At 40.3% G+C, this 144,179-nt stretch overlaps 1 protein-coding gene across 1 annotated transcript; it reads left to right on the plus strand.

Moving 5' to 3' along the window:
* Positions 1-39,052: 39,052 nt before the first annotated feature.
* On the plus strand, positions 39,053-73,366 carry AKAIN1 (A-kinase anchor inhibitor 1; the record flags this gene model as incomplete). Its single annotated transcript, XM_084252678.1, has 2 exons — positions 39,053-39,077; positions 73,173-73,366. 2 exons carry the CDS (start codon positions 39,053-39,055, stop codon positions 73,364-73,366), a joined length of 219 nt encoding a protein of 72 aa, XP_084108804.1.
* Positions 73,367-144,179: the final 70,813 nt, after the last annotated feature.

Here is a 144,179-nt window from a genome sequence, read left to right on the forward strand (position 1 = left end):
ATCCTTCTGGAAGCTAAAGGATGTTATTTCAAGGCTCTCTGTTGTGCATGGTTTTTTAAAATTGAAGATGAAATTTTCATAAACTAACAGTAACCATTTGAAAATGAAAAATTCAGTACTATTTAGTGTAGTAGCAATGTTGTGCATTTTTATCACCCCCAAAGGAAAGTCTGTACACATGAGGCAGTTCCTCCATCCCACCAGATGCCCTGGTGACACCAGTTTGAGTTTTGTCTGTAGAAATCTTCTTATTCTGGTTATTTTCTATAAATAGAATCATACAGTATATGACCTTTTTAAAAATTCTGGCTTCTTTCTCTTAGCATATGTTTTGTAGTTTCTCACATTGTACCACTATCACTACTTACTCCTTTTTATGAGTGATACATGTTTTCTTGTAAGTATATACAGTTTGTTTATTCAGTTGTTATGGTGATAGACATTTAGGTTGTTTCCACCTTTTGGCCACTATGAATAGTGCTGCTTTGAACTTGTATGTACTTGTGTGACTACTTATTTCGAGTTCTTTGGGCATCTACTACAAGTTAAATTTCTGAGTTTATGACACATGTATGTTCAACTTTTTGAGTAAAGTACAAGTGTTCCATTTACCCCACATATCATCAACACTTATTATTTAACAAAAAGGTGTAGCTATCTAGTGGGTGTTGAGTGGTACATCATTGTACTTTATTTTTTTTTTTAAGATTTATTTATTTAGGCATACAGGAACTGAGATACAGGCCAGAGGTACGGGGGGGGGGGGGGGGGGGGCGAGAGGATTCACCAGAGACAGTGAAGAGCAGAACAGGCAGACTGACTGAAATACATTGCTGAGGGGAGCAGCGGGTGAGACAGGAGGGATCTGCTGCACCATGTGGGTAGCCCTCTGGCCGAGCCGGGGATAGAACTCATTCTGCAGAGGCTGTGGACAGTGCTGTGTTTAACTAACTATTGCACCACCAGGGAGGCCCCACATCATTGTACTTTAGATGAGCATTTCCCTAACCATTAATGATGTTGAGCATCTTTTCATGTTATATACTTTTTTTTTTTAATAGAGGCATGTTTTTATTTATTTATTTGTTTGTTTGTTTATACATGCACTGGGTACAGTCAGAAGCGCGGGAGGGTGAGAGAATTCACCAGAGCCAGAGCGGGAGGCAGAGCAGGCAGAAGGACAGAAGTACACTGCTGAGGGGAGCAGCGGGCGGCAGGAGAGGTCTGCGCGCCATGTGGGACCCTCCTCTGGTGGCCGGGGAGCAGCCGGGGATCGAACCGGCGCCGCAGAGGCCGCGGGCAGCTTCGCAACCCAGCACTCAACCGCTGCGCCACTGGGGAGGCCCTCATGTTATATACTTGCTAGCAAATTATACATCTTTGGAGAGCTGTCTATTTAAATTTTTTGCCCATTTTTAAATTGGTTTTTCCTTTAATGGTTGAGTTGTGAGAGTTGTTTATACATTCTTGATATTGGACCCTTGTCAGTTTTGCTAATCATATATTTTCCCCCATTCTGTAAATTGTCCTTTCACTTTCATGGCACTATTATTTGATGGATAAACTTTTTTAAGTGAGTCCAGTTTATCTATTTTGTTGTTGTTGTTTGTGCTTTTGGTATCATATCAAAGAATCCATAGCCAATCTAGTCTCACAAAACTTAGCTTTATGTTTTTTTTTTTTTTGAAAAGGTTTATGGTTTTAGCCTTTGTACAAAGGTTGTTTATACATTTCAAATTAATTTTTGTTTCTGGTATTAGGTAAGGGGTCCAACTTACATTAACATATGGATATCCAGTTGTCTCACCATCATTTGTTGGAGAAACAAATCTTTTTTTTTACTATTATTATTTTTTTAATATTAGAAATCAATTCTTGTTTATAAATTTTAAAAAAATACAAAAAGATCACATAGAAACAAGTTGGGATAACAGAGTTGCTCTCTTTTCAATCCATAATATCTTATGACTATTACTGCCTTCATATTTCTGGATTATAATTACAGATATAATTATTTATATACCTTTTTCTTAAACTATGAATATCTTGATCTACTCCATCATATTATTTCTTTTTTTTAATTTAAATTTTATTTTTATATTCTCCATACAATTACAACCCCCTTATTTTGACCCCAATCCCTTCCCTCCCTGCACCCCCACCACCCATAGAGTGTCTCTGGTTCATAGTTGTTTGTTGATTTTGATATTTTCTTTCTTATAGTTATTCTTTTTCCTGGTCCCTTATTTAAGTTTTCTAGATTCCTGCTATGAGTGAGACCATCTGGTATTTTTACTTTTCTTTCTGGCTTATTTTGCTGAGCATGATCCCTTCCAGCTCCATCCATGTTGCTGCAAATTGCATGTGTTGATCTTTTTTGAATGCTGAGTAATATTCCATGGTGTATATGTACCACATCTTCTTGATCCAGTCATCTATTTTTGGGCATTTGGGTTGTTTCCAAAGCTTAGCTATTGTAAATAGTGCTGCTAGAAATATAGGGGTGCAGGTGCCCTTTGGAATTGATATTTCTGTGTAGATACGATTCTTTATTAGTGGTCTTGGCATGCTTATAGGAAACCAATTGGCTGTAGATATATAGGTTTATTTCTGTAGTCTCAATTCAATAGAATTGATCTATATGTCTATCTCTATGGCCAAATTGATTAACCACTGTAGGCTTTTTTTAATTTTAATTTTAATTTTTTTTCCAGTGGCTTCTTTAGAGTTTTCTACATATAGGGTCATATCATCTGAGAATACAGTTCTACTTCTTTTCAATTTGTATGCCTTTTAATTGCATATTTTTTGTTCTAATTTTCTTGCCTGCAGTGCTAAAGAAATATACAGGTGAGCATCCTTGTCTTGTTCTAGTTTTGGAATGAAAACTTTAGCCTTTCACTACTAATTATGGTGATAGCTGTGGGTTTTTCAAATATGCCCTTTATCAGCTTGAGGACATTTCCTTCTATTCCTAGATTATTGGGTGTTCTTGTTCATGAAAAATAATGTTGAATTTTTGTCAAATTATTTTTCTCTATCAATTAAGATGGCCATGTGTTTTTTTCTTCTTCTATTAATATTTTTATATATTGAACCCTTCATGCATTCTTGGGATAAAATCCACTGGGTCATGTTATCTAATACTTTTACTATGCAGGATTTGGTTTGATAGTATTTTGCTGAGGAATTTTATATAAGGAACACTGGTATGTAGTTTTTTTTTTTTCCTTGAAGTGTCTTTGGTTTTAAGGTGAAATTAGCCTCATAGAATGAGTTAAGAAATGTTTTCTACTGTTTATATTTTAGAAGAGTTTGAGAAGAGTTAGTATTAATACTTTAAATGTTTGGTAGAAGTCATTTGTGAATCCATCTGGTTCTGAAAGTTGTTTGTTTTTGTCTTTTATCGCTGATATACTTTCTTGTTTCAAGTTTGTTCACATTTCTGTTCCATCTCAGTTTTGGTAATTTGTGTGTTTCTAGGAATTTTTCCATTTCATCTATGTTATCTAATTATTGGTAGACAAAAGTATTTTTAATTTTTTATTATTCTTTTTATTTCTGTAAAATTGGTTGTAATGTCTCCGTTTTAATTTCTGATTTTAGTTATTGCATCCTTTCACTTTTTTTTAAGATTTATTTATGCATACAAGAACTGGGGTACAGGCCAGAGGTGTGGGGGTGAGACATTTCACCAGAGACAGAATGGGGAACAGAACTGGCAGATTGACTGAAATACACTGGGGAGCAGTGAGCAAGTCAGGAGAGGTCTGCCGCACCATGTGGGTAGCTCCCTGCCCAGGGATTGAACTCATGCTGCAGGCTGCAATAGCATCATATGTTGCGTTTTAACCCCTTGAGCCACCAGGGAGGTCCCATTTCTTTTTTTTTTTTTTTTACTTAGTCTAGCTAAAGTTTGTCTATTTTATTGATTGTCTTTCTAAAACAAATATTTGATTTGATTCTCTATGTGCTAATCTTCCTTATTTCCTTAAATCTGCTAGCTTGTGGCTTAATTTGCTTGTAGTTTTCCAGTTCCTTTAAGTGTGTTATGGACTGAATTGTGTCCTTTCCCTCCAAATTCATATGTTGAAGCCCTAAACCTCAGTATGACTGTAGTTGAAAATAAGGCCTTTAGGGAGCTAATTAAAATTAAATGAGATCATAAAGACAGTTCTCTTTCTCTGGAGACTAATACATTCTTATTTTATTCATTTCTAAGTCTTCATCAACCAACCAAACATGTATCTTTCAAGTGACTCCTACTCAAAAAAGCAAAAAACAAAAACAACACAATCCTTATAACAAATAAAAACTAGGATCACAATTTTTTGTTTGTCCTGGTTCTCTACTTCCAGATATTTTAGAGGAGTAAGAGCAAATGCATTGAATGACACTGCACACTGCTTTGGACAGTGACACATTTTTGTAGAGAATGTTCAATTTATGAAATTTATTAAGGTAGGGGGGTGGTGGATGATTTTGCAGTTATCGGCACTGGTGAGGTAAGCTGGCAGACCACAGGTAAAGGTTAGATTTGACATTGCTGCTCTGAATCTGAAGGCTGAAAGTTCATGCAGAATCTCTAGTTGCAACCTGGAAACATAGTTCTTTCTTTGGGAAATTTCTGACATTGTTTGTAAGGCCTTACTCTGAGTGAGACTTACCCAATCTTGGAGAGTAATCTGCTCTACTTAAAGTCAACTGAATATTTTTATCACATCCAAAAAATATTTTTTCAGCAACATGTAAACTACTCTTTAGTCACTAAAGTCTTACCAAGTTGATACACAAAATCAACTGTGTTGACATTTGATTAATTTGGAATACCTGAAGATATTGGAAGAGAATGCTTAGTGGACATTTCTGAGCACTCACCTGAGTGGTTTTTGTTGTTTTTTTTTTACTCTTTTAGATTCTTTCAGAAAACAAGTTAAATCAGGAATATTTCAAAATGATTATTTCCTTTAGGCAAGTAAGTGCATATCTGTGAAGAGTTTGTTATTCAGAATATATTTGAAACTACTAAGAGCAATTATGACAAAGGATATTGTAACTATCACATAAATAGTTGTTTTTGTTGTCCAAGATGTACCCTTTCTTAGATGTTCACTCTCTTTGGGGGATCATTTATAGCAACTCAAACTGTGAATCAGGAAACAAGAGGTCCCCTGATGTAACATTAAAAAGACAGTGAGATCTGTAAACTATAGGGACCTGATGAATGGATAACCTAGGGGATTGAAATAGCATTTTTAAGTGGGTATATTTTTCTTGCAGGTGTCCCTGGTAGACATTTCTCCTATCTCCTGGAATGGGCTTTGTTTTCGTGTGGGACCCATAGTAAGGCAATGGTCCCTTTTGGTCATTTGTCAATGTGTCTGGATCCCCATCTGTATTTACTAACTTTACAGATTACTTAGTGGTGTCGCATGAATAATGTGTGTGTATGCATACGGAAAGGATTAAATGTGAAAGCATACAGAAAGGATTAAACGTTAGAAAGTAAATGATATAGGTAACATATTCTTTATCAAAGAGATGATAGAATGTGTAATGGAATTCATCAGGGGCCACATGTTGGATTGTGAGTTTTGTACAATATTTACTTGAATTTTTGTATTTTAGGCAAGGGATAGTTTATTGAAATTTAGTTTTCATTGTGAAAAGCAAAACATTAAGGAATTGATTGAATTCAAGGTTTTAATAGTAGAGGCAATAATATGGCTTATGTAACTGTCAAGTTTAAGTATTTCTTTAATAGACAGAATTTTAGGATTGATTTATTGTGAAAATATTTTGATTTATTACAGAAAATAACAATCATGAAAAATGTTGAGAAAATATTTTCTTCTGACCTCCCCCTCTTTTTCTGCTTTCCCTTAAATGTTGATATTTCCCCAAATTAGAACTTTATCTTTTCTTCCTCTATATTCTCTCTCTGTTATTTCAGTCTGGATACTGGCTTTAATCACTTGTATTCCTAAATTTCCTTACATTTGCCTCCAGCTTTCTTCTGATCTCTGGTCTACTAGTCCTAGCTGTTTGGATATGTTAGAAGAATCTCAAACTAGATATGGCTAAATGGAAGTCTTCAATTTTACAGCTGTATCAAATTTTGCTTCTATATCTCTATCATGGCTAATAGCATCACCATTTTTTTAGGGTTTATTTTAATTAATTTTTTTTGAGGTAACATTAGGAATCCCTCCATTCCTCCTATCATGGTGTACCCACTACCAAATTACCCATTAAGTTAACCGTAGTTTCTAGATAAACCCCAAAATCTTGGTGTCATAATACAATAGATGTTTATTTCTTACTAATTAATGTAAAGTCTAATCAATGACAATATTTATGATAACAGGTGACATATCAGGATTATTCTAGGCATTAGGGACACAACACTGAAAAAGAACAGATATAGTTGCTGTTATTCTGAATCTCATGCTCTAATAACATGGGCAAGTGTCATACAAGAAAATTGGCATTGAGGCAGCATGGTCCCTGAAGAAAGAGCACTTAAGTTGAGATCTAAAGGACATGAAGTCCTTAATGAGCTTGATCTTTCTTGATAGAATTTTGAGATAAGACAAAGGAACCAGGCAGACATAGATTAAAATATCATCTTATTACATCTGATCTTGGCGTTGATTGCTTAGACCTGCGCCAGTTCCCAGACTGGGCTAGCCAACTCATTCCTGTGTCAAGGACCCAACCAGACATAAGAGCTCTTCTGGAGAGTAAAGTCTATTACTAGAACTCAGGGCTCAGGGTGAAAAGGAAGAATGAACATAATTTTCTCTTTTGGCTGCTATGTCCTTGGACATAGACTTTTGTTTTAAACACCTAGGTGTCAGAGTGCTAATGTAACCAAATTTATCTAAGTTCCATAAGATTCTAGTGGTTGTTGAGAGAGCTAAGATTTTACCTGATTTCAGACTTAGTCTGAGCCCATTTTAAGTGGAGATCAGACTCTCTTCTATTTCTGTTACTGAAGATGGTACAGACAGGAAGCACATTCTGTTGCTATTATTGACAGGGTTCTTTCCCCAGTCTAATTATGTGACACTTGGGTTATATATATATATGTAAATATATGTCACTTGGGTAAAGGTATGGGGGGTTATATTATCCTTTCTATTTCTGTATATGTTTGAAATTTTCAATGATAAAATTGTAAAAATGTATATACATATGTGACTTCTATTTATATATACACATATATGCCCACATTAATATATTTAAATATAACAAAATATATGTACACAGAGACTAGTATTAATAAGCTTGTTTTATTTATATAAGCTTAAAAAATCAAATTAGTTCAGTGCACTCAATTCAAATATTCACTTATTTAATGCACAGTTAAAAATAGTTATGGTCTCTACCAAGTGCTAAGAAAGGTGCTGTGTGGTTGGATTGAAGGATGAATAAAGCATTGGAAACCTCCCATGGAGGGAATCAGTGTGTGATGGCTTATAAGGGAGAAAAACAGATAATCACAATGCCATGTATTATAGTACTAACAGAATGGTAAACGAGGGATTATCTGGATCCTGGGAGAACACCTTGTCCTGCATAGAGCAGGAAGCTTTCAGAAAAAGGTTTGGGATTTGTTAGAAAAAAAAATAGTAATTAGCCATTCAGTGAAGAGAAAATGTGAATAGGTCCTTCTGAGCAGAGGGATGAACATGAGCATGGATAAAGATAGAAGACTAGGAACATCAGGGAGCATCTGTGTGCAGGGAACTAGATATAGTTCAGTGTTGCATAAGCATGAAGTGCAAGGTTTGTAGAGATTAAAAGTTAGTAGGTAGGGTCCACATCACACTTTTAGGTCATATTTAGAAACTTGGATCTTTTGTCTTATAGACAATGTACATTATCAACAGTTTTTCTTTGATGGGAAGTGACATAGCTGCATGGTAAGTGCAGCATTTTCTACAGATAACTCTGGTAACTGTTGTAAACCAAGGGCCAATATGGCCCTCACCTGTTATTGTAGATAAGTTTTATTAAAACACAGTTATGCCATTGTTTATGCTCGACTGCTGCTTTCAAATTCTGAATGCAGACTGGAATTGTTGGGAAAGAGGCAAATATATTTACACAGATGAGTATGAAAAAATAAGAGCAGGAGACCAGTTACCATGCTATTCCAACAGTCCAGGTGAGGAATAATGAGGGCTTAAATTAGGCAAGTCTGAAAAGAATGGAAAGTAGGGCCTCCCCGGTGGCGCAGCGGTTGAGCGCTGGGTTGCGAAGCTGCCTGCGGCCTCTGCGGCGCCGGTTTGATCCCCGGCTGCTCCCCGGCCACCAGAGGAGGGTCCCACATGGCGCGCAGACCTCTCCTGCTGCCCGCTGCTCCCCTCAGCAGTGTACTTCGGTCCTTCTGCCTGTTCTGCTCCCCGCTCTGGCTCTCGGAATTCTCTCACCCTCCCGCGCTTCTGACTGTACCCAGTGCATGTATAAACAAAACAAACAAACAAATAAATAAATAAAAACATGCCTCCATTTAAAAAAAAAAAAAGGGAGACCCTCCCCTAAAAAAAAAAAAAAAGAAAAGAATGGAAAGTAGCTGGCAATTTTTTTTTAAGATTTATGTATGCGTACAAGAACTGGGGTACAGGCCAGAGGTGTGTGGGGTGTGTGGGGGTGTGTGGGGGTGTGTGTGAAGATTCACCAGAGACAGAGTGGGGAGCAGAGCAGGCAGTGACTGAGATATATTGCTGAGAGGAGCAGCGGGCAAGTCAGGAGAGGTCTGCTGCACCATGTGGGTAGCTCCCTGGTCAGCCAGGGATTGAACTTGTGCTGCAGTGGCTGCGGATAGCTTCACAGTGCTGTGCTTAACCCCTTGTGCCACCAGGGAGGCCCAGTAGCTGGTAAATTTAACAAATATTTAGAAAATAAAATCAGTCAAGATAAGGGTCACTTGCAGAATTGTAATATAGATGATAAAAGTGCTGCCACCAACTAAGAGGGTGAGAATAGTGGAGAATGTTACAATGGGAGGAAAAATGACAAAGTCAGTTTTGAGTAAAGTAAGTCTAAGATCCCCTACATCCACCACCTCAGGAAGGTCTGAGGTTGGGGGTAGGAATGTGGATATCAATTGCAGTATGGTGATTAAAAAATAAAGATTATTCAATGGTTTGTTTTTTATCTATGCCAGCATTTCCCTGGATCACTCTTATCCCATATAGTTTGTTGCCATGTAGACTCCAGGAGATATATATATGTATATAATGATTTATTTTATTTATTTATGCATACAAAAGCTGGGGTATAGGCCAGAGGTGTGGAGGTGGTGGTGGTGAGAGGAATCATGAGAGACAGAGTGGGGAACAGAGCAGACAGATCTACTGAACTATACTGTGAGGGGAGCAGCAGGCAAGACAGGAGAGGTCTTGGGTTAGCTCCTGGGCAGAGGATCAAACTTGTGCTGCAGTGGCTGCCCATGGCTTCATAGTGATGAGACTTAATCAGTTGATATTTTAAACCTATACTATGTTGTCAACAAATACTTCTATTTGTTGGATGTTGTGTGGATGGAATGGAAATGGATCCCCATCCATTAACTCACCTGAAATTAAGTAGAAACTTTTTAATGTGTGTTTTTTTTTTTAATAGAGGCATGCTTTTTTATTTTATTTTATTTATTTGTTTGTTTTGTTTATACAAGCACTGGGTACAGTCAGAAGCACGTGGGAGGGTGAGAGAATTCACCAGAGCCGGAGCGGGGAGCAGAGCAGGCAGAAGGACCGCAGTGCGGGCGGCAGGAGAGGTCTGCGCGCCATGTGGGACCCTCCTCCAGTGGCAGGGGAGCAGCTGGGGATTGAACCGGCACTGCAGAGGCTGCGGGGAGCTTCGCAACCCAGCGCTCAACCACTGCGCCACCGGGGAGGCCCCAAGTAGAAACTTTTTGACTCACATCCTCGTGTTATAGCTTGAAGATGGGTTCATTGGTCATTTTCCTTCTAGTATCACAGGGTTACTGAGGTCCAGGCCATTGCCCTCTGTGTTTGTAAAAAGAGAAAATGAGGGCCTCCCCGGTGGCGCAGCTGTTGAACGCTGGGTTGCGAAGCTGCCCGCAGCCTCTGTGGCACCGGTTTGATCCCCGGCTGCTCCCCGGCCACCAGAGGAGGGTCCCACATGGCGAGCAGACCTCTCCTGCCGCCCGCTGCTCCCCTCAGCAGTGTACTTCGGTCCTTCTGCCTGCTCTGCTCCCCGCTCTGGCTCTGGTGAATTCTCTGACCCTCCCGCGCTTCTGACTGTACCCAGTGCATGTATAAACAAAACAAACAAATAAATAAATAAATAAATAAAACATGCCTCTGTTAAAAAAAAAAAAAAGAAAATGATATTCAGGAGAGAAGAGAACAGCTCTATATTCAGTCCGGCTTTGTTTTTTAATCCTTCTTACTTGAGTTTAAATTTTGGCTATACTATTCACAGGCTGTGTGACCTTTGCAAAATTATTTAATTTCTCTGTGCCTCATTTTCCTGTCTTTAGAATGAGAACAATCACAGAATTCATTAAAATAAATTCAGACAAAGAATTTACATACAACTTGGTATCATCATTCAACATGCATTTATTGAATGACTGCTGTACAGATAAGTCCATGCTTAGATGTGAATACTGTGATAATAAAACAGGTAAGTTTCAACCTTTTCTACTGGAGAGCATACCTCTCTTTTAGGTCTTTGAATCTTTAGTATCTAACACTGTTCTTAGTATATAATAAGATATTGAATGATAGGCCTTTCTGCAATGTGTCATTTGACATGTAGGTTATTTTGAGTTGTGGTCATTTAAGGCTCTGCAGACTCATGAGAAAGCTTATCACTACCTTAACCACCTAAAAGAATGAAAATTGGGGGTCTTACTCAGAATTAGGACTTTTACCAGAAATAACCTCTCCATCAGGCAAACCTAACTATACAGCTGGAAAACATGTAATTACAGAGCATCTGGTCATCATGAGTCACCCCATCCTCCTCATATGAGTTCTTTCCTCTTTCCCTTGAGATTCCAGACCTCTGACCCCCTTCCCTTAGTCCCAAATGGCATATATACCTTATTTTGTCTGAATGTCTTTAGACTTTTTATATTATAGTGGGATCCCCATACATAGGTATTTAAATTTGTTTTTCTTCTGTTAATCTGATTGATGTTAATTTATTATTTTACCAGTCAAAAGAATCATGAAGGGTGAAAAGAAATGTTTGTCCTCTCCTGTACCCCTTTTCAGTCAAGCGCAATCTACTTCTCCACATCTCCAAACCCTGGCAACTATTACTCTGCTTTCTGTCACTACAACTTCTTTAGCCTTTTCTAGAATTTTATATAAATGGAATCAAACAGTGTGCCTCTGTTGTATCTGGCTTCTGATGTTCAGCATATTTCTGAGACTGATCCAAGTTGTTAGCTCTATGTGTCACAGTTTATATAGCCATATAATGTTAATGGGCTTTGAGGTTGTTTTCACTTTCTGGCTGTGATGAGTAAAGCTACTATTCATATTCATGTATAAGTCTTTGTGTGGACACATTTTTCACTTCTCTTGGGTAACCACCTATTATTGGAATGTATGGATTGTAGGGTAAATGTACGTTTAATGTTTTAAGAAACTATCAAACTGTTTTCAATATGATTGTAACATTTTATATTCCTATGAGTAATGTATGAGAGTTCTAGTTTCTTCATGTCTCAGTAACACTTTGCATTGTCAGTTCTCTTAATTTTCCCCATTTTACTGGGTATGTAATAATTTCTCACTGTGATTTTAATTTATATTTCTCTGATGGCCAATAATGCTAAGAAGTCATAATTGCTTATAATGTTATGGTAATATTATCATATACTATAATTCTAACACGGTTGGTATATAAATATTTTGGCAAGTATTAGTTGGGTTGTTGTCTTCTTGAGTTGCAAGAATTATAAATGTATGTCAGATATACATAGTGTGAATATTTTATCCAAGTCTATAACTTGCATTTTTATTTTCTTAACAGTGTTTTTCAGATACATAGAAGAAAATTTTAACTTTGAACCACAATTTATCAATTATTTTCTTTGATGATTTGTGTTTTATCTAGGAAATCTTTGTGTATCTTGGGTTGCAAAGAATATCTCTTATGTTTTAGATGTGATTTTTCAAAATAAGTTTAAAAATTAACCAATAAATTTTGATTGCTTATTACATCTACCATGGTCTAAAAAATAACACCATAACTCTCCCAATTCTGAACTGAGCCCTTTAAAAGAGATGAAATGCTTTGAATTAGTGTTTAAATTAGTAAGCGTTTCCAAAGGTAGAGAGTAAATTCATTCTTAAACATACAGCCCAGACGAACAGGATATAAGAACACTCGGTTTCTTAGTGTGGGCTGTCATGACACTTAAGAAAGTTTGTCATTCTTTTTTTTTTTTTTCTCCTCTTGTTTTTAAAAATCTCTTGCTTTTCTCAATATGCCACTTTTTTTGCTTTTTGTACCCTTCTGCCTTTATATGATCTTTCAAGTTAGTTCTGTTTCCTGTTCCTGCCTCTCTTCCACTAATATTCCTCTCCTATTTCTTTTTATTCTATCTTTATCTCTTTTCTTCCACTCTTTGATTTTTCTCTTTTGAAGATGACTTCATGTGACGTCTATAAATGGATAGATTTATGCATTCAGAATTTATAAAGTTTCATTTTGTCTGTTTACAGTTTTGAAGGTGAATTGAATGTTAGGTGAGTTGAATATTTTATGCTTCTTATTAAAAACTAGCCAACGTGGCTTTAAGTTGAATGTTGTCCTTAATATTGATTCTCCCTCTTCTGTCATCAACATTTTTTGGCAATTTGGAAGAACATTTTGGTCCAAAAATGGACAAAAGTTCTTCAAGCAAAATTAGATATTTTAAAGGAACATAATTATAAAATTTTAACTGTTCTAATGTACTTTTTCAAGTAAGGAAGTTCTGCTGATGTTCCCTTTCAAAAAACATAGTTGTTATAGCATCCCTCTTGAAGCATCTCAAAGGACTCATGAACAAATTCATAAAATGCAAACTGACAGAGACATTGTCCTATACTATTTAAGCATGCAAAAATACTTTAATATTTCCCATTTCTTTTTCTAATGTATTAGTCATTATTTTTATTCTTCCTTTCCCTTTGTTTCATCTTCTATCTTCATTTCTTTTCAATTCGTGCTCTTTCCCTCTCTGTATATTTTTTTAACAGCTCTTACAGATTGGAGAGCACAAGATTAGGTTTTTAATGTCTTCTACCTCATTCAGTATTTCTATTTTTATATTTCTTTATACCATATTTTCACATTCCTTATCTTATTGCTGCTTTACTTCACGTCTATACCCTATCTTAGGCCCAATTCAGTGACTTCAAGCAGTTCTTAGGAAAAGAAAAGAGTTCTAGCATTTCATTTTTATATCACTTGAAACCTACAAGTCTAGACATTTGGAAACAATTATGGTTTAATGCTTCATAATGAAAATGTTTCTTTGCAATCTATTTCAAATGTGCTTAGAGATGCTAAACTTATTTGAAATTTTATTTGGTTGAATAATGCCTTTTTTTTTTTTTTTTTTTTTTTTTGGTGGGATCCTCGCCAGTGGCCAGGGAAGGAACCAGCACTGTAGAGGCTGCGGGCAGCCTTGCAGCCCAGTGCTCAACCCCTGCGACACCAGGGGAGGCCCTGGTTGAATAATGCTTTTTTTTTTTAAGTTTTTTTTTTTTTTTTATAGAGGCATGCTTTATTTATTTGTTTGCTGGTTTGTTTGTTTGTTTTGTTTTTATACATGCACTGGGTACAGTCAGAAGCGCGGGAGGGTGAGAGAATTCACCAGAGCCAGAGCGGGGAGCAGAGCAGGCAGAAGGACCGAAGTACACTGCTGAGGGGAGCAGCGGGCGGCAGGAGAGGTCTGCACGCCATGTGGGACCCTCCTCTGGTGGCCGGGGAGCAGCCGGGGATCGAACCGGCGCCGCAGAGGCCGCGCGCAGTTTCGCAACCCAGCGCTCAACCGCTGCGCCACCGGGGAGGCCCTGAATAATGCTTTTAAAGTAAGTATGGACTGGGAAGAATCAGGTCCTGAGTGGAGCCAATGTGAGTTGCTAATAATGGGAACAGTGGGAATATTCTAGAATGGGTTTTCAAACTTATCTATTTATTTACATTTCTAGAGACAGAATAGAGTAAATAAATATTAGCAGGAATGGATGGGGATGTGGTAAAGTCTGAGGGTTGTAACCCTAATCTGCCTTTGGTATTTTCTTTGGAGGCTCTAGTGAAAATAATCAACATTTCTTAGTGTATCCATGTTCATTTTTTTTGTTATGAAAAATTATCCCAAGCCTCTAAGTAAAATATTTTGTTCTATTAGGGTGTGTGTGTGCATGCCTTCCAATCATCTAATACCTTGTCAAGTATCTCTATAGTAAGAGTGCCCAGTTTGATAATTCAGCATCACAGCAAGAAAGTCAGGGCATCAAGTCCAACTTGGTTACTATCTCGCTTCCTATCACTATTCCTGTCATTGACTGGAAATAAAGGTGCTAGAATGAGGTAGGAAGTGGTAGCCATGGCTGCTTCTCTGGTAAATGACTAAGTAAGGAAGTTCTGCTTATGTTCCCTTTCAAAAAACATGACTGTTAGAGCATCCCTCTTGAAGCATCTCAAAGGACTCATGAACAAATTCATAAAATGCAAACTGACAGAGACATTGTCCTCTACTCTTTAAACATGCAAAAACACTTTAATACTTTTATACTTCTCTGGTAAATGACTAAGTAAGGAAGTTCTGCTGATGTTCCCTTTCAAAAAAACATGGCTGGTAAATGACTGGTAAATGGTAAATGACTATCTCAAAATGCAATGGATTATTTGAGTAGAGAGTTGAGCCACCCCGAGTGGGGATATTTAAAAAGAGAAAGAGTCAAACTATATTGAGAATTGAAGTTTTAGTTATAGGGACTAAATAAATGATCTATTAAAAAATCTGGCTCATATGGTAGACTTAAAGGGAATTTTCATTTTCCTATCAGGTATTCTTTTATTAAATTGATTGCTTACACTAAGAAATAAAATTCTAGGGCCTCCCTGGTGGCACAAGGATTTCAGTCTCAGCACTATCAAGCTGTCGCCAGCCACTACAGCATGAGTTCCATCCTGAGCCAGAGAGCTAATCCACATGAAGAGGTGGACCTTGCCTTTCTCTCAGGCTGATCCCCTCGGTAGTGTATTTTAGTATAACTGTCTGTTCTGTTCCCCACTCTGTCTCTGGTGAATCCTCTCACCCCCTATACCTCTGGCCTACCCCCCAGTTCTTATATGCGTAAATAAAAAATCTTTTAAAAAAAGAAATAAAAATCTAGTGACATTATAAGGTATTTAAATTAAATGAACAGAATAATAACACCAGTGGTAGTAAATATTGGAGGTAATATTGTTGAATATAGATTTTACTGATGAAGTAGCATAAAAATTATTACAGTGTTGTCTTTGACCCATTGCATTGGTTTTTACTGGATTCCATTCCCTTTTATTGTCACAACAGGCTAATCAAAGGCACTTTGGGATCATTTTCAGCATTCTTTCTATTACTGTCTTGGACTCTGGCTACATTGGAAGCCTATGGGAACCCATCTAGGTTGCTTCCTTATTTAACAGTTGGAAAAATCTACTCTGAGGTTGGAGATATAAGTTATTTCTTTTGTTTTAAATGCTGATACATCTAATACCTTGCTATTCAAGATAGTAAATTGAATAGCAACATCTGCAGTACCTGAGAGCTTACTAGAAATGTAAAAATCTCAGGCCCCACCCTGATTTACTGAATCATAATCTGCATTTTAAACAAGATCTCCATAGATTCATATGCACATTACTATTTGAGCAGTACTGATCTAACATACTTAATTTGCATCCCTCTAGGGTCTCATCTATTTACAAGAGTCAGTGATTTCCTGGAATAGATGTAATTGGGTCTGTGTACTCACTTGTTTAATCCATTAGCCCATTATCACATTTAATCTTGACAACACATCTTCTAGCTATCTTTTTTTTAAAGATTTATTTATTTATGCATACAAGAACTGGGGTACAGGCCAGAGGTGTGGGAGGGCAAGAGGATTCACCAGAGACAGAGTGGGGAGCAGAACAGGCAGACTGACTGAAATACACTGCTGAGGGGAGCAGCAGGTGAGACAGGAGAGGTCTGCCATGCCATGTGGGTATCTCCCTGGCCAGCCAGGGATTAAACCTGCGCTGCAGAGGCTGCGGACAGCTTCACAGCACTGTGCTTAACCTCCTGCACCACCAGGGAGGCCCTCTTCCAAGTGTCTTAATCCTTATATTGCAAAAGTTAAATAAGTAACTTATCTAAGGTTATATAATTTGTAATTGGTGAAGCTGTTCTAGCTGTGTCTGACTGATTCCAAAGTCTTTTTTTTCTATTTCTATATCAGTGTTTTTTCTTGAACTTAGTTTTGAGTAATTGTTTATGAACTAGGAGAATAAAGTTCATTAAGAAAAAGTTGTAACCACTATGGAGAACTGTGTGGAGATTTCTTGACCTACTAAACATAGAGCTTCCATATGATCCAGCAATTCCACTACTAGGTATTTACCAAAAGGACACAGAAACATCAATTCCAAAGAGCACCAGCACCCCTATGTTTATAGCAGCACTGTTTACAATAGCTAAGCTTTGGAAACAACCCAAATGCCCAAAAATAGATGACTGGATCAAGAAGATGTGGTACATATACACCATGGAATATTACTCAGCATTCAAAAAAGATAAACACATGCAATTTGCAGCAACATGGATGGCGCTGGAAGGGATCATGCTCAGCAAAATAAGCCAGAAAGAAAAAGAAAAATACAGGATGGTCTCACTCATAGCAGGAATCTAGAAAACTTAAATAAAGGACCAGGAAAAAGAATAACTATAAGAAAGAAAAAATCAAAATCAACAAACAACTATGAACCAGAGACACTCTATGGGGGGTAGGGGGCGGGGAGGGGAGGAATTGGGGTCAAAATAAGGGGGTCGCAATTGTATGGGGAATATAAAAATAAAATTTATAATAATATATATATATATATACCATAAGAAATAAAAAAAAAAGAAAAGGTTGTAAAAGGGAACCCTTTTGAGTATGTTAAAAGAAATGGATGATTTAAATGTTATTTCAAATATTCACACTTCCCCTGATGGTAAAGCAAAGAAAACAGAGTGAGGCTTCACTGATCCCTAACTTTTGTGTAACTGGGGGATGTGAGAGGTTTGCATCCTGTCATGTACACACTTCATCCTGCCCATCAGCTGACGCGCATCTTGTGACTGCTGAGACAGGTCCCATCTGTTCCAGCCTCTGTTGAGCCAGGTATTAAGAGCAGTACTGGTTGTGTTATGTTGAGATTGCCCATATGCTTTCATGCAAACTGTAGTTCAAGAGCTGTAAAAACTACTTGCATTTTCAATTTATCAGATGGCTTTGAACAAAATCAGTGCCAATAAGGCTATTCGAATGCTATATATTTGCCAAAAGAGTGTAGAATTATGGCTACAAACTAGATTTTTAAGAAGTATTGTATTTTTCAGGGTAGCTATATTTTCCAGGGAGAGCAAGTACACAAAACCCGTACAACATTGGAAATAATCCCTATCACTCTTTGTTCTTGGAAAAAACATTCAGCTGCAAAAATAGAGAATAAAACCCAAAATGACTGACATCTGCTTTTATATGGAGGATCCTGTGACGCTTTAGCTCTGGGGTTGGAATACACATTGGCCTGTTTGAAGTTGGATAACATCTAGTGTGAGCTGTCCACACTGCACAAGCATTACTTGGGGAACTATATAGTGCCTTAAAATGAGCAATAGATTAGAATCATGAAATGACTGTGCAGCCTGACCCAGTATTTTTATAGTAGACCTGGATGTATATGGATTGGGGCTTAGTTTTCAGCTGGGTTAAAGTAGGGGAAGCAGTAAGTTTTCTTGATTGGTTTCAGGGTTGTTCACACACTGGTGATTCATCCTTTCATAGGATATTTTTTTGTGGGTGGAGACTTGCATCACTGAGTTCTCTTTTTCTCTATGCTGGCCAGCCCTGCTTTCCCTGAAGTGATAACCTTGAAGGCTTTTAAACTTAGGACCTTTCAGAGGCCAACTGGTGGCCTGGGAGGAGGCCTAGTAGCGATGCCCTCCGTATAAGCTTCATAATCACCCAGTTCTTCCCTCCTGCTCTCTTCCTGGTGTTGGCAGAAGACTAGAAGTCGGGGGAGAGAGGAGAGTTGGACCCCAAATACCCATTAACTTGGAGATCCCACCTTTCCTTTCCGAGCTAATCCAACTTGAGTAACTGAGAGTCAGTTTTGAGAGTAATGCTCTTTGAGTAAAAGGAAAAAAAAAAAAAAAGACAAACCCGTGCTAAATGTCAGTTCAATATCCACCGGGCTAGCAACAGCAGGTAATTAGAAGCAATTAGCTGTCCCCTGCCGGGAGGCTGGGCAATTACCTTTTTCTCTCTTCCTCTTCCGTCCTTCCTCCTTCCGTGGAAGCGGAGAAAGTGTTTTGCTCCCTAAGCAGCAATGTACGCTGCGCTGGCACATGAAGGAGGGATGAACTGAGCAGGCATTCGGTCTCCTCCTCCTGCCGCCGCGGTGGCCCCCGGCGGAGCAGTGCATTGTGGAGGCTGAGCGCGCCGCAGCGGCTGAAGCTTCGGCCCCGGGAAGACGCTGCAAGGAGCTGTCCGAGGTTCTGACCGGTGACCGGCCGGAGCCTTACACCGGAGCCCTTCAAGTCCTGATCTTCCGCCCATCCCTCTGTCTCTCCTTACCTGGGGGCATAGCGGCTGGAGGAAATCATGGTATTCGCTCCAGGTACACCTGCAGTTTGCATTTTCACCAGGTGTCCAGGCGGGGAGCGGGGGAGAGAGGGAGAGGATAGGGAGAAATGGCCTTTACCTTGTGGTTAACTGCGTTTCGGAGTTACTGTCTGTGAGTTTGGGGCTAGAGAGTGCTTCTGTGCAGTCTCTTTGCTCATCTCCCAAACCCCACCTCATTATGTCCTCGAACAATCTCCTGTCATCCTTTCACTGCTGCTTTTCTCATTGGGCTCCTCCACATCCCATCCAAGCTCAGGCACCTTGTGAACTGGGACCTTTGCCAGGAGTTCAGGCGCTGATGTGGACGGGATGGTGGAGAGGTGGGGCAGTTTAGCGGACTTCGGGTTAAGTTGGTGAGAATTTCATTTACTCCCACTTACCCCGCTGCAGAAGTGCAAAGTGACCTGATTTCTCCGGATCTCCCAAGGAAAGAAATGGGCGAAGCCTAGAGGAGTAGTCGAAAAAACAGATTAGTAGTACTCATTAAAGAATTAGATCTGAAATTCCGACTGGAGGCTATAGCTCAGAGGCAGCTACCGCAGCGCCACTGGCGGTTGCAGTGTCTTTTTGGAGCTGGCGGTGAAGGCTTTTGGTCCCTTTTCTGTTAACGTGAATGCAAGTTGGCAAAGACTCAGATGTGTCTGTGATTGACTGGCTACTAGTGTGTGCGTGCGTGCATTTGAGTGAATTTCCCCGCCTCCCCCTCTCAGCAAGGACCCACGTATGTGTTTCAGTCAAGTCACAGGGGAGTTAGGGAGCAGTGGGAAAGCATGGTCATTGCTAAAGCAAGAAGTTGTCGCTAGAATTGTTTTCTTCTTAAATTCAAGTTTCTGTTTTCATTAAATACTGCTGACGGAAAAGAGCAAAGAAAAGAGTGGATAGACCTAGAGTTCTTTGTTAAGGTTCTGTAACTTGAAAGGTTGGTTTTCATTTGCAGTGACAATGGACCTTAAGTTGATGGGGAGGAAAGATTGAATGCATATTTGAAAGAACAGAATTGAAATCAGGCTTCAAAAAATTGAGACAAGGAAATCTCTCCTCCACCCCACCCCCCCATTAGGATCCTAGCTGGGGAGGCAGGAATGACTTATGACTTTCCATCAGTTCTGACACTCACCATATGCAGTGACTCAGAGCAACACCTTAGAGAGAAGTCCAGGAGCCTTTCTTGTGCCCATCCCAAATAACTCTAAGGGAGTATTTGTTAGGTACAGTAAAGGACATACTCATCAACACAGGATATGTGAAATTGGAAAACAACAGCTCTTTGTTGCATTTATAAACCACTTAACACTTTTTACTGCACTTTCACCCAATTATCTCATTTGATCTTCGAGCTACCCCATGAAGTAAACAATATCATTCCTGTATTACCACCCCCAGGGAAGCTGATTCCAGATAGTCTTGCCAGCCTCAGCTGGAATTTTCTGACCTCAGATTCTATCATTCTGTCACTTTTTTTCTCCTATACTTCAGAGCCCTGACAAAATTCCTTCTTCCTGACAAAATTCCTTACCAGTTTATTGGGGGTGAGGGGAGGGAGGGCTTAAGGGAGAATGTTTTTTAGTCCAAGGTCAGATGTAGCCAGAGGGGATTGTTCTTCCACTTCTGAGGTGGAGGATGCCCAAAGTTAGAGATGTGGGTAATGTTGACTAGACATTTCCTAAAAGCATGATTATGAGTGAAAGATTGTATAAAGAGCAATGAGGAATTTCTGGACTGGACTCACTAGGCTTAAGCAGTCTATATTTTAACATTGTTATACTTTTCCATTTTGCTTTCAGTTAAATTTTGCATTAGCTTTTTCTCTCTGGGGAAAGTAGAAGTTATTCATAACTGTCAGAAATGGCATAAATTGATTTGGATAGGCTACATACCAAAATCTTTGGGGAAACACTTCTGGGTTTATTTCTTCAAGCTTGAGATTCTCTTCAAAATTATAAGCATTTTGGGTCACCACAAACGGGGAACTAAAAATATATGTCACCCTACCTTCTCATACACTGATCTTATATCTTTTAATCTACATTGTGCTATTTTGAAAGAAAATCATAAGAATGAATTGCTTTTGCAGTCTGCCATATTTTCAGTATTATAACCTTATTTCTAGGACTGATGCTCTTCAAAATCTCTATAATCTAAGGATTGAGATGTTCTGTGCTAGTTAAGGAAAGTAGTTACCCACCCATTTTTCTAAGTGAATCGAATTCTCAGGAAGGGAGGGAGCAGAGGAATGTGCTATGATTATACCAAAATTAATAAAAAGTCTTAGGTAATCCCAGGTGAATATCACAATGAATTAACGAGCTGTTCATATAATTGGGTCAGTGAATACTCTGCACTTAAAAATCTGTTAGAGCTTTTTGGATTTTTACAAAGGGAAGCAAAGAACTCTGCCTTTGAGTTATTCTACTGCCTGTTTGCTTACTTTAAAGGCAAAAGTGAATAGTGATAGAGATTCATAAAGCACGTTTGAGTCTGAAAGTAAAATGGAAAAAGGAAGAATAGAATGTGACCTTGTATTACCTAAATTATGATTTACTCTTATCATGTGGTATAAAATATCCTTTGTTTGTTGCTTTATAGATTATAAGTAGCAGGGCTTAAGTTAGGCAGGGTCTTTGGATGTTGTTTTTTTAGTTTACATTGGGCAGACAATGTAATGGACTTATCCTCATTACAAATTTTATAATTTAGAAGGATTTCAGTTTTGCGCATGCTCCTTTTAAGCTTCTTAAAGGTAAGGGATATGACTTCTAATTGTCTAAGGATTCAGTTATCTGAAGCCTGTCACTCACTTTTTCTTCCCTCTAAGGAATTACACAAAATTAATAACAATAAATGAAGAATAAAGTCTAACTATATTAATTTCTATGTAAATATCAGATTCCTAAATGGGGCACATGGCTGAGACTAATAGCCAAAATGAGGCCCCATGCTCTCTTTTCCTAATTCTCCACTTTTTCTCCCTCCCTCCTTCTCCCCAAACTAAAATTAGAGTTATTATATCTAAAGCAAATTGAGAAGACTTAAAGGCATAACACCAAGGCCAAAACAGAGTCACACAATCAATATGGAAAAAAATATTTTGGCTCCTGTGCATAATACTAAACTGACCCAGATTACTTAGTGTGTTGTTATAGCAAAAGTTTCCATGTATTTCCCTGATTTATATAAGTGATGTTGAGCATTTTTATCATATATTTGTTAGCCATTTGCATTTCCTAATTGGCCATTTGCATTTCCTCCTTTCAGCTCTTCTGCCCATCTTTTGATTGGATTGTACACTACTCAACAAAAACAAAGCAAACAATCCAGTTTGAAATATATGAAAAAAATGTTCAACATCACTTATAAACAAGGAAACTTTTGCTATAACAACAGAATAAGTAATCTGGGTCAGTTTAGTATTATGTACAGGAGCCAAAATATTTTTTTCATATTGATCGGGTGTCTCTGTTTTGGCCCTGCCCTGCATTGGTGAAGGAAATTCTACTGGAACTATACCTGAGGGGGTATAGGGGGAAGCAAACATTGTTTAAAAATGAACGATGATGTAAAACATAAAAAAAAGAAATATAAATACCAGTAAAAAGATCATGTACACTGAAGAAAAAAAAATTCTATTTAGGAAGGAAAAAAGTCTTTGGAGATATCTTGATTTTGAGTATGGTGCTGTTGGTTGTATGGGGGAATATGAAGGCATTCTTACCAAACTGTGGAAAAGTCAAAGTGGAAAGACCACTTTTCTTCCTTCAAAGAAGAAAGACCCGCTGGAGATTGATGTTGAAAGTGAAAAAGAACATGAGAATGTCAGTATATTTCTTGATCTAATTCCAGGAAGAGAAAGAGGGCATGCTCACACATTCAGATGTCTTTTCAATGTCATGTTTTCACCCAAAGAATTCCAGATCCTGAGCAATCAGATTAGCAACTCCTCCTCCATTGAGGAATAGCTGATAATGGATGTAAGGTGAGAACACAAGTTTTCTAGGTCCTCGGTCATTTCCTTATTCTCTTAATGATTCTTATATACTTTAGGGATTAATGCACCTCTTTGTAAATTGACCCAATAAGCACTTGATTGGTTTGGATTGTCTTTAAATAATATGTATTGTCATCAAAAAGATTTTTGCACATGAATTAGTTAAGGCATGATAACAAGGATTTTATGGAGGATTATTAAATGGTATAATTGTAAGCAATTAGATAACTACCCTTTGACTTCCAAGATTAGCCTGAAAAGCAATTACTAATAATAATGGTTTAACAATAGTAAGTAGAGGTATTAAAAATATTTAAGAAAAAATTTAGTTATTGCAAGATAGTTAGTTTTTATTAATTTATGTAAACCTCTTACCAATTCCTGAGAGATCAATGAGTAAATCACTTATGTAGCAAACTATCTTAAATTTTTTTAAAACCTGCAACACAATATACTTTCTTCTGTTGATGTAGAGATTTTTTTTTTACTTTTATTAATTTATTATTTAAAAATTACATACAATTAAGTTAACTTTTTTGGAGTGCAATTCTGTGAGTATTAATACATATGGATTTGTGTAGTAACTATAGAAGATTTCCATTGTACCAGAAAATATTCTGCCTCAATTTGTAATCCGATACTTTCCTTGACCCCTAAATGCTGGTGATCATTGATTTTTTCAGTTATGTTTTTGCCTTTTCCAGATAGTCATATGAAAGAAATCATACAGTTTATAATTTTTTGAAAGTGGCTTCTTTCATTCAGCAAACCATTGAGATTCTTCCATGTCATTGTGTTTATCAAGAATTCATTCCTTTTACTCTTCTGCACTGTTGGTGGGAGTGCAAACTGGTCCAACCACTATGGAGAGCTGTGTGGAGATTTCTGGACCTACTAAACATAGAGCTTCCATATGAGCCAGCAATTCCACTCCTAGGTATCTACCAAAAGGACACAGAAACATCCATTCCAAAGAGCACCTGCACACCTATGTTTATAGCAGCACTGTTTACAATAGCTAAGCTTTGGAAACAACCCAAATGCCCAAAAATAGATGACTGGATCAAGAAGATGTGGTCCATATACACCATGGAATATTACTCAGCATTCAAAAAAGATAAACGCATGCAATTTGCAGCAACATGGATGGCGTTGGAAGGGATCATGCTCAGCGAAATAAGCCAAAAAGAAAAAGAAAAATACCGGATGGTCTCACTCATAGCAGGAATCTAGAAAACTTAAATAAGGGACCAGGAAAATGAATAACTATAAGAAAGTGAAAATCAGAATCAACAAAAAACTATGAAACAGAGACACTTTTGGGGGGGTGGGGGGCGGGAGGGGAGGGATTGGGATCAGAAAGGGAGGGTTGCAATTGTATGGGGAATATAAAAATAAAATTTATTATTAAAAAAAAAGAATTCATTCCTTTTTATTGTTGCATAGTATTCCCACAAAATGGAATACTATGCAATACTATACTTTCCAGGGTAAAGAGCACCCTGGGAACCCCCAACCTTCACTCTCTAAATGGGTTCTGCCATCTGCTGCATAAAGACAAAACATATTCTAGTGCGAAAGACCTTAATAGAAAAAAAACCTTTAATACCAATTAGTGTGCAAAAAAGAGGAGAGGAGAGAGAATATGGTTAAAAAGTTTCCTCATGAAGCACCCATGAGTGCTTTACCCACAAGCACTCATCCCCTTGTGGGTAAATGCCCAGCGAAACAGGGCTACCCCAAAGCAGGGCCAATGAAGCCTGAAAGCTTGCCACAAATCGAAGGCCCCTTCTGATGGGACCCATAGGAAAGGGGTAGAAAAGGCCAGGCATGTCTGGAAGAAAAAGAGCAAAATCAAAATCAAGATAAAGGCTGCCTGGGCCTCCCCTGGTGGCGCAGCAGTTGAGCGCTGGGCTGCGAAGCTACCCGCAGCCTCTGCAGTGCTGGTTCCATCCGCAGGGCCTCAGGGTGAGGGTCCCACATGGCGCGCAAATCTCTCTTGCCACGCACTGCTCCCCTCAGCAGGGTACTTCGGTCCTTCTGTCCGTTCTGCTCCCCACTCTGGCTCTGGTGAATTCTCTCACCCTCCCGCGCTTCTGACTGTACCCAGTGCTTGTATAAATAAATAAATAAATCTTTAAAAAAAAAAAAAGATAAAGACTGCCTTTGTCAGCCTCCCCTAGAGTGTCTCACCCATGTCTCTATCTCCTTCAAGTGTCTCCTTTCATGTCCCCCACGTCCCTGGTATAAGTCCAAGGCTGAGAAGTGAGCACACTTTCTTCTTCACATGTCTCTCCTCCATGTGTCTCTTCAAGGTCTTCTTTCTCTATTTCTCTCGGCGTTCTTCCTCCTTATTTCAGTCCTTTTCCAGCTTCACCTCCCTGCCCAGCTCCACCCTTTCTTGGATGAGCCAGGGAACATGGAACCTCCCCTTTCTATGCCTATCACACTGTTACAGATGTACCCACATTTGTTTATCCCTTTCTCCATGGAAAGATATTTAGATTGCTTTCAATTTTGTTTATTATTTGTAAGTTATGATAAAAATTACTGTACATGTATATGTGAACATAGGTTTTTCTTTGTCTAGGCTAAATCCCAAGCTTGGGACTACTATGTCTCATTTTAAGTATTTGGTTCACTGTTCTCCTGAAGTGCTGTACCATTTTGTATTACCTCCAACAATCCAGTTCCTCTGCATCCTTGTCCTTCTGATTGATTTTTAATGGTATTCATTATCATTTTAATTTGCATTTCCCTAATGACTAATGATTTATTTATCATATGTATATTTTCCTTGGTAAATTTTTATTCAAACCCTTTTCCTATTTTTTTGAGGGATATGTGTTTTCTTATTGTTGAGTTTTGAGAGTTCTTTATATATTCTGGTAACAAATCTGTTGTTGAATATGTGATTTGAAAATATTCTCTTCTGTTTTGTCACTTGACTTCTCATTCTTTTAGGATGACTTTTTTTTTCAGAGCAAAGTTTTACGTTTTAAAGCCGTCTAATTAATCAGTTTTCCTTAAATAGATTTCACTTTTAAAGTCATTTAAGGAGTTTTTGCATAATCCACTGTTTGGAAGATTTTCTCCTAAAGTTTCACCTGAAAGTTTTATAATTATACATTTAGATTTGATGATGGGATCAGATACCTACCTTCATCACTTCATCTAAATCCTGTTGTCTCCTAAAGGTTCCCTGCTCAGGTTCAATTATTTGTTAGAATATTTTGATAATGATAGCCTTGTTGTGTAGTTTGAAATCTGGGAGTATGATATCTCCATTTTTTTTTTTTTTTTGTCAAGGTTGCTTTGGATGTTCAGGGCCTTTTCTGGTTCTGTATAAATTTCAGTAATATTTGCTCTATTACTTTGAAGAATGACATTGAAACGTTGATAGGAATTGCTTTGAATCTGTATTTTGCTTGGGGTAGTATTTGGGTGACATTTTCACAATGCTAATTCTTCCAATTCATAAACAAGGAATATTTCCATTTCTGTGTTTCTTTTTCTATTTCTTTTACCAATGTCTTATAGTTTTTATTTATTCTAACAATTTCACTTCCATTGTTAGGTTTATTCCTAGTTATTTAATACTTTTTGATGCTTTTGTAGGTGGGATTATTTTCTTCATTTCTTTCTCATCAAGTACACTATTCACATATAGAAACATACAAGACTTTTCTATATTGATTTTGTAACCTGCTATTTTACTGTACTGATTTATTGCTTCAATTAGTCTTTTAGTGGAGTCTTTAGGGCTTTATTTTTTTTTTAAAGATTTATTTATTTATACAGGAACCAGGGTACAGGCCAGATGCACAGGAGGGTGAGAAGATTCACCAGAGATAGAGCGGGGAACAGAACAGGCAGACTGACGAAGTACACTGCTGAGGGGAGCAGCGGGCAAGACAGGCAAGGTCTGCCGCGCCATGTGGGACTCTCACCGGCTGGCTGGGATCAAACCTGTGCTGCAGAGGCTGTGGACAGCTTCACAGTGCTGTGCTCAACCGCCTGCGCCACCAGGGAGGCCCAATTAGGGCTTTCTATGAATATCATCATTTATTAGCAAATAGTGATCATTTTACTTCTTCTTTCCCAATTTGGATTTCTTTTATATCTTTCTCCTACCTAACTGCTCTAGCTAGAACTTCTACTACTATGTTGAATAGTAATGGTAAAAGTGGACATCTTTCTTGTGTACCCTGATCATAAAGGGAATACTTTCATTTTTTCATGATTGAATATGATGTTAACTGAGGTTTTGTCATATATGGTCTTTTTATGTTGAAGTATGTTCTTTCTCTTTTACTGGGAGTTTTTATCATATGTGGATTCTGAATCTTGTCACATGCCTTCTCTGCATCTCTTGATATGAGCATCTAATTTTGTTTTTATTGAGATAAGTTGGTTTCCATTGTTGTATTTGTTTTGGGGGTTATAGGTTCAAGCCTCCACAAATGTATGTTTTCACATCAGAGCCCCAATAATCTTTATATTGTGAGTTACACAGTATAAAGTGAATTACATTGATCAATTTGCAGATGTTGATGCTTCTTGAATCCCTATAATAAATCCAACCTGGTCATGATATATGATCCTTTTGATGCATCATTGAATTCAGTTTGCTAAGATTTTGTTGATGATTTTTGCATCTATGTTCATCAGTGATATTGTTCTGTAGTCATCTCTTCTTTCTCCTTGCCCTCTTTCTCCTTCATGATATCCTTGTGTATTTTGGTATCAGACCTCTCAACATATATTTGGAAGCATTCCTTTCTCTTCAGGTTTTTGGAAGACTTTGAGAAGAATAGGTATGAATTCATCTTTGAAGGTTTGGTGGAAGTCTCTTATGAAACCACCTCAGCCTAGACTTTTGCTTTTTAGGAGATGTTAGATGGCTTTTTCAATTTCCTTGCTAGTAATTGATCTGTTTTCTGTTCCTTCTGAATAAGGTTTTATGCTGCTAAAAATTTGTTCATTTTTTCCACTGTTCATAGTAGTCTTTAATGATCCTCTGTATTTCTGAGATGTCTATTATAACTTTTTCTCTTTCATTTCTCATTCTATTTTTTAGGATCTTCTGCCTTTTATTCTTAGTCAGTCTAGTTAGAGGTTTATCTTTTAATTTTTCAAAGACCCAGATTTTGGTTCTTTGAACATCTTGATTTTTATATTGTTTATTTCTTATCTAATCTTTAACATTTCCCTCTTTCTGCTGGTTTTTGGTTTCATTTCTTCTTCTTTTTCTAGTTTCTTGAAGTGTAATATTAGATGATTTACTCGAGTGCTTTCTTTTTGCTTGATGTAGGCCTGTATTACTATATACTCCCCTCTTAGTACTGCTTTTGGTGTGTCCCCTAGGTTGTGGCAGTTCATATCGTTATTTTTGTTTGTCTCCAGGCATTTTTAAATTTCTCTCTGTGATTTCCTTGTTAACTCAATAGTAATTCCAGTAGTATATTGTTAAATCTTCACATATTAGAGGTTTTCCCACTTTCTTTTTGTGGTTGATTTCTATTTTGTTACCACTGTAATCCAAGAAGATACTTGATATAATTTCAATCTTTATCAATTTATTGACACTTGTTTTGTGACCTTACCTGTGGTCTGTCCTCAAGAATGTTCCAAGTACACTTGAGAAGAATATATATATTTATGTGTGTGTAGAGCCCTATAAATAATTAGTAGGAATATGGTGTAATTCTTCATTTAAGCTTCTTTCCTTTTTGATTTTCGCTCTGGTTGATCAGTACATTGATGAAGGTGGATTATTTTTTTTTTATATAATAAATTTTATTTTTTTTTTGGGCCTCCCCGGTGGCGCAGCGGTTGAGCGCTGGGTTGCGAAGCTGCCCGCGGCCACTGCGGTGCCGGTTCGATCCCCGGCTGCTCCCCGGCCACCGGAGGAGGGTCCCACGTGGCGCGCAGACCTCTCCTGCCGCCCGCTGCTCCCCTCAGCAGTGTACTTCGGTCCTTCTGCCTGCTCTGCTCCCCGCTCTGGCTCTGGTGAGTTCTCTCTCCCTCCCGCGCTTCTGACTGTACCCAGTGCATGTATAAACCAACCAACCAACCAAATAAATAAATAAATAAGACATGCCTCTAGAAAATTTAAAAAAATAAATAAATAAATAAATTTTATTTTTATATTCCCCATACAATTGCAACCCCCCCATTCTGACCCCAGTCCCTCCCCTCCCGCCCCCCACCCCCCAAAAAGTGTCTCTGGTTCATAGTTTTTTGTTGATTCTGATTTTCACTTTCTTATAGTTATTCATTTTCCTGGTCCCTTATTTAAGTTTTCTAGATTCCTGCTATGAGTGAGACCATCCGGTATTTTTCTTTTTCTTTTTGGCTTATTTCATTGAGCATGATCCCTTCCAGTGCCATCCATGTTGCTGCAAATTGCATGTGTTTATCTTTTTTGAATGCTGAGTAATATTCCATGGTATATATGTACCACATCTTCTTGATCCAGTCATCTATTTTTGGGCATTTGGGCTGTTTCCAAAGCTTAGCTATTGTAAACAGTGCTGCTATAAACATAGGTGTGCAGGTGCTCTTTGGAATTGATGTTTCTGTGTCCTTTTGGTAAATACCTAGGAGTAGAATTGCTGGATCATATGGAAGCTCTATGTTTAGTAGGTCCAGAAATCTCCACACAGCTCTCCATAGTGGTTGGACCAGTTTGCACTCCCACCAACAGTGCAGGAGAGTTCCTTTTTCTCCACAACCTCGCCAACATTTGTTGTTGCTAGTTTTTTTAATATGTGCCATTCTCACTGGTGTAAGATGGTATCTTATGGTAGTTTTGATTTGCATTTCCCTGATTACAAGTGATGTTGAACATTTTTTCATATGCCTGTTGGCCATTTGCATTTCCTCTTCAGAGAAGTTTCTTTTTAGCTCTTCTGCCCATTTTTTGACTGGGTTATTTTCTTTGTTGTTGTTGAGTCTCATCAGCTCTTTGCAGATTTTTGTGATCAGTCCTTTATCATTAGTGTTGGGTGCAAAAATGTTCTCCCAGTCAGTGGGGTTTCTCTTTGTTTTTGTTATTGTCTCTTTTGCTGTGCAGAAGCTCTTTAATTTGATGTAGTCCCAGCTGTTTATCTTTGCCTTCACTATCACTGCTTTGGGTGATGTATCTGTAAAGATGTCTTTGATGTGCAAATCACGTAGTGTTTCGCCTATATTTCCTGATGAAGGTGAAGTATTGACATCCCTTATTATTGTGTTGCTGCCAATGTCTGTTTTTAGATTTGTTAATAAATAGTTGCCTATATATTTTGATGCTTCTTAGTTTGGTACATAAATAGTGATATGTATTATCTTCCTCATATATTGTTCCTTAATAATTATATAATGTTCTTCCCTGCTCTTGTTAACTTTTTTTATCTGAAAGTATTTTTTACGGGTATAAATATGACTTTCTTGCCTTTTATTTTTTCGGTCCCATTTACCGGTAAAATGTTTTCCATTCATTTACTTTGAGTCTATTTTTATCTTTGGAGATCAGCTGTGTTTCCTGGAACCACCAGAAAGTTGGGTTTCATTGTCTGGTCCAAGCAGTCACTGTGGCTTTTGATAGGTGAGTTCAGTTCATTTACATTTTGTGTGATTATTGACCTTTGAGAATTTTCTACTGCCATTTTCTCTTTAGTTTTATGGTTCTATTTTTTTAGTTATTTTTTGGTATGAATTTTCTTGTCTTTCATTTATATTGGAACATTTCTTTTTTCAACATTTCTTGTTAGGTAGATCTAATGTAGGCAGACTCCGTCATCTTTTATTTGTATGGGAAGGCCTTTACTTATTGTATCTAAAAGATAGTCTTAGACGATATCGTGTTCTTCTCTGGCCATATTTATTTTTGAGTATTTCAAATATATCATTCCATTCTCTCCTTCCTTACAGATCTTCTAAGAAGTCTGATGTAAGCCTAGTGAGAGTACTTTGTAAGTTATCTGCTACCCTTCCCCCAACTGCCTTCAGTAGTCTTTGTCTTGAATTCTTAGTAGTTTCATTTTTTAAATTATCTTGGTGTAGTTCTCATTGCATTTAGGTAACCAGATGTTCTTCTAGCTTCATTAACTTATTCATTTAATTTATTTCCCAGATGTGGGAAATTTTACTCTATAATTACTTTGAATAAGTCTTCTGTTGCCATTGCTCTCTTCCTCTTCTTGGATACCCATTATTCTTATGGTAAATTTCTTAATGGTGTTGCATAGTTTTTGAATTGCCTTTTCTTTTCTTTTCTTTTTTTTTTTTTTTACATGTCTCTCTTCTTCCCTCTGAGTCCTTAGTGCATTACTATCTACAAGGTCACTGATTTGGTCTCTAATTGGTCTATGCGACATCCATAGTTCTTTCTATATATGACTAGTTCTCTCTATATATAATTTATTGTACTCTACCTCCAGAATTTCTGTAACTTTATTATTTAAAACTTCAGTTTATACTTTCTGTTTACTGATTTTATTTCTAAGCTCATTCATTTGTTTTTCTAGATTTTCTTCTATTTCTTTGATTAGCTTTTCTGATTTCTCTTATATTGTTTTGAAATGCTTTTTTGAGTTTTTCTTTAGTCTTTTGGGTTCTTTATTGTAGCAATTTGAACTCTGAGTCTTGCTTTTTAATGAAATGCTTAGTATTTTAAAGGTGGTTAATATTACTATTGGATGACTAAATAACTTCTACAATTACTTCTTTTGTAATTTCTCATTACCATTGAGAATTAAATAATAATTTATTATTTCAAAATCTCTAATGTTTTAGAAATTTTAGTAAGCATATGTACTCATATAAAGAAAATAAAAATGACATTATCCAATAGAAACCATTGTTCATATCTTATTTTTTTATTTTATTAATTTTACATTTTTATTTTCATGTACACATTTGCTTAACAATCATTGAATTTCTAGGCCCAGTTCTGGTAACTGAAGAGCCTTTATAAATAGTTTATATTGTCTAGATTCAAAATATGCTGCAAACAGAGTCTGGAACAAAATGGGAAGTAACATTTTTCTGAAGGCAAGCTTAGATATTCTAACTCAGGAACTTAAGATGTTTCCTTTCTCTTGTATCAGTGATGAGTTATCTTTGGTTTAGAGGCCACAATTCACAGGAATACCCAAAAAAAAAGGTCTGGGACACAGATGACTTAGAACAAAGACAACAAATCCACCCCATTATGTCTCACAATTCATCTGGTTCATGATTTCCTATTTTGAGTTTTCTTAGATTTTCTTCTATTTTTCCCAATAGTTGGAACCTGTTCTGGTTTTTCTCAGCCATACTGGGGTTCACAGCACCCTTTGCTCAAATTGTCTGGGTGCAACCATCATTGGCTGACATAAATATTTTATATATAACTTCTCAGACCCTGTCTCTGTGAACGTATCTCCCTTTTTTTAAATAAAAAAGATTATTTTGACATTCCTATTTTTTTAAATGATTGTTCAATATATTGCCATCATTTCATGCCATTCAGTTATCTTCTACATATCATTTTTAAAAAAAAACATAGAACAGAAGATGGCATTTTCCCCATTCTTACAATTATGAATCATGGACTTATAAAAATAAGTCTCAGAATGCCTAATGAATTTTGGGTTGCTGAACAAAGATTTGACATCAGAGCCACTTATTTGTTATATACAACGTAGAATTTAAATAAATAATAAGCAACAATTTGCACACTAGAATTCGAGAGAGAGAAAAAGTCTAATCTGCTTTGGAAAAAATCTTCTGTGTATTGAGCACTTCTTTTCCCAAGTTAAAGTGTACATGGTGTTCTTCCTTGAGCCACATAGAAATGGTTTCTGTTCTTTCTTCCTTCTCCAGGCTGCTGCTCTCAGTGATGGAAAGTGAAAGAATTGACCTCTAGGATTATCAAAGTTGACCACAAGAATAAGAAGATGCAAAAATTGACATAGTTATTTTTACTTTTCAAAGCACCTATATTAAGTGCCATGTGCAACATATTTCTTCAATTGAGAATAAACAGAATTAAACTAAAGTCTCTTCTCTATGTAACTGATGAGACTATTTCAGTTATTCCATAAAGTTTGAAATATGAGTCATTGTGGGATGCTCTAGAAGTTTGGGTTTGGAAACAGATAGGCCTGGAATTAAACAGTTCATCTCTCAGTGGCACAGGGTAAGTTAGTTAGTCTTGCTGATCTGATCATTTGTAAAATGATCATAATATCTAATTTCCCGAGTGGCAATGAAGATAAAGATGCAGTACCTGGATCACAGTAGGCTAAATGGTAGCCCTTTCTAATGTTCTAATTGTTTTAAAAGGGAATGATTTACAATGTTTTTTTATACACAGATGAATATATATGATTTCAAAATAGAACCATTAATCTTGGAGAGTTATACAGTGGATTCTTTCAATGGAAAAGACTGACTTATTGGTTCATTATGTTACCTGGGTAGAGGTTATGAAACTTTAAAGAAAAATTCTATGACAAGATGAATTCATGATAAAGCAGATGTCTGAGTGCATCCTGGGATGAATAAGTTATGAATCATGGAAAGTTGCTGTTTAAAGGCTAGCAGCTGCATACTTGAAAGCAGATGGCCATCTTGCTGATCTGAATAATTTTGATCTTTTCTAAATTTGAAAGCTCAATAATCATTTTCTGATGAGGGTATAATGTATTATGTTTTTAATATTTAACTATTTACTCAGGATAATTTTGTATTTTGAGATTTGAGATGTTGTCTCACATTCCTTATGCCTTTTTCTTTTTGAAATTTAAATTCACATTCTGTGATCTTGTGTCATGACCATACATACTCACTTTCTTAGATAGTATTCTTTGAACATTATCTTTGGTCCTACATGAAAATTCATGGGGACAAAGCCTTTTTCCCCTTCTTATTACAAAGAAATTTTGTTGGTGAAATAACCACACAGTCATTAACTTGATGTTAGGAGAAAGGTTGGAGTTTTCCTTCAAAAGCTTTCCTGACTTGGGACTCCCTGGTGGCACGGGATGCACGGATGGGGTGCAGCACTGGGAAGCTGCCTGCAGCCTCTGAAGCTGAGTTTGATCCCTAGCTGGCCAGGGAACTACCCAAATGGTGCAGCAGACCTCTCCCGTATTGCCCGCTGCTCCCCTCAGCAGTGTATGTCAGTCTATCTGCCTGTTCTGTTCCCTGCTCTGTCTCTGGTGAATCCTCTCACCCCCCACACCTCTGGCCTGTGCCCCAGTTGTTTTTTTTAAAGATTTATTTATTTATGCAGGCAAGAACTGGGGTACAGGCCAGAGGTGTGGGGGGTGAGAGGATTCACCAGAGACAGAGTGGGAAACAGAACAGACAGATTGACCGAAGTACACTGCTGAGGGAAGCAGCCGGTGAGTCAGGAGAGATCTGCTGCACCATGTGGGTTGCTCCTTGGCTGGCCAGGGGATCGAATTTGTGGCGCAGAGACTACGGACAACTTCATGGATTGCGTCTTAACCCCTTGCACCACCAGGGAGGCACTGTAGCCCAGTTCTCAAAAACAAAATCCAAAATCTTTCCTGACTTACTATGTGACTTTGGGTTAATCTGCTCTCTTTGCCATTCACAGTTATTTTCTAGTCATATTCAGCCTCTTAGAGCTCTAGTATTTTAGTTCTCAGGACAAATGTTTATTGGGCAGAGGGGATGATTATAAGAAAAGGTAAGGAGCTACATTTGTAGAAGACCTACTGTGTATTAGGTATATAATGTGAATTTTATTTAAGTAAGAAGCAACTTTATAAAGTAAATCCCAAGTGAGAACTGTTTTTTTTAAATAATTTGTCACTAGAATGCTATTTAATGTTTGAAATAGTCACAGTCACAATGTTTGAATTGACTTATATGCTGAAACTAGTAGACAAAAATGAAATGCCTTTTCCACTTTCTTTAAAAATTTTTTTTTCGTTAAAATTGTGTGTGACTCAGAGGTACCCAGGGACCACAAACTATTAAGAGGTGCATTCTCCAAAGGGGGTCCCTACCATCTACATGCACAAAGTAAAAGAAAACAGACTCTTAGTCTGAGAGATCTTTGATAGTTTTGATGTGCAGAGAGAAAGAAAGAGAAAGGGAGAGAGAGAATGAATAGGCAACAAGGACATTCCTAATAATGTTCCAAAAATTACTCATTCTCTCATGGACAAAATACCTTGCCAAATAAGCTTAGCCCAGAGCAGAATAACTGAGTGTCCAAAGCTTTCCACAAATCTAAGGCAAGTGCTGGTGGGGAAACCACAAGGAAGGGAGTAGTCAGGTCCCAGAGAGCTGGAAAAGAAGACCCAGAATTCAAAATGTAACATATAAACTACCATGAAGTAAAGATAACAGCTACCATTGTCTCTGCCAAGGACCAGGAACAGCTTCCCAATATGTCTCTTACCCACATGTCTCTTCTAAGTGTGTCTCCTACCCACATGTCTCTCTCCACATTTCCCCTCCCTCCTTTGTTGCACCTCACAAATATGTACACACCTCTCTCCTTCCCAGCTGCCCCCATCCAGGCATGGCATGCTAGAAATGATAATCCAGTGACCGTATGTAAGTGGGGCTCGGAAAAGTGGCACTTGTTCACTGCACTATGATATAATAGGAGATATAATCAGTAACAAAATGACATAAATAATGCTTGTGATAATCAAGAAATACACTCGAATAATGAATGTAATACCCCTGGTATTACATTCTGGATACCTGGATACCCCTCATGAGCCACGTATCATGGGTTTCTTGATATTTAGGTAGGAGGCCTCCATGGAATCCACATCTTATATTGTCAGGAGTTGCTAATTTTTATCTCTGTGGAATTGCCTATTTCTGCTTCTCATTTTCATTTGACATTTCTGTGGGAATAAAAAATAAAATTATGTATTTATTATAGTACAGTAGATGAGATTTTGATCACTTATAACCAGGGGATTTAGAATTAAGTTCCCTATAGCCTTAATTACAATCTGACTCATGCTTCAGAGTAGATTGTTTCCCCACATGATGAGGTCTTGCTATACAATTTGATAAATAATGATTGTTTCAGTCTAAAAAGAATTGTCAAGGGCGGGGAAAGGAGGGGTTGGGGTCAAAATAAGGGGGTTGCAATTGTATGGGGAATATAAAAATAAAATTTTAAAAAAAAACACAAAACAAAAAAAATAAAAAGAATTGTCAAGAAGGACAAACTTTAAAGTTTTTGTATTGCCATTCTTTGTTGTGGCTACAAGCCACATCAGTTGAGTAGAGCTGTTGGCCATTAGAATGAGACTCAGCAAAGAGTTAATGGTGTATCCTCCACTCAATACCTTAGACCAGAACATAGCTCATAGTGAAGGTAATGTGCAATTTGGACCAGGGAATAAGGCAGTAGCAGTCTTAGAGGGAATGGAACTGGGAAATATCCAGAAAGACCTTAAATAGGTGAGTTGAGTGGGTTATATACACATTAGATAATTTATTTTTTCATTTGTTTTTCAAAAAACATTCACTGCCTATGTTCTCTGAGCCAGGTGCTCTATGAGGTAGTAGGCATTAGTAATAGAGTAATCCCCAGGGTAAGGGGAGGCTCCAGGTTCCCTGCCCCACCCAAGGAAGGGCAGAGCTGAGCTGGGAGGAAAAAAAGCTAGAGAAGATTGGGAGAAAGAAGGAAGGGATCAAGAAGGCCTGGAGAAGGCACATGCGGTAGAGACATTGTGAAGAAATTGTGCTTGCCTCTTGGCCTTGGACTTGGGGGATATGGAAGGAGACAATTGAAAAAGACAGAGACATGGTGAGAGACCTGTGGGGAGGATGACAATGGCAGACTTTACCTTGACTTGAGTTTTGATTTTGCTCCTTTCATCCCAGATTTGCCCGGCCCCTTCAGCCCCTTTTCAATGGTCCCCAACCAGAAGGTGCCTTAGACTTGTGGCAAGCTTTTGGGCCTCAGTGGCCCCGCTTTGGGCCAACCCTATTTGGCTGGGCATTTACCCATGAGGGGATGGGTAACTTTGGGTGTTTCACTGAAAATTATTTTAAACTACATTCTTTCTCTTCTCTTCTCTTTATTGCACATTAGTTGTATTAAAGTTCCTTTCTATTGAAGATACACTTGATGTGGCAGATGACAGAACCTATTTAGAGCATGTCCCAGGATACCCCTCAGCCTACCTATTAACACTAGGACTTTAATGTAAAAGAGTACAGTAAAGAGTACAGAATTCTACAGTAAAGGGTAGAATTCTGAGAGTGAGGACAGAGAGTAAAGGGGGATCAAAAGAGAAGGGTGGGTCCCTTCTGTTGGTGAGAAATTAACTGTCTTGCCTGCATCTGACTTTTCTTGGAAAATCTGACTTGGGGAATGGCTAAAGTCTTTGCCTTGTAGCAAAACCCTTTTCTTTTTTTCCCCCTCTCTTTCTAAAAATTTTAATGTAATTATTATATCTGTGCTGTGTATTTATTTACATCATTGTTAACTTTTGTACAATGCTTGATTTCTCCTTTCAAGTATAGTCCCCATAAAATTGCCACCACCAAGTCACTGGGTGAACCTTCACTATAGTTGCTTGTGCTCTTCCTAACCCCTGTTTTGATCTCTCTCCCTCCCCCTCCCCTGCAGAATGTCTCTGATTTATGATTTATAGTTTGTTTGCTAGCTTTGTCTTTTTTTTTTCCTGATTTCTTGTTTGTTTCCTCTATATTCCTCCTATAAGTGAAACCATCTGATATTTTTCTTTTTCCTCCTGACTTATTTTACTGAGCATAATCCCTTCCAGCTCCACCCATGTTGCTGCAAATAGCATGAGTTTATCTTTTCTATTGACCATTCTTGGCGTTGTTGAGTCAAGCATGAGGGTCCTGTTTGTGAGTGCTGTAGTGTGAGATGGGGGAAGGCAGGGGCTACTGGGGGGAGAAAGAGAAACAGTCTCTTTTGTCCTTTTATGTATATGAATACGTCTTATAGAGGGCAGCAGGAAAATATGTATGTATAGGGCCTCCCCAGTGGCGCAGCGGGTTGAGCATAGCGCTGTGAGGCTGTCCACAGCCTCTGCAGCTTGGGTTTGATTCCCGGCTGGCCAGGGAGATTCCCACATGGCATGGGCAGACCTCTCCCATCGAGCCTGCTGCTCCCCTCAGCAATGCTTTTGGTCTGTCTGCCTGTTCTGCTCCCCACTCTGTTTCTCTGGTGAATCCTCTCACCCTCCCGTGCCTCTGGCCCTTACCCCAACTATTATATAAATAAAAAAATAGATCTTTAAAATATATATATATATGTATATACCTTATAGAGAAATGATCTCAGTTGCCCTAACAACACAGTAAAGATATGCTGACCTTAGGAGCATATTAAAGGCCTGAAGAGAGACTCTCTAGGGGAAGAAGTTGTATTTGATCTGGGTAGACTGACCCCTGAAGTTTATCTTTTGCCTGAGGTCATCTCCCTTTTAAGGATCACTGCTACCTCCTGGACAGAATGAAGGTGTGCTATTAAAGAGTTACCTCAAGCTTGGGTTGATCTGTCTTTTTCCTATTTTTCTAAGCATTGCTAAGTAGGGCTTTTGTTAAACACTAAGGGGAAACCCAAAGGAAATTAGCATATAATACAATACATCAAAAGAGTCAGAATTGTGATTTGGTCATAAATGTTTGACTTCTTGGTCCCTGTTTCAGTCTACTGTATAATAGTTTATGCTGTAGCTCAGGGGTTCTTTGTGTTGGCACCTGGGAATATTCTAAAATGTATCAATGCTTTGGGTCCAACCCAGGTTGGTAATATAAAAATCTAGTGGCTAGTGGCATGCCCTAAGCAGAAGCACATGTTAAAATCTCTCCAGGTAGTTGATTGTGCATTTGGACTGAGAACCACTGATGTAACTTCAAAGGGAAACTCCATAGTCTGGCAGCTCCCCTGATTCTTTACACTCTTCTTGGAAGATGTACATTCAGGTGCTCTTCATCTTTTTTTTTTAACCTTATAATCATCCCATTTAAAGTGGAATTCAAGAGGTAATTCTAACTCTGCTGCCCACACAGGGTCTTTCCACAGTGGCACCTCTTCTGCTCACTGGCAGGACTGTGGGCTTGTCACCTTATATACTGGGTGTGGTCTTCTCTCACTTGTTTGTGGTGAGATCTCAATCATCTCATCATCATAGCAGTCACGATGACGTCACTTTTGGAGATGTTGGGTGAGTTTCTCCATGACTCAGAGAGGTTAGTTATCCAAAAGGGCAGGTTTATTATGAACAGGGAGAGAAGGAAAACGACACTTGTGATACCGAATGCCAGTCTCAGTTTCCCTCAGTCAATAAAAGGAAACAAGAAGGAAAGTAGTTTAATTTGTCAACAAACTGAAGAGAGCAGCAGACTCTTCTTAAAGGCCAAGGTCCTGCCCTTTGGCAGAGGGCCGGGTTATTTATGCAAAGGTGTAAAACAAAAGGGAGAGGGGCAAGGGTAGGCATGTCCTTTTGATTCAGGGTGGGCACCAACTTGCTTTGTTAACACTTGATGTTTAACTTCCTGAGATATTTATCTTCCTTATTATTCCTTATTAGGGATGTCCTTCCTTTTCCTTAGAATGCAAGAAGACAAACTTGTTAAATGCAACAGATAGGAGTGCTTATCTGATAGGGCAGGAAGAGAGATCTGTCCTGTTTCACTGCATCGCTTGCACAGACACTGTTGGGGGAGAGGATGTCCAGAACAAACTCCACAAACAGGTTTTATGGACCCCACTCCCACCCCAGACCAGAAATCTAAGACACCAAGGACCGCAAATCCCAGGGAGGATTGCTGGGAACTGAGGGTGGAGTTAAGCAGCCAGGTTTGGTATATAACTAGACATGTGGGCCTCAGGGGTCCTTGGTTTTTATTGGCTTTCAGCATAGTATTGGGGTTCCAGCTCAGCAGAACTGGTAGGATCCAGTCACCCATTTATCTCTCTTTCGCCCTGAGTTATTCTTTTCTTCATTTCTCCTTTTTGTAAATAAACCCTTTTTTGTGTGTGCCTGCAGTTGAGTCTTATTGTAAGTCCCTTTTAGCACGCGGTGAGGATCCACAGTTAGGCAACCCATTTCACATTAGGGTTGCCCTGTAACCACACAAGCGGGCAGAAAGAGCTGCCCCCAAAGGGGACAGGTTTGCTAAAAGAGAGGCTTATAAAGTCACAGGCGGGCAGCCTTGAGGAGAGCTGCCTCTGCCGTGGGAGGTAAGTGAAGAGAAGCACTGGCACGTTGCAGGTTGCCGGCAGGCAGGAGGCTGCTGTCCTGTGGGGAGAGAGTTGGCCAGCACCTGCCAGCACCTGCCAGCGCACAAATTGCACTGCTATTGTCTTCTTTTCTTTGGGAGGGGCTCATTCCTTTGTGGGATTGTTAATAGCTGTTAAATCATTTATTTCTAGGGTTAGTGCTTAGGGATTCTTTTCACTGTTTGCTTTGACTAGCTCATTTGGGAAGGACCTGGGTTCTTTTACAATGGTCCTCAATCTCCATATCCCTATCTTCAGTCTGTGCCTCAGAATACTTAACTTCTAGATAGCTTGTTTAATGAATATGGTAATTATTTTGACCCCAACTTCAGGTTCTGACCTTGTGATGCCCCCTCTTCAACATTCTATTCTTATCCTCCATCAATACAACCAGGACGATAAACATTTATTAGCAGGAGGACTTGTATTTGTATAAAGATTTGGCTCTGGCCCATCCTTCTCCTCTCCTATCTCTCTCTCCTACTCCTTCACCTCCTCCTTCTTTCCTCTGTTTCTGTCTCTGTAATGTTTTCAATTTGCTATTTATTTAATGTTTCCCCAAATCAAGAAAAAATTAAAACTTCAAATTATTAGCTTGGATTCTGTCATTTCTCACCCCCTTCCTCTGGCTGTAATTCCATTTCTAGCTCTCTAACCATGCACGGCAGATGGCAGAAAGGGGGCCGCGCCAAAGAGGCCAAGGCAGGACAGGTGCTCTCAGGAACTGGCTGCTGCTCCACACCACCGCCCATGTAGTCAAATGTTACATCATCACCAACCTCATTAAGCTTGTGTTGCTAGAGTTCAGGATAATTCTTTGAATCATATCTCCAAGTTCCTCGCATCTGTAACAAAGCTTAGTTCATATTAATTGATTATTTTTTTAAGGGAAAAATTCTATGCCAGACCCGACCAGTGCTAAATAGACATGACCCCTAAGGGAGCTTAGTATGTTTAGGCACAGAGAGTAGAAAAATAACTGCCAATTGACTTGACTATGTTTTTCCTTCCAAAAGAAAATCTATCAATTTATTCCAAGTAGACTACAACAAAAGCCAACCCCTTATTTCTGCTTTGGCTCACAATGGAGTTGCCAGCTGCCTTTGTTGGGCTTTCATGTCACTGATGACTGTTCTTCTTTTTGGACATGGGTAGAATGTCAATGTCTTGAATCAATGATTTGGAAAGCAAAAAATATGCAGAAACTTGGAAAGCTTCAAGCTATAACACAACACTCACTAAAACACCTACAATGTCTTCTGATTTGATATTTAAAAATTTCTTTTATCCCACAAAAGACTTTCAGCAATTATCTTTATCTAGTCCTAAGAAAATTCACATGTATTATGTAGCAGTGTTATGGTCAGAAAAGCCAGTTCTCTGAGAGAGGATCTGAGATTTTCATGGTTAGTAATAATTAGAATCATTTATTGAGCTCTTTATTTTGTACACTACAGCATCAACTTGTGGGGTTTCAATGATTAAGTTATTTTTAACAATTATGAAATTGAACATCTTTCACGTAGTCATAGTAGTATGACTCAGGCTATGTTTAAATAAGACTTTTCACCAAATCATTTATCTTCCTTCAAAATATCTAATTATATTATAGATTTTATTTATTTATTTATTTATTTATTTATTTATTTATTTATTTATTTATTTATTTGTGGGACCCTCGCCAGTGGCCGGGGAATGATCCAGCGCTGCAGAGGCTGCGGGCAGCCTCGCAGCCCAATGCTCAACCGCTGCGCCACCAGGGGAGGCCCACTATAAATTTTATTTTATTTCAAAAAATATTTATTTCTTTATGTATACAAGAACTGGGGTACAGCCCAGAGGTGTGGGGGAGTAAGAAGATTCACCAGAGACAGAGTGGGAAACAGAACAGGCAGATTGACTGAAATACACTGCTGAGGGGAACAGCAGGAAGGTCAGGAGAGGTCTGCTGTGCCATGTGGGTCACCTCCCAGGCTGAGGATTGAACTTGTGCTGCACTGTTGTGGACAGCTTCACAGTGCTGTGTCTTAACCCCTTGCGCCACCAGGGAGGGCCCAGCCTATAAATTTTAAAACAAAAAAAGTGTGTAATTTAGATACCACCCTTGTTTTCTTCCATGACAGCTCTTCATTAGCAGAACCTTGATAATCACAGTCTTCTATTCCCTAGTGGTCATATTGCCTGGGCTCAGATTCTACTTACAGGCTGTTGGTCATTGGGCAATTTATATTGTCTGTCTCTACTTCAGTTTTCTTGTGTGTAAAATGAGGATAAACTACTCCCAGCCTGTTTCTAGTTATTTATTAATTCATGACAGTGCACCACAAAGCTTAGTGGCTTAACAAAATGGCACCATTCATTTTGGTCATGAATCTCCTGCTTGGCAGGGCTAATTAGTCTCTGTACCACTTGGCATTGCTGGGATGACTCCAGTGCTGGGGACTGGAATCATCTGACGGTGCATCATCTACCATGACTGATGGTTGATGCTGGCTGCCAACTTAGATCTTTGTTGAGTGCTGTTGGTTGGAAGGTCACATGTATATGTGACCTCTCCATGTGGCCTGTGTCTCCTTACAGCATGTAGGCTGGGTTCCACGGTGAGCACCCCAAGTAGGAAAATCCAGGTGAAAGATGTATCAACTATCCTTGGAAGTCATGTCATAGTCCTTCTACCATATTCTGCTACTTGATGCAATCACAAGTGCCTACACAAGTTCAAGGGAGAAGAAATAGGCTCCATCTCTTGAATGATGGCAAGATTCTCAAGAACATGGGGGACCAGAGATATTGCTTTGGTTATTTTTTGAAAACACGAATCTTCTACTTACTTAATATGGTCTTCATGAGACTCTAAGTCAATTTACACATGATATGTTTAGCACATATTAAGCAGTAAATATAAATATGCTATTGTTATTCTTGAACATAAAAAGTATTCTAGGGGACTCTACAAATTCTTTGTAAATGGTGACTCACTAACTTAAAATAAGGAAAGGTAGACTTGCTCAGCCATCCAGGAAAAGAACTGCAACTATAAGGCCAAAGTTGTGAGTGCTTATGCTTTAATGTCAGGCCATGCAGTATGGAAGGTTACAGAGCTGGCAATCATGGAAATAGACCTCTACTTCATTAATTAAGATGAGTAATGAATGTCATGTCTCTAAGGATCCTTGGAATCTTTTTAGAAGATAGACTTGATTATAAAAAGATTAAGATTTTTTCTAACTTGCAGGGTATTTCTGTTGATTTGCAAAGTTAGCTTTGCAAACAAAAAGTATTTTGTCATGATAGAGTCAGATGAATTTTTGCCAAAATGTTGCCAAAATTGTTAGTACCACATTTTTTGCCAGATAATATATAATTGTTGAAATTCAGACTATCTTTGAGTATCCCAAATGTATGAACCAGTAATACAAAAGATACAAAAGGCATTCCAGTTTTACATACAGATATAATTGTACCCAACGTAAAATTTCACATGGTTGTATTCATGAATACTTTAGGCCAACACAGGACATAGATGCTACTGGTAAAAAGTTGCTGGACATTAACTCCTATAGTAGAGAGTGAATATAAACAGATCTTAATGAGAGAATACTGATTTATTTCCTAGATAATTATGTATAAAGTTTATTATAAAACTCTATCATTTTACTCAGAAATATGTTCATTGAAAGAAATTGCTTCTCTTGTTTGTACTTACCCGCGTCTTCTAAATCTGTCCATTAGATGTTCTAGAGACCTAGCAGAGGAGACTGGAGCTACTAAGTTAGCTCCACTACTTTGCAGGCCATGTATGACAAGTGAATTTCATTTTATGTTCAAATTAGCCTGGTTTCCTGCTATGCAGAACTTACTGACTGGGGAAGGTCTTGGCTGATGAGTGGTGTCTGTTATGGTCTGTCAGGTCTCAGGCGGTGGCTGCATAGATAGGCTGTATATTTCTTGTTTCTGCTATAAATTTCCCCCCTAACTCTCCTGTAGTGGTCAATTCTCTGTGTTAACTTGATCATGTGATGGTACCCAGGTTTTGATAAACACCAACCTAGATGTTACTGGGAAAGTTATTCTTTGGATGTGATTAACATTTAAATTAGTAGACTTTAAGTACAGCATGTAGCCCTCAAAATGTAAGGGGGTCTCATCCAATCAGTAACGTAAGGGAAAAGACTGAGGTTCCCTGAGGAAGAAGGATTCTTCCTCAAGACTGCCTTGGACTGGAGGCTGCACTATCAACTCTTCCTTGCAGATTTTATAGGCTAATGGTGTGTGTCAGTTCCATAAAACCTCTCTTTCTCTCTCTCCTCTCCCCTTCTCTCCCCATCCCTTTCTTTCCTTATATCCATATCCCTATCTCTAACTCTATATCTCTTTCTATCTCCACCTCCATCCCTGCCCTTATCTGTCTGCCTGCATATGTATGGATGTATATATGTATGTATGTATGCATACATGCATTTGTCTGTCAATCAGTCAAGCGGTCTATCTAATCTATTATCTATCTTTGTATCTTTCTATTTATCCTACTGATTATCTTTATCTGGAGAACCCTGAGTAATATAATCTACTCTAGGTCTCTTATTTAATCCTTCCATGCAACCCTTTTATTTATTTATCTATTTATTTATTTATATTTGACTTATTATTATTATTATTACTATTTTATGTATTTTTTTACATCAGTCTTCATTTTTATACAATGTGTGCTTTATCATCTTGGGTATAGTCCCTGTGGAATTCCCTCTACAATTCACCTGTGCACCATCACCATAGTTCCTTGTGCTCTTCCCACCCCTGTTTTGACTCAATGCCCTTCTCCCCCTCTGCAGAATGTCTCCGGTTTATAGTTGCATGTTGATTTTGAATTTTACTTTATTATAATTACATTTTTTTCCTGATCCCTTATTTGGATCCTCTACATTCCTCCTATAAGTGAGACCATCCAATATTTTTCTTTTTCTTTCTGGCTTATTTCACTGACATGTACCCCTTTTATTAAAGAATTGCCTTATAGGAAAAGATGAGCACCTGTTTAATATCTGCCATCCAAATGCTACATTTTTAGGGAGTCTAGATTTGGAGGCAGGAATCATAGAGGAAGGTTAACATTAACATAAAGACACACACAAATGGTAATAGGTTTAAAAATAAAGTAATATTTTAAATATATGGAGAGAGTATGGTGATGAAGTGGAATGGGCATGAGTTTTGGAATTGGGCAACTTGGCTTGGAACTGTGATGTGCAATTATTAGCTGTATTACTTTTAGCGATATACTTAACCTTTCCAAGATCCAACTTTTCTCATCTGTAGAAAAAGGGAAATGATCCCACCTTTTGGTGGGTAGTAGATAACACGAGTGCTCAATAAGTGGTAGCTAATTTGACCTACTTGTGTAACTCAGAAAAACTGAGTTAGGACAATGACAAAGTAAAGAGATGGGTTATGTTTTTCTTTTTTGACCTTCTGTTCTGATAATTTTTTTAAAGATTTATTTATTTTATGCATACTAGAACTGGGGTGCAGGCCAGAGGTATGTGTGTTGGGGGGTGAGACAGAGACAGAGACAGAGCAGGGAACAGAACAGGCAGAACGATGAAATACACTGCTGAGGGGAGCAGTGGGTGAGACAGGAGAGGTCTGCTGTGACATGTGGGTAGTTCCCTGGCCAGAGTTCGAACTCGTGTTGCAGTGGCTGTGGATAGCTTCATAGGTTGTGTCTTAACCCCTTGCGCCACCAGGGAGGCCCAATAAATAAATCTAAAAAAAAAATAAAGTAGAAAGAAATGTAGTAAAAATAAATGTGGGTATTCTGGCATCAACTTGCCTGCAGGAAAGTCTGCATGGGGATTAGTAAAAAATAAAATACTTAAGGGCCTCCCCAGTGGCGCAGCAGTTGAGCGCTGGGTTGCGAAGCTGCCCTCAGCCCCTGCAGCACCAGTCGGATCCCCAGTCGCCTGGCGAGGGTCTCACATAGCGCGTAGACCTCTCCTGCCGCCTGCTGCTCCCCTCAGCAGTGTACTTCGATGGTCTGCCTGTTCTGCTCCCTGCTCTGGCTCTGGTGAATTCTCTCACCCTCCTGCACTTCTGACTGTACCCAGTGCTTGTATAAATAAATAAATAAATCTTAAAAAATAATAATAAAATAAAATACTTAAGATAGAGCCAGGACAATGTCATAAAACTTAAAACACTGTTACATGGTTATTTTTATCACTCTCTTACAATGGTTTATGAGTATCTGCCCCATTAAAAAAAAAAGTCACATCTGTTGTGGACTCAATTGTTAAAAACACTTGAGTGGGATGTTGCTGCCTGCTATTTCTACCAAGTTGATAACTTGGATGTGGTAGACACTGATGACAGCCTAAAAAATGGCAACTCTTCCCTCATCTGTGTAGAAGAGTCCTGATTTTGTCCTGTTTCTCTTGATGCATGTGACTCAGAACATGCTGACTAGTCGTGGTTAAAATGATAGTTCCATTTCTCTTGCCAGTGATTGGTTCAGGGACTAAGAAAGGGAGAGAGTTAAGAAAGGAAGTCTGCTGTTTAAAATGAGTGTGGAAAGGGATGGGGAGTGGACAACATCTTATTAAAAATTCCTACCTCTTACAATTACAAGGAAGGAATACACTTTATTTCCCCTCTTATTTATTTTTAAAATTACATTTATTGAGGTAACATTACATGACAACATGTCTGATGCTTTTCGGATACTGGTTCACATGTCTACAAATGTCTATTATCACACCATTTCCACCACCAAAACCCCAATAATCCTCTATAGTCCACCTTCTAATAGGCTCAGTTCTGCCCTCAAGTTTCAAGAGTTTGTTTTGTTTTGTTTTTGTCTGCTTCTTTAGATTTTTTTTTTTAATATTCCATTTATGAGTGAAATCATCCAGCATTTGTCTTTGTCCTTCTGGCTTATTTTGCCTGGCATAATCCTCTCTAGTTCCATCCATGCTGTTGCAAATGGCAAGCTTTCATTTTTATTTTAAATAGCTGAGTAATGTTACAATTTGTGTATGTGCCATATCTTCTTAATCCACTCACTTGTCTCAATTGTGGGTTCCTATGAGCTGGCTACTAGCTGGCCACTCATGGTCAACTGTGACCTATTTGCTATCTGCATCACAGCAGAACATTTCTTGACTACCTATGGAGTATAGCTCATATCACGAGGCAGACCCTGGGACACCAAGACCACTGCTGACCTGATTATGAGACTGTCTCCATGGTGGTCTCAGGATAACTCTGCCTCTGATAACATCAGCACACACGAAAATGTCTCTTGACATATGGTCAAGATGTCCCCTCCTCTGTTCCTCGTAAAACTTTGTCCCCCATTTCAATCTCTGCCTCCAGACTTTATTCATCATATCATTGTCACATGATCAGCTTTTACAAGCCTGTATGCTTTCAATAAATGGCATAAGAACTTCTGGTCAAGAGGCAGAGACTTGCCTTGCAAACTTGCTCCATGACCGTTATGTCCCTCATCACATTCTGGCCACAGAGCGGCAACAAAGTTCCTGTCACAGTAGTCATTGGGCACCTAAATATATAGTTTCCATAACCTGGCTATTGTAAATAGTGCTGAAATAAATACAGGAGTGCAGATATCACTTTGAGTTAGTGTTTCAGATAGGTGGGCGTCTGCTGTGTATTTTGCGTTATGAGGATGTGATGCTTAGATCTACTGCAAACATCCTGTGGACATGAGGGAGGGCACAACTATCATTTTATTATTATTAATGGCTCACTTTTGCCTAGGGAGAAAATTCTACTGTCTTATTTTTTTTCTGGATGATGACAGGGCTGAATAGGGAGGACAAATGCATAATACTGTTGCCTTCAAACATTCTACCTGTTGAATGCCATGTCTGACTTCTAATACCATAATAATGTGGATTATGAGTCCAGATTTTCCCTCTTTCTTTGGTTGACTTGAATACACTTTCTTGGCACTTTTCTTGTGGTATAGTCTAAGCTGTGGCTTTCCCCAACTTTCCTATGTCTACTCAATCTCTCCTGCTTTCCTTCTTCCAGAAATTTGTAGACATTGCTCTTCACTGGTGCCTAATGTTCCATTTTGTCTCTTTTCTTGGTTGTGGGTTTATTTCTTCTTGTATTTTTATGCATTGTAAAGTGTGCAGGCTAAAGTTAGTATCTACTTTATCATTATAATTGTATTTTTGTAAATTACCCATATTTATGGGGCTGTTATCAATTCACAAATCCTATTTACATATTAAGACAACTTTTATATATATATATGCATATATGTAGTATTTTTCCTAATTTAATGACCTTTAAAATTATTACTTTTCTTTCTTTTTTCTTTTTTTTTTTAAAGATATATTTATTTATGCATACAAGAGCTGGGGTACAGGCCAGAGATGTGGAGGGTGAGAGGATTAATCAGAGACAGAGTGGGGACCAGAACAGGCAGATTGACTGAAGTACATTGCTGAAGGGAGCAGCGAGCGAGTCAGGAGAGGTCTGCTGCGCCATGTTGCTCCCTGGCCGGCTGGGGATCAAACTCATGCTGCAGAGGCTGTGCATTGCTTCATAGTGCAGTGTTTAACCCCTTGCACCACCAGGGAAGCCCTATTTTTCTTGACTTAATAAGATTTTGTTTTAGTGTAGTAAAATTTATCAATCCTTATGGTTTCTTTCTTTCCTTCTTTTTTTTTTTTTTGTCTTTTAGTGCCTATTTATTTTTCTGTGTTTTTCTTTATAAGAACTTTTTCTCCCCAAGATCAGATACATACTCACTATATATTTTTTACTTTGCCTTCCTTTCATTTTGACTTTAAATATGTTGAATTTAAATGATCACACTCCTTACTTCATGGAACAACATCAGCACTCCATGTAAAGCCGATGTATTTTATTCTTTTTCGTTCTATCATCCTCTCTCCTCAGTGCCATTTTTCTTAATTTCACTTCTCCAACCATATACATCAACTGTAATATATCTAGTATGTATGTCTCAATTCAAAAAATTTTACCATTCTTTCTCTATCTGGAATTGTAGATTTAAATAATATTAAAAAACATTTATCCAGTTTTCTCAGTACTTCCCTCTGCTCATTTAAACTGCCATCTTTACCAAATTGAAGGTACCAGAATTTTTCTTCTTTTCCACTTACCAATCTGGAAATTTTGGTGCTAGGACTGCAATGCTTTAATTATTATACAACTTAAAAAATCTTTAAGTATGCAAGAGTGAAAAATCACATGAAGTGTCATTAAAGCATCATTTAATTATTCTCTTCTATATTAATATGATAGGAAGGAGCACTACTCTTTAATAATAATGAGAATATCTATATATGTTAGTATAGGAAATTACTAGTCACAGTCACCTAAGATAGTCAAACATGCTACATTTTTCAAATAGTGAAAGCATGCAAGAGGTGACTTAAGAGCAGAAATATTTATAAAAACAGAGTTGGAAATATTTCAACAGGATATTTTGTTGGGTTCATCTTTCTATCTTTTCTTTTTAAGACTTATTTATTTATGAATATAAGAACTGAGGTAGAGGCCAGAGGTGGGGGTGAGAGGATTCACCAGAGACAGATTGGGGAACAGAACAGGCAGACTGACTGAAATACACTGCTGAGGGGAGAAGTGGGCGAGTTAGTAGAGGTCTGCTGCGCTATGTGGGTAGCTCCCTGGCTGGGAATTGAACTGGTGCTGTAGTGGCTGCGGATAGCTTCATAGTTTGCATCCTAATCCCTTGAGCCACTAGGGAGACCCTCATCTTTCTATCTTAATGGGCCTTATACTGATCCATACTTCCCCAGATAGTTTTCATGCTCTGCAACTTATTTAACTGGCAGATTGGCATAAGCATAAAAGACATGGTATACAACAGAAAAGTGAAACAATGAGTTGAAAACTATTCAATTAATGGACTAGAAAAATAAAATTAATTCAAATCATTGAGGACACTGTTTTTTATAAATTTTGTTATCTTTTGACATAATGGAATAAAAATCAGTGCCTTTTAATTCCAACTTTTTAATATCCATTCAAAAATAATAGTGATATGGCCATGGCCATTTTCCCCTACACACATCGCCACCTGAAATGCATTATTGCACCAACTTATTTTTTTTAAAAGATTATTTATTTATTTATTTATACAAGCACTGGGTACAGTCAGAAGCACGGGAGGGTGAGAGAATTCACCAGAGCCAGAGCAGGGAGAAGAGCAGGCAGACTGACGGGGAGCAGTGGGCGGCAGGAGAGGTCTGTGGGCCATGTGGGACCCTCGCCCGGCAGCTGGGGATCGAACCGGTGCTGCAAAGGCTGTGGGCAGCTTCGCAACCCAGGGCTCAACCGCTGCGCCACTGGGGAGGCCCTGCACCAACTTATTTTTATGTTATATGTGAGTGATGTCAATATTGTGAGCTGTCTTTTTGAATACAGGATGACAAAATATAACTATGCATTACTTGTAAGGCAAGTTCTGCAAATATTTTCAGATATGATGAAATTTTGTTAAGCTACTCAGCTTCAACCACTTTTCCCTCATGACCATTAGGAAGGTGTTGAGGAAAACTCACACAAGAGATCTGTATTCCTGGAAGGGACTAAGGCCTCAGGTTCATCCTAGACTGTAGGAGTGAGTTTGGTCTTCTTCTCAACTCTATACAAAACAGTTGAGTTTATTGGACTAGGAGTAGTGAAGTAGAAATTAGATACATGGCTTTTACTTGCTTTTTCAGGGATAATTGTTTTTTCAGTGAATGAAAATTTCATTTGGTAAAATAAATAAATATTGTCATACATCTGCAACCCTCCAGTGGCTCAAAATTGTATTAATACTACCCCAGATGACAAGCAGTGAATTGTTTACTTCTCTACTTCACTGAATTCCAGCCTTTTAAAGGCAAATGGCTTTGTTTTAAGAGTAGACTCTAATAGAGATGTTTTTCATCCTTTATCATAATCTAATATTAATTAATTTATCCCTCCCCTGGAATAACATGATATCATATAAAATAATTTCCATGTGCATTTTTAATTTAAATATAGTTGGTTTTTCTTCATGCTCTAGATTTTCTACACACAGAATATTTCCTATATATCTGCCTATGATATGTATTCAAATGATCTTTTTTGTTCATTTAATAGAATTACAACCCCTCCTCCTCAGTTTTATAAAAAGACATAATTGTTGTATTATTGGATTTTTAAAATAAACTGGCCAGTACATTATGTGATTCTCGAAAGTATACCAGATGGATCCAAAAGATATTGAGTCATATTGTTCAGCCTCTGAGCACACATATTGATAACATTATCTGCCAGCATTTCTTTTTCACCATTTGCAAATGCTCTATATTGTTCACCTGTTAATGCTTCATGAGATTTGGATGTATCTTCTGTATTTCTTACTTCTTGGAAGCCATTTTAATTTATACTTAGTAACTTTAATCAATTATTGGAATAATTAGTTTGAAGGCTGCCAAAAGACAACATGATTTTAATTTAACACAAAAAGAATTTAAATCATATAGCTGAAAGCTTAAACTGAAAACATCAACTTTTCCATAGAAAAGAACTTGTAATTTGAGGGTATTTCTCGCCAATACTATCTTGGCCTTACTACAAAGTAGAATTTTTAATATTTTCCACTTGATTTGTCTTTTTACCTTTCAATGATCCAAAAATTATCATAGAAGCAGTTCCATTTTCCCTAAACAAAAGATTCTGTCTTATATTACCCTCAAACCTTAGTTACTTGGCAAATTTGACTATAATTAGAAAGGAAAACCTGGAATTGATATCAAATTTCCATAACCTTTGTTGAGACCTGCAGTGATGGTAGATGCTGTTAACAGTCAGAATTTTAAAATTAATGATTAGAAATTTCTTGAAGGCTAATGATCAAATTAGGGTTTCCCAAAGTATAGTGCAGATTTGACAGTTAGCTAATTCTTTTTTTAAAAAGATTTATTTATTTATGCATACAAGAACTGGGGTACAGGCCAGAGGTGTGGGGGGGTGAGAGGATTCACCACAGACAGGGAGGGGAACAGAACAGACTGATTGACTGAAATACAGTGCTGAGGGGAGCAGCAGGCGAGTCAGGAGAGGTCTGCTGTGCCATGTGGGTAGCTCCCTGGCCGGGGATTGAACTTGTGTGCGGCGGCTGGGCTGCGGATTGCTTCATAGGTTGCGTCTTAACCCCTAGTGCTACCAGGGAGGCCCCAGTTAGCTAATTCTGTAGATGGGAAAGGCACACACCTTGAACTTCGGGACTTAAATCATCTGCTTGTTTGTCCCCATTAAATAAATAAATTGTAAAGTGGTCCTTTTTTGCACTGATTTCCTTATGTTTGTGGGTGTAGACAGAAGGTCAGTACTAAATACCAGGGTGGCCCCCCTGAAACTTGCATCAAAATTACCTAGTCACAGTTATATTTGTAAATTCCTGTGCTGCATCCTCTATAATATTCACTGTAACTATTCATCCTAACTGATTCTTAGGATGCCAGATTTTGAGAACCACAAACCAATCAGAAAAATCAATTATTTACTTGAAGCCTGTCACTTAGATCTGATCTTTCCTGTAACAAATCATCCTTTCTTATTTTTCCCTTTGTTCTCAGCTTCCACACACTGTACCATAATTGGGTGAGCCTTTTCCTCTTTACGCCCCTAGCGGTGCTCATTTTAGGTCTTTATAAAGAGAAATTGGTAGAAAATGTGAATTTTGAACTCATAGCAGAATTTGAAAGATGACCATCAGTCTTACTTGCTATAGTTATGATTTTTTATAGTACTTACACATTATACATTTTATCCTCATATTTATCCTATAAAATATACCATTTCTATTATGTTTTGGAAGATGAGTTAATATAGGTGAGCGGGTTAAGAGGCTTGCTCACTGACCCAGATTTTATCCTAGGTTTACTGTAACTGTCTTAAGAAATAGGAAATGTGGATTCTCTCAATATCCTCAGTGCCTAGCATATTGCCCGGACATAGCAGATGTTCAATAAATGTTTGAACATCTTCATGTATCATTTCTTTCCTCTGTCAGGCCCAGCCCACCAGGTAAAGACAGAGAGGGAAATCAGGAGAGAGGTTGCCTTGATTACTCTGAATCCTTACACAGGGAACCAGGTGAGATCTACCTGTCCCAGCTCTCAGTTCCTGATTTCTGGGATTCCTTTCTAAGAGATGATGGCTGTAAATAGATCAAGTGGGACAATGAGGCCATGAAACGACATAATTTGTTATTTTATTCTGATCTCTAGAATCTTTTAGAGTATGTAGATTCAAGTTTTTATGTATAAATTTTTTTTTTACTGGTTGTAAGATCACACTCATCTGGATATTCACTTGCGTATCTTTACTTCATTCTCAATTGGTCGCTATTACTCAGGTCTTTACCGGGGCAGCCATGGTGTTATGAGTGAAGTCTGCTCTGGGTGTCTAGTTTGCTTTGTGAGGTTCATTTTTGGTTTCTGTCTACTATCAGTTTTTAAGATTGATTTTATTTATTTATTTATTTGTTTGTTTGTTTGTTTATTTATTTATTTATTTATTTATAGAACTGGTGTACAGGCCACAGGTGGGGGTGGTGGTGAGAGGATTCACCAGAGACAGAGTGGGGAGCAGAACAGGCAGATCTACTGAAATACACTGCTGCGGGGGGCAGTGGGAGAGACAGGAGAGGTCTGCCATGCCATGTGGATCAGCTCCCTGGCTGGAGACAGGAGAGCTCTGCCATGCCATGTGGGTCAGCTCCCTGGCTGGGGATGAAAAGCAGGCCATCACTATCACCATCATAGTGGTAGTGCTGGGACTTATTAATTCCTAGGCTGTGAAGGAGGCCCTATTATCACTTTCATGGTTAAAATGATATCAGCCACTGCCACGGTTCTGTCTGAATCTCGCAAATCGGCTTAGTTTTCTAGGTTGGGCTGAGCGGCACAGTTACTTCTGACGCCTGCCCTTTACCCTGCATTCTAGCACCCGCTCTGGTTAGTGCATTCCACTCAACAGCAACCATGAAATGAAATGTTTTTGCCTTCTTTTTGCTAATGAAATAAATTACATTTTTTAAAAATTCTATTTCTCATTCATGTTTCCCTTGGTTCCTCTCAAGATGGCTGTCCTCTGCCCCAAATCGCACTCATCTTATTCTCAAAATGCCTAAATGCTCCAATTTTACTTTGAAGTTAAGGATATTGGTCTGAAAATGTGGAGATAGAAATTCTTGTCACAGCACAAGCTTGTCACTTTGGACAAATAATTGCCTTATTTGAACTTTAACATTCTCAAAGAATGAGAAATTGAAATAGATTTTTTTCTGTATTATTTTTGCTCTTCATTTCAGTCTTTTCTATTTTCCTCATTTTTCAAATTGTTCAAGATATTAAGGTTTATAAAGCAGTGCTATTTAAGGCAGAGAAGTTAGTGTAAGCCAAATAGTATAATGGGAAAGAATAACTAAAAGACAGATCTCCACATAAGGTGGTCACTTGACTTTCGATGAATGTGTCCTGGCAAGTTAGTAGGGAAAAGATAGACTTTTTAAAACCAAATTCTGTGGCAATTTACTGTCCATGTAGAAATCATATCCCTATCTTACAAAAATCACCATGAACAAAAATCAATTCCACAGAGCTTAGAGTCTGATTAAAGTGCAAAATGTAAAAGCAACATTGTAAGGATTTCAGAAGACAATTGTGGAGAACAACCTCATGAGCTCAGGAGTAAGAGTTCAAATCACTAACCATAAATGAAAAAGAAAGTGATAGCTCTGACTACATTAAAGTGAACAACTTCTGCTTATTAAGAGAATAATAAGTTAATGGGTAAAAAGCCACAAAGAAGATATTTGCTGCAAATATAGTTGACAAAGGGATTGTGAGTAGAATACTTTAAAAAAAAAAACAATAAGGAAAATGAAAACAACTTAATAGGAAAATAGTCAAATAATTTAAATGGGCTTCATAAGGGGAAAATCATAATTGTGAAAAGATGCTTTACCTCATTAGTAATCTGGGAAATGCAAATTAAATCTGTGAGATATAGTTGGAAATATTGAAATATGACTCATCTGGATAAACATTTTTCAGTATTAGTGAGCTGGGCATACTTATTTGTTACTCCTTTAAGATCTTGGAATCTATTGCACATGTGTATTAGTAGGCAAGGTCAATATTTGTGGTGGATCATTCATAATAGCTAATAATGGATTCAAACTAAATACTGTTAGTTGAATGGATTAAACATTTTGAATGAATCAAACTAACTATACCAGTTTCACTGGTATATAGCAGTGAAATGACCAAATTTAAGGTATAGGCAACACCATAAGTATATATGTTTTATTAAAAATTAAGCATGCGTATAGAATGAGTAAAGGAATGAGTATGAACAAATTCAGAAGATTGTTTACTTTTGGCAGGGAAGAAAGGGTGTGAATGGAGGGGAACACTAGGCCCTGGCAATGTCTACTTATGTGGAGTGATGGTTAAATAAACTAACAAATTGTGGTTGAAGAATTTGTTCCTGAGGAACTTGAGATTTCATTAAAAAATGATAAAGGTTCAGTCTGCCTGTTCTGTTCCCTGTTCTGACTCTGGTGAATTCTATCACCCTCCTGCGCTTCTGACTGTGCCCAGTGCTTGTATAAAGAAATAAATAAATCTTTAAAAAAAATGATGAATGTAATTATAGGCCATAAATATACTGTGTAAAAATGTGCAAAATATTATTTTCAAAAAATATAGGAAAAAATTACAGCATTTTAAGTGTATCTCAATGTAAACTTTTGCATCTTTAATTATGATGTGTTTTATAGAATTAATTTCCATTTACTATAGTTTGCCGGCTAGAAACTTTTTAGGGTATATCTATGATTATAATTATTATAGATGCAGATAATTTAATTTTATTTTGGAATAACTAATTGTCTCATTAACTAATTTTTCCCCTTCCCTGCCTCTATCTCTCTTTCCCTCCCTTACTTTTTTTCCATATTTGATTTTTGGACCAAATGCTCAGCGCACTTGCTATGCTGACTTGAAAGATTATGATGTTTTCCCTTCAGTTTACTGAAAAATAACTGACATACATCATGTATATACTTAAGACTTAGAACATAATGGCTTGATTTCATGTGTTATGAAAGAATTACCACAGTAGGTTCAGCTAAAATCCACCTTCTTATATAGAAACAAAAGGAAAAAAAAGAAGAATGTAAGAAAATTTTCTCATTGTGAAGAGAATTTTTAGGATTTACTCTCTACATAGCTTTACTCTCTATATAGCTACAGCCATTTTGTGCACATTGCATCTGTAATATTTATTTATTTATTTAAAATATTTATTTATTTATTTATACAAGCACTGGGTACAGTCAGAAGTGCAAGAGGGTGAGAGAATTCACCAGAGCCAGACCAGGGAACAGAGCAGGCAGACTGACAAAATATGCTGCTGAGGGTGGCAGGAGAGGTCTGCGCACCATGCGGGACCCTCCTCTGGTGGCCGGGGAGCAGCTGGGGATGGAACCAGCGCTGCAGAGGCTGCGGGCAGATTCGCAACCCAGTGCTCAACCGCTGCGCCACTGGGGAGGCCCACAAGGGTAAGATTTTGTTTCATCTTTTTAAATAGCTGAGTGGTATTGAACATTTTTTCATATGCCTGTTGGCCATTTGCATTTCCTCTTCAGAGAAGTTTCTTTTTAGTTCTTCTGCCCATTTTTTGACTGGATTATTTTCTTTGTTTTTGTTGAGTCTCATCAGCTCTTTGTAGATTTTTGTGATCAGTCCTTTTTCATTAGTGTTGTGTGCAAAAATGTTCTCCCAAAAGGAACTCTTCTGCACTGTTGGTGGGAGTGCAAACTGGTCCAACCACTATGGAGAGCTGTGTGGAGATTTCTGGACCTACTAAACATAGAGCTTCCATATGAGCCAGCAATTCCACTCCTAGGAATTTACCCAAAGGACGCAGAAACATCAATTCCAAAGAGCACCTGCACCCCTATGTTTATAGCAGCACTGTTTACAATAGCTAAGCTTTGGAAACAATCCAAATGCCCAAAAATAGATGACTAGATCAAGAAGATGTGGTACATATACACCATGGAATATTACTCAGCATTCAAAAAAGATAAACACATGCAATTTGCAGCAACATGGATGGCTCTGGAAGGGATTATGCTCAGCGAAATAAGCCAGAAAGAAAAAGAAAAATGCTGGATGGTCTCACTCATAGCAGGAATCTAGAAAACTTAAATAAGGGACCAGGAAAATGAATAACTATAAGAAAGTGAAAATCAGAATCAACAAAAAACTATGAACCAGAGACACTCTATAGGGGGTGGGAGGCGGGGAGGGGAGGGATTGGGGTCAAAATAAGGGGGTTGCAATTGTATGGGGAATATAAAAATAAAATTTATTTAAAAAAATGTTCTCCCAGTCGGTGGGGTTTCTCTTTGTTTTTGTTATTGTCTCCTTTGCTGTGCAGAAGCTCTTTAATTTGATGTAGTCTCAGCTGTTTATCTTTGCCTTCACTATCACTGCTTTGGGTGATGTGTCTGTAAAGATGTCTTTGATGTGCATGTCATGTAGTGTTTCACCTAGATTTCCTTCTATATATTTTATGGTTTCAGGTCTTATGTCTAGTTCTTTAATCCATTTTGAGTTGGTTTTTGTGCATGGTGTTAGGTAGTAATCAAGCTTCACTACAATGAGATACCATCTTACACCAGTGAGAATGGCACATATTAAAAAAACTAGCAACAACAAATGTTGGCGAGGTTGTGGAGAAAAAGGAACTCTCCTGCACTGTTGGTGGGAGTGCAAACTGATCCAACCACTATGGAGAGCTGTGTGGAGATTTCTTGACCTATTAAACATAGAGTTTCCATATGATCCAGTAATTCCACTCCTAGGTATTTACCCAAAGGACACAGAAACATCAATTCCAAAGAGCACCTGCATCCCTATGTTTATAGCAGCACTGTTTTCAATAGCTAAGCTTTGGAAACAACCCAAATGCCCAAAAACAGATGACTGGATCAAGAAGATGTGGTACAGATACACCATGGAATATTACTCAGCATTCAAAAAAAAATAAACACATGGCAATTTGCAGCAACATGGATGGAGCTGGAAGGGATCATGCTCAGCGAAATAATCCAGAAAGAAAAAGAAAAACACCGGATGGTCTCACTCATAGCAGGAATTTAGAAAACTTAAATAAGGGACCAGGAAAAAGAATAACTATAAGAAAGAAAGTATCAAATCAACAAACAACTATGAAACAGAGACACTCTATGGGGTTTGGGGGATGGGGAAAGGAGGGATTGGGATCAAAATAAGGGGATTGTAATTGTATGGGGAATATAAAAATAAAATTTAAATAAAAAATAAAATAAAATTAAATTAAAAGGTTTAAAAATAAATAAATAAATAAATAGCTGATTGGTATCCCACTGAGTATATAAGCCACAATTTCTCCATCTAGTCATCACTCAATGGACATTTAAGTTGTTTCCATGTCTGGATTATTGTGAATAATGCTGCTATACATATAGGCTTGTGTGTATCTTTTCCAATTTGTGTTTTCATGTTTTTTCAGATAAGTACCTAGGGATGATATTTCTACTTTTATTGTTAGTATTTCTATTTTTTAATGTGCATACCATTTTCTACAGAGGTTTCACAATCACCAGCAGTATAGCAAAGTTCCTTTTTCTTCATAACCTGACCACATTTGTTTGCAGCCTTTTAGATATGGGCCGTTCTCATGGATCTGAGGTGGTATCTCATTATGCTTTGACTTGCAATTCCCTAATAATGAATGATGTTGAACATTTTTTTCATGTACCTAATGACTCTGTATGTCTTCTTTGGAGAAAAATGTCTATACAGATATTCTGCCCAATTTTTTTGTTGTTGTTGTTGCTGTTGAGTTGTATGAGTTATTTATATGTTTTGGATATTAACCCACTGTGGACTTTTTTTTCAAAAGTTTATTTATTTATGCATACAAGAACTGGGATGTAAACCAGAGGTGTGGTGGGTGAGAGGATTCACCAGAGAGAGTGGAGAGCAGAACAGACAGCTCTACTGAAATACACTGCTGAGGGGAGCAGTGGGTGGGTCAGCTCTCTGGCCAAGGATGGAACTAGTGTTGCAGTGGCTGGAGAGAGCTTGATAACGCTGTCTTTATCCCCAGCGCCACCAAGGAGGCCGCCCTGTGGACTTTTGATGTACAAATATCTTCTCCCATACCTCAGGCTGCCTGTTTCTTTTTCTTTTTTTTTTTAAGATTTATTTTATTTTATTATGCATAAATAAATAAATGGGATGTAGGCCAGAGGTGGGGGGGCGGTGAAAGGAGATGATTCACCAGAGACAGAGTAGGGAGTAGAACAGTCAGATCTACTGAAATACACTGCTGAGGGGAGCAGCAGTAGAGGTCTGCTGTGCCATGTGGGTTAGCACCCTGGCTAGAATCTGGGATTGAACTCATGCTGAAGTGGCTGGTGATAGCTTGATAGTGCTGAGACTTTAACCCCTGTGCCACCAGGGAGGCCCCTAGGCTGCCTATTTCTGTGGTGGTTTCCTTTGCTTAACAAAATTTTTTTAATTTGAGGCAGTCACATTTGTTTATTTTACTTTTGTTTACTTTGGCTATGGAGTGAAGTTCCAAAGAATCTGTAAGACAATGTTAGGGAGTACTTTACCTGTTTTCTTATATGTACTTTATTGTTTCAGGTCTTTAATTCATTTCAAGTAATTCATTTTAAGTCTTTAATTCATTTTAAGTTAATTTTGGTGTATGGTGTTAAATAATGATATAATTTCATTTCTCTTTGCATGCAGCTGTCCAATTTTCCCAGCACTATTTGTTGAAATGGATTTCCTTTTTCCACTGGATGGTCTTGGTTGCTTTGTCATAAATTAACTGTGATATACGTGAGGGCTTATATCTAGGCTCCCAATTCTGTATCATTGGTCTGTATATCTGTTTTTGTTCCAATACGTTGTTCCACATTGTTTTAATTCTATTGCTTTGTAGTGTTGTTTGAGCATAGCCATTTTTCTTCTTTCTCATATTCTTTGGCAATTCCAGGTCTTACGTGGTTTTGTATAAATTTTAGAATTGTTTGTTTCCTTAAAAAAATCACTGGGATGTTGACAGGTATTGTGCTAATTCAAAATTGCTTTAGGTAAGATAGCCATTTAACCGTGCTTATTCTTCCAATCCATGACATGGAATCAGATATCTTTTTGAGTTAGTATTTTCATTTCCTCTGGATATATTCCCAGAAGTGAAGTTGGTGAATCATATTGTAGTTTTAATCTTAATTTCTTGAGGAATCTCTGTATTGTTATCCATAGTGGCTGTAACAGTTTACAGTCTCCTCAGCAGTGCCCAAGGGTTTCTTCATATCCTTGCCAACATTTGTACCCCTTGCCTTTTTAATGATAGCCATTCTAACAAGCATATGTGACATCTGGATATTTTGAATATTTGACATTTTGGATATTAATGCTTTAGCAAACATGGTTTGAAAATATTTTTAACCTATTAACATAGGTTCACTTTGTTGATGGTTTCCTTCTTTGTGCAGAAGATTTTCAGTTTGTTGTAGTCTGCTTGTTCATTTTTCATTTTGTTGCTTTTATTTATGTGTCATGTTCAAATATTCATTACCAAGACGTATGTCTTTACTCCTCTATTTTCTTCCATGGGTTTCATACTTTTGGTCTTGCATTTAAGTCTTTAATCCATTTCCAGTTAATTTTTTGTGAGTGATGTAAGATAGGGGTCCATTTTTAAACATTTTTAAAAAAGATTTATTTATTTATGCAAACAAGAACTGGGGTACAGGCCAGATGTGTGGGGGTGAGAGGATTCACCAGGGACAGAGCGGGGAGCAGAACAGATGGATTGACTGAAGTACACTGCCGAGGGGAGCAGTGGGCGAGACAGGAGAGGTCTGCTGCTCCACGTGGGTTGCTCCCTGGCCAGCCAGGGATCGCACTTGTGCTGCAGTGGCTGCGGATAGCTTCATAGTGTTTTGCTTAACCCCTTGCACCACCAGGGGGGCCCCGTTTTATCCTTTTACATGTGACTATTCAGTTACCCCAGGAGAGGTTCTCTCTTCAATTCAATTGCATGCTCAGTGGAAAGCTGACTAGAGTTTTTGATTCTGCCAGTTAAAGCTCCCTGAGATACAGGGTAAGATACATGAAATTAGCCTCCTGTGGTTGTAGGGAAAGGATGTCCTGAACAGACTCCACAGATAGGTTTTATGAACCCTACTCTCACCCCAGGCCAAAGAGATCCAAGACACCAAGGACTACAAATCCCATAATGTCATCACCACAAAGGGAGGATTGCTGGGAACTGAGGGCAGAGTAAAGCAGCCAGGTTTGGTATATAACCAGACGTGTGGGCCTTGGTGGTGCTTGGTTTTGCGCCGGCTTTCAGTGTGGACTGAGGTTCCAGCTCAGCAGAACTGGTAGGATGCATTCATCAGCTTCTCTCTCGCTCTCTTTTTCTCCCTGAGTTATTCCACTCCTCATTTCCCCCTCTTTTGTAAATAAACCCCTTATTAACCTTTTTGTGTGTACCTGCAGTTGAGTCTTATTATAAGCCCCTTTTAGGTGTGGGGGTAAGGACCCACAGTCAGGCAACCCATTGTAACAATATTTCACAGATCTAACCAGTGCTTTCAAAGTCTTAGTTTATTTTCCTTCATTTCTTTTTCTTTCTGAAATATCACTAAGGAAAAAAAAACATAAAACATCTGATCTTGTTCTTCACTTCCTTTTCTATTTCCAGCCACCTGTTCTCTTTTTCTAATTAACCCCAACACAGTAAAATGAGCCAAGATTCTCATGATTATGTAAAAAGGTATAATAAAAGAAAAACCACACATACTAGAATTTTGCCCAGGTGAAATTTATGGTTGAAGGAGTTTTGTATCTTTTGGCCAATTATAGATGAAGTAATAGTGACTTGTCTTCTTACTTCTTTGCTTCAAGAAACTAAATGATTTTATGTGTATTGTGTAATTTAAATATGAGAAAGCTGAGGCATGTTCAGTTGAACTGAGGATGGCATGGAGAGGGGATTCACACTCAGTGCTACCAGGACAGTTTTCTCACAGCACTGGCTGTGACCACGGAGCTGTGGAGAGCTTACATGTATGATCACAATCATACATGAGAACATTTTAATCAAAGATGAATTGCATATACTACAGCAGTCCCTATACATGACCTGGGTGTGTAATAAGTGAACCGCCTAGGTTTGCATAAATATATTCTTTTTTAAAAAAGATTTACTTTTATTTATTTATACAAGCACTGGGTACAGTCAGAAGTGCGGGAGGGTGAGAGAATTCACCAGAGCCAGAGCGGGGAACAGAACAGGCAGACTGACGAAATACACTGCTGCTGAGGGGAGCAGTGGGCATGGCAGGAGAGGTCTGTCGCGCCTTGTGGGACCCTTGCTGGCGGCCAGGGATCTAACCGGTGCTGCAGAGGCTGTGGGCAGCTTCGCAGCCCAACGCTCAACCACTGCGCCACCAGGGGAGGCCCAGTATATTCTTTTTTTTTTAAAGATTTATTTATTTATGCATACAAGAACTGGGGTACAGGCCAGAGGTGCAGGGGGTAAGAAGATTCACCAGAGACAGAGTGGAAATAGAACAGGCAGACTGACTGAAATATACTGCTGAGGGGAGCCATGGGCGAGTCAGGAGAGGTCTGCCGCACCATGTGTGTAGCTCCCTGGCTGGGGATCAAACTTGTGCTGCAGTGGCTGTGGATAGTTTCATAGATTGTATCTTAACTTGCACCACCAGGGAGGCCCTGCATAAGTATATTCTAAGATATTTGCATCCTATAGTCTAGGATGAATCCCAGAACGACACATTTCTCAGAATATAAGCCTGTCATTAAGCAGTGCATGACTATGTATACTTAACTATCCAGGGTTCAGGGAATTTTAAACACATGCAGAGTGTTTTTCTGTCAAAAGGTTCCCCAATAAGAACAAAATCCCTGAGCGTATCACTGGACCCAACTGAAGGGAGTTTGTTTTTACATGACCTTGGGAAAAGAATTTGAAACCAAATAGAGTTGCGAACCTTTAGGCTTATGGGGACACAAAGGGAAGAGAGAATAGGGAAAACCAGGAAGAAAGAAAATGTAAGACATATTGGTATAAAATTTCAAGAATGGTAATTGACCTAGTTATATGTGGCCTGAAAATTGGAGCACCCTTTCTGATATTCTTATCCCAGTGTGCTTTCTGCGAAGGACTTGTGCTGGTGCCAAAAGAATGTCTCTTCAGCTGTTTCCTCCTATGCTTGAACTCTCTAATTGCAGCAAAGCAGCAAAAACGTGGTACAGGAGGCCAAGAACAGGAAATTAATGGGAGCAGAGAGAGGGCAAGGGGAAGGGGGTGGGGTGGGTAGAGAAAGAAGTGATTGGAAAACGGAAACTAGAAAACCAGGGTCACAATCATTTGTTGACCAATTACTGAATGTTCACTGTGAGTTGGGTCCTGGGGACAGGGTAGAGTTAAGCAGACAGGGGCCTTCAGGAGCTAGTGCTCTAGCGAGGAGAGATGGGCAATGAACTGTGCTTTGATCAGCAGATGGGATGTGTTAGGTTCCCTCTGACAGCTCCATTCCCATTTTTAAAGAGGAGCTGCATATCGATATAATTTTTTTCTTCTCAGGATTAATGTTAGAATGCTAAATGTATTGTTGCAAGTGGTCTAATGCTCAGTATCAAGGTCTTAAGTTTTAGACAAAGATAGGCCGAAATGCATTAAAATTCAAACTTTTTAATTTTGTTGTTAAACAGACACATAGTACAGCTCACTTTAAGTCACATGTCCAAACACTTCACAAATATTAACTCATTTGATCTTCTTTGTTTTTTTTTTTTTTAATTTTTTCTAGAGGCATGTCTTATTTATTTATTTATTATCTGTTTGTTTTGGTTTTTATACATGCACTGGGTACAGTCAGAAGCGCGGGAGGGTGAGAGAATTCACCAGAGCCAGAGCAGGGAGCAGAGCAGGCAGAAGGACCGAAGTACACTGCTGAGGGGAGCAGCGGGCGGCAGGAGAGGTCTGCGCGCCACGCGGGACCCTCCTCCAGTGGCCGGGGAGCAGCCGGGGATCGAACCGGTGCTACAGAGGCTGCAGGCAGCTTCGCAACCCAGCGCTCAACCGCTGCGCCACCGGGGAGGCCCTCATTTGATCTTCTTAACCTTATGAGGGAGGTGCTGTTTTTTATTCATTTTATAGGTGAGGAAACTGACTTGCCCAAGTTTCATAGTGTTATGGACTGAATGTTCTTGTTCTTCAAAAATTCATTATGTTAAAATCTTAACCCCCCAGGCTGCTAATGTTTGGGGTGGGGCTTTTGAAACTTGATAAGCTCCTGAGGGTGAAATACTGGTGAATTGAGTTAGTGACCTTATCAAAGAGACTCCAGAGAACTCTCTAGAGTCTCTGTCACATGAAGACACAATGGGAAGCCTGTCCTCTGTGGACCAGGAAGCAGCTTCTCACCAGATGCCAACTCTGCTTATGCCTTGATCTTGGAATTCCAGCCCCTAGAATTATGTGCCCTGAAGTGATAATGAGAGGTGAAGCTTTCCTTCCAGCTGTAGCGGGAGCCAAGGAAGGTTTTGAGCAGGTAAACGACATATTGAATTGTGAAGGTTATTCTGGTTGCTGTCTGGGTCAGGGGAGCAGTGGGAGGGGCAATAGAAGGTCCACTATAGTAAGCAATGTTTGATATGGGAAAAAATCCAGGTAACAAGTGAGAGTATATGTTTGTGTTTTCCATTTTGTGCAGAAAAGGAAATAGTCTTTGGGCTTTATGACTAATTACAAAGTTCTTGCTTTTCAGATGAAGCATCAGGGCCTCCCCTGGTGGCGCAGTGGTTGAGCACTGGGCTGCGAGCCTGCCCGCAGCCTCTGCAGCGCCAGTTAGTTCCCCGGCCGCCAGCGAGGGTCCCACAAAAAAAAAAAAAAAAGAGAAAATGAGGCATCAGCAGGAGGAGGTCCTGGAAAGGAGTCCAACCGAGAGCAAGTGAATGACTCCACACAGTTTTGGGGTGACCATCTTTCACTTTAAAAAGTTGAGAGAACTGCTTCTTTAGCTCATAGCTCCTGCAATTTTGTCTTACAATATTTTACAGTGCTTAAAACGATGAAAAATCTTACATATCACGTCCTTTTTTTTAAAGATTTATTTATTTATTTATACAAGCACTGGGTACAGTTGGGAGGGTGAGAGAATTCACCAGAGCCAGAGCGGGGAGCAGAGCAGGCAGAAGGATCGAAGTACACTGCTGAGGGGAGCAGCGGGCGGCAGGAGAGGTCTGCGCGCCATGTGGGACCCTCCTCCAGTGGCCGGGGAGCAGCCGGGGATCGAACCGGTGCTACAGAGGCTGCAGGCAGCTTCGCAACCCAGCGCTCAACCGCTGCACCACCGGGGAGGCCCTATCACGTCCTTTTTGAAGTTAAAAACTTGGCCTGTCTGAGCAAACATCATATTTGGACACTTAATAAGTGTTTCATGAGTAGTAATTTAGGAGGGTTGAATATGAGGATAGATGGTGGAAGGCTTCTGATTCTACACCCTGCCCTGGCCCCTACCCCTATTCTGTCATTAGGAATTAGTTCACATCTGTCTATGTCCTAAGGGAAAATGATGCCGTATTTGCACCACATACTTTCTGTAGTTGGAATATAGTCTCATAACTCCTGCAACTTTTCAAACACATACGGAAGCTGCGGTGAGTCATCTAAAGCATTACTAAACTCACGGCCTCTCTTTGACATTGTATCATGAGAGATATTTGAAATATTTTGTCATTACAGAGGAATCATCTTCAAAAGGCTGGAAGCTGCTCCTTCCTCTGATTAAGCCCCTGGAGATTGGGATGAAACATTACTGTTGAGAGTTTATCTAGTTAGATTCTAGACTTGCGCTCTCTGATGACTTGTCACAGCTAGGGATTTGATTTCTTCTTCAACAGAGAAATCGGGATTTTGAGGATTGTGATGTTCATTTTATTGAGAACATTATGAGAGGTATTTTATTTGTTTTTTAAGGTTTCCTTTAAAATGACTCATAGAGCTAATACCAGTTCTTTCCTCCCTCCATCCCTTCCTCCCTTCCCTCCTTCCTACCTGCTTCCTGCCTGCCTTCTTATTTTCCCTCCTTCATGCTCCCTCCCTCCCTCCCTCCCTCCCTCCCTCCCTCCCTTCCTATGATGGATAGGAAGGGAGAGCATGTGAGTAGCTTTGCCCAGGAGCTCGGAATCTTTCATTAAATATTTAAGAGATGTGGCAATTTGGTCAAGTATATTTCATCTGAATGAGGACAGGAAACCTCTGGACTCTCTTTCCAGCCATTTCATAACTCTTGGGAGGATGAATTTATAAATGGCCTTGCAAGAGTTTTTGTTGTCGAAAAGCACCATGAGTATGCTATTATCCTAAGTGTGTTTAGTAAAATAAAACACAGGCCTCCCTGGTGGCGCAAGGGGTTAAGCACCGCACTCTGAAGCAATCTGCAGCCTCTGCAGCATGAGTTCGATCCCAGGCCAGACAGAGAGGAACCCACATGGCACAGCAGACCTCTCCTGACTCACCCGCTGCTGCCCTTAGCAGTGTATTTTGGTCAATCTGTCCTGTTCCCCACTCTGTCTCTGGTGGATCCTCCCACCCCCCACGTCTCTGGCCTGTACCCCAGCTCTTGTATGCATAAATAAATAAATCTTTAAAATAAAATAAAATAAAACACACCCTTGGCTCATGAGCCCAGGATTTTGTGTACCAACACACACACACACAAACACACACACAGACTCACACATCCTCTAACACTCTCTCTCTCCCCTTCCCTCCCTCCTTCCCTCTCTGTCACTCTGTCTTTCTCATAAACACACAAGATTTCCTTGAATCCTTATGAGGTGAAAAGAGGAAAATCCAGATAAATGCAGCAATTTTTGTGGTGGTTAATACAGCTTCTTAGGTCTCTCTGACTTCATAACCCAGACTTGATGGAGTTGTTTGTTTTCTAAATGTTCAGAAAATTAATGATGATATTTTCCCCCCTACTTCAACGTACTCAAGTGAAAAACCTTTGTCCTCAAGTGAAAAACCTTTTCCATGTGTGTGTTTCTGATGGCAAAACTCACTTAAGAGTGCTTGATTTATCAATTTTTTCTCTTTATGTTGTTTTTTGTGTCCTGTTTAAGAAATATTTGTCTACTCTCAAGATAATAAAATGCTCTTCTATGCATTCCTCTAAAAACTTGATAGTTTTCCTCTTTTTTGAATAGTTTCTTTTTTTTTTTAAGATTGATTGATTTATTTATTCAAGCACTGGGTACAGTCAGAAGCGCGGAGGGTGAGAGAACTCACCAGAGCGAGAGCGGGGAGCAGAACAGGCAGACTGATGAAGTACACTGCTGAGGGGAGCAGTGGGCACCAGGAGAGGAATGCGCACCATGTGGGACCCTTGTCTGCAGCCGGGGATCAAACCGGCACTTAAGAGGTTGCGGGCAGCTTCGCAGCCCAAAGCTCAACCGCTGCGCCACCAGGGGAGGCCCTTGAGTAGTTTCTTTAGAGAAATTTTAGGTTCACAGCAAAATTGGGGGGAAAGTACAGAGATTTCTCATATATCTCTGGCCCTCACACATGCATGGCCTCCACCATAACTAACACCCCCTACCAGAGTGGTACATTGATGAACCAACATTGACACATCATGATCACACAAAGTCTACAGTTTACTTTTAAAGTTGTAGACTTTACTCGTTCGGAAAAATGGATAACGTGTCCTCTATATCATATATATTTTTACTGTCCTGAAAGTGCTGTGTGTTCCAGAATGTTGTACTTTTCAAATATACAAATATGTGAAATCTCTGCAGAACTGACTTTATGTATAGTGTAAGGTAGTCAGATTTCCTTATTTTCCTGTATGGATGAAGAACTTGTTGGCCCAGCCCAGTTGCTTGAAAATAATCTTTCCCCCACCACTCTGCAGTGTCATGTTTTCATAAATTAAGTGACCTCATAAGTAGAGAGCCTGTTCTGCACTCATTCTATTTTTTCTTTTTGGACTATTCTATTTTGTTGCTCATTGTTTTCCATCTCTGTATCAATCTTATTCTTTCTTAATCACTGCAATTTATAACTGGCAGTGATAGCTGGTAAATTCGGGCCTCCCTTTTGTTCTTGTTTTCCAAAATTTTCTTTGCTTTTCTTGACCAAAATTCTCAAATTTGATTTCTAGATTAAAATTGTCTTTTCCTTTTCAAGTTTTACTGGCATACTTCCCATGGCTTTCCTAAAACACACACACATACACACACACACACACACACACACACACACACACTGCAACCTAGGGATATGGTGTAAGTTAAATTATCAATATCTTCTAAAGTAATGGAATAGTTCTTCAAGGTAAAAGCTAGTTTTGACACTGTGAGTCAGTAAGTTACATGTCTCTCCTGCCTTCTGAAGCCAGAGAAAGAATTCTATCTTTTCTCATTGGCCTTTCCAAATTTCGAGGTCTGCTCCAAGTCCTGCATATTCCCACCTCAATGACTAACTCTTGTCAGTCACCTCCAGCTGCCATGTGCAGCACAGATTTGAAGACACACGGTAGCTTTACTCTCAGAAAAAGACCCAAGTGCCTCCCAACCTCCCAGGACCTGCACCATCTGGGTGGCCTACTTTCTGCACATCATCTCCAGGTTGCCCCTCCCACTTTGGGCACCCAGCCACTTCGGCTGCCTTCAGATCCCAGCAGGGCCCTGATCTTACACGGGACTTCCACTAAGTTTGACCTCCTGCTTCTTCATCTTCCCATGATTGGTAAATGCCTTGTTAACCTGTAAGTCTCCAGTGCAGGCCTCCTTCCCTAACCCCCAGACTAGATCAGCTCCCCTTATTATATGCTGCCTGGCCTCTTCAGTGGCATATGTCACAGCTCAAAATTATAAACTTGTTTGATTACTAGAGCAGCACCTAACTCTTCCATTAGATTCTAAATTCCAATAAGGCAGCACCCACGTGTGTTTTGTTCAACATTTTAATTCTAATACCTACCCTAGCATTTAGATAGTTTCCGTAGTTTTTTTTTTTTAAAGATTTATTTATTTATGCATACAAGAGCTTGGGTGGGGGTGGTGAGAGGATTTCGCAGAGACAGAGTGGGGAACAGAGCAGGCAGATTGACCGAAATACACAGCTGAGGGGAGCAGTGGGCTAGTCAGGAGAGGTGTACTGCACCATGTGGGTAGCTCCCTGGCAAGGCTGGGGATCGAACTCTTGTTGCAGAGGCTGTATACTGCTTCATAGGTTGCGTCTTAACCCCTTGTGCCACCAGAGATGCTCCCGTTTCCATAGTTCTTTTGTGAAGGAATGTGTACATGAATGAAACATTTTGGTGTAGTGGCCTGTGGTACTCTCCATGGTACCATTCATATAGGTGCTCAATAGCTATCTGATATGTCTTACCTTGTTGTATTGGGAATTTTGATAAAGAACTCTACATAGCTTATGAGAGTAACTTGCCACATTATAAATTGACATGCCTAGTCATTGCAATTGCAGAAAGAGTCAAGGGTGATTCTTCATGCCCTGTGCTTTATCTTATAGTGGTGGTGGTGGTAATATTAGGGCATCTCTCAAATATGACTGACAAGTGTTGTACACCTGCTAATACCTGTCTTGCCTTCTGCGTTTGAAAACCCTAAAATGCTGCTTCTGATTTGGTAATGTACCAGGAAACCCCATAGCTTGGTGGGGTTAGCAGCGAGCTGGACAATCAGAAGCTGTGCATTTCCATCCCTAGGAAGTCACATAGTTTTAACTCTGCTTAAGAGAAAAGTAAGGGAGTCAGGATAGCTTCAGTAGCAGTTGTTGTAGAAAGGAGCAAAGTCTAATAGCTGGTCCTTCATGGAAAATTTCTGTAGTTACAGAGTTATGAAATAGTATATCATTCCATTAATAAAGGGCCCAGAATTAGTTCTTGTTCTCTGTGTTTCATATGCTAGTCATTGATTAATGATAACAGACTTTATAGTCTCAAGTACTCAGAGAGGAAGAGAAAAAAATATGCTGTGGTTTCCATCTGCAGCTCTGTACACTGGAGAGTGTGTGCTGATAGTGGTGGCGGAGCCCTATCCTGTCCTGATCAGGATTTCTATAATGTGTGTATTCATAGTGACCCACTGGGGAGAGAGAGACACAGTTTATAATACAACCTCTTCCACCCTCTCTGGATCAAGGGGAAATAAATAATCGGATTCTGCCTCAAAATGGGAATTTTTCCTAAAATCCATCTCTCTGGAACATAGTAGAGCTAAATGACATTTAGCTTATTGGGGGATGTTCCTATGGTCACTAGAAACATGCTTTTAATGACTATTAATAAGAAATTAAGACTGATAATCATATTGCAGTTGAGTTCCTCAGACACTGCCCACTGGGGCAGGTAAAGGTGGCATGGGGCAGGGGGTGCAGAGCAGAGAGTGGTCTATGGAGGGCTGACCCTAGCCATGGACTGTGTGCCACAGGGAAGCATGAGCATGGGGATGTCTGAGTGTGTGTGTGTGTGTGTGTGTGTGTGTGTTTTCATAGCAGGTAATGATTTTAGGAGGAAAGACACTGAGGACAAATACATTAGATGTCAATATATTTTTGTTGGGCATTTAGAGTTTAAAGTTTAAAGTTAATTAAATCAGTTCATCATCATTTGTGAAATACCGGAATGATTTTGTAAATGCTAAATAGACTAGAGACATTTGCATCATTTAAAACTAGGCAATTGGCCACCTACAACACATAGGTGATTCATAATTTCAAATAAAGTTAAAATACACAAGTAAGTGGTGACACTGAGGATTTCTGTGACTGACTCTTTCTTCTGTTGGGTTGTAATGCACTGTAAACACTGTGCTTATATTAAGAGTCTCCACTAAGTTGTTCTCAAATACCCTTTCAAGTGAATGCTGTCGGGGCATCAGTAGGTTATGATACTGGATGAAGCTAATCTTGTGAATGCCTGCTCTGCCCACATACTTACCAATGCAAGGGGCCCTGGTGGTTCCTTCCTCCAAACAAGATGAATTCTCAGCTCTTTATTTATGTATTTTTGCATAGAAGAACTGGGGTGTAGGCCAGAGATTGGGGGAGCGTGAGATGATTCACCAGAGGCAGAGTGGGGAGCAGAACAGGTGGAATTTCTGAAATACATTGCTGAGGGGAGCAGTGGAGGAGACAGGAGAGGTCTTCTGCCCCTATGTGGGTTAGTTCCCGAACTCAGGCCGAAGGGGTGATAGCACTGAGACTTAACCCCTAGGCCACCAGGGAGGCCTGAATTCTCAGCTCTTTACCCAATTTCTCTGGTCACAGTTGTTTGGTCCAGAATGAGCCAGGAATACTCAATGACTGGCCTAAGAGGTGGCCTGGCAAGAAAGTGCTTTTTTTTTTCCAAGTGTATGCTAAATCTTTCATGTTTCCTCTCAAGAATTTTGAATGATGATATGCCAAGAGTCAGGCAAGCAGAACCTTAGCTGAAATGCTTTCAGAGAGGAGAGAATGTGTTCAATCATCACGAAACATTTTAAGTCATAAATAAACAGAAATAAGAGTAAGTGTGTGCCTTTCTGGAAGAAAGGGAGGGTTGTTAGTTGGTAGCAGCAGATGGAGTGTTGAGTCTCTCCAATGGCAGAGCATATTCTGGATAATCCAGTTTCAGGAACTATATTGAATCCTTCCACTTTATGAATTGCAATGTGAGGCTCAACTGAATATTTCCATGATGTCTGTCTATGACACACGTATTCCCATAGTAACTGCTTCCTTCTCCATGTAAGTTAAAGGGAAGAGAGTCTCTTTCTTTGATTGCCAAAGAACCCAACACACAAGTGTGTACCTGTGGTTTGCATAAATTTGTTTTGCTTCTATTGTCTGTGAAGTGGTCCAGGTAGCTTTCCCCACTCTTTATTCCTCTTTCTCTCTTCTGGCCAGTCACCACTGTTTCTGCCCCCTGGCCTCCACAGCACATATTTATGAACCAGAATAAAGTGGTAATGACGGTGAGGGTTAAACTACCCTTTCCAGTCACCAAAGACTCCCCCAGATACTGCCTTGCACATACTATTTGAATTTGTGATCAATTTATCTTTGTAAAGGATGGCTGAGGGCATGATAGTTTAGCTCAGATGTTAGGCCATGCTAAATTTAAAATAGATTTTCTTTTTTCTTTGTATTGTTGAGGAGTTAGTGCTTAACTCCTTAGAATTAATTTTCTAGATTCTTCCTTTTCCCATCCAAAGACAGAAAAGTAGCTGCATTAACAGGGGCATTTCAGAGTTAACACACCCAGTTTGGCTCTTTCCAGGAGCAAGCATGGAACTTTTGAGCATTTTTTTATTTGTCCACACTCTTAAACGGTATGATGGTAGACACAGAGCTCCCTGAACATCAGGTTTGACCTAATGAAAGTAAATACTGCCTACTTTCAATTGTGTGGAACAAAATTTAAATATCCTTAATTACTTCTTTTATTAGCATTTGAATCTCCCTGAGTTTTGGTAGTACATATGGGTGCCCAGCTTGCTACTATGTTAACCAACCCCCTGAGGCTGTGTGTGGCCATGTGACTCAGTTAACTCCATTAGAATGCAAGTACAGTGAGGCTTGCAGCTTCTGTGGCAATTCTTTAAATGGAAATTGTAGGAGAGGATTGTGAGATGATGAGAATATAATTTAGAATATAATATAATTTAGGGCAAATAAACAAGAGAGTCTGTTGATAAAGTATGAGACAATAGTTGTCAGTGCAATAGAGGGCTCTGCACTGGCATCTGATAGTCTTACCTTCCCGCCCACCCCCCTTTCCTGCCTGACTCTTCTATCCTGGTTACTGAAATTAATTTTGTTCCTTTCACCTCCCTTTGTCTAGGTGAGCAGCCTAAGAATGAGCCTGAAGAGGTGAAGCTGCAGAACGCCAGTAAGCAGATTGTGCAAAATGCCATCCTGCAAGCCGTGCAGCAAGTCTCCCAGGAGAGTCGACAGAGGAAAGACAGAACAGGAGACCACAGGGGCAGCTTCCAGTTGGGAGTGGGGGAGTTAACCAAGAAGCATGAAAAGAAGTAACACAGTGGATTTGGCTCTTGTCCTTTGCTTGGTTTCCAGCCTTCCTCTTAGTATAGGATGCGTTGCCAATAAAGAAAACCAAAGTGTCATTGGCACCTAGCAGTAGAATGAATTTGCACTAACCCTTGGCTGAGAAGCACTATTTTGAAAAAGTGCATTAGATGATTCTGTTTGTATTAATGCAGTGCCTCTGAAACCTGGCGGGGCCAAATAAGACACTGTCACTGCAACTGTAGTTTTGTAGCACAGTTTATTTTTAAAGTTTTTTTTTTGAAGGTTCTGTCTTGTTTATTTACTTTTGCCTTTTATGCATTCTTTTTGTGGATATAACCAGCAGTCATTTTTTGCTGAACTACTGAGTGCACTATTACAGTCTTTATAATATTTTTGAAAGGCATGGTGAAACAGTGGAGTTTCAGTCACCTTCAAATATGGAATTGAAGGCTTTTGTAAAGTGGGTTCAGGTGAAAAAATCAAATTAAGCAAAGGCAAATTCTAAAACCAAGTCCTTCGGGATCTTACTGTGGCTTAGATTTATATAACTTTTTAAAGGAGGAATTTAGTTTTTCAAGAACTCAGTCTTTTCATCTCAAGTCTCTGAATTGTTTGATATTTGGTATTTACTCCATGTGCAGAAATTCTTTGGCGATATTATGGATTTCTTTTCCCATCTCAAGACTAAAATAGGACAAGTCCATCTATATCTAAGAGTTGCCAATGACTCAGTTCTTCAGCAGTCCCATGAAGAGCAACTAGGATTATAGATCCTGTCCTGCATAGAGTAGGGTCTGATTAGGGGGTGCAGCATCCTTGGAAGGAGCTCTAGCTCTTAGGCAAATACTGCACTGCCATCAGACTATGCATCTGCACTACTATATTACTAATAGAAACTTTTCTATACACAAATTAGAATTCACAAATTGTAATTGCTTTTATGATAAAATCATCCATATCAGGAATACTAGCACATAAAATGGGAACACTAATGCATGAAAATACAGTGGAAACAATGAAATGAGTGTTGCGAGCTCAGTCGCAGAGGGGTGTGTGTGTGTGTAAACCATCTTTATTGGGGCAGTATCACTTCTGCTCCACTTTTACCTGGATAATTAATGTCTTTCTGGAGTTCTTAAGAATCTCATTTCTTGGGCTTCACAACAGGCATTGAGTTAGTGCTGTTTAGGACAGGAAGAATTTGACCTTTGTTAACAACTTTTAGCTTCAGAATATCAATGTCTGTATTTGATAACTTTTAAAAAAACAAAGTATCAGCAGATCCAGTGTGACATATTAAGATGTACTTCTAAAATTCCAATATGTTACACTTTCCAGAATGAATATTATTGATAACATTAATAAAATGAATGAAGTGAATGAATGAAAACAATGTCTTATCAGCTGTGTTAGATTATTTCACATGATAAACACATGGAATAAATTCACAGGGAGAATGACTTCAGGAGGGAGCAGAGAGGGCTAGAATTTAAATAAGGCTTATTTTATAAATTCTTTTTAGCAGAACTCATAACAGTGAAGAATGAGTTTAAGTTAGCCTGAAGTTATAAAATTCATGTGATATAATTGTATAACATAGATGATGGGAATGATGGGATTAAGGGAAATTATACTGAGTATCCATAAATAAGATGAATCCAATGCTTGTATGGCAAATGATCTGGCACTGAGTCTCAAATGTTTGGATACAACCAGTCTTGAATCTTGCTGTCAAATGGCAGAAACATACATACATGCTATATTGTCTCTCTGTAGTGTCTGTGCTAATACTTTGAGGATCTTTGGGAGCATCTGTTTAACCACTGTATCTAAATGTTATTTATAAATAAAATATCCAGCTTTGAAATACATTATCATTTTAAGTGAAGTTTTCTATGCCCTATTATTTGACTCATTTTATTTTTTTAAGATTTATTTATTTATGCATACAAGAACTGGGGTGTAGGCCAGAGGTGGGGGATGAGAAGATTCACCAGTGACAGAGTGGGGAGGAGAACAAGCGGATCTACTGAAATACACTGCTGAGGGAAGCAGAGGGCGAGAGAGGAGAGGTCTGCTGTGTCATGTGGGTAGCTCCCTGGTGTGCAGGCTGCAGGGGCTGCAAAGGCTGCTGATAGCTTCACAGTGCTGTGCTTAACCCCTTGTGCCATCAGGGAGGCCCTCTTTTTCCTCTTTTTAAACCCCTTAAACTTCCTTTATGGCAGGGTCTCAGATTATAAATAAATGAAGCCATTAAAAAATAATCATTTATGCCACCCAGGAGTGAGTGATAAGCTATATTCAAGATTTTAAAGTCTATAGAAAAAAACATACAAAAAGTGGAAATTTTAAATTTATCTTCCATAACTGCTATTCTACTAAATATGACAGAAAATGGAATATCTGAAACATCTGGTAACTAGTTTAGCAACTATCCTATTCAAACAGCAGTAAAGACTGAATACTTGAGACCATTCTTTGGTTCATGAAAAAATTGGAATGTAGTAATGGAGGGTAAGTAGTTAAATTGCTCTCAGACCTTATAGGTAGGACACAAAAGGAGGGGGGAATCTAAGAGGCTTGTATTTTCAGATCAATAATAGCAACACTCTCAGGCTGAGCTCTAGGGCCAGCTGAAAGGGAAAACAGAGAAAGAAGCAGAGAGGTGGGTGCCCTGAATAAAACTGCATCCTGGCCCTGGACTCCTATTATAACAAAGCCATTTCCAGTTGGTTCAGCTAGATTAATGGAATATGTTTACCTCTTTTGATCTTGGCCCTTGCTTTTTTTTTTTTTTTTAAAGATTGATTTATTTATGCACACAAGAACCTGGGTACCAGCCGGAGGTGCAGGGGATGAGAGGATTCACCAGAGACAGAGCAGGGAACAGAATAGGCGGATCGACTGAAATGCACTTCTGAGGGGAGCAGCGGGCGAGACAGGAGAGGTCTGCTGCACCATGTGGGTATCTCGCTGGCCAGCCAGTATCAAACCCATGCTGCAGAGGCTGTGGACAGCTTTACAGCATTGCGCTCAACCACCTGCAGCCACCAGGAGAGGCCCGGCCTTTGTTCTTCAAGTTGCCTAATTAGTCCCCTTTATCTCCAAAAGGTTGTAGAATTCAAGGGATGTTAAGTCCATGTACTGGTTTACAAAAAGATGATCTTGTTTCTCCTAACTCATAGGGGCCTAATAGTAACCCTTATCCATCTATAGCGGAGTCTCGTTTGTCCAAACTCTTTGTGTCAAACATTTAACCACTGCATGTAAAAATGATGACTCTTGTCTCTGTCTCTCAGGCTAAGACAATTTCATTGCTCCCACCTGTAGGTAGTGGCTACATCCCTGTTCACCAGGAAGTAACCATGAAGATGAGGCTCTGTCCCTTTACCCCTTTTAAAATAAAGAGGATGAAAACTTTCTCTGGGAGAGTAATGGTGGAGGACAAGAATAGAAAAACAAAAACTGAAAAGGAGGTGGGCCACAAGACCAGAAACCTGGCTCACACAAGGAGATGGGGGTAGGAGAGATTAGCATAGCCATTGACACAGTTATGCAAACTAAGATCCTTAGAGGCTGACAACACAGTTGTGGAAACTAGTATTCTTAGGCTCAGACTAGTATCCTTAGGTGTGGACACCTAGGTTACAAAGCATAACATCCAAGTAGGTATCCAGGGCTCATCCAAAGGTAAAGATATGGAGATTGAGCCCATTGTAGAATCTCCAGTCCCTTTCAAATTCTGCATAGTTATCCAAAATTAGCAACCAACAAGGGGCGAGCCCCTCCCAAACAAGACTCAAGGACATAATTTGGTGATCTCATTGGGCTGATAAATAAGTTGTTAAATATGTATTGAAGGAGTCAAAATCTCTGAGGGGGGAGTGTGGTAAATTTCAATTCTCCCCCCTCATTCTGTTATAGGACAGGGAGAGGGGCAGCCCAAACCCCCGCAAACCTGCCTATTCTAAATGGGTTCTGCCATCCGCCGCATCAGCACAAAACATAGGAGACTTTAATGGGAAGGAACATTAATAAAACTAGGAAACAATACAGGTAAGGCAAAGAGTCTAGTTTCTAAATGAAGCATCCAGAGTTACCCGTCCCCTTGTGGGTAAAAGTCCATCCAAATGGGATTGGCCCAGAACAAGGCCCCAAAGCCTGCTACAAGTCTAAAGCATCTTCCAGTGGGGACCCACAGAAAAGGGTCACAAACAACTGGACAAGCCCGGAAGGAAAAGAACAAAATCAACATCAAGATAAAAGCTGCCATTGTCACCTCCCCACGGATCTCACCCACATCTGTGTTACCCAGTCCACGACCAAAAGACAAGCACAGTTTCTTCACGTGTCTCTAGGTTCCATGCGCCTCCTCCAGGTCTCCTTGCCCCATCCTGCTTCCTTCCTCAGTCTCTTCTGCAGCTTCTCCTCTTCCTGCTCAGCTCCACCCTCCCTTGGGTGGGGCAGGGAACCTCCCCCTTTCCTGGGGACCACCCTGTTTCAATCCCCCCTTTTAATTTTTGCCACCATTTCCATGGTGATGAAGATCAAACATATGGATGCTGGGATACAGTCTCAGATGAAAATTTTCCAGGGTTCCAGTCTGAAAGAAAACGAATTCCTCCAGGTAGTGTCCATTGTGGAAAGCAAAAGTCCTCCATTCCTGGAAAAACAGTTCATCAGTCCCAGCCGAAAGAAAACATCTGGAGGCATTAGCCAGAACAAGACAGCAGATATGTCAAAATCACAGGAAAAAAAGTTAAAATGGTTCAACTTATGCAAAAATGAATTCTCTCAACCTTGATCCCAAACTTTAACAGCATAGCAAAAGTTTGCAATTAAGTCTACTTTTAAACCATTTTGCCTATTTTTGCATAAAATCACAGGGCAGAATAACTAAGCAGCAATTTTAGCTGGCTTTGTTGAAATACTCCATATAGGATCAGAGCGAACCATTGGCATCCGGTCGATGTAGGCTTCAGGTACAAAGTTAGTCTCATCAGACTCCACCTGGGCTTTCCTCTTCTCGAGGGTACCAGGGCATTTTCGTTGGCCGGGTTGTCCAGTCCTGCCAATGGAGGCAAGCTTCCTCACCTTCTTTGGAGGTCTCTGGAACCCTACAAACAAGGCAAACAGGTTCTCCTCTTCTTGGTTCAGCTCTGTTTCAACTTTCTGGAAGAACTCCACACAAAGCCACACAATGAAACTTATGTCCAATTTTTTTCAGTTTAAACAAAATCCCTATGGAAGTTATACAAAAACAGACTCTGAGATAAGTAGTAAAAGATTACTACCACTATTTTTATGCTGTGTTGGTATCAAGGGGAGAGAAAATGCAAATACAAGTTAGCTTTGTTGGAAAAAAAAATTACAACCTTGCTGCAGATCCTGGTCACCAAAACAAGAAAACTTTGTGGATTTAGAGCAAAATGCAAAAAAAATCATCAGTATTATTATGTCAAGGAAAACCTAGTAAATATGAGGCGTATGTCCAAGTCTATTCAGTCCTTAGTAGAAAAGTTTTACTCTCAACAGTTCCATCAATAGGAATCTGTTGAGACCTTTTCTCCCTATATTTTCAGAAACAATTTCTGTAGATGTGAAACAATTGAATTATATAATATTACAAGGTGACAATCACCATTGACAATTTACATACATACCAGATACTACTGTTAACATTTTGTACATACCAAAGTTTTACCATTTTCCCAAGTGACAATGCTTCCCTTCCAGTTTTACTTCATTAGGTAAAATCCAAATAGAAAAAAATTCATCTAATGCCTTTCCCAGGAGGAAAGGGAGAAACTTTGTGGAGTGTCTCAGGAGCTCTACTGAGGTTCCACAAAATTTCCTTGCATCAGCCAAATGACAGGCTACCAAATTTGTACTTGAATTTAGATTTCTGGGAAGCTTTGCCATAAATATCAGAAAAATAACAGAAACAACAATGTTCAATCTCTATGAAGGCACCGGCTTAGTTCAGTAGCACAATGTTGTCAATCAAACCATAACCTCTAGTTTTTCTCATAACTGGAGACTTTTTTCCCAACGTCTATGGGCACCATGTATACCAATTTGTCAATCACTGGAGGTCAAGACAGACAGAAGGACATACAGACATACAACATATAGACAAAGGCAGTTTTTTTTTTTTTAGTTATGCCACGTAGAATATGTTAGGTAACTGCAGTTTTACTCCATAGGCTCAGAAAAAAAAATGTCAAGGTCCAAAAAAAATGTGGAGTGTTGCTGGCAGAAAAATTTCCAGTTGTCATCCTACAAACCTAAGACTTTGGAAATAGGAAGGAAAAATTTTATTAATCACAAGAGTTACGTGACCTTGTTTATCACCTTAGGGTTTTCAGTGTTGAAGACTTTTTATTAAAGTCAATCCTGGGGTATTCTCTTACAGCAGCTGAAAGAGCAAAAGTAAACTTTTAAGCAAAAGGAGTCATCTCTTGTTAGCCACCAAGCAGGCAATCCTTGGGTTTCCTGGAATAGAACCTGAAAAAGCAAAATCAAATTATCAGTAATTAACTTTCAATTAAAAGGAGTCATCTCCTTACTTCTGTTAGCCACTCTGGGACAGAAGCTGAAAGAGCAAATTAAACATCTAAGCACAGATTACACCTCCCCCACACTAGGGAGGGACAACAACAACACAGGTATGAAAACCTGGTACAGTTACATGATGCACCCTAAAGAGTGCTTTCCATAACAGACCTTCCTCAGTAGGAAGCAGAAACTTAGAATCTTGTCTTACACCAGCAATTGAACAAATCCAGTATTCAAAATGGCAAACATGCCCAAAACAAATTGTGTAGACAAAATTCACAGCAGCAAATCCTTTCAGACTCAGACAAAATCTTGTTAATTTTTCTGATCCAGACTTTGCAAAAATTCAAGTTATCTCCAAGAATCCATCAAGGCTACCAGCAATTACCAGTTACTGCTTAAGGCTACTCTTTCCTTAACACCCAGGCATGCATTTGCTAATTTAAACACCACTGCTCCACAATTGGCTGGCAAAATGCATCAGGCAGAGAGCAGGAAGTAGCCAAAGACAAAGCAACATACCACTGAAGAACCATTATTGCCTTTAGAAATGCTAATGAGACAGCAGAGATTGCAAAAAGAAAGAAAGAAAAAAGTTCCAAAGTCCTAGCAACAAGAAGAGCACACCAAGTGGCCTCAGACGCCATCTTTGATCTGGCCACATGGTCCTACGTACTGCCTAATCTTTTGAGTAAAACTGGCACAGAACAATTTCCACAAAATCAAATGTCTTAGCAAGTCACTACAAACAAATTACATACAGACACACAGATCTTCACAAAGCCCAAGCCAGTTTTTCAACAGCAAATCGACATATGAAACAAACACACCGGAGAAACCAAAAATCACATTTGCGCTTATGGTAGCCAGTGCCATAGGGAAGCACAGTTTCCCCATGGGGCTGACTAACCACGGATGGCTCTGTCCTAAATCACGTTGGACGCCAAATCTGTTATAGGACAGGGAGAGGGGCAGCCCAAACCCCCGCAAACCTGCCTATTCTAAATGGGTTCTGCCATCCGCCGCATCAGCACAAAACATAGGAGACTTTAATGGGAAGGAACATTAATAAAACTAGGAAACAATACAGGTAAGGCAAAGAGTCTAGTTTCTAAATGAAGCATCCAGAGTTACCCGTCCCCTTGTGGGTAAAAGTCCATCCAAATGGGATTGGCCCAGAACAAGGCCCCAAAGCCTGCTACAAGTCTAAAGCATCTTCCAGTGGGGACCCACAGAAAAGGGTCACAAACAACTGGACAAGCCCGGAAGGAAAAGAACAAAATCAACATCAAGATAAAAGCTGCCATTGTCACCTCCCCACGGATCTCACCCACATCTGTGTTACCCAGTCCACGACCAAAAGACAAGCACAGTTTCTTCACGTGTCTCTAGGTTCCATGCGCCTCCTCCAGGTCTCCTTGCCCCATCCTGCTTCCTTCCTCAGTCTCTTCTGCAGCTTCTCCTCTTCCTGCTCAGCTCCACCCTCCCTTGGGTGGGGCAGGGAACCTCCCCCTTTCCTGGGGACCACCCTGTTTCAATTCCAGCCTGTGCCTGACAAAACATCTGTGCAAAATTCTGGGGCAAGATGACCTAAACTCTACTTGTTTAAAACCTGTCTATCTTAGTTACCCTCTGGGGACAGTTTATGGGTCAACAGTCTTGCTAAATAAAAAAACAGGTTACAACCAGTTCAGAACCCCATCTGTAAGCCCTCTCAAATTAAACATACATACATCAGCAGCCTCAAGACCTAAGGTGTGATTCTCATCTGCCTGTATTCTCTTGCTTGTGTCCTATTGCTTATAATGCAACCTTCACTTTTAAGTCTGACTCCTGCACCAATTCTTCCCATACTGTAGTCAAGAACCTCACTCTTAGGTGACAGGCTTTATTGCCCCCAACTCACTCTTGTAATTATTTCTCAGCTGTGAGAACATTTTCTGAAATATAGCACTACATAAAAACTCATTTGTCTCATTGTTATTACCTCACGCAAGCTGGGTAGATTTTTATTCTTATTTTTAAATAGACACACGAGTCTCAGAGAGGTTAAAAATATCCGAGGATGGTGAATGTGAGTACTGCTGGCCATAAGAACACACAGATCATTGATCTGGAACTTTGTGAGGATGTGAATTAGCTAGGGAGCTTAAGAATATACATCCATGTGGTTCATATGTTTAGATGGAAAATTAAAACTGCCTTACAGAAGATCTTTCTGACTAAGAAATGTAACAAAAATATCTACAGCCAGTGAAAATACAGATGACCAGCTAAGTTTAATTATCCTGGAAAACTGGTAGGTAGAGAAAGAAACAGGAAACTCCAGAAGGAAGAAAATCAAAAAAATCACACAAGAAGTCCACTTATTTTTACTCCTTAAAATCCATGGTGACAAAAGCCCACAGAATCTTGACCCAGCTGTGGAGAGAGCATATTGGAGAGTCATTTGACTCCTGGCTATAGCGTAGTGGAAATGGTTGCTGAGAATAGAGAAAAACAGGAGAAATGGGCCTCCCTGGTGGCACAGCGGTTGAGCGCTGGGCTGAGACCTCTGCAGCGCTGGTTAGATCCCCGGCCGCCGGCGAAGGTCCCACATGGCGCGACAGACCTCTCCTGCCACCCACGCTGCTCCCCTCAGCAGTGTATTTCGTCAGTCTGCCTGTTCTGCTCCCTGCTCTGACTCTGGTGAATTCTCTCACCCTCCCGTGCTTCCGACTGTACCCCGTGCGTGTATAAATAAATAAATAAATCTTTAAAAAAAAAAAAATAGGAGAAAGGATTCTTCCCAGACAGTTGTGACATCTTCATTTTACAGAAATGAAAAGAGAAGGAAGAAAGAAAAATTTAAAAATCGTTTCATCATATTCTAGTGAAAGAAGAGATCCTCTGTAGGGCCTGTGGGAAAAAAGGAGTTTTCTCAGTGTTTCTTACAGTGTTTTTGCTGTGATCGCCAGCACAGGAGGCCTAGTAGATAACATGTAGCCATGAGATGTTGTGCACATGTGTAGAGAGCAGTAATTTGTGTCATGCAACACCACACTGATAAAGACACTGGAGTCGTGGAGCAGGCTGCATAAGGCAGGATGCTGCTGAGAGCAAGATCCTGGCTGTTTTTATTGAGAGAATAATCATAGAGCATCAGCTATGTGCGTTAGGAGTGTTATAGGGCAGGGAGAGGGGCAGCCCAAACCCTGCAAACCTGCCTACTCTAAATGGGTTCTGCCATCCGCCGCATCAACACAAAACATATGAGACTTTAATGGGAAGGAACTAAAGGGGGGAATTGTTAGGGGGAAAAGGATGTCCTAAAGCTAATTCCATACAGGCTTTGTGGACTCCACCCCCACCCCAGGCCAAAGCCAAAGACACTGGGAACTCCAAATCCCATCACCAAAGGGAAGGTGGCTGGGACCTGAGGGTGGGGTTAAGCAGCCAGGTTGATATAAGGCAGACACGTGGGCTTTGGAGGGGTCCCCCATTTTGGCTCTCCGCCAGCTAGCAGCGTCTGGCCAGCTCTGAGAGTGCCTTTGGGTTTCCAGGTCGTCGGATCGGGTAGGACGCATTAAAGACTTTATTTCCCTATTTTCTCCCTGAGTTGTACATTTTCCTTATTTCCTTTTCCCTGTAAATAAACCTTTTATTAACCTTTTGTGCATGCCTGTAGTGGAGTATTAATAAGTCCTTTTTAAGCGCGCGGATGAGGACCCATAGCCAGGCAACCCGTTCAATATCGGGGTTGCCCAATTGTTAGGGGGAAAAGGATGTCCCAAAGCAAATTCCATATAGGCTTTGTGGACTCCACCCCCACCCCAGGTCAAAGCCAAAGACACTGGGAACTCCAAATCCCATCACCACCCAAGGGAAGGTGGCTGGGACCTGAGGGTGGGGTTAAGCAGCCATGTGGATACAAAAGGCAGACACGTGGGCTTTGGGGGCTCTCCATTTTTGGGCTCTCGGCCAGCTCGCAGCGTCCGGCCAGCTCTGAGAGTGACTTTGGGTTTCCAGGTCGTCGGATCGAGTAGGACGCATTAAAGACTTTATTTCCCTATTTTCTCCCTGAGTTGTACATTTTCCTTATTTCTTTTTCTCTTGTAAATAAACCTTTTATTAACCCTTTTTTTGTGTGTCTGTAGTAGAGTATTCATAAGTCCCTTTAAAGCGCGCGGGTGAGGACCCACAGCCAGGAACCCGTTTAATATCGGGGTTGCTCTATAACAGTATAACAGTAGGACAAGGAGACAAGGATGGGTGAAACTCAGGAATGTCATCTAGGGCTTGGGGGACATGAGCCTGCTGACCATGTTATCAGCTTGACGACCAAGTGTTGTAATTGAAACTAGACCCCAGACACCTGGCCATGGTCCTAATCTTATCAAGGCATTCCACTGATCAACTTCTGGGGTCCCTTGTTATACATCGGTCCTCGGACCCCTGAGCGTTCCCGGTCGTACCTTCTGATGTCTGAGTCAGGAGTAAGTTTATGCATCCATCCTCAGCCCCCCGGACATTCCCGGTCATACCTCTTGATGCATACCCTTCCCAGAGTGATCAAGCTTTCTGCTCTTGATTGATATGAAAGGCACCTTGCAAGGCTCATATGACTGTGACGGGACAGTTCTGACCTTTGTATAGGAATGCAGAACTGCAGGTAACCATAATGGTGGCTGAGCAGGCCGCTTAGGTCTAGCAGCCACTTAAGTGTACCAGACCCACAGGGCGCCAAGCTGTTATAGAGCAACCCCGATATTAAACGGGTTCCTGGCTGTGGGTCCTCACCCGCATGCTTTAAAGGGACTTATGAATACTCTACTACAGACACACACAAAAGGGTTAATAAAAGGTTTATTTACAAGAGAAAAGGAAATAAGGAAAATGTACAACTCAGGGAGAAAATAGGGAAATAAAGTCTTTAATGCGTCCTACCCGATCCAACGACCTGGAAACCCAAAGTCACTCTCAGAGCTGGCCGGAGGCTGCGAGCTGGCCAAGAGCCAAAAATGGGGGTCCCCAAAGCCCACGTGTCGGCCTTTTATATCCACCTGGCTGCTTAACCCCACCCTCAGGTCCCAGCCACCTTCCTTTTGGTGGTGATGGGATTTGGAGTTCCCAGTGTCTTTGGCTTTGCCCTGGGGTGGGGGTGGAGTCCACAAAGCCTGTATGGAATTAGCTTTGGGACATCCTTTTCCCCCTAACATAACTAATAATGTAACTTGATGTATAGTTCACATGAGCAAAACATACTTCTGTAAACTAGGCCTAAACTTGGCCCTGTGCTACCTTTGTCTATAAATCACATAAAAGCTAATAGGGCTCCTGGGGTGGGGTGTGGGGGGCCTTCTCAAGGCCTCTTAAGGGACTGGGGCCACTGCTGTGGCTGGAGTCCAGGGGCTGCTGGCCACTTCCTCTATTGCTACCTGTGTATATCCTGCTGCCTCATAATAAAAACTTGTTCCTGGGCCTCCCCTGGTGGCGCAGCAGTTGAGTGTTGGGCTGCGAGGCTGCCCACAGCCTCTTCAGCGCCAGTTCATTTCCTGGCCACCGGGGAGAGTCCCACAAAAAACAAAAAACAAAAAAAACTTGTTCCTGCTGTAACGTGGTCCCCAGGAAAGGGGGAGGTTCCAGGTTCCCTGCCCCACCCAAATGGAGGGTGGAGCTGAGCAGGGAGAGAAGAAGCTGCAGAGGACACTGAGGAAGGAAGAAGGCAGGATGGAAAGCCAGGAGGAGACTTGGAGGAGACACGTGGAATGGAGAGACACGTGAAGAAACTGCACTTGTCTTTTGGTCGTGGACTGGGTGACACAGATGTGGGTGAGACCCGTGGGGAGGTGACAATGGCAGCTTTTATCTTGATTTTGATTTTGTTCTTTTCCTTCTGGGCTTGTCTGGTTGTTTCTGACCCTTTTCTGTGGGTCCCCACTGGAAGATGCTTTAGACTTGTGGCAGGCTTTGGGGCCTTGATCTGGGCCAATCCTATTTGGATGGAGTTTTACCCACGAGGGGACGGGTAACTTTGGGTGCTTGATTTAGAAACTGTATTCTTTGCCTTCCCTGTGTTGTATTAAAGTTCCTTCCCATTAAAGTCTCATATGTTTTGTATTGATGCGGCGGATGGCAGAACCCATTTAGAATAGGCAGGTTTGCGGGGTCTGGGTTGCCCCTCTCCCTGCCCTGGTAATGTTAGGGGGAAATGATGTCCTGAGATAATCCCATACAGTCTTTGTGGACCCCACCCCCACTCCAGACTAAAGCCATCAAGACTCTGGGAAAGACAAATCCCATCACCACCAAGGGAGGGTGGCTGGGACCTGAGGGTGGAGTTGGGCAGCCAGGTTGGATATAAAGAACGAAACACGTGGGCCTTGGGCTCTCTCTCTGGCTCGTGATCGCTCGCCTCCTGGCTTCACCGCTCCTGGCTGGCGACGAACCCTGAGAGCGCCATTTTGGGATTCCAGATCGGCGGATTGGGTAGGACTCATTTAAAACTTTGTCTCCCACTTTTCTCCCAGAGCTGTACATTTCCTCATTTCCCCTTCCCTTGTAAATAAACCTTTTATTAACCTTTCACGTGTGCCTGCAGTAGAGCATTGATAAGTCCTTTTAAGCGCGCGGGTGAGGACCCACAGTCAGGCACCCCGTTTTGTATCGGGGTTGCTCTACAACAGTTACACTCCCTGTAGGGTAAGTGGAAGTGATCAGGATTTTTCTGCCCTCCTGCCATTGGCATCAATGATGGTCACCAGATGGCGGCACCTGGAGCGTGGTGTGGGCATGTGTGAGTAGGCACAGCTGAGCTGAGAGACTGCGCATATAAGGGCTGCGTCACAGGCTGGAGCTCGGCAGAGTACGGCAGAGTACGGGTGCAGCAGAGCGCCCTATGGCAGAGTGCCCTGTGGCAGAGTGCAGTAGGGAGTGGTGGAGAGCATCAGAGAACAGCTAAGAAAGGAAAGAGGATATAGGGATTTGCAGGGAAACAAGTTGCTGTCTCCCTGCTGGCTTGTTTCCCCTAACCTGTGGGGATAATGCCAAGGGCTCCAAGGTTCTCTTTCAAGCTGCCTGAACTGATGGTGAACCTATCCGGCCTGAGATGGTTGCAGAACACTGCTCCTGATCAGAAAATATTTTATTGAGCAAAAGGATATAATAAAGATCCCAGCAGAACTTCCAGCCCAGTTGCAATTAACACATCAATGCAGGTGTAATTAACAAGTTTGCTTACTTACAAGTCTTTCCCTTTGCAGATTCAGGGCTGGGTCTCAGCACTCCCATCTAAACAAAGTTGCATTTCAAAGAGTCAGATAACCATTGGAGCAGTCCTTTGTCTTTGGGTTAATCTCCCCAGGGCTGCACCCCCTCCCACTGTCCAAGACTTCCCTTTGTTCATTTCTTCTCCACCAAAGGTTTTGCCAATTATCAATATAACAAATGTGAAGACAGTTATTTATAAAAGGAACACTTTGCCTTTAAACTGGTGCGCTCAGACCTTATGGGGCTACCCAGGTCTGGGACCTCATGCATGTGTAATAAAGCTTTCCTGACCTCACCATTCCTGAAGTACCGCTTGTTCTTCCTCTGCCTGGGTAAAGGCCAGAATTTCTGTAACTCTCTCCGCATATGGGCTTCGTGACCTGTTTTTTCATCTGCAGCCATCAAGAACTGGGCAAGCTTGTAATTGAGGCCTTACCACCTCCCTTTTCCACCCTCCCCTCTGAACTTGGGGCTCCAGCACTTGGCCCCTGAAGCTGCTTGCAGGCATGTGAGCTATAGCGGGTAGCGGCCATTTTACCGTCTGCCATCAGTGGCCCCACTGGGACTTGGGCTGCAGGCAGAGGCCAGCAGTGATGGCTGGTGGGCGTGGTTCCCCTACCATGCCGCCCAGGGTATGCAGCCCCTGGGACCCCACAAGCCCAGCTTCTTCACCATGTGGCTCCCTTCAGCTGCAGGCTGAGGACAGACCCTTGGATCTGGTGCCTTGGCGCTGGAATGGAATATCAGGTGTGAGCGATGAGCTGATTGGTACTAAATGGTCCAATCTGTCATAGTGTTATAGGGCAGCCCCGGTACAAAACGGGGTGCCTGGTCCTCACCTGCTTGCTTAAAAGGACTTATCAATGCTCTACTGCAGGCACACGTGAAAGGTTAATAAAAGGTTTATTTACAAGGGAAGGGGAAATGAGGAAATGTACAGCTCTGGGAGAAAAGTGGGAGACAAAGTTTTAAATGCGTCCTACCCGATCCGCCGATCTGGAATCCCAAATGGCACTCTGAGAGCTGGCTGCAAGCCAGGAGGCGAGTGCCAGTGAGCCTGCCCAAGGCCCACGTGTTTGGTTTTTATACCCAACCTGGCTGCTTAACTCCACCCTCCTGTCCCAGCCACCTTCCTTTTGGTGGTGACAAGATTTGTCTTTCCCAATGTCTTGATGGCGTTAGTCTGGAGTGGGGGTGGAGTCCACAAAGCCTGTATGGGATTATCTCAGAACATCCTTTCCCCCTAACAATAGGATTGAAACTGGTCCAATCAGGCTTGCAGGCAGGGGACCCTGAAAGAGGAGATAAGGCAGAGCATGTGCCAGCCCAGGAAGCTCTTGCATTTGGACTGTTAGACTGTTCCTGACCTTGGAAGAAGAACGAAGCATCCAGAAGCCAACCTCCAAAAGAAGAGAAGCTGAAAAGCTTCTCAGAAAAGCCAAAGAGCTTTGCAAAGGCCAGGCTGCTGCTGCCATCCGGCCTACCTCTGACGTCTTCAGAAAGGAGCACCAGCAGCCACAGGCCTAGTGTCTCAAAGAATTGTTTGTTGTTGGTGTGGCCCAACAATTCATGAAGAGCTGTATTGGCCAGTGCTACCAGCACTGTTGACGGGTGACCGGCACTCTGTCTAGGCCACCTCTGAGAGCTATAGATCATCCAGCACTACCTTCGGGAGCTGTGGCCTCTGTTGCGCTCTGGTCCAGTGTCCAGTGCAGTCTATCCTGACCTGCAGACAGTTGCTGTGGTGATATCTGGTGGCCCTGCCTGTGAACGTCTTCCTCTGCGGTGAGTTGGACCCTGGCCCCCTGCTTGCAAGTGAGCTCCAGGGCCAAGTTGGTGGGGTGAACAGCTTTTTGTTTGGGATGTCTGGACACTGTGCACTTATCTAGGGTGAGGTAGCCAGCCACTGGTGGCCTTAAGAAACTCTTTGTTTGCCCTGTTTGTTAAATAAACCCCACTGTTGTTCCCTGAGTGGCCTTGCAATTGTGCACATAGGTGAGAACCCACAGATGGTAACCTGTTCTCTACTGGGCACTGCCCTTTTGATGCCCTCCCTCTCCCCACCCCCATAGCACTCTTTCATTAAGGAGGTGGATACAAAATGATCAATGGCCAGAATAAAAGAAAAATTCTTGAGCTTTCTAGGCTAAGTAAATAACTTACAAAGACAGAACTTGAGACTGGTTTGAGACTACTTCACAGGAACATTTAATGCCCAGACATAAAGGGGGAAAAAGACTACAAAGCAGCTCTAAAGGGAGGAAAGTGTGAAGTAAGTATATTATTCCCAGTTAAGATGTCACACTGAGGAATGAAGGTAAGCATAAAAACTATCTTAAGGTTTACTGATACTCAAGGGCCCTTTTAAAAAAAACACTGCTTAACCATTCACTTCAGAAATAAACAATGAAGTGAAATTGGGAATCTAGGAACGGGGAAGCTGCAGTGACAGGAGCAGTGCCCCCACTTACATAGCAAGTGATTATCACTAAAGTGTGAAAATTAGACTAAAGAAAAGAATGTAAATGGTTATATCTTCAGTATAAACAAAAATCAGGAAATGGGACAAAGGGAATATGCTAAAATATAATGTATATGATCTTAAATAGAATAATTTAGTTAAAAATCTGTCAGGAAACTAAGCTTTCAATTTCATAATTCTTTTCTTATATTTTTCACAATATAGGATTTCTCCCCTCAGATGTGGCCCCGTAATTTTCCCCGCACCAGACTGCCTGCCATCCTCCACGGCCCTCCACCAGCTCTCCTCACCCCTGTTCTCTACTCTCTCTCTCTCTCCCCTGCTGAGTGTCTCAGATCTGTGGTCTGCTTTCCAGGGTATCTTTGTCTTCCTTTTCTTAACCTTAGAGGAATGGGAATGTATTAGAAAATAATATCTTGTGTTAAAGAAAGACTAAGTTTAGCAATTCCTTTCCTTTTCCTTTAGCTTTTTTCTTTAATTAAACCAAAAATGGTAAGTGATACACTACATCACATGTGCTACTTAAAACTCCTGGCAAAGTATCTTGGGTGTCTTTAATTCTTGATGAACAGTTAGTGGACTAGATTCTTCATCCTGGTGCCTGGAGTAGGCCCCATGAGGTTGGGGAGAAATTCTTGTTAGCGAAGATTGCCCCAGTCTCAATGAGGAGTTGTGTGGGATTATTTGAGTACCAGTCAGAAAGGCCAGAGAAGTCTCCTGAGAATAGCCTATATTGAGGCTATATTTGAGTCTCAAGGTTCTTAGAAATGCTTTTCTTCACCATAATTAGTAAATGCTCACTGTAGAAAATGTCAAATATATAATTCCCTGATACCATACATCACCACCATTCACTCATTCTTCCTCTGAAGATGTCCAGGAAGAGGCTTGTAGCATAAGATCCTATGATCTTCCTTTTGAGAGAAGTCACTCCTCTGATCTTTAGATTAGGCTACCTACCGATGGTCCATTGTCTAAGTAGTACGTGAAGAAAAGAATAGCTTTATTCCCATAGAGCTTTTCAATGTTTAAATTTACTATTGTGCAATAGATGCTCTCCTAGCAAATTTCTATTAAACTGGTTAATCGATGCTTTCCCCAAATGCCTGATACTTGTGACTAAAAATTGACTCTTCTACATGCCTTTGTACTAATGCACCAGTAATTGAGTTATGTGGCCTGCACAGTTGGTGCCCTCAGCCTCTCCCTAGCATAGATGATTTCTTATGGCAAATAGCTCTCCCTTTTTGACTACGGGCTTTTTCTGGCTAGAATGTGCTCCAGGAGCATCCCTCAGATAATGATGGATGGGAACTGCTAAGTAAATACCCAGCCTCCTCCCCTCTCAGGTGTGCTAGCTCTGACACATGGTCTGTTCTCCTAGCAGATGCCATGAGGTTGAGTTCCAGGTGTGCACAGTACGTTCCTTCTCTCACTCATTTCACCCTCCTCCCATTGGTGCTTCCTAGGGTGAGTTCTCAAATAAAACTTTCATTCCAATCCTTGTTTCCTGTTTATCTCTCAGGGAAGCACACTGAAGAGTGGTATGAAAATTGCTCTTTTTCAAATCAAAGGAACTGATGTTACCAATGATATTTGTTCCATTGCAGAAAAATTGGGTCAGTGTTCTGGAGAGGCAACCTACCCCAGCCAGATATGAGCAGTAAGTAGCTGGCATCCTTCAAAACAAATCCCCAAAAGTAATAGACTGAATTGATTAAGTCTTGGAAGTTACCCCTTTAAATTTATTTGTTTGGTTTATATTTTATAGTTAAAAGTTTGTTCTTGAAATCTGGAGAATTGAATTTGTGTAGAGTTATAATTTGCTTCCAGTTTCCTAAAAGTTCAAGTTTTAAAGAAAAATGCAGTGGTTTTGGAATCAAGAGAACTCCTGGGTTTCAGCCTCAGATGCAGTTACTAAAAAATCCCTGTGGCTGTCCTTTATAATATTTGTCACAACATGCAATTATACTTTGTTTTTTTTTTTTTTTTTGTTTTTTTTTTAATACAAGCACTGGGGGCAGTCAGAAGCACGGGAGGGTGAAAGAATTCACCAGAACCAGAGCGGGGAACAGACAGACAGACTGACGAAACACACTGTTGAGGGGAGCAGCGGGCGGCAGGAGAGGTCTGTGCACCATGTGGGACCCTCGCCCGGCGACTGGGGATCGAACTGATGCTGCAGAGGTTGCGGGCTTCGCAGCCCAGTGCTCAACTGCTGCGCCACCAGGGGAGGCCCTATACTTTGGTTTTTAGGCTATTTGTTTAAGTTCTGTTTGTATAGCTAAGTAGGTAATGTTTCTCTCTTACTCAACCTGAATCCTAATAAGGTAAGAAGTACCCAGTAATTTATCATTGAATGAATGAATAAATTCCTGCACATTAATTAGCTTCTTAATTTTCTTTTTTTAAAAAAGATTTATTTATTTATGCATATAAGAGCTGGGGTACAGGCCAGAGGTGAGGGGGTGAGAGGATTCACCAGAGACAGAGTGGGGAACAGAACAGGTGGACTGACCAAAGTACACTGCTGAGGGGAGCAGTGGGCAAGTCAGGAGAGGTCTGCTGTGCCATGTGGGTTGCTCCCTGGCTGGCTGGGAATCAAACTTGGTGCTGCAGTGGTTGCAGATTGCCTCATAGGTTGCATCTTGACCATTGTGCCACCAGGGAGGCCCCTTCCATACTGCTTTCCATAAGGACTGGACCAGTTTGCATTCCCACCAGCAGTGCAGGTGTGTTCCCTTTTCTCTACATCCTCACCAGCACTTCCTGTTTCTGGTCTTTTTCCATATGGGCCATTCTCACAGGTGTGAGATGATTTCTGTGGTCTTAAATTTGAATTTCTTTAAAAATAGGTGATTGTAAATATTTTATCAGGTGCCTGTTGGCCATTTGAATGCCTTCTTTGGAGAAGTATCTGTATAGTTCTTTTGCCCATTTTTTTTTTAACGATTTGCCCATTCATGCATACAAGAACTGGGGTACAGGCCAGAGGCCCAGTGGGGTGGGAGGATTCACCAGAGACAGAGTGGGGAACAGACAGAAGTACAGAAGTACACTGCTGAGGGTAGCAGTGGGCGAGCCAGGAGAAGTCTGCTGCGCTATGTGGGTTGCTCCCTGGCTGTCTGGGGGATCGAACTTGCACTGGAGAGGCTGTGGACAGCTTCATAGGTTGTGTCTTAACCCCTTGTGTCACCAGGGAGGCCTCTTTTCCCCATTTTTTAATTGGCTTATTCTGTTTTTTGTAGAGCTTTATGAGTTCTTTGTGTATCTTTGATATCAGTCTTTTGTCAGATGTGTGGTGTGCAAATATTTTCTCCCATTCAAGAGGTTGTCTTTTTCTTTTAATTATGGTTTCTTTTACTGTATAGAAGCTTTTTAGTTTGATGTAGTCCCAGCTCAAACATTTACATTTGGAATGAAATTAAAAAAATTTTGGTCCTGTTTCTAAATGAAAAGTAGCCCTATTAAACAGAAATTATTTGCATAAAAATAGTTACCCAGACTTTCACCTTCAGAAACTTTCACCTCTTTTTAGAGCTATTGATACGTGGTATTAAGGAAAAAGTATTCCTCTTTAGACATATGGACCTCACAATTTTAGGGAAATTTGCCAGTCAAACTTCCAAAGAGAATTCTTTCACTCAAATTGAGTGTTATGGTCAGTCTTATTACTATTCTTAGAAAAAGACAAAACAAAAAACCCTCACACAACACAAATACCCTCTATCATCTGTAAAAATAGTTAATTTTCTCTAGCTTGATATCCTAATTTGTTTCAAATAACTTATCTTTTGTTAAAATTTTACTGAAATTTAGAAATCATATATTTAATTATTAAATTATTACAAATCACAGCATGGCGCTCAACTGCCTGTGCCACCAGGATGAAGCCCAGTGACCTTCCACAGGGACAGAGGCTGTTCTTTCAGCATCTTCACAAGTTTCGGGGGCCCTTTGTGCTGTCGAGCCTCAGCAGAGAACATGGAACACATCCTAGTCTTCCCACATTGAGAAAACAACCAAATCCTCATAAAAGAGACCACACAGTGATTTAAAATTTAACTACCAATATGTCAGCATTATTTGTCAAGCAAATGTGATATCACCAGAATGCAGGATATAATATCTGTTGTCCTGGAATGATATTTCAACCTCACTGGGAATTACTAATGTGCAGGAAAACAGCAAAACAGCATAACTGGCTTCTGACTTCCTCAAAGATTAGAAATGAAATGGAGCCCAGCACAGAAACCTCAGGAATACCTTTGTTCCTTTCATTCTGGTCGCTTCTTTCACATCTTCTTATAGTTGTCCTGCCTTAATATATATTTTCAGTTTAAATTTCCTTTGAAGTTTTGTTTTATCATCTCACTTATGTGTTTTGTAGTGATAAATCTGATTATGAATGCAAACAAACAAATGCTTTTTCAACCCTATTTTACATTCCAGTTGAATAAATGGCATGAGGGATGAAAAATGAATCACCATTTAAAAAATCTCAACAAAGGCAAATGTAAAACAAAGTTTCTAACTAAGAGATTTTTTGGTTAAATCATTTTGCCAAATTTTTACTTTTTTCTCAATTCCATACAGAGATTTTGAGGTGCAAAAAACTTTCTCAAGATAAACTACTCCAGAAACTTCATTTGCCATGGAAGATCCTGGATGAATAATCAGCCTGATTGCATGAAAATGAGTTTGTGGCGGTTTGGACTGGAATGCAGATCTTCCAATTCTTTAATTCATCAAAATCTTGAGATATGTTATTGGTGCTGTTGTTATTAATAAGAAGAAACAAAAAAAAAAAGAGAGAATTAGTTTTATTTGGTGCTATGTGCAGCCAGTTTGAGGTCTTTACTGACCAGTTTAGCTCAAATAGTTGACATTACAGTGATTTAGATGACTATGGCGCTGTCTTCAGGAATCTATTAAATGAAGAACTGAGAAACTTCCTTTTAGATATCTTCATTCTAAAAAGAAAAAGAAAAAAGGATTTCATAAGACCTTAGTCTTAAATATGAAGCAGTTCTGAATTTTACCAGTACTGGGCATGAAGATGAGTCTGAATAGATTTGTGCTTGTTTTACTGGGAAAAAACAAAACAAAACAAAAAAACCAGAAAGAACTACTCCATTTAAGCTTTCTATGACACTAAGGGAAACTGTTCTTTATTGCTATTTTGCAAGGGTGTTGAATTGAAATGTGAAATAAATTCTCTTCTAATTCTCCATTAAAAAAATTATTACAAATCAAATTATTAAATTATTACAAATCACACTGATTCTGATACTTGTTCACAACTAATTATATTTGTGACTTAAAGCAAATGAGTTTGTCTTCTTGGTGCTTGTTTTCATTATTTCTGGAAAGGGAACATTCTATCAATTCTAATTAATTATATTGGTATGTGAAATGTATCAGAATATTAGTGTTATTAAATTAGTACTGGGGGGAGTCCTAATAGTTAAATGAATGGACAGCTTGGGGACCAACGATTCTTAATACTAACTGGACTTCAGGTCCACGTCCACTATGTGGTTTCTTAACGTGGTGAAACAAGCAGGATGACGCTTTTTACCTGTACTAGGAGAAAGGTCTAAGTTACCTTCTGTATACCTCTTGCTGTTGTTTTTCTTAAGGACTCTTTCATTCCTTCTTGCTTCCAAAGACGGGTAGTCCTTGGCAAAGTGTTTATGTACCATGTGTGAGAGAGGGGGAGAAGCATCAAATGCTTGTTCCCACACGGAAAACAGTTCCAAGAAAATATACAATTGTTTCTCCAATCAAATTCTGTTTACACTGCGCACAAAAGCTACAAGCAATCTCACTCATTTTTTTGCACCTAAGCTCTTAAAAATCTTGTGGTTAATGACCTAGTTATTTATCTAAGGTTTCTCTTTCGTCCTTGACCCACAGAAAGAATTCTTTAGAGATCAGTGAAAGGAGGTGCCTTGTGCTCCCTCTAGAGGGAAAAGTGTGCTGTTAGAAGTACTTCATGGGGTTTAGTTCAAGAAATTGTGAATGAACATTCTCAGAACTCATTTAGTTGAGAATTTATGACTAAGCACTCTGAAAAATATTCTAATTTTCAAGAGGACTTTTATTTTTTTTTGCATGTTATTTATTTATTTGTTTGTTTGTTTTTTTGTTTGTTTATACAAGCACTGCGTACAGTCAGAAGCGCGGGAGGGTGAGAGAATTCACCAGAGCCAGAGCGGGGAGCAGAGCAGGCAGAAGGACGAGGTACACTGCTGAGGGGAGCAGCGGGCGGCAGGAGAGGTCTGTGCACCATGTGGGACCCTCCTCTGGTGGCCGGGGAGCAGCCGGGGATCGAACCGGCGCTGCAGAGGCTGCGGGCAGCTTCACAACCCAGAGCTCAACCACTGCGCCACTGGGGAGGCCCTGCTTTGTTTCTTTATATTCCACATATGAGTGAAATCATATAGCATTTGCCTTTTTCCTTCTGACTTATTTCGCTTAGCATAATCCCATCTGTTCCATCATATTGTCTTAAATGGCAAAATTTCAGTCTTTTCAAGAAATAGCCAAGTTGTATTCTATTGCGTATGCACACCACATCTTTATTCTCTCATCTGTCTTTGGGCACTTAGGTTGTCTCCATTAATTGGCAATTGTAAAAAGTGCTGTACATACAAAGGAGTGCATACATTCCTCTGAATGAGTGTTTTTGTATTTTTTGGAGCGACACTAAGAAGTAGAATTGCTAAATGACATGGTAAATCTATTTTTAATATTTTGAGAAACCTGTATACTGTTTTCCATAGGGACTGGGCCTGTCCCCATTCCCACCAACAGTGGACAAGACTTTCTTTTTCTCCCGATCCTTGCCAGCACTTGTGGTTTCTGGTCTTTTTGATATTGGCCATTCTCACAGGTTGAAGAGTTATCTCATTGTGGTCTTGTTTTGCATTTCCCTGATGGTGAGTGATGATGAATGTTTTTGTGATGTGCCTGTTGGCCATCTGTATGTCTTCTTTGGAAGAGTAACTATTAAGCTCTTCTGTCCATTGTTTGATATTTTGTTTTCTTGTTGAATTGTGAGATCTTTATAGATCTTGGATATTAGCCCCTTGTCAGATGTATGATATACAGATCTGTTCTCCTACTCAGTAAGGGATAATTTTGAATTAACAGTTTCTTTCACTGGGAAGAAACTTTTTAGTTGAATGTAGTCTATTTGTTTATTTTTTGCTTTTGTTTCCCTTGCTATTTGAGTCAAGTGCCTAAGGGCATCTCTGAAGCCAGTGTCATAGGGTTTTTTGTCATAAGTGTTCCATGTATTTTATGGTTTCTGGGCTTACATACAAGTTTTTAATCCATTCTGAATTAATTAATGTTGTGAGATAGTGGTCTACTTTCATATTTTGCATGTGGCTGTCAGCTTTTCCCATTATACTCCTGTGTAATGGGAAATTTTTTGAAGTTTCTCCTATACTCTTATCTCCTTTGTCATATGTTAACTGTCCATATAAATGTGGGTTTATTTTTAGGTTCTCAATTGTCATTCATTTATCTGTGTGAATATTTTTATTCCAGTATAATACTGTTTGGGTTAAAATAGCTTTGGAGTATAGTTTGAAGTCTGGGAGATGACTTGCCAGTTTATTTGCTCTCACTGAATTTTATGAGGTAAGCACCAGTCGCGGGGGGGGGGGGAAGAGGAACTGCAAATCAGAATGCTTCCTCTACTGTTACCTTGGTAGCCTGTGTGGAGCACTCCAACCCCCCCACAATGTTTTCTCCTCCTTTCAGGATGTGTGTCTCAACACAGCTTCTACTCCCTCCTCCCCAAAGACTCTAGCTGAGACAACAGACCTTCACTTGTGTCTGCTGCTCAGACCACAGTGCCCAAACTCTTCACCACCATATTCTGTTTGGTGAAGGGAGATTCTCTTCAGAGTCAATCCTGTTGAAGTCTGTGCTGACTGTGAATCCTGTTGAGTTGATGCTCAAGTCCCACTCCTCACTGCAAGACCATGTCTCCATGTGGTGTCCTCTTGGGTCACTTCTCCAGGGACCAGGGACCAGGCTCTGGGACCAGGCTCTGCTGTTGCTGTTATCACAGCCAACTGCTTTGGAACCATTTGCCTGTCCCTATTATTCTACTTGCTTGAGTCTCCCACCTCTGTACTGCTTGCTGGGGTCTACTTTGTCACTTGCTGGTTCTGTCAGGGCCTACAGCATCTGTGCTATTTGTTGGAGGCTGTTTACTGCTTGACGCAGCCCCTTTTCACCAGGCTGCTACTCTGAGTGTGTGCTGTAATATCTGTTTTTCCTTCAGGGGTTTTGGCTTGGTTCTGCCGCAGCCTAGCTGTGCATATAGGAAGGAGGGAGTGCTCATTCTGTTACCATCTTGCTGCTTCCTCTCTGACCTTTTTATCTAAAATTTCAGTTTCTACCTTCTGTTCATTAATTTGTGAGCTCACTGATTTTGTTTTCTGTATTTTGTTATCTCTGATTAGTTTTTCTGAGTTCTCTTTTATCACTCTGATTTGCCTTTCTGAGTTTTCTTCTCTTTGTTTTTTTAATCTTTTAAAATTTATTTAGATATAGTTTACAGCATTGTTCTGTTTCTTTTTTATAGCAATTTTGATAAGGAGATATAATCTTCCATGCCTTTGTGGTTGAATTCTAGAGATTTGTTTTTGTGATGTAATATTCCCTTGAGATTTTCAGTTGCCGTGCATTATATTATTTTGTTTGCCCATTATGCTACTTTAAATTTCCTATTAACAAATACCTATGACAGTAACTTAAAGAGCTGAGCAACTTTTACTTTCCCGCAGGTGGCTCCATGCTTTGGTTTGATTTGATTTTTTTTTTAAAGATTTATTTATTTATTTCTACAAGCACTGTATACAGTCAGAAGTAGAGGAGGGTGAGAGAACTCACCAGAGTCAGAGCGGGGAGCAGAACAGGCAGACAGACAGAGGACACTGCTGAGGGGATCAGCGATCAAGGCAGGAGAGGTCTGTTGCTCCATGTAGAATTCTCTCCTGTGGCCAGGAATCGAACCGCCGCTGCAGAGGCTGCGGGCGGCTTCGCAGCCCAGTGTTCAACCGCTGCGCCACCAGAGGAGGCCCTGATTTGATTTTTTTTCAGCCTGTGCAGGGTTCTGTAGCTGCCAAGACCTGTTTTTTTTTTTTCTTCTTTTGTGGTTGCTGAGTCAGCAAGGTTGGGCCTGGCTGCTGGGGATAATGTGCTGGAAGCAAGAGTGACTGGCTAGTGTTTGTGGCAGCATTGATATCCCTTCTCTCTGGGGCTCCAGAGCTGAGATTCAGCAGTCTGTGTACTCACTTCAGTGCTAATCTCAAAGGTAGGAGGGAAGAATATAATCTAGAGCACTTTTTTTTTTTTTTCCTTAGTGGAGACCCAGCCCATGCTGGGCACCCTAACTTTTCCTTGTTAGTTTCCAGTCTTTTAAGAATATGTACCTCCTTTATTTCCACCTTTCCCTGTCCAGTGCCTTTGGCTGAGCTAGCAGCTCTTGCTTTCCATGTCCCCCACCCTGAACTGCAGCCTCCAAGTCTCTTGCTCCACCCACCCCCTAGCTGATGAAGTGGGAAGTGCCTCCCCTGCGTCTTCTCTGGGCTGTCTGTTGCTCTCCAGTGTCCCACAGGCTGCATCAGTTTCCTCTGAGCTGTGGCACTCTCTCATTTTAGTGTCCCTTTTGGCTGGCTGTCCGATGTTCCTGTTGGGAGTAGATAAGGAATCTCCTCTGCTCCCTTCTTGGTGTATAACTTTCAACTCTTCAAAATCTTAACTACTAATAAATAGCCTGCTGTTGACCTGAAGCAATAAAGCAATAACATTAATAGTCAATTAACACATATTTTGTATGTTATATGACTTATATATTATATATATATTTTAATTTTTTAAAAATATATATTTATACAAGCACTGGGGTACAGTCAGAAGCGCGGGAGGGTGAGAGAATTCACCAGAGCGGGGAACAGAACAGGCAGAGTGACGAAGTACACTGCTGAGAGGAGCAGCGGGCAGCAGGAGAGGTCTGCGTGCCATGTGGGACCCTCATCTGGTGGCCGGGGATTGAACCGGCTCTGCAGAGGCTGCGGGCAGCTTTGCAACCCAGCGCTCAACCGCTGTGCCAGCAGGGAGGCCCTATACCTATATTTTTAAAGATTTATCTATTTATGTATATAAGAGCTGGGCCAGAGGTTGGGGGTGGTGGTGAGAGGATTCACCAGAGACAGAGTGGGGAACAGAATAGGCAGATTGACTGAAGTGTATTGCTGAGGGGAGCAGTGGGTGAGTCAGGGGAGGTCTGCTGCACCATGTGGGTTGCTCACTGGTCGGCTGGGGAATGGAACTCCTGCTGCAGAGGCTGTGCACAGCTTCATAGGTTCCGTCCCTTTGTGTCACCTGGGAGGCCCTGTTTTATATATTATATTCTTTTTTTTGAAAGGATTTATTCATCTATGCATATTAATCTATGCATACAGTCCAGAGATGCAGGGGGTGAGAGGATTTACCAGAGACAGACTGGGGAACAGAACAGGCAGACTGAATGAAATACACTGCTGAGAGGAGCAGCCCGCGAGACAGGAGAGGTCTGCTGTGCCATGTGGATTTCTTCCTGGCCGGCCGACGATTGAACTTGTGCTGCAGAGTCTGCGGATTGCCTCATACTGCTGTGCTTAATCCCTGGCACCACCAGGGAGGCCCTATATTATATTCTTAAAGGAACCCAGAGAAAAGAAAATTTATTAAGAAAATTATAGAAAGGAGAAAATACATTTATAGTACCATGCTGTATTTATAGAAACAAAACACATATCAAGTGAAGCCATGCAGTTTAAGCCCCTGTTGTCCCGGAGTCAATTGCATAATAATAATTATAATAAAAGAGCTACAGAGTCTATTAGGGCAGTGGCCTCATCCCCCTTGTCTGACACAGAGCTGGTGCCATATATACATACACATATGCTTATTTATATATGTATAAAATGAAAAAAAATGAATTAAGTAATTTAATACCCATTGCTCTAGAATGTGTATATCATCTTATACCCTATTTACAGTTTTGAGAAGTACAGAGATTTAATAATTTGCCCAAAGACATCTTTAATAAATGGTGAGATCAGAATCTACAAAAAAGCATCCTTGAGGTAACAATTTGTGACCTCAGTCTATCAAAGAGTTATGGTGGTGGAGTCACAAGCCAGAAAACAAGGAGTAGTCAGTAGGAGTAGACAGAAAACAAGGTCCTAATTCTTCAATGTACTGGTCACCTGAGCTTTCCCAGCCCTGTTATCCTCATGTATTAATATGGGGGGTGGGTGGGTAACAACCTCATCCCTATCTTTTTGCCATGTTATTATGAGAGTTAGGTTTAGACCAAAGTGATTATAAGATGTCAAATAAGTAAATGTATTTTTAAAATACTAGGTAGAGGGCCTTCCCGGTGGCACAGCGGTTGAGTGCTGGGTCCTACATGGCGCGCAGACCTCTCCTGCTGTGTCTGCTGCTCCCCTCAGCAGTGTCCTACGTCTGTCTGCCTGTTCTCCCCACTCTGGCTCTGGTGAATTCTCTCACCCTCCCTCACTTCTAACTATACCCAGTGCTTGTATAAATAAATAAACAAATCTTTAAAAAAAATACTATGTAAACAGACATGGGAATATGGAATTTAAGCAGAATAAGAGTGAAAAAGTTACCTTCTCTTGGTGTTTACTTGACTGAGTTAACTATAAAGGCTCGAGGGAGCTCCACATCCCTGGAGATCTTGTTAAAAGTCAAGGACCCTGTGCTTAGGATATGGGAATAAGGTGAATCCTATTGTTTTTTAAATAGATTGGTATTTGCAGGACCACATATACCTACATAGATCATAAATATTAAATTGTTTTAGGTCAGTACTATAAAGGTTTTTGTTAATTAACTTTAAAGTACACATTAATTTCAATATGAATAAAAATGTTTTTTTTTTTTACAGAATAATACTGTATTTGTTATAACGTTCTTTTTGTGCTGTATCTGGAACATATCTCAGGGTTCCGTTCAAATAGGGGATAAAGTTAAAAGGGTTTTCTCATCAAATTAAGGATGCAGAATTACTTAACGAAATTATAAAGGAACTGATCTCCTTCCATCCCCTACCCTTGTTCTCCTGCTTCTTTTTCTAAACTAATTAACATGCAATTTAAATGGAATGAATTATAGCCCATCAGGAGATATACTTTCGCTTCTGGAACAAAAACTAATAGGATTATAAACTTAATTCAATCTAGAGTTACTTTAAAATTTAGTTTGAAATTGGATTTAGAAGCACTTAATATGTAACTTCCAGAGTTCAAAAATATGATATATTTTGGTTTTTGTTGCTTTTGTATTTTTTTGCATGAAAAATTGACATGACATTTCTAATCTAAGGAATTTAATAGCAGTAATGATTTTAATTATTTCTAACTAACTATGTATAAACATAAATTGTTAGAACTAAAGGGGACTTGCAGCATTGTATTAATTGGCATCTATAGAAGCTCAGTCTCTGAATTCAAGTTGGGGAACACGGCACACCAGAGCTCACTCTTGGAAAGTGACAATGCCTATGAACTTTTATTAGAGTCTCAGAAATTCTGCAGCAATGAAACCTACCACTCTTTAGCCAACAGCTTCTGTACTTTATTTCACCATGGAAACTTTCTAAGCAAACAGCTCTTAATGTCTTATAGGGAAAGCACTATGGAGATATTTAGTCTAAGATCAAATGACTTGCCCATGGCCACGCAAACTCAAGGATCTTGATCCCTAACCTACTCTAGCTAGCTGGTGTCCTTAAAAACAGGACAGGACAGGACAGGACAAGACCAGACCAGACCCGACCCAAAAGAATAGCTGCTCGTTATGGTCTTATGTAGAAAACACATGCTTATTAACTAGTGATTGCTTTTTTAATGTTCACAAACCATCTCTTACAATTTGTTTTATTAAGGTGACATTGTTTTATAACATAGGTTTTAGTGGTACATCATTATGAATCAACATTCTATATCTACTACACTAAATTCACTGCTAAAAGTTGAATTCCATTCTTTATCATACAATGGACCCCTTTTACCTGATATATTACCCCTTTTCCCCCTCTTCTGATAAACCGTTAATTTGGTCTTCTAGGTCTTCTAGTCTGAAAGTTTATTTCACATACCACCTCTTTAATAACCTTTTCTGAAATGTTACTAGCATTGATATCAAATTTGTCTATCTGCAATTACCGCTTTTTGAAACTTAAAACCTTTTTCAATTTTCAATCTTTGGATATCTTTTTCAATTGTTTTGGTTTCCTAAAGATTATTGGTAATGGTCTCTGAACACATACTCAAGTCCCATAATATAATTCTCCTGGATTAGATATTTAAAAACTTTGGAAGCAGTTACTTTCATGCTTTTGTATTTATTTATGAGTAAAGAACTGGGGTGTAGGCCAGAGGTGTGGGGGGTTGAGAGGATTCACCAGAGACAAAGTGGGGAGCAGAACAGGCAGATTGACTGAAATACACTGCTGAGGGGAACAACAATTGAGACAGGAATGGTCTGCTGGGCTATGTGGGTTAGTACCCTGGCTTGGAATCAAACCCAGGCTGCACAGGTGGGCTTTTTTGGTGATAGCATTGAGATCCAGCCCCTAAGCCACCAAGGAGGTCCCTAATTACCTTTTATAGCTTGGTTTCTTTTCCCTTTAACTTTTTTTTTTCTAATTCTCCTTTCTTAAAGGAAAAAAGTGGAATGTTACTTTAATTTGTTTATTACTATTTTACATAACCACATTAGTGGTGTGTAATTTAATATTTAATAATTGTGTATTGGCTTTTGGAGCCTTTTTTTGTTAGCTAGAAAACAATTAATATTTTTGCTAATCATATAATAATTGGAAATTATTTTGTAGTATTCTAGACTTTATCTTGAAAATATTAACTCCTGTATTTGAATTAAACCAGGTTAGTTTAATCCAGTATTCCTCATCCCTCACCCCCCAAGTAAGAGAACACTAATATAACATTGATTGACCCCTGGCTTGAAAAACAAATTCTCATAGGGCCTCCCCAGTGGTGCAGTGGATTGAGCGCAGCACTGTGAAGCTGTCTGCAGCCTCTGCAGTCTGGGTTCTATTCGCGGCCGGCCAGGGAGATGCGCACATGGCACGGCAGACCTCTCCTGTCTCGCCCGCTGCTCCCCTTAGCAGTGTATTTTGGTCCTTCTTCCTGTTCTGCTGCCTGCTCTGCCTCTGGCGAATTCTCTCGCCCTCCCGCACCTCTGGCTTGTACACCAGTGCTTGTATAAATAAATACATCTTAAAAAATAAAATTAAAAAAAACAAATTCTCATATTAATTGTATTAGGCTCAAACCTGATATGCTTGCAAAATTTTAAGGTCAAGTTTACACAAAGCAAACTAGAGATGACAGAGTCCCTAGGATGGTGACATAAGAGAATTTGGATAAGCTGGCCCAAATGACATTTATTAGTGCAAAACTATGTAGCTGAAACCTGGAAGAGCGTATGATTCGCAATGGGTAGCTTTGAGTATGTCCAAAAGGACCAAAATATTCCCCCAGCAGTGGAACTGTTCCTATGCTACTTATTGATGGATGGTAAACCACTGGGAATAGTTTTTTTTCCAGAAAAGTTAAGAGCTTTATATCTTGAAAGGTTCTGTTCTGTGTGAAATGATGAGGCATAAGTGAGGACGTTAGTAAAACTTCTGAGAGAAACTGGAAAAATGGGCAAGGTAAGGGGTGTGAGACACATACAGGTTTCAGCCAGGAGTTGTTTGAGATCCACTTAGTATAATACATGAAGCAAAACACTAATTCCAGCTTGCATAGCAACACAGCAGTAAATAACATTTCCTAAGCATCTCCTGTGTCTATGTATTTCAAAGTATAATTTTATTTCATGCTCATCACAGCCATATTAAGTATTATGATTACCATCATTGTACAGATTTGAGAATAGGCTTGAGATGTTAAGGAATTTGTTGAAGATTTTAGAAAGTGGCAGAGCCCGATTTAGGTCTGGGTCTGTTGCCTACAGAATTCGGTATAGCCAGTTCCTACCTATATTTTCAACTGATAAAAGTGCCCAGGCAAGATGCGCTATCTAAATGGAACTGGTACAGCAGAAGAGTCGAGTCATTTGCTGAAACATTCACTCAGGTACCGTGCTCTGAATTTTACTGCAGGGTACTAAACACCAGGGCTATAATGCTTTAGGGAGGTCTCAGTCTAATGACAGATACAAGGACACTTAATGCATTTGGACAGCAGAGGAGATAAAACTTTTGATTTTGCGGGCCTCCCCTGGTGGCGCAGCGGTTGAGCGTGGGGCTGCTAGGCTGCCCGTCAGCCTCTGCAGCGCTGGTTGGTTCCCCGGCCGCAGGCGAGGGTACCACAAAAAAAAAAAAAAAAAAAACCAAAAAAAAAAAAAAACACAAAAAAACTTTTGATTTTGCATGCACTCTGATGAGGCATGCACTTTTCAGATCTCATAGCCATCACTGCTTTCTACTGTGATTTGAGAGACCCATTTTCATTTTGCTGCTGATACCTAAGAGATGGCAATGTGGCGCCAGTATTTGCGGCGCCTAGGAGGGAGGACAGTAGTTGAAGAGATCCGGTTGTTGTAAGATGATGAATCAAGAAATAATATGATCTGTTTTGTGAATTTGATAGAATATTTTCTTCCTACCCAATTTTATGTATAATTTCCCCTTAATTTTACAAAAAGCAAGTTTGATTTTATCTATTTTATGATGACAATGTTGCCCAATTTATTACATAAATTTTTGCCTTAGGTAAACAAATTGAAATTGTATTTTTATTGCAAAGGCAACAAATATTCACAAAATAGAGAAAAGAAAATCACCCTTAGTCCTATTGTTAAAGGTAGACACTGTTATTGTTAACTTTGGGGGTTTCACATACAGATACTTATATTTTTAAATATCTCACAACATCTCTATATGCTATTTCATAGTTCATTTTTACTCCATTTAGCAGGAAATCATTAACATTTTCCCCTATGTCATTAAGTATTTTAACTTTGGAGTTACATTGAGTTTTGGTGAAAGGATATGCCATAATTTAATCGATATTTTATGGAAGAAATTTTCTTGACCTTTATTATATCAATGATTTTTATCTACTTTTAAATTGAATTTGCAAGTAGAACTCCAATATATATTTCCTGCTTGTTAAAAAAGAGTTAAGTTTCTCCAAGATTCTTAATGTTGTCAGTGCTGGTGATTTGATTATCTCTGCTACGAGTTTATGTTAATGTTTCGGAGAGAAAAGAAGCCAAAGTGGATTCATTTTCACTAACCCTTGCGAGAAGGATGTGAAGTGAATCTGGAAACCTCCCGGGACTCTGAGCTTGAGAACCGACTCAATTCTCTTGCTCAACACTAGGTGTCACTTTAGTTGTTGAAAAGCAATACCAGATTATCTTTAGAGAAGGAAACTGCAGGGTAGACATTTAGGCTGAATTTCTGCCTCATCTTTTCAGTGATGATTGCTTAGATTCTATTTTTTTCCCCTCAGTTTTCCATGATTACTACCCTGTCGTGCCACTTTTAGGCTGACTTGACCAAGCAAGTGCATTTCTGCCTTATTGTATCTACTTAAAAAATCTGTGAAATAGTTTTCCTCTTCCTCTTACCTTGTAAGTCTGAACTAAAATAAAAGCCAAAACCCAAAATAAACAAATGAAAGCCAACCAACCAAGAAAACTATCTAAAGTGCTATAGGATGGGGGGTGGGGGGCAGGGAGGGGAGGGATTGGGGTCAAAATAAGGGGGTTGCAATTGTATGGGGAATATAAAAATAAAATTTATTAAAAAAAAAAACATATCCTGGATGCACACAAAAAAAATATAAGGTGCTGTAGAAGCTAAAGTTTAAGAAGACACTATTTAGTTTTAACATCAACATAAATAAATCTTTTATTTTTCTGTTGAATAATGAACATGAACTTTTAAAAATCATGTTTATCAATTATTTATGTGTTGATGACTTGTGCAGTATTGTTGAATCCAGCTCAACTGTTTATTAAGTTTGACATGGATGGGAAAACAATTTCTTAGTCAATTGTTTTCTTCTTTTATTGGAACAACTAGATTAATTCTAATTATTCAAGGAATTGGATGTCTTTGTGCTGAAAGCTTTATTTTCTCTAATTTAGCTTATTTCCCAGGTCTATTACCAGGCCAAAAGTTATGCACATTAAAAGAAAAATCTTAGTACATATTACCAAATTGATTTTGAAATAGACCAGCTGATTCTTAATATAGAAGGTTCATAAATTTCTTCTTTCATAACTGCTTAATTTATTTGTTGTTCAATTATACATGGCATGATCTCGTTAAAGGTATTTGAAGATTTTTCTCTCTCAATGCAGCTTTGTAGGGTTGTCTCTTACAAAAAATAAGATTTTTTGTTGCAATTTACTCTATAACATTCAATGTGATTATTTTGCAATAAATTACAAGGTTTTGATAAAACCTCTTGCTTATTATCTTGGGTTCTGTGCCATACAGACCTATTGATGTCATATTTTCTAAATATCCTTGTGAACTTATTGTTGGAAAGTTTTCTCCACACTGGTCTTCTTGAAATATTAGTAAGAGAAAAAATTTTTAAATTAATTTAGTCTGCTTTCCTTCTTTACTTAATTTGTAGAACTTGAGACTCTGACATTACTCTTGAATTTCTGATGATCTTTCTGCATGGCCTTTGTGGTTGGCATCTATGATACATTAAAAAAAAAACCAAAAAACTACCTCTTTCAAAGGCTGGAGGCCTAGGATGAGCCAGACCACCCCTTAGACTCACATACCATGGCTCTCTAACTTGCAAAGTTACGTGACTGTTCCCTGTCTGCTTGGGAATTGTTTATTCCATTGATGTTTTTAAGGCACTTATAAAAGACATACTAACAGGATGCTATGACTAGAAGTCAGAAAAAGATGCAGTAGGCTAATTAGAATCCTAGAATCACTACTATGACCATTATTTCAGACTTGCCTATATCTTAAATAATAAAGTATTGTATTTGGTTATTAGTATAATATATATTCATAATAAAATTTAGGAAAAGTACAAAAAAGATGTCAGTCAGAAATCTTTTGTTGTAAGATAACAGAAACCCAAACTAATACGAACACAGGATAAATTTATTGTTCATATAAATAGAAAGTCAAGAGGTTGAGTAAGTTTTGGGTAAATCCAGACCTAAAGGTGATGTTGGATCTAATGATGATATTCTCTTCCACTGCCTGTTTTATTTTTCACTTTCCTGTTTCTTTTGTTTGTTTATTTGTTTGTTTGTTTTGGTCAGAATTCTGTCCTAACGAGGTAGAAAAGCTATACGTTCACACTTGCAGCTCTGTCAACAGTTGCTTTACAGCTGGTAGTGAGTCCACCTTTATTGGGTTAAATCACTGAGATTCTGAGAATGGTTTCCTTAAGAGCATACTCTGTCCTGTTATGAATTCTCTCTCTTTGATAGTGTCAACTTGAATGATCGCTCTCTTGACCTCAAAGGGTAATCAACTCCAAGACCGATTTTTGGAAATTCCATAGTCCAAGAGCTCAGGAAATCTTTTAGTAGATTTATAGGTTTTTCCAAGTTCAAGGCAGGTTTGGAAAACCCTTTCTGATAAAATTCTATGATTTTAAAATACATGAAGAAAGAGAAAGAGAAATCTAGAAATACTATTTTCTTCAGGCAAGTTCCATAAATGTGAGGAAAGGAACTTAAGAAAATAGATATCTAGGGCCTCCCCGGTGGCGCAGCGGTTGAGCGCTGGGTTGCGAAGCTGCCCACAGACTCTGTGGCACCGGTTTGATCCCCGGCTGCTCCCCGGCCACCGGAGGAGGGTCCCACATGGCGCGCAGACCTCTCCTGCCGCCCGCTGCTCCCCTCAGCAGTGTACTTCTGTCCTTCTGCCTGCTCTGCTCCCCGCTCTGGCTCTGGTGAATTCTCTCACCCTCCCACGCTTCTGACTGTACCCAGTGCATGTATAAACAAAACAAACAAACAAACAAATAAATAAATAAAGCATGCCTCTATTAAAAAAAAAAAGAAAATAGATATCTATTTATTATTATTTATTTTTTTTTGTGGGACCCTCACCGGTGGTTGGGGAACGAACCGGCGCTGCAGAGGCTGCGGGCAGCCTCGCAGCTCAGCGCTCAACCGCTGAGCCACCAAGGGAGGCCCAAGAAAACAGACATCTGAACACAAGAGCATACGATTTTACATGATGTACCTAATTTTAGACAAGGAAAACTAAAAGTTCTGCATTGTTGAAAGAACTTCAAACCCTGTAAAATATGATGATCTGAATCTCAAATGAACTGCAGAATATCAGTCTGAGTTGTGTAGTTTTCACCTCTCATTTTGATATTTGTTTATTTAGGCATCAAGGACATGAGCAAATGAAGGAAAATATTTAGCTTATTTTGAGAAACATTAGTTTCTCAAAATAAGCTAAATAGAGCTTTTTGCTATGATCGGTCCATAAGTTTCTTCAGGTCAGGGGGCTCTGAAGTTTGTTCATCACTGTGTTTACCCTCCATTAGACAGAATGACTGGTTGCTTGTGTATATGTTAAGCAACTGGATGAGCTTAGGTAATTCTTGCTGCATAGGACCACTGGAGATCCAAAATATCAACTGCTCCTCAAAGATTTATGACTTACAGATGTTCATACTGTTTTCAGCAAGGAAACAACTTCTCAAAGCCTCATGAAATCCTGGGCATTCCTCTGTAATGCCTACCTAGAGGACACCAGGGGAAAAATACCCCAGAAACAAGTAGGGTTTCACCTGTTCCGCTCCCTAGCCTCTGGAATTTCACCTATATTAGTGGGTAGATCATCTGGGGGTTATTTTTGTTCTGGACTTAGGAAAGAATAATCAGTTGATGCACTTTTCTATTTTGGTGGTATTCATGGGAAGAATAGGGTTTAAGAGCTGAAGTAAGAGAGGCGTGTGGTGGGGCATGGGCAGATGAAGGAAGGAGAAAGGAAAGAAAAAGTGAGGGGGGAAGGAAAGAAGCAAGGAAATTCACACAGTAGAGATAAATACATTAGCTTATATGTATACATCAGTAGCAATATGGTCAAATGATATTTTCACCATTTATATAATTTTTTATCTGGGCTTCAATTACCCAATTTGGGTGGCATTAGGACAAGAAATAAAATAATAGTGATTCCAAAACATACTTTTTAAAAAAAAATTATTTATTTATGCACACAAGAGTGGGGTACAGGCCAGAGATGCAGGTGGTGAGAGGACTCACCAGAGACCCCGTGGGGAACAGAACAGGCAGACTAACCGAAATACACTGCTGAGGGGAGCAGCGGGCGAGACAGGAGTGGTCTGCTGCACCATGTGGGTTGGTCCCTGGCAGAGGCTGCGAATTGCTTCATAATGTGGTGTTTAACAGCTTGCGCCACCAGGGAGGCCCCAAAACATACTTTTTATTGAAGTTCTTACTGCTTTGATAAAGTGATTTGTAAAAATGTATCCTTTTTCAACCCAGATTTAAGAGCCTAATTGAGCTCTGGCTTGTGGAATTTGTGCTAAGTTTCACAGAAGACAGAATGAGTCCAGTTAGAAATAAACTCTTTGGCATGATTGGGGTGGGGGTTGATAGTTTTTTTTTTTTGTGTGTGTTTAAAGTGGTGAATTTTTGAAAACGTTTAAACTTTAAAGCAAGGAACCAATTCTCAAGAGTTGGATTTCTGGGGCCTCCCTGGGGGCGCAGCAGGTTGAGTGCAGCACTGTGAAGCTGTCTGCAGTCTCTGTGGCGCAGGTTCAATTCCCAGCCGGCCAGGGAGATACCTACATGGCATGACAGACCTCTCCTGTTGCTTCCACTGCTCCCCTCAGCAGTGTATTTCGGTCTGTCTGTTTGTTCTACTCTCCGCTCTGTCTCTGGTGAATTCTCTCACCCTCCCGTGCCTCTGGTCAGTACCCCAGTTCTTGTATAAAAAAAAAAAAAAATAAATCTTTAAAAAAAAACAGTTGGATTTCTGGCTGCAATAAAACATAATTTTTACTTGGGTATGCCTACTTCAAGCCCTGCAAGAGAGAAAACCTCATTATAGACTGATTTGTGTGCTAGCTTGGTATAGCTATTGTGGATATTGGTGTTTTGAATAATGAATAAGCACATGGGGATTAGATGATATATAAAACAGAGAGCTCGGCTTTACAATCTACCTGCAGCAGCTGTTTACCTCCAAATGTTTTAACTGATTTTGGTTTAACAAAGCAATATGAAATGTGTTTTATTGGTTTGCAACGCATACCACGGACAGGACAAGGTCATGCAGAATTCCACACCTCCTGCAAAGCCTCTCAGGGATTGCTGAGACTCACCAGGTGTTCTGTAAGTCCTCATTGACAAGAAAGGGCAACTGCCACAAGGAGACTGCTGACCACCCACTGTTGGCACCAGACAGTGCTGCTTCCTGCTGGCCATTGCAGCTACCATTTATTTTAGCAGTTCTTTTACAATACAGCTTCATCCTGAATGTAGATTGACAAGGATTTAAATATAGGATCTGCTTTTGTTGAGACTAGGTGTGGGTATGTATCAGGTTTTACGTCTCCTGCCATTAGATTAAATGTATGCCTGATGACGGGCACCTGGAGTAGGGTGTGGGCATGCATAGGTGGGTACCCCAGGGCTGAGAGACTTGGCTTGTAAGGGCGGCATCACAGGGACGCCAGCAGACGAAAGAGAGACCAGAAGGAGAACAAGCGAGAGACTGGAAGAGAGCCAGGAGAGAAGCAGAGGCCACGAGAGAACTCTAGAGAGCCCAGAAAGAGTGAAGATTCACTCCCAGCCCCCAGCACCCTTGCCTGCCATGTACCTGGTAAAATGCCAATAAAAGCCAGAAAAAACCAGCAAGGGCTGCTAGGACTCTCCTCCTTTACCCAGTGTAGGGTAAGGTAAAAAGTATCAGGCTTTTCTGCCCTCCCACCATTAGGATAGATGAGGGAACCCTGTGGTCCTGAATGCATGCCTGATGGTGGGCACCTGAAGTGGTCCACCTGGGCTGAGAGACTGAGTTTATAAGGGTGGCGTCATGGGGACGCCAGCAGAAGCCAAGAACGAACAGAAGCAGGATTGCAGAGAAGTAGAGAGAACATGAGAGAAGGCCAGAGAGCCCAGATAGAGGGAGGATTTGCTGGGGGCTGGGAGGACTGCCAGCCTCCCGACCCCCCAGCACCCCTGCCTGCCATGTGCCTGGGAAATCTAAATAAAAGACCTGCAAAAGCCTGTTTGGACTCTGACTCCTCCTTTACCCGGTCTGCTGGATCAGAAAACCTGTTCTGTGTCCTTCCTTCCCCTACACCCATCTGTTCCAATCATAGAAAACCTGCACTGTGCCCTTCCTGCCACTACACTGGGTTTTCAGTGAACTGTCCAGTGTGGAATCCTAGACATTGGCTTCCTCATTTCTGTTACTTTGGGCTGCAGGCACACCCCCTGGTCTTGTGATAAAGCTGTGCTCTGAGAGCCCAGACAGTTGATGAGTGAGATGCTTTCTTATATCCTATAACGAAGACCCCTTAGTGAGCCTCCTGATTCTTTCTTGCCAAGGTCTATTCTGTGAAAGCCTCTTTGTTCTTTATTTATTTCTCATAGAAGAACTGGGGTCCAGGCCAGATATGCGGGGTGTGAGAAGATTCACTGGAGACAGTGGGAAACAGAACAGACAGATCTACTGAAACACACTGCTGAGGGGAGCAGTGGGTGAGACAGGAGAGGTCTGCTGCACCATGTGGGTTAGCTCCCTGGCCCGGAGCACAGGCCCTCAGGCTGTTGGGGTGATAGGGCTGAGATTTAACCCCTAGGCCACCAGAGAGGGCCCTGAGCCTCTTTGTTCTTCATCTCTGTTTTATGAAATTACACTATGAAATTATACTCCTTTCAATTAAATTTTCCTTTTAATTGAATGGATCCCTGTGTCAATTTGCGTTCTTCAGAGAAACAACCAGTTGGTGTGTGGTGGAAGAGATTGAGTGATTGACTTATTTGTAAGTAATTGGCTCATGTGATTATGAGGACTGGCAAGGATAGGGCAGGGTGGCAGGCTAAAAGCTCAAGAAGGATTTTTGTTAGTCTAAGACCTCAATTGATTGGATGAGGCCCACTCACATTTTGGAGATGTCTACATAAAGTCAGACTGATCGTAGATGTTAATGATGTCTACACAAAGCTTTCACAGCACCATCTAGATTGTTGTTTGAGCAAACAACTGACCACTATATCCTAAGTGTAAGGTAGGTAAAAAGTATCTGGCTTTTCTGCCCTCTCGCCATTACGATTGATGACAGAACCCTGTGGTCCTGAATGCATGCCTGATGGCAGGCACCTGGAATAGGGTGTGGTCTATGTAGATGGGATTCACCTGGGCTAAGACTGGGCTTTTAAGGGGGTGTCATGGGGACGCCAGCAGAAGCTGAGAGAGAAACAGAATCAAAAGAAGCAGACCCACGAGAAAGCAGAGCAGCAGAGACCACCAGAGAATGCTGGAGAGCCCTGAGTGAAGACTTGCTGGGGACTGGGAGGCCTGCCAGTCTCCCGGCCCCCAGCACCCCTGCCTGCAGTGTACCTGGTAAATCCCAATAAAAGCCTGCAAAAGCCACTGAGGGCTCCAGGACTCTCTCCTCCTTTACCCCGGTCTGCTGGATCAGAAAACCCGCCCAGTGGCCTGCTCCTGCCCCTTACACTAAGCAAGCTGGTACATAAAATGAATAATCACCGCACCCTCCTATCACTTTCCTAAGGCTGCCTACCAGACAGCCTTCTCCAGCACAATTTTATTTCATTCAGATTCATCTTGTATTTTAAAGACTAGTTGTAAGTGGTTTTTGGAATTTGATTTATAAAAATAAAATGTTTGTTCATTATCCAGCACATAAGAAAACTTGTAGTACAGAGTACATGGGATGTAGAATACTGTTCATTTATTTATTTTTGAACATTATTTGCTTAACTCCACTCCCCCCAGGTGTAGTCCCCATAGAGTTTCCTGCCCCAATGCACCTGTGCACCATCACCTCAGTCCCCTGTGCTCCTTCCTCCCTCCCTCTGATCCCTCTCCCTCCTCATCCCCTGCACGATGTCTCTGATTTATAATCGTTTTTGCTTTGTTGTGTTTTGTACTGTTATTTATTTATTTTCACACTGGTGTCTTATCGGGTTCCCCTATATTCCTGTTACAAGTGAAACAATCCGATATTTTTCTTTTTTCCTTCTGGCTTATTTCACTGAGCATAATTCCTTCTAGCTCTATCCACATTGCTGCGAATGGCATGAGAATACTGTTCCAATAGTTCAAAAGACTATATACACATATAAAATGTTCAATAAGCAAATACATTTGGAAGGTCTATTTGGGAAATTTACATAATACTATGTATTTTACACTAGACTGTAATATGAGGGAAGAGGTCGTGTCTTTGTTATTTTCTGGGTACTGGCACCACGCCTAGAATGAAGCAGGTATTCACTTATACTTGTTAATTTGGTAAGTGGCTGTAGGGAAAATGGAGCCTTCCAATGCTAATCTCTATGGCCACCACCTGCGGCCTTGCTTTCCTCGTAGGTTTCCTAACCCACATGTGATATTGTGTTGTTTTAAAAAGGTGCTTGGGAATGTAAGCAAGGAGCACATGCACCTGTGATTGTAGACACCCGGGCTAAGAAATTGGGGAGTATTGCACGCGTGTACCTGTGAGTATGGGCACCTGAGACAGATTGTGGGAGAGAAGAGAAGCCAGAGAGGAGTGCAGAAATCACAGGGGCTGGAAGGCTTAATTGCTGCCTGACTCCCCTGCTGCCTCCCTCACATCTGCCTCCTTGCCTGCTATTGTGCCTGTACCTGGTTCCCTACTTCAGCATTAAAGTCCTGTCAAATTTACCTAGGGCCTGATCCTTTATCTGTTCGCCTGAATCAACAATGAACCTGTGTGCCCTGCCTGGGATATCAGCACAACAATGGCGCACCAGGCACATATATCCCTGTCCCTCATCTCTTTCTTCCAGTATATCCTTGCAAGTGGGATTATGGAGAAAGAGATTCATAATAATGGCTTCCAAGATATGGGTGTGACTGGCAGATAAGCCCAGGCATCAGGGATGGCGTTTTGAGGGTCCATTATGGGGAGCTGAGGTGCTGCAATACCTCATTTTTTTTAAAAGATTTATTTTTATACAAGAATTGGGGTACAGGCCAGAGATGTGGGGGGTGAGAGGATTCACCAGAGACAGAGCAGGGAGCAGAACAGGCAGATGGACCGAAGCACACAGCTGAGGGGAGCAGCGGGCGAATCAAGAAAGGTCTGTCCCGCCATGTGGGTTTCTCCCCGGCCGGCTGGGATTCAAACTCGTGCTGCAGTGGCTGCAGATTGCTTCATAGGTTGCATCTCAACCCCTGCGCCACCAGGGAGGCCCTGCAACACCTCATTTTTAAGATCATTCTCTTTGAATGAGCAATATAGATCTTTTGAGGAAAGAAGATACAATGCATAACAGAAAAGTAAAATGCTCTCACCTAAGCTGTTCCTACCTGTAGGGTAAAGAAAATGTCAGGCTTTTCTGCCCTTCCGCCATCAGGATAGATGATGGATCCTTGTCCTGAATGCATGCCTGATGGCGGGCACCTGGAATAGGGTGTGGGCATAGGTAGATGGGATTCAGCTGGGCTAAGACTGTGCTTTTAAGGGTGGCGTCATGGGGACGCCAGCAGCCCCAGCAGCAGCAGCAGTAGCAGTATGAAGCCGAAGCAGAAGCCGAGAAGCAGCAGAACGAATGCTAGAGAGCCCATATAGAGTGAAGACTTGCTGGGGGCTGGGAGGCCTGCCAGCCTCCCAGCCCCCCAGCCAGCACCCCTGCCTGCCACGTACCCGCTGAACCCCAATAAAAAAACCTGCAAAACTACTGAGGACTCTGACTCCTCCTTTACCCGGTCTGCATGGGATCAGAAAACCTGCATTGTGCCCGGTCCTGCCTTACAATTGGCGTAAGTCAGCAAGATGATCCATGCAGACGGGTATTGGAGCCCTCCGAAGCCCTGGAGGGACTAAGGAGTAACAGTGATTGCCTGTGACGACGCTGGAGGCGCCATGGCGGCACAGAAGGTGGACACTGTCCGGGAGCTGCTGGACGAGACTTCAGCTGGAGGAGGAGACGCCCGAGAGGACCAGCCAATGACCCCTGAGACAGCAGAATCATCGGCGAAAAGAGGACCATGTTTTGGAGCTCGCCAGTGCTGGTGCAGGGAGAGGCCTGATGGACTAATGGAGTTGGACTGACAATCCCGCCAGAAGGCGGAGGACCTTGCAGGTTGATATGTTTTGGGACCCTGGGGGTGGAACAGTTTTGTTTGTAAACCCCAGGAGATGGGAATCTGGGGGTGGCCAGTGGGCCTTGATGGCCAAAAGCAGCCTGTGCATGCCCTGCAGCCAGGTGGAGGAGAAAAGCCAACTGAGAAGGCAAAAGCTGGTGCTGATGCTAAGTTGAGAAGCCCTGAGCAGCTGTTAAGCAGCCTGGGTATGCTGAAGACCTGTGAGTCTCGTAAAATCACCTGTGGGTGATGCCCTGCTCATTCTTGAGTGAGGGTGAGGAGCTGAGGAACCCGTCCTTGGGGGACAGGTGGGGAACGTGGCTTGGGGTGGAACCCAAGCCGCATGTAGAGTTTGGATCCCTGACCCATGTGCTTGTGCAGTGGATTGGCCTGAGTGCAGGGGTCTGTGAGTCGCATGGGTGGCTGTGAAGGCCGAGTGTTGGAGCGACTGCAGACAGAAACCCTGAGGGTTGGCGATTACCCCCAACAGAATAGAATCGCCAGTCCCAGAGCTAGTGCATCCTGGGGGTGGATGCTGTGTGTGCCTTGTAGCCGAGACTACAGCCAGAGAAGGCCAGGAAGCCTGACGGCTCCTGGTGTGATATAGTAGATGCCGTGAGTGATTCCCCTCCCTTGTATGAGCAGTGCCTTCGGCAGCAGATTTGGTGGCTCATCTGCTGGTACCAATAATTGTCTTTTGCGCTAGGTTGGTGCCCTGCCTGGACTTATTTGTGTTCTGTTGTATTTTTTTATATTGTATTTTGTTATATTTGATGTATTTGCTTTTGTGGGCCATGGCTGCATTGTTTGTTTGCTTAGAAAATTGTATATATATGTATAGACTGTATGGCAGAAAACCCTGAGGGGGTGGACTGTAGGGTAAAGAAAATGTCAGGCTTTTCTGCCCTTCCGCCATCAGGATAGATGATGGATCCTTGTCCTGAATGCATGCCTGATGGCGGGCACCTGGAATAGGGTGTGGGCATAGGTAGATGGGATTCAGCTGGGCTAAGACTGTGCTTTTAAGGGCGGCGTCATGGGGACGCCAGCAGCCCCAGCAGCAGCAGCAGTAGCAGCAGTAGCAGTATGAAGCCGAAGCAGAAGCCGAGAAGCAGCAGAACGAACGCTAGAGAGCCCATATAGAGTGAAGACTTGCTGGGGGCTGGGAGGCCTGCCAGCCTCCCAGCCCCACAGCCAGCACCCCTGCCTGCCACGTACCCGCTGAACCCCAATAAAAAACCTGCAAAACTACTGAGGACTCTGACTCCTCCTTTACCCGGTCTGCATGGGATCAGAAAACCTGCATTGTGTCTGGTCCTGCCTCTACACTACCCTTCTGTACTTTGTTTGAAATATAATCCAGGGGCATGGAGATCTAGGGGACACTTGAAATCACAACTTGAACCCAAACAATTCAAGCGGATATAAGTATTCAAGGATTCTTTGTGATACAAAAGCACACATACCTCCTAGACTAGCTCCCATGGGGAATGTTTCCAGTCCCCCTGTGTCATCTCTGCTCGCTCACTTGGTGATATTTCTCACTAGATTATAAACTTCAGGAGAAAGTTTTCTTGTTGATAGGATAGTAATATCTCAGAAGTAGGATTAAGCAAAATTCTGAACAGCAATCACTTTTTGATCACCTAACATTTTTGGATGTCTTGGTGTAGGGTAAGGAAAAATGTCAGGCTTTTCTGCCCTCCCGCCATCAGGACAGATGATGGATCCTTGCGGTCCTGAATGCATGCCTGATGGCGGGCACCTGGAATAGGGTGTGGGCATAGGTAGACGGGATTCACCTGGGCTGAGACTGGGCTTTTAAGGTCGGCTTCACAGGGACGCCAGCAGAAGCCAAGAAGCCGAGGAGAAGCCAAAGAGAAGCCAAAGAGAAGCCAAGAGAAGCAAAGAAGCAGAAGCAGAGAATGCCAGAGAGCCCAGAGAGAGTGCAGATTTGCTGGGGGCTGGGAGGACTGCCAGCCTCCTGGCCCCCCAGCACCCCTGCCTGCTGTGTACCTGGTAATCCCAATAAAAGCCTGCAAAACCACTGAGGACTCTGACTCCTCCTTTACCTGGTCTGCATGGGATCAGAAAACCTGCCCTGTGGTCTTCCTGCGCTTACAATTGGCGTAAGTTGGCAAGATGATCCATGCAGATGGGTATGGAGCCCTCCGAAGACCTGGAGGGAATAAGGTATAACAGACTATATGTAAGCCTGTGATAGCACTGGAGGCGCCATCGCAGCAGAGAGGGTGGACAAGGTCCGGGAGCTACAGAATAAGACCACGCCTGGAGGAGGAGACGCCTGAGAGGACCAGCCAACGACCCCTGAGGCAGCAGAATCATCAGGGAGGAGAGGACCACCATTTGGAGCTCGCCGGTGCTGATGCAGGGAGAGGCCAACAGACCTGGACTAATGGACTTGGACTGATGAACTTGGACTGACAATCCCGCCAGAAGGCGGAGGAACTTTGGCAGGTTAATGTTGTTTTGGGACCCTGGGGGAGAATGCTATTGTTTGTACACCCCAGGAGATGGGAATCTGGCGGTGGCCAGTGGGCCTTGATGGCCAAAAGCAGCCTGTGTATGCCCAGCAGCCAGGCAGAGGAGAAAAGCCAACTGAGAAGGCAAAAGCTGGTACTGATGCTGAGTTGAGAAGCCCTGAGCAGCTGTTAAGCAGCCTGGGTATGCTGAAGACCTGTGAGTCTCGTAAAATCACCTGTGGGTGATGCCCTGCTCATTCTCGAGTGAGGGTGAGGAGCTGAGGAACCCATCCTTGGGGGACCAGTGGGGAATGTGGCTTGGGGTGGAGCCCAAGCCGCATGTAGAGTTTGGATCCCTGACCCATGTGCTTGTGCAGTGGGTTGGCCTGAGTGCAGGGGTGTGTGAGTCGCATTGGTGGCTATGAAGGCCAAGTGTTGGAGCGACTGCAGACAGAAACCCTGGGGGTTGGCGATTACCCCCAACAGAATAGAATCGTCAATCCCAGAGCTAGTGCATCCAGGGGTGGATGCGGTGTGTGGCTTGTAGCCGAGACTACAGCCAGAGAAGGCCAGGAAGCCTGACGGCTCCTGGTGTGATATAGTAGATGCCGTGAGTGGTTCCCCTCCCTCGTATGAGCAGTGCCTTTGGCAGCAGATTTGGTGGCTCATCTGCTGGTACCAATAATTGTCTTTTGCCACTAGGTTGGGGCCCTGCCTGGACTTATTTGTGTTCTGTTGTATTTTGTTGTTTTATTGTGATGTATTTGCTTTTGTGGGCCATGGCTGCATTGTTTGTTTGCTAAGAAAATTGTATATATATATATATATATATATATATATATATATATATAGACTGCATGGCAGAAAACCCTGAGGGGGTGGACTGTAGAGTAAGGAAAAATGTCAGGCTTTTCTGCCCTTCCGCCATCAGGATAGATGATAGATCCCTGCGGTCCTGAATGCATGCCTGATGGCGGGCACCTGGAATAGGGTGTAGGCATAGGTAGACGGGATTCACCTGGGCTAAGACTGGGCTTTTAAGGTCGGCTTCACAGGGAAGCCAGCAGAAGCCAAGAAGCCGAGGAGAAGCCAAAGAGAAGCCAAGAGAGAAGCAAAGAAGCAGAAGCAGAGAATGCCAGAGAGCCCAGAGAGAGTGCGGATTTGCTGGGGGCTGGGAGGACTGCCAGCCTCCTGGCCCCCCAGCACCCCTGCCTGCCGTGTACCTGGTAATTCCAGTAAAAGCCTGCAAAACCACTGAGGACTCTGACTCCTCCTTTACCTGGTCTGCATGGGATCAGAAAACCTGCACTGTGTCCATTCCTGCCCCTTACACTTGGCTTTCTGTATATTTCAGTTGGATTGCTTAGTAGGCAGCCAGGAAGAGGCTATCTGGTAAAAGCAACTCTATTAACAGTGTCTTGATGCTACAGCAACATCATTAAGTGTTTAAGGTAGAAAAGGTGCTCTTGGATATGACTTCATCAATACCATTAAAAAAAAAAAACCCAAAGGCTAGTCATTTGGCTAGCAAAATCTTCACTTGATTTCCTTTAACCTACTTTTATCTTTGATTTGTTTCCCTGCACTTAAGTGCATAAACTCTGACTGATGGGTTCAATTATTTCTTACCCCTTTCCTGTTCAATGCAATGAATCTTTTATTACATTAGGTTTTATGCTTTTCATTTGCTCTTGCCAAAGTCCCTCTTTATTCATTCTGTATCTCTAGGTGTTTAGGGTACACTAGAATCTTTTTTTTATTTTTATATTCCCCATACAATTACAACCCCCTGATTTTTGACCCCAATCCCTCCTCCCCCCCCCCCAAGTGTATCTCTGGTTCATAGTTGTTTGTTGATTTTAATTTTTTTCTTTCTTATAGTTATTCTTTTTCCTGCTCCCTTATTTAGGTTTTCTAGATTCCTGCTATGAGTTTTCTAGATTCCTGGTATTTTTCTTTTTCTTTCTGGCTTATTTCGCTGAGCATGATCCCTTCCAGCGCCATCCATGTTGCTGCAAATTGCATATGTTTATCTTTTTGATTGCTGAGTAATATTCCATGGTGTATATGTACCACATCTTCTTGATCCAGTCATCTATTTTTGGGCATTTGGATTGTTTCCAAAGCTTAGCTATTGTAAATAGTGCTGCTATAAACATAGGGGTGCTGGTGCTCTTTGGAGTTGATGTTTCTGTGTCCTTTGGGTAAATACCTGGGAGTGGAATTGCTGGATCATATAGAAGCTCTATCTTTAGTAGGTTGAGGAATTTCCACACTTGAATCTTACCACTCTTATCATCCTACCCTCAAGCCAGTTCCAGAAGAGAATATACATGATGTATTTAATGGCACATACTCTGGGCAAAATCATTTTTCTTTGAAACAACTTAGAAAAGGACTTTCTTCCTTGGTGGCTATGTGGGTTTTTGTCAAGCTCTGTATCCTTAAAAATCTATGAATTCCCTTGTCTTATACCCTAATGCCCTGAAATGCCATGGAAATCTAAAGAAAGAAGCACCTTACATCAAGCAAGATCAAAAGGGTTGCATGATTGTTTAACTTTCAGTCCTTTGAAACTGTGACCAACAATTGAACACTGACCATTCCAATACTGTCTCTCACTGGTGGGGCATTTTTCCTCTCACTCCAAGCTCTTATAAATATGGTATTGAATGTCTTATTTGCTTTTGGATAGAAGCCAAAGTGAATTACTTCTCTATCACAGTCAGTGAGGATAATACAGCAGTGTGTAATGGGGTGAATTGATAACAGTGATGGCTAGTAAAGTGATTTCATTTTCAACAGTGTGTGCTTGGGCCATAGGATCACCTTCTATAGAAAGCAGTCATGAAGACAAGACCCTGGAAGCCTTCGCCTCTCACACCGCACACCCCTTTTGGTATGGATTGCATTGTCAGACATTCTGGCTAGTGAGCTCTTGGCCTTGAGCAAGAAGGGTGCTGGTAGATAACCCAGCTTGTCTACTGTATGAACCCACTCAGAACAATTAAGGCTGCTTGTGTTGGATGAGCTGTGAGCACATTTGCACAGAGTGCAAAAGAAACAGACAGAAGGCTTTCCTCACAAATCCACCCACTGTTCATCAGGAGAAAACAGAGGATAGGCAAGACTGGGAAATACAGGCCAAGTTCCTATAAGTAGAACACACAGTCACTACTATGATGTTCAGAGAAATGGAGCGGAAGATGGGTCAGTGCCCTGCCTCCAGCCAGAGAGGCAGTTATGAGACAGCAGACGGCAACTGTGCTGAGGGGCTGAGGCCTGGAAAGAAATAATATTTAAGGGAAACTAATTAAAAAAAAAAACCTATTTTTTGAAGTGCTTTTTGTTTCATGACAAAATTGAGGTGATGGTCCAGAGGCTCCTCATATGCCCCCTCCTCCCATTGTTGCCATCCCTACCAGAGGATGCATTTATCACTATTGATGCATTTACATGGACACATCACTGCCACCCCATTTCTTTTTAATGGACTCTTATTTATTATTTTTTAAAAGATTTATTTATTTGTACATACAAGAATTGGGGTACAGGGCAGAGTTGTGGGAGGTGAAAGGATTCACCAGAGACAGAGTGGGCAACAGAATAGGTGGATTGACTGAAATATACTGCTAAGGGGCGCAGCTGGCGAGTCAGGAGAGGTCTGCCGTGCCATGTGGGTAGCTCCCTGGCAAGGGATTGAACTTGTGCTGCAGTGGCTGTGGATAGCTTCATAGGTTGTGTCTTAACCCCTTGCACCACCAGGGAAAAAGCCCCTTTTATTTTTTAAAGATTTATTTTTATACATACAAGAAGTGGGGTGTAGGCTGGGGGTGTGGGGGGTAGGGTGGGGGTGGTGAGAGGATTCACCAGAGACAGTGGAGAGCAGAACAGAAGGATCTGCTGAAATACACTGCTGATGGGAGCAGCAGGCAAGACAGGAGAGGTCTGCTGTGCCATGTCAGGTAGCTCCTGGCCAGGGATCGAACTCATGGTGTAGTGGCTGCTCATAGTTTGATAGCTCTGACTTTAACCCCTGTGTCACCAAGGAGGCCCTTTAATGGACTCTTCTAAACAATTCCTTGGTGACTTGTATTTCTTTAGGTTTGAGGAGTGAGAACTAGGAGTAGGGTTTGTTTTTTTTAAATTTCTGCCCTTTTTATCACAACTTTCTAACTGAAGTAATGGCAAGATCCTTGTCTGACTGCCTCTCAGAAATCCCATCTAACTTAAAAATCCTGCTGCTTCATGTGTGCGTCTAGAATGCTGCTCGGTGTGTGTCTCTTTTTGGTTTTTCAAATACACTGTACACTCTGAGAGCAGAAACCATTTGTCAGTGCTGAGCTCACGTGCTCTCACATGTTGCTGTATATAAGTTTGTGTATTGGGAAAGAGAAGCAGCAGAGCCATCCAAATAATGAGATAGACCTGAAGGACTTTTGTTATTTTGATCCCCCATTTTGTAATCACACTGCTACAGTAATGGAAGGATAGTCATCTTTAGGGCCTGACAATAGCGTAATATGTCAGGCTGCAGAAAAGGGGGGATATGTCCTCGTGGCCCAAACATGATCCAGACTGTGTGATGGGGTTTGTAATAGACATGAAAAATAACACTGTCAGAAATTGTTTGAGGTTCTGAAAATCTTCTAAATTATGTGGAACAAAGGTCATTTATTCCAGAGCAAGAGATATTCCAGATGCATAGACAAGCAAAATTTGTAAAGGGAGATGTAGCTGGGGCAAGCCAAGGATGTTGGTGGATTTTTTCTTTTTTTTTAAACTTTGGGACAGAACCCAGGAATCTATTTTATTTTTTTAAAAGATTTATTTATTTATTTATACAAGCACTGGGTACAGTCAGAAGTATGGGAGGGTGAGAGAATTCACCAGAACGAGAGCAGGGAGCAGAGCAGGCAGAAGGACCGAGGTACACTGCTGAGGGGAGCAGCGGGAGGCAGGAGAGGTCTGCGCACCATGTGGGACCCTCCTCCGGTGGCGGGGGAGCAGCTGGGGATCGAACCGGTGCTGTAGAGGCTGCGGGCAGCCTCGCAATCCAGCGGTCAACCACTGTGCCACCCCGGGGAGGCCCTGTTGGTGGATTTTTTCAAAGATCACTTCTGATAGTGAGTGATTTTTGCTATCCTCCTACATACAACTCAATAAAGGTTTCCAGAAAAACAATTTTCATACATCTTTTAGTTTTATTTACCATTTTAAATGGAATTGAAATATGTGAATTTTAATTTTTGTTGAAAATTATATAATATCTATTCATTTTGTTTATGGTCTTAATTATCTGGGATATTAGATGATATTTATTCATTTTCAGATAAAACCAAGTACTTTTAATTGATATGAATTGATTACAGTTGCTCAATATATTCTTCAGTTGATCTGTATTAAACAGAAAACTTTGTAATTTTACTTAATTTTTAGTATAATTTAGTTATATGTGTTGACATTGTAATGTCCCTGACTGAGAGATGTGGGCAACTGAAGTAGAGTGTCTTACAGTTAGCAATTAAAAAGAAACCACCTGTTCATGAAGGTGATGATAAACCATTCTGCAAAAGGCAAGGAGAGGGAAAAGCCTGGCTGTGCTGAGAGCCCCCACCTAAATGAAAATCAACATGTTTCTGAAAATGTAGCTCTGGAAATTGATATAAATATAGGCACAAATTTGAGGCAACATGAGATGGTTAGACGCCACACTTGTAGTCCTAAAGCTTTCTCCAGGTTTTAGTGAAAGCTGCCTGGAAATTTTGCCCTGAGAATTGTCCCTCTCCTCCCTATGAGTGCACAGCTTCCAGGACCCCTCCCCATAGGCCTCACCAGCACTGCCCCAACCCATTGCCAGTCTCCCTGAACCTTAAGTCTCACAAGGGGTTCATAACCCCCCCTTCTCATGTCAACTAAGCTGTATGCTTATGTTGTAATGTGATTCCCCCCCACCACCACCCCAACTCCCAATAAATTCCTATTGTGATTGTGTGCATTTGGCTTGGTCCTAAATGAAGCCTCCCCCATTCTGGTAGAAATAGCACTTCTGAGATCTGAGCCTGATATATCAGCTTTATCTTCCATTTCCTTTTGAGCCAAAGTGTCATTCTAAAGTGTTGTATTATTTTGAAGTATCCCTAAACTTTAGAAATATTTTTAACCAAGAAGCAGTAAGTTCTGTGACATTATAAGTAAACTGTCTACTGCTGGAGACCAGCTCCAGCTAGAAGTCAATGTCAGGGATCTCAGAAAGGAGAGGACGGAGTCGGTGAAGTTTTTTCGGAGGGCTGAGGGGAAGTGGAGTGAGGTAGAAGTGAGGTAGACATAGACACACTCTCTGGTGCAAGTATCTCCTGCTGAGGGTCTCAGTGGGTCTTTATTTATACCTTAAGGTGAGAGGTGGGATTACATCAGCATAAGCATTGAAGCAGAGCAAAGACAATACATATTTTCTCATGATCTTGTAAAGACTCCCTTGGCCTTAGACCTGTAGGCCATTTTTTTGGTAGCCTAAGAACAGTTTCCTAGGTACAGCTCATTTACTAGCATGATCAACAGCACAACATTTGGCAACATTTAAACTTTCCCAATTACAAACATGGGTGTAAAATTCCTATTCTATATCCAATTACTAAAATCAATCTATTTCCTAGCACTCAGTTAACTTGGTTAGTACATTAATTACTTCAAGGTGGTTTAAAACAATTCATCAGATCTACGTAAGTTCTTCTGAAGTCTAACTCTTAACTAGAAATTCCTAACCTCCACACGGCCTGCGAATTATTGACCTCACACACCAGGAAATGTATTGTTGCTGCAAACAGATACCCCCCAGGTTAAGCTATGGTTTCCAAGCACAGCTGGTTCAGGGCAGCTTGTTCTCCTTAGTTCTCAGGGCCAAAACATTTCTTTCCTAACTATAGCTTAAACAATTTTTTACTTCTTTTGTGATAGTTCATGTGTAAGAACAGTAAGGCAATTGTCACCTGGGTCCAAATTAGTTTTCACATGCCAGTTAATAACTAACTTACTTCAGCATTAACCAAGAACAAAGAGGAGAGCATTAGCAGGCGTTGCCATGGAGACTCCCTAGTTCAGATCTTCTTTGGGAAGTGCAAGAACCTCCTTCTTCTGGGAAGTACACCTTTCCCTCTTTGGGGGAGCCCTGTAACTCCCTGTTTCTCGGGAGTCTCCGCCAATGCCCGGACCTTGTCAAGAGACAGCATGGGAGGCGCGGCCTGCCGCAGTCTACCACGTTTCTATTTTTATCAACAGACTTAAAAATCATGGTTACTTGAGTCACCAGCTCTAGACTTTGTTTTACGCCATCAATTTAATTAGATAATCTTCTCAACTCCATGTCCAATCTTCTCAACTGCCGTGTCCTGCCAATATGAATTTTTAAACATTTCTCCTATCTTCTTTGATTTTTTTTTTTTTTTTTTTTTATGATCCAGACTCACACAGCTTCCTGGACATTTCCTTCAGACCACCAGCAGCAGCTTCTGCCCTTCATGTGAGTGAGCACTCTCTCTGCTCACTGCTTTGTTCTTAATTCATAGCAGTATACCAGATAGGTACAGGTATTGAGTGAAAAATTGATGAATGAATGAATGGATAAGCCCTCGGCAATTTAATTTTTAGGAATTCTAAGTTAGTAAATCCTAGCATACAGGTACAATTAAGTATTACACACAATCAGGCATCACAAACAATTTATACCAGACTGTTCCTATTGAGATTCAATGTGCACACTTTGGTTATGATCAGTGGGCTTAGTTTTCTGAAGCAATTTAATGTGCTGGCTTGAAGTCACTGTCATATCAATGTTGTGGGTATAAATTTTCTCCAGAAAGGAGAGAGGAGAGTAACAATTGATGTCTATTTTGAAAACCAGACAATGAGGTAGTGATATTATAGCTGTGGTATCTTTAATCCAGGAAATGAGGTCATAATACATTAAACACTGGTGTGCTAGGGTCACGAAAACATATCTTGTAGGTCATGTCAAACAGAATCAAAGAGGTCTGTGGAGGTCATGAAAATCTGAGAGCTCATTTGCCTCCTGTTCTTCTCAGTCCTATGGACTACCACTTGGAAAGAATTTTAAATTGCCAAGGGCAGACATCCTTCTTTCTCAGTGTCAAATGATAATTTTTTCTATTGTGCCTTATGCATATTTGGGATTTAAAAGAGAGCCCCAGAAATGTTAGCTATAACACGCTGTCATTTGTATTTTTTATGATCATTCCTTCTTTAAATTGCTTACCTATAAATATACCCATATATATATTTTTACTTGGTGTTCTTTCTTCCTGGGATTCCTCATTGAAATTAAATTAGAGGTTGTGAAATGACACTTTGGTCTCATGGCTCTTTTTCAGTAGAGTGAAATGTGCTCTCCCTGTTAAAAACATATATGTTCCTTATTTTTGGTTTGTGGTCACTTAACATTTACAGTGAGAGAAAATACCTTTAAGGTTTTATTTCCCTTCCAATTTCACAGCTCCTGCAGAAACTTTAATGCAGTGTTAATCTTGGCTCCAGTTTCTCTGAGTCACTGTGCATGGCTCTCCTATGAACCTTAAGGATCAGGAAGGCCCTGCAGGGGCAACTGCTGTCCTCCTGCCTGGAGTCCAAGGTTGGAATGCAAGTGAGAATATCCCAGAAATCCTCGTTTTTAATGTGGAAATTATCTAGACTTGGAAGTTTTAGGATTCCCAAATAAGTGAAAACAGAAAAAGTATGAATCTGCTATGAAGATAAAAGAAATGATTTCTGTGTTCAGATAAATTTCACAGTGAGTAGAAATTCTTGACCTTTGAAGAGAGAACTTTGAGAATCTAGGTCAAGAAAAAAGTGTTTTCACAGTTTTGTCTGCATAAGGCTGAGAAAACTTCCCCAATTTTAAATAATAAGCCAGTCATTTCTGTTAGAAAAGTAGTATCTCTGAAAGGGCCAATCAAAAAAGAGGCAAATGCACTGTGTTTATAAATCCCTCAGTGACTCCAAGAGCAAAGTCAGACTAAAGCCTCCAGGTCCTAAGCAATAAAAACACTTCCTCACCCAACCAACACGTATTTAAGGTGAAATCAATTTTAATTGCTAAAATTAGTGAGGTGCGGACTATGGAGGAAGACTATGAGTGCCTTGGTGTTGGGTATAGTGTGGTAATAATAACACCTGAAGAGTGTGACCCTATACCTCTAAATCATAGTGTGATAAATCAATGCTACGTCAATTAAAAGGTATTAAAACAATTAGGAAAGTCAAAGAAATTCTTTTTTTCCAGAATGACTATTCTCAAGTTTTCTTTTTTAACTTGAATGGTTAAATTTTTTAGACATATTTAGTAGGGTGCTTTGCCTTAAGTTTACAGGCAATTTGTATTTTGGGTAATTATGTGAAAACACAAAGCTTCAAGGAAAAAGAGTTGGTTTTTTTAAAGATTTATTTATTTATTTATACAAGCACTGTGTACAGTCAGAAGTGCGGGAGGGTGAGAGAATTCACCAGAGCCAGAGGGGGGAACAGAACAGTCAGACTGATGAAATACACTGCTGAGGGGAGCAGCAGGCGTGGCAGGAGAGGTCTGTCGCACCATGTGGGACCCTCGCCGGGGGGCTTCACCACCAGGGGAGGCCCAAAAAAGAGTTATTTTTTAACAGGCATATGGGCAGAGTTTACTTGATGGCAAAACCTGTCCTTGAGAATTATGTCAAAATGAAGGACAGTGCTGTCACCTGGTGACCACAATCTGAAATTACAATAATGTCCTCTAGGACTGCTGCCTTCCTTTTCACTGCACCCCCTTCTTTAATTTAAGTGACATCATAGAATTTTAGAGATGGTGCAACATTAGAACAAATAATATGCAGCTTCTCTATTTTATAGATGGGAGCTAGAGATCTTAAGAAATCATGCGACCCAGCCTAAAGGTGACCTTGAGAATACACCTGGTTAATAGTGCCTTTAGTGGGAAAAGTAGGTACTCTTGAAATGAGCCAGGTTGGATTTAAATGGCAGTTCTGCAATTCACTAGCTGTGAGATCCTGGGCAAAATGATCAAACCTCACTGAATCTCAGTTTCCTCACATGTAGGATGAGAATTTCATTAGTTATACCTTGTAGGATTATTGGGAAGACTGTATGAAATATGTAATTTTCCTGTTATATAACATATGTAATTTTGTAGACATGATTGAGACATGCCCAGCAGAGGACAGAATAGTGTTAGAATAAATGTGGCGGTAGATTTAGAAGTGCCTTAAAAATTTACAGAGCTGTACCAAAATAGCATGGTGTGATTCACAGACAGTTGAAATCAAATGATGTCGAATAAAAAAATAAATAACACCATTTCTCCATTTTCCTCTTCCCCTTTGGGAAGACACTAAATTGCTCTTGATTCATTTCATTGATTTATTCTACTGCCTCTCTTCTAGATTCTAATGTTGCACTTTGCTAATTTATTTTTTTTTTCAGTTCCAACCCTTCCGGGTAACTAGGGTACTTGTAACTATTGCCTAAAATGAAATGCCTTTGAATTATTTTATTTTGAATCCTGAAGTGCCATGATAGTTAACTCCCTGAAGCTAATGTTAGCAGCTCACTCGGCTACATTAGCATAGCAAGACCAACCAGGTGGAGGTTAACAATCTGTGAGCTTAACAATTAACAATTTTGTGAGCTTGTGCAAATGTAATTGGAGAGGTCAAATATGGAAAATCTAATCTAACCAACTGAACTTCACATATAATGAGTTCCCTTTTTTATCCCAAAGTTTCAAAGACTGGTCAGGCAAATGCTCTAATGTGTTTGGTCCTTTTTCTACTTGTCAAATCAGCATGGAGTATTCCAGGACTTAATTTTTTTTTTTAATTAAAAAAAAAAAGCCCTGTGTTCCTTTTTGTGGTTACTTCCAATGCCCGAAAATAAAAATGGTTTCACTTTATAATAATGAAATGCCTGTAAAATTCAGGTTCATAAGGGAATGCAATGTGCATGATTTATTCTGATTCACTTACATTTATTGAGCACCTGCTAGATGTTAGACATGGGCTAAGTGCCTTCCATTCCTCACCCAGTGTGTGGAGGGCAGATGCCGTTGCTCTTAACAGCCGTATTGAGTCTGCTTAAGATAGAAAGAATATCTTAATTTGTATGCTCCCAGAAGCAGTCCATGATCAAAGGATTTGATTCCAAATGATTATTCCAAATGACTTGATTCCAAATGATTTGGTTGTTACAAAGGAAATGGCAGTAGGGGAGAGGAGAATTTAGATGAGGAAGAGAAGGCAGTTGATCAAGGGTGTATACTCAAGTAGGCTTTTGGAACACGTGCCAAAAAACTAACTTTCCTACATCGGTTGGGGTTTCATGGTGGCCGCTCCTGGGACCTGTTGATTTCCCTACTTTCACCTCAGTCAAATCTTATAGACACTGGCAGTTTGAGGTTGGCTCAGCATTCATAGAAGTGAAAAGTTCCCAGATGATATGGTTAGGGCAGCAACGCTGCAAAGAGTAAGCTACAGAGTAAGAAGACTGCAGCCACACATTTTGGGACCTCCTCAGCCCTCTCTATCTCAAAATCAAAATTTGATGGGAGAAGGGCACATGAAGATTTTGTTAAAGAATTAGATGAAAACCAATACTATTTTATTTTTGGTGTCCTCACTTGATTATCTCAAACAGGTCTGACCTGGAACCCAGATGATGTCCTTGTGCAGATCATTGTTAGAGGTGAAGAGATTATTTGGGGCTAGGACCTAGGAGATCTGAAGCCTCAATCACAGGTCCCTGAGCAGAGAGAAAGTCCAGGTGACATTTGCTTTTAGGGTACAAAACTTTGCCCCACATCCAGTGTCATCTCCAAGTGACCCAGGAGAGACCATGTGGAGAGGGGAAATACCCAAAGTGAGGGAGTCACCCGAGGTCCCCACTAAAACCAAACCGAGAGCCTCCAAGATCCTCTCCCTAAAAACAAGTCATAGCTCCTACACCTCTTATAAAAGAAGGGTGATCAAGACAAACAAGAAGGAAACATCCAAGTCTCAAAGCCTAGAGCAGAGTTGAGGTGACACAAAGTAGATTACAACTCTGGAGCCAGGCTGGTGCTCAACTAGGCTCAGTGCTAAGTGGTGCTGAGATTTTGAACTTTCTGTGACTTGGTTTCCTCTTTATCTACCTACTGCTTTATCAGGTTTAGATCTCTAGAGGGCTAACTTCTATGAAGCAGTACAATTTCACTTGTAACTCAGGCCAAATGCCTATAAACACAATATGAATTTATGGGGGCGGGGCGGAATCCATGTTAAAATTGTTTAAGGATACAATTCAGTTGGCAGAAAGAAGGGGAAGGCAGTGAACCTCTTGGCAAAGTTTGGGAGATGGGTGGGGTGATGCGGAGATGCAGGCTCTGTCAGGTGCGTTCCAGTCAGTCACCCTCTGCAGGGAGGGGAAGGCCGCTTCTTCGGGCAAGACTCCTTGGTGACACTCCCGAACCTGGGAAGGCTTCAGGACTAAAGGCATGGGGTCCGGAAGCATCTCAGTTTGCCTCAAATTTGGTGCCTATATTTATACCACTTTTCAGAGGTATATTATCAGGACCACCGGTTAATTTTACTTTAGGCAGGGCCTCTAAGCACAGTCAGACTTTCACCTGTCCTTGCCTTTTCCATGTCTGCTATTAGTGTCTTCATAAACTAGCAGTTGCTTTTGACAGCCTTAAGTTCTCTCTCTCAAATTGTTCCCACCTCTTGATCTGTCAGGGTTATTACAATGTCAATACATGTAACATGCCAGTCTTTAAGTGAGACCAGAACTAGCAGGAACTATGCCCAATGTATGGAGAAGGGCATCTATAGTGTGCTGCTATTTCTTAGCAATTATTTTTCAGAATAAAGCCCAAACCTTAAATAAATCTGATGCCTTTGACTGCATATTTTATACCGGTACCTTGCTAAGCATCACTGGCTGCCATAGTAATGGTCTTCTCTCTATGTAATGTTTCAGAAATACCCAGTCATTATGGTGTGGTGGTAGGGAATTTTTTCCTAGCTTGGTTGAGCATAATCTTATATTTGATGGTCTTTTTTTTTTTTTTTTTTTTGCATAGAAACACTGAGGTGCAGGCCAGAGGTATGGAGGTGATGGGATTCACCAGAGACAGAGTGGGGAGCAGAACAGGCGGATTTACTGAAATACACTGCTAAGGGAAGAAGTGGGCGAGACAGGAGAGGGCTGCTGTGCCATGTGGGTTAGCTCCTTGGCTGGGAGCAGTAATAGCCCTGAGACTTAACCCTTAGGCCACTACGGAGACCCAGACCTCATGGTCTTGAAGCCAATAATAATAATAGCCACTACAGCTGAAAATTCTGAAATAAGAATGTAGAGGTCATTACCTGTGTCCGAACAATACCCCAAAGTACACCACCATTGGGTTTGCTTCTGCCCTCTTCCAGTCCACAGAAGACTTGTCTCCTTAGATGCGGAGCCAGAAACAAGCTGGCCCTTGAGAAGTTTGAACTTAGAAATCACTCACAACTCTTGTCCATAAGCTTTTCAGTGGGTTAGGTAGGTGATCTGTATAGACTGTTTCTGTGTCCTTCCATCTTATGTCATCTGTAAACACATTCTGGCAGCCATGAGAGTACACTGCTCAGATCTCATTTGAAGAGAAAACTGCCATGAGAATGTTGTGTGCTGATAACCTCTAGATGTTTTATATAGAGATTCATTCCACTGAGGTCAGACCTGGACTTTTCAGTCAATGATTAAGCGTGATGGGATACTAAGAATGAAGACATTTCTGTCAAATGTGGGACTCAATTGTTCACTCTTGCTCTAACCTGAATGTTCCTCACTTCCAGAATCCCCGAGGCATCCAGTTAGGCCAGAGAGATGTGCCAGACTCTGAGTGAGGCCAGAACTAACTGGAAGCTATGCCCAATGTGTAGAGAAAGAGCTTTGCAGTGTGTTCCTATTATCCAGCAATTATTTAAAAGCCAAACCTCAACTAAGTCTAACCTGTAACTGCATCTTTTACACAGTTCATTTTTTTTCTTTTAAAACCATGGTCTTTTTTTTTTTTTAAAAAGATTTATTTATTTACTGATGCAAGCTCTGGGTACAGTCAGAAGTGCGGGAGTGTGAGAGAATTCACCAGAGCCAGAGCGGGGAGCAGAACAGGCAGAAGTACACTGCTGAGGGGAGCAGCGGGCAGCAGGAGAGGTCTGCGCACCATGTGGGACCCTCACCTGGTGGCCGGGGATCGAACCAGCGCTGCAGAGGCTGCGGGCAGCTTCGCAGCCCAGCGCTCAACCGCTGCACAACTTGGGGAGGCCCTACACAGTTCATTTAAGTGTCACAAGCTGCCAGGCTGAGAGTTTCTCAGAGCTGCAGTGGGGACTGGAACACTTCCCATCCAATTCTTTCGCCTTTTTCCTTTCCCAGGTGGCCCACATATGTTACAGTGTGAGGATCTCCTCACCTGCTTAGGCTTCCTTTTCCTTTTCTCTTGAGAACCATTGTACCCCAAATCCCTTGGATTTTTAATTCAGTCTTTTTCTCCCCTCTTCCCTAATTCCAGATACTTCATACAAATGAGATGTTTCTTTCTTGTCTGACTTACTTCACTTAGCATAATGCCCTGAAGATTCATCTGCATTGTCACAAATGGAAAGATTTCATTAATGTTTTATGTGTGAATAATATTCTGTTGTAAATAAATACACCACACCTTGTTTATTCATTCATGCTTGCGAGTCTTGGCGACTGTGAATCATGCTGCAGTGAACATAGAAGTGCCTATATCTTTTTGAGTTAATGTTCTTTCTTCAGATAAAACCTCAGAAGTGGAATTGCTAGATCATATGGTAGTGCTATTTTTAGCTTTTTGAGGAAGCACCATACTGATTGAATTTAATAGTCGCCAAATGACTATTTCTTGACTTAGGGACTCTAGTAGAGGATACATGATTTCCCTAAGGAGAAAGTGAGGAGGAAAACGAAAACTTCTACTTGTGCCAGAGACTCTCTGCACATGAGCCTTCTCACCTGAGCCTTTGAAAGGGAAGAACTGAAAGCACATATGATTTCAGTGTGTACTTGCAAAGTGAGATGAAAGTAGAACAGTATATTTTTATTAATATATTAATATTTTTATTAATAAAAAGAAGTATATTTTTATTAATTTTCTCTCATGTTAGGCTTACTGTTTAGAGAGATTTTTAAGGAAAAACATTATGAAATTGAACATTCATTTGAACCCCTTAATAACTGAAGAAAAGATCTCCTTGCAATAAATATTCTCCTGAAAATAGACAAAGGCCTGTTTAACTCCCTGCCTCCTAGAAAAAAACGCACATGAAAGCAGCCATCAGGAAAACCACTTAAAACAAAGGTTACTGAGTTTCTTTTCCCAGAGGTCCTGAAATCCTTTTAAAGGTGGCTAAGGATAAACAGCTTATGTAGAGCCACAGTAGGCCGCTGCTGGCAGCCTGTGATTTCAGTAAGTGGTTCTCTTGACTTCAGAAACCATAGGCTTTTAACTGATGTGACTTCTGGAACAGGCATAATAAACAGCTTTTTTTTTTAGATCTTATGCATCCTGATTCTACTGAAAATATCCAAACCATGAATATGTCCTCATCTTGTGCAATGTCATCTTCCCTAGCAGCTGGCTTCTCTTTTCCTTGTTTCTCTATTTTCCTCAAATCCTCACCCCCGCCCCCACCTCCTTGCCCCACAATCTCCTTTAATTTACAGAAAAGGAGCTAGGACCATAAAGAAACTCCTTTGCACTTAACCAGTGAAACAAACTATGGATCTGTTTCAATCGGTAGAGTAGTCTGGTCATGTCCAATTTTGAGACGTGTCCTAGACCTTGGGTTTCTACTCCATTACCTTCATGGTGCATCTGTCCTCTTACTATTTTCATAGCAATTCTTAAGTGGGTCTCATTTTTCACCCTTCTTGGACTTTTGGGGTACTTGTTAGAATTCATGCTCCAATGATGTTGAGAGGGACTCGGGAAAGAGCTCGAGTTGGGAACTATGCTAAGCCTTTTCTCTGCCTAAAACCACCTTGCTGACTTTTCAATCCCAACCCTCCTGCTGCTAGGAAGTTCTCTGGGAGCCCACCTAATTCCAATTTTAGGGCTTCTCTGGCTCACGGAGCCTGAACCCCAAGAGAGAAGGCCTTCATGTATAATCTGTCTGCTTCCCTCATGTGCCTAGAGAGCTTATGCCTGAGTTCTGGGTGGTGGGGGAAGTTGTTCTTGCTCCCTCATATTTTCTTTCATAATCAGAAATTAAGATCAGCATATGACTCTATGTTTTTAGTTCCCTAAGTTTTTTTTCTTGCTATTTATTTCTATTACCACATATAGTTACAATTTTTCTTATAATGAAAACATTTAAGATCTATTCTCACAGCAACTTTCTAAAATACAGTATAATAGTGTTAACTATAGTCACCACATTGTATGTGAGATCCCCTGAACCTATTTACCTATTTTATAACTGGAAGTATGTACCTACAGACTACCTTCACCCATTTTGCCTGCCCTACCCCCACCTCTTCAACCACCAATCTTTTCTTTGTTTTTATGACTAGTTTTTTTTTTTTTTAGATCCCATGGGTAAATTAGATTGTAAAGTATTTGTCTTTCTCTGACTAATTTTCCCAGTGTAATGCTCTTAGGGTCCATCTATGTTGTCACAAATGGCAGTATTTCCTTTTTAATGGCTGAATAATATTCCACAATCATATATCATCATCGGAATTAATATCCATTGATTTACCTATGGGCACTATTGTAAATAATGCCATAATGAATATGGGGTTCAGATATCAGTTTTTGAGTTAGTGTTTTACTTTTTTGGGGTAAATGCCCAGAAGTGCAAAATGTTGGCTCATCCATGCTTTGTTCTTGATTGATAGCAAAAGCAAGTTTGTAGAATTTTAAACACTTTCTTTCCTAAAGAGCATGCTTCTTTCAAATTTTTTTTTTCCCAGACCACTGTTCTTTCTACACAGTTAAATAATCCTTTTAGAAATTGACTGTTCTGTCTAGATTGTCTTAACATTCCACTATAGGCATGAATTCCACTGATTCACAGGAAGAAGGGGCCCAGGAAATGTGGAAAAGTAGGAAAGAAAAGCATGGCTGTTATGTCAAGGTATTTTCCAGATAAGCACATCAACCCTACCAGACAGCAACCAGTAGTTTCAAATGGTCATTTGAGCTTTTCTTGGTTGATGCATTAATCATGAATATATGACTTCTTACTGCATTTGTGCCTAGTTTTGAGGCATTTAACAAATATATAATCTCATACCCAATAGTATAACTGTAATGTCAAGGTTGTCTGTCCTGTAAAAAAGATGTTAATGATTGAGATGGAGATTAATGAAGAAATGATAGTTGAAAATTAGAAAGATGTTTCAGAAATGATGATTTTTACTCCTGGGAGTATGCCCAAGTTTTGTGGGGCTTGAGGTTCATAAAAAAAGATGAAGTTCCCTTTTAGAAAAAGAATACAAATGCAAATATTAAATACTAGATATGGAAGTGGCTTGGGGGAGTATTACCAGTTATAGTTGTAGATCTGAGACTGCCAGCAAAAACTTTACACCATGAGTCAGTTAAACATACAGCACTGAAACCTACCCATATGTGTGTCCAACTCAGCTTCCCCTGTTCAGAGCCCCAACATTCTTATGGCCACTCTAATGTTACCTTGTGCAAGAGAGACTATACGGATAGAGTAATCCTCACAAAATGTGACTAAAATATTTTTTTTTGCAAATTTTGTAAAACCTTACAACTTTGTCTAGGCCGATCTTAGGACTGCAAATTGGTAGGTATAAATAAGAGGCCTGAAAGTGTCATTATCTTCATGAGTACTTATGTAATCATCCTAAGGATGATTCTAAAGGACAAAGAACAAATCAGGCAAGGATAAAAAGAGTAATCAATAGTAAATGGCAAGAAAAGAGGAAAGGTGATTGGCAAAGCAAAGTGCTTTTGGTTTTGCAAGTTTGGCTTGGCTCATCCAGAGTATCATTGCTAATACTGGCTGCTTGTTTACATGTTAATTCAAGACAAGGCAAGGAGTATATTTTAGAATTTTAAGTATACCGGAAAAAAAAATTAATGTTTTTGTCACTAACTTGGAAAGCAAGAATGACTTTGCTGGTTTAAAACACTTCTGTTATATAACAGAGTAAGGGTAAATGTGTGTGTAGTGCAGGTTCCTTAACAGGGCTTGAGAACTAGTCCTAGTGCCAAGCCTGACAGGCCATCTATTTTTGTAAGTCAAGTTTTATGGGTACCCAGCCATACTCATTCATTTGTTTATTGTCTGTGACTGCCTTTAGGCTACAACTCAACTCTTCTCAAGCCAAATGAGTAATTGTAGCAGAGACCTCATGGTTGGCAAAGCCTAAAATAGTTACTATCTGGCCTTTCCAGACAATACTTGTTGATCCTATTGCAGAAGGAAAGAGAAGCCACATCCAAAAGGATTTCATAAAAGTTATTCAGTAATGGAACTGTTTACAGAGGGTGGCAAGTCATAAGGGAATCACAAAAAATAGTGAAGTTCCAGGAGACCGGGGAGAGTGATATGGATGGAGAGGGCAGGGAGGCAGAGAATGGCAAGTGTGGAAAATATAGCAGAAGAAAAAAAAGTTGCCTGTAAAGCATATGTTCATAAGAAAAATGATGATGTGCTTTGTTTTAAACTTTCAAATGACAGATTCACATTTCTATTTAGTGAAAAATTATCCAGAGACTATAACCTTACATTTCTCATAAAACAGAAATCTAAAAATAGCCTCTTGGAGTCTAATCTGTTGGTAGGTAGAGTTCTGTCATTTGATTTGAAATTAAGAGAAGTTGCCTCCAAGTTAATTATGGAACCATAGTTTAAATATCTGGATTCAGAATTGTTTAGAACATTTATTAAGTGTTGTGAAAAAGCATGGTGTTAAATGCTTTGCATGACATGTATATATCTTATGAGACTGGTATTCCCATGCCTCTGCCAGGCACAGTGTTTGAGAAGACCCAAAACTAGGACTGGACTGGGACAGCCCGTGAAAGAATTGTGCATATAGCAGCATTTAAGATACCTTTTGTTTTTTCCGTAAAGAGAACAAAGTCTTGCTGTTCCTAGGTGGGCGTTGAAGCCAGTGCCAGTGTAGTTTCTATCTACGCCCACTAGATGGCAGGAACGACAAGGAAGAGCCTGCAGGATCACTGATGCCGGCCTCCAGGCTCGGCCTATTGGTGAGATCTCCAGTCTCTAGAGATTGCGGGCAGTGGCTGGGTGAGTGGGAGTCCATAAAGGTTATTTCTATGAGTAGGCAAAGAGATCAGCTCAGAGACAATGAAGTAGCTGGGAGGCAATTATAGCAGCAGCAGCAGCAGGAGCAGCAAAAGAGACAGGTTTTACTGCTCTCTGAAAGTAGAATCGTCCAAAAAAGTATGATTTAATAGGTTATTCTCTGGGTCTTGGAACACACTGACCATTAATTTATATGGAAAAAAATCGAAAATCCACAGATCTCAAAATCCCTGTGAAATAAGAATGCTCTACTTTCAGCTAATGGGAAAAACCTGTAATAAAAATTAAGCAAAATGTCTGGAGAGGGGAGAAGAGTTGTTTTGATGCAGCGTTGAGGCATGGAGGACAAGTCACGAGGGAGGTGGAAGGTGAGCGAAGTCATGACACCAGGCAAAAAGGTGAAAGACTGAAAGGTAAATTAGTCATCAGAGTGTGGAACAGGAAGGAAAGAAGGGAGGAGAAAGTCAAGGGCAGCAGGAGGAGAAGATGGGTCTCCACTTTGTAATGCGAACCCTGGATACTTCTTCAGTGTTTCCAGGAGGGATGGTGTCAAGGATGAATTCTGGCTAGAGGGCTCTAAAGGGGGAGCAGGAAGCAGAAGAAATAGTGTGTTAAGTTCAAGCTAGCTAGGGAATGGCTTTATGCTGGAGAAGAGCTTTGTGGAGAGGGCAAGGAGAAAAGACTGAGAAAGTTTCTTCTTCACCAGGAGAATCCTTGAATGCTCAACAAAGGAATGTGGGCCCTTGGATTCCGTAGACTGAAACAGTCATTATAATGGTTTTAAATAAGAAAAATGATATGCTGGTACTTTGAAAAGACCAATTATATTTGGGGCTGTATGCAAAACTGATTTGAAGGCAAGTTTTCTGAAGCATATGTCAAAATGAGTGTGCTCTTAGTTGCAGAGTTAAGGCAATAACTTAGAGTTCAACATGGTAATGATATTTGACAGGAAGTGAAAAATTAAAAGGATTAGTGTATGTGTAACACACACCTCTGTGTAAAGAAATAAAAGCCTGCAAGTATGTTTTTAAACTGGATTGTAGTAGAGACATTAAATGTACAGAATTACATTTTATAAATTTAGAGCAAAGGTTAAATAAATGCTGATATATAGAAACATGTAGATATTTTACCCTTACTTATTTTCTCTGAGGCAAGACTATTACTATCTCATCCCAAAAGTTTTACTTTATAATCAAAGCTTCGGGTGTGTGTGTTTGTTTGTTTGTGTGTGTGTATGTGTATGTATGGACTTGGCCTACTTCAAGGTTTCAATGCAGTTTTGAAATGTTTGCATCATTAAAATTCCACAGACATCCCAGGTACACATAGAAAAAAATCCTGCCCCGGTGCCGAACCTGCCACTTTACACATGAAAGCATTGGCCAGTCCATTCATTTCTCCTATGGCTCCAGTTGCACTGAGTCTTTAATGGGGAATGTCGTAATCTGGTTTAAACTGTAACCTTTATTTCTAACCCATTCCACTAAATCCTTCTTGCAATGGAAAAAGTTCTTGACATCTTTTCTTTGGACACACGGAAATCCAAGAAATCCATGGACCCAGGGATTCCAAAATCTAGTGTAGTTTTTGATTCTGGTCTCTTCAGAATTTTAAAATTTAATGTGACTGAACTAAAGAGAAAGCAAAGATTATCTCCTTGGAGTCAGCTTGCACACCTGCAATATGAAACAGAATGGATGATACTTAATCAGTAGCACATTTATCACGTTTCTCTCTCTTCAATTATTGCCAATATTAATTAGGGGTAGAGTGGTCTAGTCATAGTTATAAAAAGCCATCAGGATATAATTTGAGAAATACATATAGAATCTGTATGGTGTTCATCTTTAAGGAATCTTTGAAATAATCTGTGAGTCCAGTTTCTTTCAAATGCTCTGATTTACCCAAGGGCCCATATTTATTGGGTGGGAGATTTGGATGTAATGAAAATCTGGGTTTGATATCCATCTTGGCTTGCTGCATGTAGTCCAAAAATAGCACTGTACTAGGCAGTGAACTCAAAGAACACGAGCACAGTTCTTTTGACATGTGGGCTCTAGGATTTAAAAAAAAAATATTCTTTTTTTTTTTTTTTTTGGATAATGGCCATCCTCCTGGGGTGAAGTATAATTACCTTTCTTTTTTGATCTGTATTTTTCTAATAATAGATGGTGAATATCTTTTTCATATACCTATTAACCATGCTTATGTCTTCTTTGGAGAAGATTCTATTTAGATTCTCTGCCATTTTTTAATTAGGTTGTTTGTGTTCTTGTTGTCAAGTTTTATGAGTTCTACATATATGTTGGATATTAAGAACTTGTTGAATATGTGATGTGTAAATATCTTTTCTCATTCAGTAAGCTGTCTTTTATTTATTTTTTGTAAAGATTTATTTATGCATACAAAAACTGGGGGTACAGGCCAGATGTGCAGGAGGTGAGAGGATTCACCAGAGACAGGGCAGGGAACAGAACAAGCAGATTGACTGAAATACACTGCTGAGGGGAGCAGAGGGCGAGACAGGAGAGGTCTGCTGCGCCATGTGGAATTCTTGCCGGCTGGTTGGATCGAACCCGTGCTGCAGAGGCTGTGGACAGCTTCACAGTGTGGTGTTCAACCACCTGCACCGCCAGGGGAGGCCCCTGTCTTTTATTTTTGATGCAGTTGTCTCTCACTGTTCAAAAAATTTTTAGTTTGATGTAATACCATTTGTTTATTTTTGTTTGTTTCCCTTGCTGTTGGAGTTGAGTCCCTAAAGACCTTCTAAGGCCAGTGTCAATGATCATGCTGTTTATATATATATATATATTTTTGTTTATATTTTAATCTATGTTTTTTATGCTTTCAGATCTTATATCCAAGTCTTTAATCCATTTTGAGTTAATTTTTGTGTATGATGTTAGATAGTAGTCTATTTTCATTCTTTGCATGTTTCTACTCAGTTTTCCCAGCATCATTTCTTCAAGAAACTTTCCTTTCTCTTAGTAAGATCTTAGCTCATTTATTGTAAATCAGTTGTCCATATAAGTTGATTTTATTTCTGAGCACTCAATTCTATTGTATTGATTTGACCATGTGCCATGTACCATGCTGTTTTAATTACTATTACTTTGTAGTATAGTTAGAAGTTGGGAAATATGTACTTTCATTTTTATTCTTTTTCTCAGGAGTGTTTTGCTATTTGGGAAGGTATTTTTTAGTACCAAATATATATTTCAATCTGCCTGTTCTGTTCCCCATTCTGTCTCTGGTGAATCCTCTCACCCCTCGCATTTTTGGCTTGTACCCCAGTTCTTGTATGCATAAATAAATAAATCTTTTAAAAAATAAAAAAATATTTATTCTTCCAATCATGTTCACAGAATAGTTTTTTTTTTTTTTTTAAAAAAACATTTTTATCTTTTTCTCAGCAAAGTTTTAAAGTTTGAGGTTGTGGAAGGAAGGGAGCCTTTGTATGTCATTAGTGAGAATGCAAATTGGTGCAACCATTATGAAAAGCAGGATAAAGATTCCTCAAAATATTAGAAATATAAATTCCAGTACAATCTATGCCACTTCTGGGATACATTGGTGGTCAGCACAGCAATGATGAACTACTTAAAACAAAAATGAATTTTTAGACTATAAGATTAGTTAATGGTTACCAGAAGGGAAGAAGGTGGGTATATTAGGTAAAACAGAACAATGGTATGGTAAAGAATAGAATTGGAATTCTAGTAATGAATTCAGTATATTATACTTATTCACTTTAATGGTGCACAGCTGAAACAAAATATTTCGGCACAAAGTTACTGAAAAAAAAAAAAAAGAATTACTGTATTTGACCTTGCAGACTCTGAAGATACTGGGGTAATTAAATATTAAATCAGTAGATAAACATACTTCATTGTCTGTAAAAGTAGTTTTATATGGCAAAGGTTACACTCTTTTGGGTTATTCTGACTCAGTCTTTGCAAATGTTCACTGGTTTGGTTTGGCCTCCTCCAAATTCAATTGTGAATACACAGGTCCCCAGGAAAGATGGGGTCCTTTGTCAGTGTCTATTCTTGATTGCCCAGGAGCACAGTAATACCACTCACACCTTTGTGAGTTTACAGACATTCTGCACAAACAATAAATACAGGTGTAATATGCCTAATATCCCTCTAAGTTCATTTTGCATACAAAGAGAACTCGTTCAGACATAACCAATGCAATTGTTTAAATGCATTTTTTAAAAAGATTATTTATTTGTTTGTTTATTTATTTATACAAACACTGGGTACAGTCAGAAGCTCGGGAGGGTGAGAGAATTAACCAGAGCCAGAGCGAGGAATAGAACAGGCAGACTAACGAAATACACTGCTGAGGGGAGCAGTGGGCGTGGCAGGAGAGGTCTGCGCGCCATGTGGGACCCTCGCCAGCGGCCGGGGATCGAACCAGCACTGCAGAGGCTGCTGGCAGCTCCGCAGCCCAGTACTTAACCGCTGCACCACCAGGGGAAGCCCTGTTTAAATGCATCTTAAGAAAAAAAAATACTCTTCCAAATGTATTTACAAGGATCAATTTGTCCCCTATACAAAATACTATAAAATTGGGAAACTGAACTGTCACATTTAAAAATTGTTCTTTAAAAAGATACACACATGCAATTTGCAGCAACATGCATGGAGGTGGAAGGGATCATGCTCAGCAAAATAAGCCAGAAAGAAAAAGAAAAATACCGGATGGTCTCACTCATAGCAGGAATCTAGAAAACCTAAATAAGGGACCAAGAAAAAGATAACTATAAGAAAGAAAAAATCAGAATCAACAAACAACTATGAACCAGAGACACACTATGGGGGGTGGTGGGGAAAGGAGGGATTGGGGTCAAAATAAGGGGGTTGTAATTGTATGGGGAATATAAAAATAAAATTAAAAAAAAAACCCAAAAAAATTGTTCTTGGCTGTCAATATCAGTTCAACACAGAATATGGTTTTAAAAATGAGTGTTTTCTGAAACATTTATAAACATACAAAGACAATTTTAATATGCTTACAGAATAATAACTTTTCAAAGTAGGAAGTAGAAATGATTTTATTTATGTTCTCTGACCCTCCTCAAAGATCAAAATACACAATACATTCCTGCCCTGCAACTACTGAGGGTGATTTTTCATACTAAATTGTCTTCATCAATCTATACCCCCTAGCTATATATTTGGGTAGGAGTTTGAAATCCATTGATGAACATGTGGAGTTTTTAAAATAGGGATGAAAACTTTTATCTTTCAGTGGAATATTTTCATTCTTCTAGAAATTGAGCTCAACCTTCATGCTTCTCTGTTTCTGCTTCATTCTTGTAGTCAACACTGCTTCCCTTTAAAGTTTTCCCTTGTCAGTTCCTGAAAATGTCTGCCACATCTTGCCACTCTTAGTTATGGATATTCAGACCAGTGTACCTTCCACTGAGCTGAGGACTACAATTTTTTCTGCTCTTTCTTTTCTCCTAGTCTTTTCATATCTTACTTGAATTTGAATGTTCAGGCTTATGTTTGCGATTCTTTCCCTGTTAGCATGAGGGTTCCTTCCTTTCATATCCCATTATGGGCAGAGTATAGATATATAGTAGTGAGTCTGTTTTATTTAAAGTCCACAAAATAGAAATATCTGGGAGAACTCAGATGGAAACCTTATTTTGGATCAATCCAAGAGGACTATGTTTTGTTCTTAGCAGTTTTTCTCTCATCAAACTTTTCAGTGGTTACTAAATCCCTATTTACTTCTGCTGTAATTTTGCTAATACTGAACTTTCCTCTGGGTTATCTGAAGTAGGGTAGGTGGTTTGGGCAGGGTGGTTAGCCATAAATGTCACCAAGAAAAAGTAGGAATAGCAGCAGTGTTCAGTATTATCAAACTGGGTATGGGTCATTTATTTCTGTATTCTTAGTTAATTTCCATGGAGGAATTTTTTAATGGAAAGTATACTAATGATTTAGCTCTAAGTAAACTGAGAAGGAAGTACTCAGAAGACGGTAAAACTTTAGCCTCAGGTTGAATTCATTCTAATTTTGTGGCAATTCCCATAGGATTTGACTGAATTACTTACATCATCAATTTGCTTAAGTAAACTCATTTGTGGTTGAAAAAAGTTCAGAGTTGTTTATAAGTAGGTCATTTATATACATAATTGACAAGCACTAATTATAAAGAAATACTTGTCTGTTGTGGAAGTTTTCCCAAAGAGCTTTCCCAGCAGCCTTTTGCTAGTTTATTTCCAGTTGTAATTGAACACAGTAGT

This window comes from Talpa europaea (genome assembly GCF_964194135.1).
Source record: "Talpa europaea genome assembly, chromosome: 13".
Lineage (NCBI taxonomy): Eukaryota > Metazoa > Chordata > Mammalia > Eulipotyphla > Talpidae > Talpa > Talpa europaea.